Genomic DNA, 132,367 nt, shown 5'->3' on the forward strand with positions numbered 1-132,367 from the left:
AGGTGGGAGCACATGTCTGAAGACGTCTTTGGAGTCCTGAGACATGCGCTGGACTATTCTTCAGTGCGAGTTCAGCATCCAGTAGAGCCTGAGAGTTATCATGGAAATTAGTAATGACTTGAGCACAGAAAGCCACAGTCACACTAACCTAACTCTGCTGTGATAGTTGAAACATGAGTTTCTTTGAGTTTTTCCTATTCCTTGAAAAGGTCATAGCAAAATGACTGATTTAGAGAGATATAATCTTTCTCCAACTGTTGCTGAAGCCCGATCTCCTTCTGTGGCTTGATATGGCCTGTTAAGACAGTATCATGGCTGTGAGGCATCAGTAGAGCAGCAAAGCCAGGGATCAAGGTCTTTCATAGATTATGAGGCCAGATAGATTATCTTATTTCCTTTACAATAGAGTCAGTAAAAGTCCTTAAATCTATATATCTCACAGCTGAAGTAGTTTTATCAGTGTTATTTAACTCTTCCATAAAACACATTATTTTCTCTATTATTTTACTTTCTTTGCTGATCACTAGCATGCGTGCACATTACAAAGCTAGCTTCCAGGCCGCGGTCTCGGTTCTTTTTTTTACTTTAATTAAATGATTTGCCATTGGATAAAACGAAAGATCCCTGGAAGCATGGTCTGGAATCCCAGTTCTGCCCTTGGTCCAGGCACAGCCCACAGTGCAGGACTAGAGCTGGACTCTCTCCTGCTCTCCACCTCCCACTTCCCCAGTGTTTTTTTCCCACTATCCCATTACGCAAAGGAAGATGACAGTGTGTCAGCTGATGACAATTACTTTCCTGACCAGACTCAGTACCAGATTGCCTAGAATTTGAATATCAGGACAGTGCTAAGCAGGAAATGAACTCCTCTTTCGAATGAGTGAGAAATATACTCAAGACTAGACATAAATGGCTAAATGTAAATGTTCGGGCTGTCTGAGTTGATGTCTAACAAATCTACATGCCTACAGGATTGGCAGGCAAAAAGTAGGTAGGTTGGATCACTACTTGGCCTGTTCCAGAATATTTCTGCCTTTTATCACTCCACTGCAAGGGTTAATGTGATACAGGCTGTAATGAGCTGGCCAGCTCCTGACATGAACAGAATCTGATTGATTATATGCATAGTACACTAACTCTCTGCAGATGATAATGGCCATCCATGTATCATGCATTCAGCAATCACCAACATCTTTAATACAGATGTAAACCTTTGTATTGATGCCAGTTAAGCTACAATGAAGAGAGGAAGAATGTCAGAGAACATTTATTTTATTTCAAAGGGTCACTCCCAGCAGTGAGGCATGCCATTTTGTGCTGCCGCTGTTTCTCAGAAACATAATTCCAGGGAATATACTGTTCCCAGTTTCAGAAATAGGGACACAATTAAACTGAGAATTACTGCACACAGATAAAACCCATTGCAGCACAGCTCTCATCCTTTATGCAACAGTCCTTTGAGTTTGTGACAGGACACTAAGGTGGAAATGGTGACCAATATGCCCCACTGGACCAGCTGTGATGAGTCAGCCATAAAATGAGTTTCGGTAGGTTTTTGTCACCTTCACTTCACCAAATCCATCTTCAGGTATCTACTCAAAAACATGTGAGAGATTTCGAAGGTTCTGAATGACGTCAGATGCTCTTGAAATCAATGGGACACACAGGCGGATATCACAACAGGGAACTGCAGAAGAATAACTCCAGGAGAAATTTCTGCAGTGAATGGAAAAGAGTTTTAAGAGCTATGGGTAGAAAAGAGGATAATGTGCAATGACAACAAGAAATGTTCTACAGCAAGAGAAAGGAAAGAATGGTCAGATATCTGCATTTTCTATTTCTCAGTATGGTGATACATAAAAACATACGTGACAAACTGGAAAGGCAGGGGAAAGGACAGCAGGGTCACATGGGATGGGCCATAACACAGACATCTGAAATTGCCTGGATAAGAGAGAAGGAAGCCAGATAATAGATTCAAAGGATATGTTTCTTTGCAATACAAGCGGAGATCAATACTCCTAAGTACAAGCTCCACATCATATTGATAAATCCTAGCTTAGTGTTGAGCACAGCCTACTGCTAGAGCTGGCCTTGCCCAGGCCATCCCCTGGTTCAATGTCAACCTGTGTTGCTCTGTGCCCAGTTCTTTTCTCCCTTGTGCCAACACAAGCATTCAGGCAGCAACACATCAAAGAGTTCACCTGGCTGGAATGTAAGAAGCAAAATACAGCCATTCCTCAACTGCATCAGTTTCCTGACCTAATTCAGTAGAAGCCATTGCAAATGGTTGTCAGCAGAACACAGGAGTCCACAGACAGAGACTGGCATGAAGAACAAGTGTTCACAGAACAGGGCACAGACATATGCAATGAATTATACCCTTAACTTGACATTTGCTGTTTATGCTTCATATCTGAAAGAGGGCTTGTACACCTGAAAGCTTATCTGTGTTATTTTACCAGTTAGTCTAATAGAAAAACAATAAAAGAGAAGGCTCAGAATTAAGATTTGGAGCAAAACCAGCTCTATTTTGTAATAAAAATAGTTGCTTCCTTGAATAATTAGTTTTACAAAGTTACCTCTGCTTCATCTGTGTGGTTCTGTAGACTGTAAGCCAAGTTTTGCAGCACTTAGAATTAAATCACAGAAATGGGATTGGTCAGCAAACAAATGACAAAATAGAGTAGCTTAAAGGTCAAAGCCCCAAAGAGCTAAGTATTCTTTGAGGAACATTACCATCCCCTGATGTAGATGGGTGTAACTCTCAGGCTTGAAGTCATTGGTAGGAGTGGCTGATTGCATCAGGTGCATGAATATGGTCCTCAAGAGGCCCAAGTATCCCATGACATCAAATTATATAAATGAGAGGCCTGCTTTGTATTTCACTCTCTGCCTGGTACTTCTTGCTTACTTCCTCTCCCTCTCTACTCACTACCTAATGTATAAGTCACTTATTTTTCATGTCAAAATGTCCAGCGAGGCTGCTTATCCTTCCAAGACAAGCTCAGACCATCTGATGTGCCATCTCAAATAATACGAAAGATATTTAGCAGATCTGCATTTGCCTACACTGTATTTAGCCTACATCTCACAGGGATCATTTAACACTGGGACAAGTGAAACGTTCTTAGGTGTCTGTATTATATGAAGGAGGGGAAACATATTTGACACCATTATTTTTATACACATGTCATTCTGACAGATCTATGTATTATGAGTTGTGTGTCCAAAAGACAAAGTGGCTACCAACTCAGTTTGTTCAGCAGTTCTTCCTGTATTAAGACAGTAATAAAAAAAGAAGTTAAAAAAACCTTCCATGTGCTGTAAAAGAACAGCCTGACTACAGAAAGACAAAGAAATTCAAGTTCACTTCATGCGTAAGCAATCCACCTCAGCTTATATTAGGAACTGATCTCACTTCTTCCCATAAAGTACAAAGGATGCAAACAGAAAAGTATAACTGAAAAGCCTATCAAGAAACCTGAAAACTTCCACAGGCACAAGTCAAGTGCTCGATTTAATTGGCAAAACACAATTAAGAGAGAAAACATATTTAAAGACTTATTGGACGACTTTATATGTATAGCTGATTCCTGTGTGTGTAAACACCCTGCTAAAACTATTTAGCCTTAAAACTTCACATGTACAAATCAGTCAGAATTAAGTAGCCTGAAGATGTTGTTTCAGGAGGCTGAGCTTCAGCATTTTAACTGCTCAGCTAAAGCATTTAAATTAATTTGTCTGATGACTTCTAGACCAGATTACTGAAAATAAGACCAGTTACTACTTTTTTTTTTCTTTAAGTCTACTGAGAGAATTTCAGACCTCTGTGTTTCCTTCCCAGGAAAGTGTCCCATTCAAATCTGAAGTTCTGGCATGGCTTCAATTGACTGTAGCTCTGTCCAGACTCTCATCCCTTCCACTCAGGTGAAGACTGACACAGCCTTCCTACAGCCACAAAGCCACCCAGAAACCAGCTGAACGCAGTTATCAGGAACACATATAGCAGTCCCATATATAAGAAAACAATGTCGATGAACTTCCCTTTTCCTCCTGCTCCATAATCAATCACACAGAAAGTGATTACATTATTGCCTCTGCTGAGGAGGACAGTCCAGTGTGGTTGCCCAAACCCTGATTCACCTGATTAGATGTGGACATCTATATGGAAACTTGTTGTGCAAGCTAGGTTTTCTAGACAATGGAGAAAAACAAGTATTTCTTGGGCAAATCTATCTTGTAGGATAAGTATCTAAAATAGGGAATTATTCATGTTACCTTAGTTGTCTACTTCTCTTGACCTTGAGTGACTAGTTGAGAGGCAGACATCTAGAACAACCTAAAAGAAGATATAGACTTCTTCAGAGCTTGGGATCCCAGCCAGCAGCACATTTCCTTGGAGCTCACACTGTTATTTTTCAGTGGCAATCCTGCCTTGCCCAAAACAGTGGGTAGCAGGACCCACACTGACATCTCTAACATTACAGTGAGGTGGAAGCTTGCTCCTCTGCTCTGCCATATCTCAGAGTATCTTGCCTACTGCAGAGTTTGTTAAGCATCTCTTGTTGGTAATTTTCAGCACTACATGCTAAAACTGCAATCCCAAATACAGCCTCCAAGTACCAGTACAGTGTCCTACTGTAACAGCCATCTTCACCGCCACAATTTTTTTGGCTAGACAGAAGGAAGAAATGTCCACAGCAAAAGAGACCTTAGGTAGAATTTAGATAATAACACCCAAATTTGCAGCATATAGTGGCTCTTGCCAGTCCCAAATATGTTTACTTCTCCCCTGACGCCACATGCCTAAAATCCACAGTTCCCTCTGCCCTTCCAACTTCATTTCTGGACAACCACTGGGAAACACTCTGGGATGAAGTGCCTGAGCAGCTCAATGCCTACCTTAGACATTCAGATGCACAAACCAATCACCCTCTGTCAATCTCTCCTGAGACATTGTGCAGCAAGTGTTCTCAGAAACACTCAAAATGCAGCAGCAGCTGCCATCCTCTGCCAAACCAGCTCAGTTTAACCATCATTGTGTCCGCTCCCTCTCTTGCTGCCAGCTATGGAGACCTACCCTTCCCTTTCGCCAGCTCTGGCATTTATTTGATCCCTTAAAAAGTGAATTCAGCTCACTAAACCAGCAGAAATCTAACCCAACGAAACAAAACAAATCAAGAAAAAGTGAATAGTTTTCATCACTTTAGTGAGCTAATGGATCAGATGCATCCCAAAGATGACAGAAGGGAGACAAATGGAGCGCGTGCCCAGGAATGGGCCTGCCCCTTTCACCAGCAGCAAGTTCGTGGGCTGACTCAGCTGCCTAGTGAAACCTCACTCGCAGGAGAGGAGAAAGCTGTTGGAGAGGCCAGATACACTAAAGAGGCCTAGGAGAGATCGAGTGAGCTCTTTCCAGTCCATCCATAGACCTGGAGGGCCCAAGCTGCGAAAAAGGCAGGGCTAGGTAAGACTAAGTCTTCTCAGAGGAGTGCTGTGACACCATCTGGCTTCAAGTTTGGTCACCCATAAGCTCAGAAATGGAAGGAAAGGCAGGAAAGGCAAGGGAGGTTGTCAAAATCTATCCGTTCCTGGAGAAGGGGTACTGGTGGACTAGTCATGCTTCTGAAAGCTTAATGCTATGGTTGGCTGCAAGCATAAAAAATGGTGTGTCCTATAATAAGAACATTAAGGACTAATCACATCAAAGTTTACCACAGCAATTGAGGACATCGAGGACTGAGCTGAAAGGAAAGCCGATCTAAAAACTAAAAAACTAGCCGATCTAAAACCGGACAACTTGCAACATTTTCTGGTCAGTATATACAATTGAGAAACATCAGAGAGCAAGAAGTCTGGGTTGACATAGCTAGTAAATAATTTGTCAAAGAGAAGAACCTGCCCTGTTAAAACTATGTATGGATATAATTGACCACATTTCATCTTAGGAGAAAAGAAAAGTTGTGGCCAACTTCAAAGGAAACTGAACAAAAGTATCTCTAATGATTAATGAATTAGCATCGTAGAGTAAACGAGCTATTCTGAATGCTTGCCCAGAGGCAGTCTTGGGAAAGTTTCCAGAACTATTGTCATTTTTCCTGGAACTCATTGACTTTAAGGACTCCACAGCTGCAAGAATTGTGTGAGCATTTCAAGACTGTCAATTTCACCCCTGATTTTCTGAAAAATTCTTCCTGAACTGATTTTTATTGGTTTCAGCTGGGGAATCCATTGCACCCAGCCAGGAAATGCCACATGCCTCCTAAGCTACTGCTCTATTCTTCTTGCACTGATGCTATCAGAGACTCAAATTCACCGCAGGGAGAGCACTGGGGGCCAAATTTGCCCTCTCATGTATGCCCATAACTCCCATAGAGCTGATGCAGAATTTTTTCACCTTTGATGCCTCTTATAAAATGCAGTTTAAAGAAGCCTGGAAGTATTGCATTAGAACAGGGAGTTCACACTGTTGGTGGTCCCCATTGTCATTAACACAGTGGCATTCCAGTGAAAAACACAGAACAACTCTTTTGTTTGTTTGTTTTATAAGCAGATCTTTCAGGGTGGCATCCGGCTTGCTCAAATCCAGCCAAAGATGGAACTTCAGCCTCCAAAACCCACGTACATCAACAGTAATCCATTCTGCCTGCTTTCCAGAGCTGCCTAGCCTTTTAGGTGCCTGAATGCATCTCTGCCCTCCTCTGCCTGAAAACTCCACAAGCGACAAATTTAGTTACAGAGCGAACTAAGTGCACTCCCAAAAGGAGTCAGAGAGGGTGTCTCACTCCCCTTCCCTCCTCGCTTACTTCCAGCTGCTCAATGCCATCCCTTCTCTTGTGTTAGGTGGGATGCTCACGGGACTCTTGCTGTGGCAATTTAACTTAGTACAGAGTAGAAAATAATCCACTGCTTTGCTGAGCTTGTTTTCTGCCACTTCAGTGAGTTGAGTCAGCTCCCAGCAGGGTCTCAGTCCCACAGCCAGCCCAAGGTAAGTGGCTGCAGTATGCAGGAGTGGGAGTGGGACCACGTCCTGGTAGAGCTTTTGTCTCATGAAACTGGTTGCTCAGTTGCCAGTCCATGTTCAGAAACTCAGTTTCTGAGGAGAGAGGAGCTCATGCCGGCTGAGACATCTGCTGCAACCTGTAAGGAGGAAACTACCCTGGATCCACCTCTAGCCCCAGCAAAATCTGAAAAACTAAATAAGGCCAAGGCTATAGCTAATGTCAGTCACTGACTCTTGGAAAATCTACATCAGGCAATTTAGTTCAGTTGGCATAACTTTTTCTTTGATATACAGTTTAGATTTTTTTCTATGAAGTCTAACAAAGAAAGACAAATTAGAGTAAATCATTAAAGTAAATTAAATACATATAAACAAAATTTCACGTGGAAGGAAACACAAGAGAAGACATGTAACTTGGAGCAGAACTGAAGTCCGCACCCGCCAGCTGTACTCAGCTCACCTCCGCCTTCCCCCATGAGCACAGACCCCGGGTGTGCTGCTCCGCAGGAGTGCCTCTGTCCTCTGTCCAGGCTCCCATTTTCAGTAGAGCCAGGAAGCTTTGATCCCAGCTCCTGCCTGAATGCATTCTTGTGTGCTGGAGCAGCCATGTGAGGGCCCTTGATGGGACTGGGTGCTGAGAGCAGCAACAGAAACTCATTTAGTTTGATGTGACAAAACTGCTCCTCAAACAAATGCTCCATGGTGGTCCCATGGCAGGAACATGTGCAGAAGGTCTTGCTGAAGTAATAATACTGAAGTAATTTCATGCCTCCACCCATTTCCAGGCCTCTCAGTAATACAGACCCTGGAAATATGTCATCCTCAACTGGTATAAATGGATGCAGCTTCTCTGGCTTCAATGAAGCCATGTTAATTTACCTTTCAAATTTGCTGAGGATCTGGTCTTCCTGCTCTTACAGTAAACTACCTTATAGAGTTTTATTCTGAGTCCTATTTATAAATAAAACCTTGTTCTTCAGAAGTTCAACAAATCACAAAATGATGGTTCTTTTATAGTCTGTGATTAGAGAATAGACTTACAGATTATCTGTATTTATAATATTTCTAAATATATATATAACTATATTTAAATATCTGAACTTTCTTGCTTCCTAAAATTAGGGACCAAGTTCTGTAGGAGAAACCCTATAAAAGTATTATTTGCAGGTCTGCAACTAGGCTTCGGGCTTGAATACCTACAAATCTGATATGCAGAAATTACAGAGAAGCAACATTAACACATAAAACAAGGAAATCAATGTATGAACTTTTACATTACTTACTGAAGTGCTGTTACTTTGCACACATGAGTTTAAGTTCTTATGACTCAATTTGTTAAACAAAGAGTTCTTTCACTTGCATAACCGCCGTCAGTAACTTTTTCATTGCCACATATAAACACACCTCAGCCTTGGCCATCTACTAAACCACGCTCAGCATCTCCCAGCAGGTCCAGCAATTTTTCAAGCATAGAGAGGGTCTAGGCCCACACGGCCACCACTGTCACAGGGGAAAAGAGGATATAGCAGATGACTCTACTGTCAAATGAGACTGGCAGTGAATACACCAGGAGTTTTGCATGGAAGGACTCGGTTGAGTTCAGACCTCATTTAGCTGGTATAATGGATCACCTCTAAAAGCTCTCAGAAAGCAACAGGAAAAGTAACAAAGAGCTTGATGTGACATGTAGGCTGAGACTGCAAACAACTTTGCCTCCTCACAAGAAGGGGCCAGTATAGTCCAGTATCATATTTGCAAATCCGGTCTTTGAACAATCGCCTAAGATTCTGAAATTGGTGCAGAACATTAAACCTGCTAAACTGTGTAAGTCTGATGGGATGCATTAGGTGGGGCCTGGTCTGTAGTAACTGGACATTAACTGAAATACATTGAAACACTGTTTAGCAGCTATTTTATTTAATGAAGTACAATCACAACCAGGTTTGCCATTTTTCTGAGGCCAGTGGAAAAAATGAGAGCATTAGAGGATTTCATTGCCTGCCTAGAACACAACATTTCATACTGGAGCAGGATGGAAATCACACAGATCACTGCCAAGCATGTACGTTTGTTCTTCTAAGATCTCTCAGACTCAAACTAATTTTAGAATTAAGAAAAATCCTGCTTCAAACTACTTCACAGTACTAAATTTTCAGTGAGAAACTACTACTCTCTTCTTTTATATTTCATATACACTTTCAAGTTCCTCACTACCACACTGTTGAATTCTCTAAGCATCAGCACACTGTGATAGAGACTGGGAACAAAACACACAAAAAATAGTTTTGCTAAAATAAAGCTAACTTTGTTTTGTGGGGGTTTTGTTTGTTTGTTTGGGGAGTTTCTGTTGTTTCGGGGAGTTCTTTTTGTTTGGTTTCGGGTTTTTTGTTTGTTTTGGTTTGGTTGTTTGTTTTCCTATGAGATTACTATCATTTCTTAAAACTAGCATTTTATTTTACTTCAGTGAAGAGGTTTGCCAGGACTGCAAAATTTTGGACAGAAACTCTATTTTTAATTTTGTCCTTCAAATTTCTGGTGAAAAATACTTTCAAAGCCAAACAGGTTTAGGCTTGTGTTTTGACCTTTTCTGCATGCTTTCTCCCTAGTGGCCCACCATCCTAATATCCTCCCTCACATCCTAAGCTTCCTAGTAACAAAGAAGAATATCTTTGCACACTGGCTTGCTAACATAATGAGCAGAGTTTTAAGCCAGAACCGGTGGACACTAGAATTTGAAATTCTTAAATGAGGGCAGCCTGCAAGAGAGACTTAAAATCATAAAAGATAAAGTTACACTAAGGTTATAGAAGGCCAAAGGAGGATGGTGGTCAAAGAACCATATCATTTCCATGAATGAGGTGAGAGGAAAACCAGCATTGAACAAGAAGTCTTATCCTAAGATCAAAATTATTACTCCATTGGCACAGCCAGATTCACTGGACAATATATAGAATTGGCCTATTTACAGGAGGTTACAGCTCATTCAAGTAGGAGGAGCAGGAAAAGTCTTACATATTGAACACATGTACACTTTCTCCGAGGTACAAAAAGAGAAAGACCTGCACTTTAAGGTCTTTGGACAATGTTAAAAGGGGTAGAGGACTACTGGGACTGACTCGGATTACAGCACAGCATAATATGACATCGGGAAATCCACATGGCAAAGCTTGTGATGATCATAATCAAAATGACCTCAACAGTATAATTTGGTGTTCGGTAAAATCTGTTAGTATTTCAATTTCCCAATTTTTAGTTGAAAAAGGAATATTGCAAATCCCATCTCATCCAAATTGGCCAAATACTCAAATACTTTTATAGTCAACGAAGAGATAAATACTTGACAAGAGTTATTAATCCTAGACTGATATTGTAAAATGGACTCAGTCACTCCTGGATGTGCCCCTGTGTATCCACTGACTGGAGAGACAGCCTGGACATCTGGCCTGGGTACTTAACATCTAGATGTCTACAACATGTGAGCTGACATCTTCCCAGCAAGTTCTTGGAATGTCTTCATCCTGGGGTGAAAAGGAGAGGACTTGTCTGGACTCCACTCCAACGAGTAGGGAGGGACAGGGTAAGGAAGGCAGGAGTGTAATTGTGACTGTGGATTCTTTAGAAAAGGAAGAGGCAAAGAGCAAAAATAACGATAGACTTAAGGAAAACAGCCATCAAGAAATGCCATTTTAATAGGTCAGAAGAGAAAAGAAAAAAAAAAAAAAAGAGAGACCAGGAGAACTGGCAGTTCTTTTAAAAAGCAATGATCAGGGCACTGTCAAAAAGCATTCATTCTTCCAGTCCATGTCTCATCACCAGATGGTGGCACGGCACTTCGTGAAAAATGTGTGCCTCCTGTGGGGAGTCTGGAGAACATGTCCAGAGAAAGATGAGAAAAATTAGGAATTACTGAAGGACCTCAAGCTATTTAAGTCTAGGAAAAAAAAAAAAAAAAAAAAAAATCCACAGACTGATTTACAAAATGATGATAGTACTTTAAAGATAAACCAGTGTAAAGTGAATGGGATTAACCAGTTAGCATGAACATGGCTCATTTCAAATTGGCCAAGAATGCTCTGAACTTACAGCAAAAGGAGTTTCGTTTAGACATTAGAGATCTCTTTCTCTCGGAAGACTAGTGAGGTGGTGCAGTGGAAATTCAACAGTCCCAATCTGTTAACAAAGAGTTTTAAGAATAGTTTTCATCAATGCCTGCAATAAATGTCAATAATTGCCGTGGAGTAAGTGGTGGAGCAGATGAGCTCTCTCAGGCATTTCCTATACCAGACTATTACTTCAGGACTCAGGAAGGCTAATTTTAGCCTAGAGATGTTAATTCCTCTTGGCTCTCTCCATAGTCAGCAGGGAACAGCTCCTTTAGATACAGATTCGGAACAGGACTATCTGCCCTGGCCTAACTAACATGAATAGCCCCAGTAGCTCCCCAAAGCTGAGTACACCCATCCTGGTCCCCTCCCTTCCACTACTGCCACAAATAACTTTGTGCTCCTTCCAATTCACTTATGGTGTCCCCTTCTTGATCTCTTTGAATGCCAGACCTCAGCCTGTGAATCCCACATAGACTCACATTCCTTCTCACTATGATCCCTGCCCCTTATTTCCTACTTTTGAACCAGCACAACTTACAAAGAATTTTTACAAAACATCTCAGACTGTCAGAAGTGCGTGTGAGGAACACGATGGTCTTAATTACAGCCAGGTCCATCATTCAAGAAATGCAATTACAGTATCAAAATTATGCTTCACCACTAATCTTTTTAATCAACACTAACTGATTGGCAGATACTGGTGCTCTCCATAATATTCCCTCAGGTTTGAAAAGTAGCCACAATTCAGTAGTCATTCTTAAACACTTGCACAAGAAAACATGTGGTCTCTTCGCCTTCCAAAAAAACTCAGAGCCTCTTCTAAATTAACTATAGATTAGGAGGGCACAATGCCCAATAGTAAAAGCAAGACAAAAACATAATCCCTGACAGAGGTCAACAATAACAACAGGCCCACAGCCACTCTCAGGTTTCTGCCAGTGATAGGGTTCAACTTTCCCTGTGCGGGTTTCTTGCAGGTTCAGTGTCCACAGAACATGCCCTTGAGCCACCCACTTTTCTAAGAGCAGACTGGTGCAAAGCTTTTTGCCTAGTCCTATCGTGTGCAGATGCTTCGGACTCTATTGCTTGTGCAGGACTAACTGACAAGTGACAGGGATCACTCAGGGTGAGACCACAGGCACCGCATGAATCTCAGATGCACATATGCAACCCTCATCACTTCTACTAGAAACAAGGAAAAAAAACACTGTGGCCATCTGGTCATTTCATAAAATGCTTTTACTTGTTAAGAAGCTCTTGGGAAACCCTTGCTCAAACAACACTGAGTTCAGAAATCAAGATTATATCTAAAGCGTCATTAGATAAAGCATAGTACAAGGTGATCCAAAGAAACACATGGGTTTCAAAATTATTAGAAGAGTTAAAATGTAAATCAAAAGTACTGCTCAGCCTTTAATATCATAATCTGCTAACTGCAATGTTATTCATCTTAAGGTCCTCTCTACAACTTGCTTCTGTCTTATAAATGACCATTCTGGGAGTCCCTGGGTAAGTGGCAGCAGATGAAGTGGTAAGACAAAGCCACAGAGTCATATCAACACAGATTAGCCCCAATACTAAATCCATCTAATTTGCCATTCCATTCCCAATAGTCTGCTGGAGGATAAGAAGGGCTCTGAATACACTACTGGGGTTGTAATGATTTGGAAGGAAGTAAAAAAGATGTTTGAATGATCAAAGAGGTCCCTAAGTCATGAGTTCTCCCTTGGGAGATACCAAGCAGTATCAAGCCAAGGCAGGCCACTGGACAGAAGAGATGTCGGCAGGAGAGACTTGAGACTTGGCAGAGGGACTCAGCTACTCAACAGCTGTGAACGAGCAGCTACAAACTCATCCACAAAAGAACAGTAATTCTGAGTAAGATACCATACAAAGGTAAAACAGCATACCTGCTCACAACCAGACAACTCTACTACAACACAAGGAAAGGAAAAAAAAGCCTGAAAATGGCAGAGAGGACACATGCATTGTTCTCTGTAAAGAGCAGAATGAAAGACAGGTGTGATGGTTTGCTGAAAGGAATGAGATGGTGGCCAGAGGGAAGGAACTTGCTAAGAGAGAAAAGTGGAGCAGCACTTGGTGAGGAGAAAACACAGGCAATGGCCATTTTTATAAATGCCAGAACTAAGGGTCAAATAAGGAAGAGAGGTCAAGACGCAAGAGATTAATGACATGGTCATTTTAACCCCCCAGCTGGTAATGGGAGACTGTTCAGGAAAAAAGAGCAGCAAACAGATACAAATATACTAAGAAAAGTAAACAGACCAGCATATGTCATTCAACAGACACACCTAGTTTATTTTTCTGGTCACTTCATTGAACTCATTTAAACAAGTTAAAATTAAGATAAATACTAAGACCCATTCTGCCTAAGAAAACCAACAATGTATTAATATAAGCCATGCCAAGAGAATACTGAATGCTCCACAGGAATGCTATTGAATGAGAATGAATAAGAAATATTGAATGCTCAGAGATTATTATCTTGATGATGCCTCCGTTATTCACGTCATGACCAGAGCTGAACACTCGTATAGAATAGCCCTGTATACAACTTCTGTTTCTTTCGTATTCCAAATTGTGAAATTTTGTCTCAGCATTTTAAAAATGTTTACATTTTTAAATAATAATAAATAATAAATTTATATAATAAATAAATAATAAAAATTGTATATAATAAATAACTTATAAAAAATGACACATCTTGCTGAGGTATTTGATCAGTCATTCATTCTTCTGTAGAATATTCATCATATTTATATCTCTATAACAAAACAGTTTGGGAGTCCTTTCAGGTGCTGGACTACAGTTTTCCACACGTAGATTTTGGATATAAATAGCACCAGGATCAAACACTGTACTGGCATTTCCAGTAGTCCATAGTCATCAAATTGCCAATTCCACTGCACCAGCAATGCCACCTGTAATTTAAGATGTGGACATAAATAATCAAGGGTGTAAAAGTACTCTGTCAGTTTGTTTCTGAAAGTCAATGCTACGGAGCAAACCATTGCTGTCCCTTTTCTGAGGTGATTTGGACTTGTAATGACCAAATTTCTCATGAGTTCTCAGAAAGTATGCAGACAATTGAATGTTAGCCAAAGCTCCAGCACAAAGGTAGGCTGAAGCACAGGAAGAGAAGTGCAATAGTAGCAATATATAATTTATTCCAATATCCCAGTTACACTTGTATCTGCTTTCATCTCTTCCCAGATATTTTCCTGCACCTTATAAAGAAATGTCAAGCACATTCCTAATCTGGTGTTGAGTGTAATCCGACATTTGGAAAAGTTTGGTAACTAGAAGGTGAGGTCACATACACCCGTGAGAGAATGTGGATACTTCAGAGGATGGAGTTACCAAGCAAGCAGAAATTATTTTTGCAACTTGCACCACAAAATCAAGATCACATCTTTCTCCATTATTACTGGATGGAAAATAATCCTTATTCAAATACCAGTCTTCAAAGACAGGCAGCCAGAAGTCCACATCAGATAGCTGGGCCTTTTCACTTAGCAGCCAAAAACAGGAAAATAAAAATATATAAAAATACTATCGACACTCCTAAAAGAGGAGGAAGAGTGGTACAATGCCCCAAATAATGAGTGTCAGATGAGGGGGAGAATGGCTGTTTATGATGGCAGAATAGCTCAGCTCCTTCCAGTGGAACCACAAAAATTCCAGTAGGTCCAAAGTCTTCCCCTGGTCCTCCCTCCCCGTGGTCATGCCTGACCAACAATGATGCTGTGGTCCCCACCTCTAACCCATCACCAGGTTCCTGGTCTCCTTTCTCTGAACACAGGCTCCTGCTTCCCTCCCTCAGCTGCCTGGCACGGACACTTCTTGGGCATTAGGTTTCAGTCTGGCCACCACTTTTCACACGCACCCCGTGCTTTTCTTCAGTGGCACCTCACAGCACTCTGGGGTTTCCTCAGCCCCCTTCCCACCAGAGGCCACCTCTACAGACTCCCTCAGCCTTTCTTACCCTTCCCTGTCTTCTGGCCCTTTGAGAAGGATCCCTATCCTACCTGATGGGAATAAATCATTCAGGCATCACCATTTCCAGCCTGTTCTTCAGTATAGATCAGATCACCTCCCCCTGCTCTTCCACAGTTTTATTTCCACTCCCATCTTCCCTGATCACCATCTCTTTTGTACAGCAGGCAGCTTGAATCCCCATTTTTACCCGCTGGCAGACAAGACAGCATGCTTTGAAGAGCTTCCTTTCACCATATTTAATCCAAATACTTTAGCCTTCTAGGGATGAGTTGGTTTTGTGGGTAATTTGAATAATAAGAGCAAAAACATAATTGTCAACTGCACCAAGCTGTGCCTGAGCTTTCTTCAGTAAAACTCCTGTCCTAAACCACAGCTCTCTGTGTTTTAGGAGCTAATTGCACCCCACTGGCCCTGCCCTACAACCAGGATGGAACCAGTATCTTACACCTGCCAAACAGACAAAAAATCACAAGAAGCAAAGGGTTCAACATTTGGTAAGAGGGTCTGTGAAGAAGAGCTGTACCAGCCTGCTATAAGCATTTTAACAAACAAGATCAATGCAATTAATACTGGCCTTCCTAATTTCTCTTTCAGATCTATTCCTTCTGTAGATGAGAAATACTTATCAGGTTAATATTTTCCTTTAAGTTCTGTCATCTGTTTGACTTCATTCCTAAAGACTTTTTTTTCCTCAAAGCCCAAGAAAGCTGTTATTAAGCGTTCATCTGCACACACACATTAGATATTATGTGCTGCCTTCTAGCAGAATGCTTTTAATTGAAAAGAAAACCCTGCCTCCTGCTAGGTTTGGGTGGGCTGCAATTAGTTCCATACTAGTTCGTTTTGCCAGAAAGTCATATAACTCTTCTAGACAGGCATTCCCACTCTGATCCAGCTGCAAACAATATGCTGAGTCAGCAAAAATGAGGCAAAAGGAATTTTTTTTTGAAGTAAGAATCCGGTCTGTCCTCAAATCTTATAAAATATGTGTTGGATTCTGCCTGTCCTGGAGGATTCCTGCTCTGATTGTGCCAGTTACTGACACTTGCATGGGACTTGCAAGCCTGTGGCGATACTGCAAACTGCCCCATCACAAGGAAGCTTCAGACTCCATCAACCAAGGGCCACACCTTGCAAGCTAGTGACATGGGCTGGTATGGGCAGTAAAAAACAAATGTCCCCTTATCCCTGAACCACAATGCTCCAAGGAAAAATATGCTGCTTCTGTTCCTTACTTGCAAGGAAAACAAAATCCATTGCCCTACTAGTAAGGCGCAGTGACTGAAGCCAAGAGCAAAGCATGCAGAACGTCTGAATTTTGGCAAATTCAGATGTAGACGAAAGTTGGAGGAAACCTTTTTTCTGGGTACTTCTAGTTTATTTGAAGCCAACAAAGCATGAAATGGTCTTAACAGTTTGTTATGCTTTGGTGTAACACAAGGATCTAGAATCTCTTGACAAGTAAGAGTATGAGCTTGAGTTTCAGTTCACTGATTGGTGGTTTTTTGGATTTGTCCAAGAAATGTATTTAAACAGTATGTGCAGCAGAAACCATTTTTAGTCATGAATGTTCAATGGTAAACAACTTAAAGTGGGCATAATAAAAAAAATAATAAAATACATAATAAAAACAACAGTTAAGTAATTCTTTATCACTTGCAAAGTAACGGTTATTGGAACTGGGAGATACTTATCCTTTTACATGCACCCAGCTATCTGCTAAGATTATTCTGCATTCTACGAGAAATCCATGAGCCACAGGCACATTCAGGAGCTCTCATTTACCTTTACTAAACTGAAGAAACACATATCTTTAGACCTATTAATCTTGGAGGTTTTCACACCCAGGACTTGGATCAGTGCAGTCGGTCTTCTAACACGATGACTACTGCATAAAAATTCAAAACAGTGAACCCATGTTGAGGGCAGGCTTTCACAGGCTTCTCTTGGTAGTAGTAAAAGACACCAGGTAAATTCTGCATTGTAAACTAGGAGTAAATAAAAAACTTATTTTTCATGTGGGAAAAGTTTTATGCAAAAAAAGCTTTATTTGAACTTTTTCCTTTGAAATTGTAGGTTTTAATCATGGGAAATTTTGGACAATTTTAAAGGAGTATTTTAGATTCAGTGTGACTTAAAATATTGGGGGTTTTACCAAAATAACCCAACATGCTAAATTAAAATAATTTTAAAATATTCCATTCTGAAACATTGATTCAAAATAAAAAAGACTTTTGGATGTATTTGGTGCAGAGAATTGAAAATTTCCAGTGGAAATAAAGTAATACTATAAAAATTCAGCTTAAACAAGATAGTATTTTTGGGAAGAAAATTTTCTGCAGTAAATACTGTGGCCAACAGTAATTAAAACTTGTCCAAGAGTCTGGGAAAGCTACAATGATTTTTGGAACCTTTAAATATCCCAACTAATACAGTAATAATGTCGCACAGTGGAAGAGAGTGAAAGGATTATAGTGAAAAGTTTGTATCCCAACAGCATCTGAATATAAACAATATGTTTGTTTAACTGACAACAGCTTCTTCCACATAGGATTTTAAATTTTCAGAAAACTATAAATAGACAGCACTTTCACTGAAAGCACTGAATTAGCCAACTGGGTACTCAGCTTTGTAATGTGGAGCAATGTGGAGTGATAATGAACACCATGTGTGTGTGATAATGCGGGTTGTAGAAAATAGATCTGGCTAGCTGAGTGAAAAGGAAATGCTAAAGAAGAAAAAAATCTGAAGTCCACGCCAAAACAAGTGACCTAGAGAAGCAAGTAAAGGTTTGTATTTGGGGCAGGCTGGAGGCCTGAGAGAGATCAGCAATTCAGCAGGGTATTTTTAAGCACATGCTCAAGGCCCTGCTTATTCGGCAGGAAACTTAAGCATATGCTCAGAGGTTAAGCATCAGCTAAAGTCTCATTGATGTCAATGGGTCTTAAACACATGCCTAGAGATACATATGTGCTGAAGTGCTTTTACAAATCAGAACGGACTGGGGATCAGGGCCTCAGTCCCCTGGTATTTCATAGCAGGCTAACCCTGCAACCTCCTGGCTTTCCAAATTCTTCGGAGTAGACCTCATTTATTATACACCCAGGACCAGACTTAAGCGTGTAAGAACTTGCATTACTGTACATAACTGCCGTTGGCCCTTTGGTACTGAAATAAATAGGAACGTATAGATACATTTATAAAACACCAGTAACTTCTACTGTAATTTGCTCAAAGAATTCTCTTAGTGATAACAAAGACAGCATAAAATAAGCAGAAATACAACTTTTGAGTAGGTCATTTAGCATTTCCATTACTGATGTAAGAAAACTTTCACAAGAACAACTTTAAAGATAAAACTGAACCTTAACTGGAATCTGACTTAAAGCAACTTACTTTGGAAGAGCGCATGATGCTCTTAACTTTTGTGCAGCCAACGGGTCTGTACTTCCTTGTGACCTTCTGTGCCCAAGCAGTCCACCTACCAGCTGCACATCTCTGGGCACCACTGTAACAACAGAAAAGCCACTTTCTTTGCCAATCCAACTCCAGGTAGGTAAACTGCAAAGCATTAATCTGCGTTGATATAAATTTAGAAATCCACAACAATTATTCTCTGAATCTGAGATGGCAGGTTAACATTATGAAAATATCTTCCAAAATTTTAGATTTTTCAGATTCAAGTATGGCTTCTCCTTCTTTCTTTCTCCTTCTTTAAAACGGCATGAAAATATACCATAGAGTGCTAAGGGGAATTATATGGTCAGATCACTAATGATATTAAATATTTTTTCCATGCAGTTAATACAGGATTTGAAATTATCAGTAAAAATCCTTCCTGCGCTTTCAGTGAACCTGAACAACCACTTGGTGTCTGCATTTCGTAATTCTCCGAGGATAAATATGCGGTGGAGGAAACGGTCATAAAGACACGCTGCAGGACCAGCTGAAAACTCCTCTAGGTAGAATCTGTAAATGATGGCCATTTCAGAACACCCTTAGTGTGACAGAAGAAAACTGGGATGCATCTGAGCAGCAGGTCATTGCCAGAGGACTGCTGCTTGCAACCACTGCATTGCTCTTCTCCAGCGATGCCACAGTAGCAGCTATCGCCCCGCATAAATTATACCAAAAAGTTGACTTGTACAAACAAAAACAAGCTAACTTATTCTTTAGAATTTATTACAATGAGCAGAAAATATATTGTAAAAGCCCAGTAATCATCTTTACATGTGCATTTTCCTTCTGTCACATGACTCCCATGTTTTAAACTGGAGAGCATTACTATTTGGCATTTCCTGCAAATGCACTGAGGAAAAGCCACAGCAATATAGTATTTCTTCCATAGATGTTAACATTTAAAGACTCACAGAGGTGGCTAAGGTGCAATTTCTGGTTAAAATTTGCTCACTTTCTTGCTTTGTTTTTTCAGATGAAGACAGCCTGGTGAAAGCATTCCCACATTCCTCTCTGCACTTTTGTCATGACAAAACTTAGCTGACATAGACAAATTTGAGTTCTAAAAACATATATCTTAGTCCGATTTTGTTTCAAGTTCCTGCCTCTTTATTAACTAAGGAAGAGCACCTCTTCCTTCTTGCCCAAGCAAGCTGCTGGTTATCATTCCCATCCCTCTGGTCGGTCGAGTAACACATGACGCTGGCCTAGCACAAATACAAACCAGGTTCCTATGGAATCTGAAATACTGTTTGTACATCCTACCACTGACCACAGCGGAACAATGGTGTGCCAATGATATGGAAAAAAATAACTCTATTTGCTCGCGCTTTCTGTGCCTCTGTCTGAAATATACCTAGCTCCAAAGCTATTATTTATAGTTATGAGGTGACAACTGAGAGCTAGCAGTCTGCTGAGTGAAAAAATGTTTGCATTTATCCTTTTCAGAGATATCCTACACACACACACACATACATGTGCAGCAGCTATTCATACTGGATAAGGAGATGTACCTAATCAAGTACAGCGCTCATTCACTGGTATGAAAAGGAGTTCTTTATTTTGCATGAATTAAGTGACAAAACTTCATTTTAAAGATTGTTTGAAAAGAAAATAAATTTTAAACAAAGCCTACAGCTGCACTAGCATCGTTTAAAACACTGAGAGGCAGTGTTGTACGTTTTCCATTAACTCTTTTGCCTACCATTTTTAATAAAATCACCTCTTCTAAGTTGCTTGAAAACAATGTTATCTTCAAGTCAAAATTGAGCAAAATCTTTCCATTTTTCACGTGATCATCAAAACACTGATGTTGGGTGGTCTTCTGAAGGTCTCACAGTCCAACTGCCTGCAGGACTATCCCCAGCACCACACCAAGTCGGCCAAGGTTATGTTTAGTCAGGTCCTGAAAACCTTCAAGGACAGACATTCCAGCTTCTTTCTGGATAGCCCGATCCAATCCTGTACTACCCTCCAAAGGCAAAAGTTTTACTAACTTCCATTCTAACCTCCAAAGCCACAAGTTGATGCTGTGGCCCCTTTTTTGCCACATAAAACTGTCAAGAATGGCTTGGCTTTATCATGTCCATAACTTGCCTTCAGGCACTTGCAGGCTATTGACTGCCCCATAGTTGTCTCCTCACCAGGTTCTCCAAGCACAGCTCCTTTCACCTTTCCCTAAGGTGTGTGTTCTCTGACCACCTTGGTAGCTCTCCACTAAGCCCTCTCCAACAGTTCTACACTCACAACATTTCAACCAACCTCAAGTATCACTTCTGTAGTACTGAGGAACGGGATGACCACGGCTTTATCAGGGTTGCTCAAAAGATTGTCACTGAACAACCCCTTCACTGTCCTTGGGCTATATGGATCAGCTTTGTCAGGCCCAGCTGAAGCAGTTTAAGATGCCAGCCTTTCCCCAGTCCCAGAGGTGAACACCATTCATGCAGAGATGGCAGAAACCAGTGTGCCCCAAATTCTTTCTTCTATAATCTCTGGTCTGGGGGCAGCACAGAGTAGCAGACAATGCGGGCTACGGTAGTTGCCATCACCACATCTAAATCCCTTGGAGTCCATTTTCAGTTGGACTTTACCTCTGAATTTCAAACAGTCTCATTATTCCTGAATCATTTTTCCCCATGAATGAATCATTTCAAGGAAATATAAAAAACAGTCTTGTGATCAGATGCAGTGTAAGTCGTATGACTGCTGCCCTTGATTTAAGAGGAGCAGCAACCCCCGCAGAACTCTTTCTAGCAGGCGGGCATTTAATAAATCTTGTGAAAGTGTGAGGAAAACACACACACAAAAAAAAGAGACACTGATAAGAAAAATACTTTTGAAATGGACAGTCAACACCAGACAGTTTAAAGTCATTTTCTAGCCAAGTAATTACAATCGCTCTCTGTCATAATTTCCCATGTATAAAAAGAAAAGTTAAAAACAAATACATAGTAATCTGCAAGTCTGAACCACAGAAAACCTGTTGTACTGTCCTTCTAAGGGAAGGTTAGAAGTGATGTAAAAACAGGAGGATTGTGCTTTTCTAATCACACAAAGCTTAGTGGTCCACATCAGTTGTTGGCCCCTGACCATATGTTTGGTATTAACCCTCTCACAAGTAGCATGATTAGTTTTGGCCTCTTCATCAATATTTCAGCCGTGTACTTCCCTCCTCAAGGTGGGAGACACAACTATTGAGCAGAAGAACCATATTCTAATAGCTTTGATTCCACCCAAATCTCAGTTCTCCACACTTAGGGACACTCCGGCTATGTTTGCTATTGACTGAAAACACCACCTCTTCCCTGTTCCTTTAGGTATGTCCCTGCTCAGTGTCTTGTTCAGACTCTCTGGGTTGCTCTCCAGAAGCCATCAGAGCTGCCCAGCTCTGCCCGTAGGCCAGGCAGAGGGGCTGAGGTGGGATTGAAGTATCTGACTGTGGCCTGAAGCAAAGAGTCCAAGTATCCTGCTAACAGGTGGCAACTGCTCAGCTCTGCTCAGCTTAGCCATCACACATCTTTGATCCAGCCAAAAGCTCACCCAGCCCAGGGGCTATTTGTGCCTACAAGCTTGTAGTAACCCTTTAGGAGTGCAGCGTATACACACACACACTCCTCAGGCAGCTCCCCATGAGTGTGCCAGGCCATTAAAAATGTATCTTGTTCCCATCTTGGAAACATTTGACCTGCTGAAGAGAAATCAACATTTGGCATGTCCTCCCAACCCACACTTTGTTTTCATGTTCTTTGCTATCAGTGAAGACATTTTAACAAGCCACAGAAAAGTTTTGGATGAATTTGCCTAGTTAAAGGCATTTCTGAATCTACACTGCCAACAGAGAGATGACTCAACTGCAGTACTTCCTAAAACACCAAGTACTCAATAGTAAGTTTTTAGTCATAACAGACAGTTTTAGTCATAAAAAAAAAACAACCCTACTCTCAAACTGGGTATTTCTGTCATCTATATAAGACACAGTAATAAGTAATCAGACCTCTTTTGTGTTATTTGCCCATTGCCTTAGCATGCAGATGAATTCTGATCTAATAAGTCTATTATGACAATATGAAGGAGACAACTTTTCCTCTTGCACCCCAGGCAACTTAAAAAGTATCTCTGAAACTGCCTACATAAGTTAGCTTTCCAGCCACCAGCTGACACAGAATGGCAGTGGCAAAAGCCAGCAAATTCTCTCCAAAACTCTTCTGGAGACCCACAGATTTGGGCTGGGATTTGGGATTTTGGGTCAAGCTAGATGTCAATCCAGTTTGTATCATCACAGTAGCATGGAGAAAATTCAACACTGTTGAAACCACCTGGACGTTGAAGCTCAAACAGCAGAGTACTGGAGCTAAACTGAATGACACAACAGCCCAAACCTGTCTCCTCAAAAAAAATATTGCAACAAGATTTACCCATTAAAATAGAAACCTTTTGCTGGGTTCAAGCAGCAGCAGCAGTGTCAGAAAAACACAGATGGGAATACTGGGATGAATACAGAGCCCAGACCAGTGACCAAACAAGAATCCTATCCCTGAGGTCTTGGATCATATACATAAGCAGTGCCTACCGTTCCCTCTGCTTGGGTATATTCCTTTTTCCTGCATATGCTTCTGTGCAGCCTTGACACTGTTAAAAGGAGAGTGTGTGTAACCAGTTGCATGAAGTTGCCTGTTCTCAAGGAATAAACTTATTAATATGCTGTGGGGCTGAGGCTGGGAAAAAAATAAAAAAGGTATGACAGGTTCCCCTCACTTTCCATATCTGTCTTAAGAGTGAGAGGTTGTCATCTGGGCTTGTAAAACTTTAATAAACAACACGGAACACTTATGGGGGGGGCGGGGGGAAGAAAAAAAAGAAAGAAAGAAAAAATAAGTTTTGGAGTTTTGGTAGTTGATTTGTTGTTTTTGTGAGCACTCTGCTATAAAATCAGAAACTGCACTGTTTTCAAGTTTTTGCCTTTGCAAGGAGAAAAAAGTGCTCCCTATCAAACAGAGGATAGAAGTGCACTGGAAAAAAAAATGTATGCTTTAGGAATGTTTCTCACAGGAAAAAAAGACGACACTCCTACAAAAGGACATATAAGGCAAAATTTGCAGGGGCATAAGACCATATGAAAGAAAATATTAAAGCTTAACATACTTCTCTGCTAGGCACACATCTAACCTACCTGACTGCCTCTCCTCTCACATACAGTCCAAAAAGCTGCTCCTAGGTGAATGTTAGTAAGAACATACTATACTTTACCAGACAGCATCTTGACCCAGACTAACACTCTTATATGGACATCAAGGACATTGCTAAAGAAACACAGACCCTATTGTTAATCGTTTCTTTTAGCAAACTTCCTTCACAGCCTGAGCTAAGCACTATATTAAATTGTGAAGAAATCGCTAGAACTACTATGCTGCAAGCGACTTTTAAATCAAGTGCATCAGTTATACGGTATTTAGCGCTGTGCTGTAAAGGGTGGTAAATGGAGGTGTCATAAATATCTGACTTTATCATCTGTTGACTCATAATCCAGATGCCAATGGGATATAAATCATGTAAAGCACGTTTCCAGATTAGGAAAGTATGACTGTTCACTATTGTTCTAGCAAACCACATTATTTCTTTGTAGGATCAGGAGTGCCCTCTGATGGTTAGTGTCTATTATTGCGAAGTCAGAGTTGGCTGGAAAGTGGCACATCCTAAGTTGTCTACGCAATAAAAAGTGTTCTCACTTCCTGCACTACACATTTACAGTCTTCCAATAACCAACCTTATTTTGTTGAAAATGATTTCTTTTGCACATTTATCTTTCCATTTAAGTTCTGTGTATTGATATTTAACGGTGCACACACACCATATTTGGGATGCCATCAGAGAACTGCTTATACGTATACCTAGTTTCAAAAGAAATAAGTTAAAATAAATTTCAAACATATCTTAGAGAATTTCTATAATAGGCTCTGAGAAAGGACTTGAAAGGCCCTGTCAAATTCAGACACCTGGAAATCCAGATATTCAGCAGAATGCCAGAAAACAGGATATAACTGGAAAAAACAGGCAAGCTCTCTGAAGAAGTGCTTATGTGCCCAAGAGCTTGTACATGTTTTTCCAACTACATAAGCTAACCTAACAAAACATGTTAATTCCCTCCACAAACCTTGCCTCACATCCTTAGAACATCACATCTACAACAGAACTGTGAGAAAACAGGAAATCAATTTATTTTTTCCTCTCACCTGTGACTTTACCTGTCCTTCAGGTACTCAGCATTGTCAGGGCTACATATAACTCTATAATCTATAATATCAACCGTCCTTTCAAAAGAGATTGGGTAGCTGGAAGGGAGTCACAGACTTGGAGTTTTCTGTGAAGACAGCCTCTATGCCCACTACATAATACTCATGTGTCTCAACTGAGGCAACAGCAAGACTGGAGCTAACACCTTCGGTGAGACAAAATCCCTCCAAACTGGTACCAACCGTACATTTTATTATACACTGGAAAAAGAAATGCAAATTTGCAATATCCAAATCCTTCTAATATTCATAAACTCTATTTTAGGATTAATACTAGCCTGACAACCTGAAGACCCCTAGTCAGGCAAAATACTAAGAATTGCACGTTGTTTAATAAATTACAAATGCAAACAAGTTTCAGTGCAAAAACCAATTCCTTAGACTTGCAATGGAGGATGGATGGCATCAAGAGATGTAGCTGGGGAGCAGAGCTGTGTGCATTTTCCCTGCTTTTCCATCGCCACTGCTAATGTGCAAAGGCAGCAGCCATTTTGTTCCCAGGTCTGTTGCACTCTGCTAGCAAAGAGGGACACACAAGCTCTGCTCTCTCACGGCTACTTTATCTTGTTGCTATTTTTGTAATCTAAACCAAATGTCATTTTTAGATTTTCTCTCTGACGATGAAAGTAGAAGATAACAGCTTTGGATGAAAAAGACCAGCAGCAAGCCTTTTCTGTGCCAGCTTCTACTCTGGTTTTACATCTACTGCAGAACCCTAAATGTTTTGAAATACAGCAATACTTGGGAATGATGACTGGAGTGTCCCTTTTCCACCTGCGATTACGAACTGGGATCAGCCCGACGCTGACCCGGAGTATGAGGCATCTCCTCAGCAACACCCGTTTCTAGAGATCCCTGGCCCTCCCGTGTGAAGCCCAGCAGCCTGGCGAGCCCCCCGACGAGCGGACATGCTGCCCGGAGCTCACCGGGACCCCTGCGGGCTCTCCCCCCCCCAGCCCGCAGTCCTGCCGCAGAGGGGCTCCGCACAGCGGCTCCCTTGCAGACAGAGGTTCCTAAAGCTGGTTTTCCCTCTTTCTGAAGGAAAAACTGCTCGCTCCTCTTGTCCCTGAGGGTTCCTCCCCTCCCGAGTGCCGACGGAGAGCTCCGCGGTGAGGCCGGGAGGAGGCAGGGGCCCAGCTGGGGCCAAGCGGGAGCCGAGGCGGGCGAGGGGCTCCCGCCACTGTCCGCCCCGGCTCCGGCTCTGCCGAGCGGCCGCTCCTGCCCCGGCACCAGCCCCGCAAGTGGGGAGCAGCAATTCCCCCGCAGGCGACGGGAAAACCTACTGCTGCTTGCTCTCCGCTGCTCACGTCCCCCAATTAACCAAGTGCCGCCTAATGAAGTTTCACGCTAACGTTCCCCGCCTGTCATCCCGTCCCGAGGCTTCAGCCCCCGCCGCGGACGCTCGGTCGCCCCGGGCTGCGGGAAGGATGCAGCGGTGCGAAGACGGAGCCTCGAGAGGAGCGGGAGCCCCCTCTCATGGAGGCTGGGGGGAAAGCGCCCCGAGGGGCAGGCTCTCCCTGCGCCGCCGCCCGCCCGGGCGCCCTGCCGCGGTGCGCCGCGTCCCGCAGAGCCACCGCCTTTCCCAGCCGCACGGCGCTCCGCCTCGCCGGTGCCAGCTGCGGCTCCGGGGCTCAGCCCCGGGGAGGGCGAGTCGGCTGCTCCCCGCAGCCATCCGCCCCGCGCGGGGCCCACGGCCGTGATCGCTGCGGGACGCGGCGCGGCGGGGAGGCAGCGGGCGGGACGCGGGTGTGCCGGGGGCGGCGGGGCGAGCTGCGCCGGTGAGCTGCGCGGGCGCGGAGGGCAGCGGAGGGCCGGCCGGCGCTTGCAAGGAGCCTTCGCAGCTCCTGACGCCAAGTGTGCCTGGGAGAGCAATGGGGCTGGAGCCGGGGTACCCGCCGTCGCCTGATGTGCTCCGTGCCCACAGAACCGCCAGAAAAAGCGTGAAAACAGCCAGGGCGGGAACTGCCACTGAAACCACCGTTTTGAAGAAGCTGAGGTGCTGTGCCAAGCCTCGGGGCTTTTCTGTGTCCTTGGCACCCCCCGAGACTTGATCCAAGTTTGTCTGAGTCCAGATCCTGCCTCATGGCCCAAATGCTTCTCCATGTTTATTTTGTACTCTCTTGCGTTTGTCCCAAGCAGGTTTGTTGTCACCCACAGGCCCACTGCCATCCGTGGGCCTGGTTGGTAAGTTGTACCTACCCACCCCTGGCAAGTGGCGGTGTAGCTGTGCAGGAAAGGTTTATAGCACAGAACTCTTAAGTCCTGCTTTGAATCAGTCAAAAAGGCAATGCCTTACACATTTTCGTGAACCAATAGCCTGAACAGAAAATAAATCAAGCCCACTGAAAAACTTAAAGGATGTTTTTATTTTGACTTTAACACTTTTCCACCCATTTCAGCATAAATTAGTTAAAATTACAAATGAATGTGCACTTCCAAATTCAAACAAACAAAACCAAACAGGTTTCCATTTAAAATGTGAAACAGGTTATGCTGGTAACTCTTACCATCTTTCGAACACACTTTTCAGTAAATATTAATGGGAACTGATCCTTTTAAGCATGACAGTTTGTTCCAAAAGTCAGCATTGTCTAGTGGAAGTCCTAGTAATAGTAGCAGTAGTGATGGTCAAGCTAATAGTAGTAGTGGTAGTAGCAGTAGTAATAATGTCACCAACACTATTTGGCATCACAAGTACCAAGAGATCTCAGTTCTCTTCTGAAATCCCAGTGTGTTTGTTATCTACACTTAGCGATGCACAGTATCTACTGCAACTGTTTAGCTATGGCGGTAACATCTCAATGGGCAGAATAAGCACATAGCTGCTTAGTAAAAACAGTTTCTGAAATGTGAGAGGGATGATAAAAGGGATGAGCTAAGGGGAAATACTTGTAATTTTCTAAGAGGAGACTGCTGGCAGTCATGCTAAACTGTATGGGAACAGCTCAGAAACAGCAGTTGGTTTATGAGTGTGCAAAATAATATGGCAAAGAGGCCTACTGGGTCCTTCCTTTCTGCATGGCCTGTGGGATTAGGAAGTGCTTATGTTATACACAACATCAGAAAGAAAGTACCAGAGCTGAAGCCAGGGAAAGAGAGTTACAGATTTTTCAGGTTGTCCTATAGTGAAATCCTTATAGCTTGAAATTGTCCTAAGCTTGTGTAGAATAAAATACTGCTTTTTGTTGCTGCATAGCACTGGAGGAGCAAAACTAATGCCATTTACATTTCTAGGAGACCTGGGTATTGCCAGCCACGTAATATGACACCATTCCTGTGTGAACACATGGCTTAATTTTTTAAATCAAAGTTTGATTGGACTTGCTCTTCATAGGTGAGGCCTTGAAGATCCTACATCCCTGTCTCTGCCATAAACAAGGAGGCAGAAGTGCAGTATTGGACTTTTGTTTGCTTGTTATTCCACTGATGGAATCTTCTTTTGCTTTGCTGATAATTCCAATCAAACAGGAATCAAGTGCACTAAATATGAAAAATAAAGAATTAAACACAATCCAGAAACAGAACTCCATGAACCAAAAGGTAGTGAAGTCTCTAGCCACTGGGATGGATGAACTTTAATTTGTCAATAATTCATCAGTGCTATGAAAGAGAAGTATCAATAATAAAACGGTATGAATAATACCAGTCTTGTTGCTTTATGGACAAATCGACCTAGCCAGTCCAACACCTTGAATGAGGGGAGGCTGACATGCAAACCATGGTCTACACATCTTTACCCTTCAGGCATGCCGAGGTGATGGCAAGATCAAAGAGGCTTTTGAAATGCCAAGTTCTGAGAAAGGAAATTGGGAAATATAACTCCAGAGTTAGCTGGAGGGGGCAGGGATGAGGGTCATGTTAGAAGGTGTTAACCACTGTAGAGAGAAGAGAAACTCTTATCCCAGATGGTGCAGACATTTCATTGTTGAAATATAACTGCGACCAGCACATGTTATAAGGTAATGAAATCTGTCACAACTTGAACATCAAAAGTGGTCACAGGCTATAAAGGAACGGTGTTTGTGGGAACAGTAGGGACGAGAAGTGCCGGACACTAGAGGCTGTGTCTCTGAGATGCTGTAGTCAAGAGGATCAGAAAGGAGAGGAAGGAAGAGATTGTCTTGCTGACAGCTGCCTGAGGATAGGAGCGGAGGACAAGTAAGATATTGCTTCCTTTGTAATGAATCCAAGATGTACCTCCCTGGCCTGATACTTGCTGAATAAACTGAGTTAGTTACTCAGACAAGTCCTTTCGATCCACTCCAGTTTTCCTATACATTCTTAGTACATTCTGTTTTAATTAGACCAGTTAGGTCCTTGATTGTTTGTAAATTTCATGCAGACTTTTCCTTAGTGCTTCTAAGGAAGAGGAGCTACAGAAAGATGCCTGGAGCTTATCATAGTTGGGATGTTTGGTCAAAGGAGCATGGACTATGGAGACCTCTCTCACAAAATATGGCACTTGCAGAACAGAGGTCTGGCAAACACAAAGGAAACACCTGGATGGTCGGATGTATTTCCACTCCTTCATCTTTTTTTCTTCCTTTAATTTCCTTATATCTATAGGATTTGAGTATAACGGAAGCCAAATCAGAAAGAGGGATGTCAGTCACTTTCATAAAAAAAAAAAATGCTTCAAAGTAGAAATTATTTGTGCTAGAACTGTACTTGTACTGAAAAGTGCTGAATACAACTAATTGCAGGAAAATAGGGGAGACTAAAGAATGCAAGTGACAGGACCAGCCACATCCAGCAGAGTGCAGCATCAGCCTGGACGAACAGTGAAATGAGCACCACGGCTGCGAACGGTTTGCCTTCTGATTAAATAACAGGTGTCAGCTGCAAATAAGCAAATCTCCCAGAAAAAAATAATTATTCCCTTCCATTTATTAATTTTGAATAATACTTCGATGCTCTTAAGTGATTTGCTGTATTTTTCAACATAAATGTTTTGGGGTTGGAAAGTGGGAGAAAGAATCTGTGACTGGAATTGGAAGAGGGAGCCAGGAAGATTCAGACCAAACATGTGGGAAGGAGAGGAGGGTTAGCTGAAGAAATAATGAGTTGACTGGTAGCCTGGTGGTAGGGCAGGACGTTGAAATCACATGAACTCACAGGACTGACCGAGCACAGAATGAAATGAGAGGTAGTTCAGGCAGAGAGAATGGGATTAGTACCTGGAGCCAGAGAGAGAGAGAAAAAAAAACCAAAACACTAAACAAACGATGCTGGAAGAGATGAGACAGGAGGGATCAAAAAGAAGGAAAAAGCAGAAAGGGTGTTCTGTTAACCAGCAAAGCCCGTCTCTCTACAGAGGCCTTGGGATGCGTATGTGACACTATTCTGCCTCCTGCAAGCCTTTGTGAAACCCCATGTCTGACCTGGTTTAATATTGCACCACGAAGGATGAAAACATGCTATTGCTGTCTGTCATTTTGGCAGGAATCAGCAGGAAGAGGTCCATGCTCTGGATTTAGAGGTTCCAAACCAGCTGCGGTACCATGGAGATAATAATATGCTGCCTCATGATAGAACTTCTGGTTTTGTTTTTGTTCTCATTTGCTTTTTTAAAAACTCTAGGACACTGCAGACAAAATTATTTTTAAAAACCTTGTTAAGGCCACAGAGTCAAGTCTAGAAGAATCAGGTGCTGCCAGCATTAAAATTGTTTTTACCCAGTCCCCTGTGAAAAGGCATTATGATGGAATCTTGAAGTACACAGCCACTTCCTATTTCTCCACTAGAATCCTGTTTCATTCTCTATATGGAAAAAGCTTGTTCTGGGGGTGATCAGGTTTGTACAGCAAAGGAGAGTGCTTTCTATCCCTTCATACCTCATTTGTTGCAGAAATACAAAGGACATAAGACATGAGACAGGAGTTTATAGAAGAAGGATGATGTCATGGTTAGAGTCACTGGACAAACCCTAAAGAACAGCACTTCATTTCAGCACCTCTGCACCTTCATAGATTCACCTTATTTGGGTATTCACTTAGTGAAACTTTTGCTAGTCACTACTCATTTTTCTTTTCTAAGTGGTGATCGTGTTGTCTGGGTGCTTGAATTGAGGATCAGTGGTCTGCAGTGTGTAGGACCACCAAAGGCTACAACTGAAGTAGTACCATGTGTGAGAAAAGGACTACACCCACCTGAGTGCTCTGAAAAGCCACGTCTTAGGAGACTGAGGCTGGGGAAGGTGACACCTCAAATCTTAATTTCTATGCATCATAAATCCCTGATTTGTAAAATGGTGATGAGAGTACTATTTTACCCCAGAGGAGTGGGCTAGAAATTAAGTAACATTCTGGTAACACTGAAGTACAGCAGTGGGGGGTACTATAGTCCATCCTGCACAGGACATGAATCAGAAGTCCACTTGAAAAGCATGTTTTATGATCTTATAATTAAAACCTGATCATAATACATATGCACAGGGAAGTCAAATTAAGATTGTATGGCTGACGTTCGTTGTGAGATTTCCTGTCTTTTAAGATTATTTTACATCTTCGTCTAATTTTATATACCACTATAACGCATGTTATTTGTATATAAGATTGCATATGTATGTTGAAACGTATGCTCACATCCTGTATGCACATGGGATTTGTCTGACCTGACTTCAGTCATCTAGACTTGCTCCAGTCAGTAGAAATTTAATTCTAAAGTAGGTGTCCATGAGGGGTAGGATGCCTGTCTCTCTGCATTGAGTACTTATTAGCTATTTCCTCATGGGAAATGTTTTTAAGAACCAGATATTTTGCATCATGGCTTAAAAAATACTATGATATTTCAAATTGTTAGTGACAACCAACTTGATTAATGGCAAGCACAAAATATACAACTACCCAACTAAACAGGCAAGAAGAGACCCAGCTACTCTGTAGATTCGATTTCCAGCCTGCATTTTCTGACCAAACAACAAATGTGTAAGTAAAATCCAACTTTGATCTCAAAACTTGTTTTATTTTAGATTGCTACATTATCCTTCCCAGACACTTTTTTCCATCTGATACTTCTACCTTCCCAATTATTTGTTTAACAGCCTGCTCCATGAACTCTTAATCTGGACTCTGAACTCTGGACTGTAAACTCTGGCCTAAGGGCTCTTTTTTCTGTCCTGTGTCAATAACACCTAACATCTGAGACACTTCTTGGGTTGGAATCTAAGCACTTCTGAAGAAGAGGCAATATTTGTACTACCAGTACCATAATGGTTTCCAGCCAAGTAGAAATGAAGCACTATATGCCAAAGATACGTGGCTGAATGTAAACAATACTGGTGAAATGCACTTTGTCTACTGTGAACCATGGTGTGCGGGTGCCGTGGGAGAGGGAACAGAGACTGAGGAAGTCAAATCTGCTGTCAGCAGCAGCACAGGGTTCAACCAACCACACGTGTTTGCTGTTCCATTCTAAGGGAAGAAGTAATGACTGTTCCTTACCAGCTGGAAGGGATGGTATTAGTCACTGGCCCCTTCCCAGTCCAGCTCTACTGTGGGAAAGGAGGAGTCTTTTTTTCTAAAGAGGGTTTTTGCACATTTCTGACTATCCATACTGCTTGAGAAACCTGTGTACAGCCCCCTCAAGAAAACTAGTAGATAGCCACTCCTTTTCGCTGTCCCCTCAACCACATGCACAGAGTAGTTAGTGAATTATTCTCTATAAAAGGAAAGTACTTCACCTTCTGATGTTATTAAAGTAAAATCACTATACCAGAGATAAAGCAGTAGATATTACTTCAGTTACTGCCATGAGTCCAACAACTATTAGTGATATCAACAAAAGAAAAAAAATACAGTTGCCTCAAAAGGAACTGAGTCTGTTTGGACTAAGCAGAACAATGAAAATTCATACTTGTAAGACACAGGAGGGAGAGAGAAAGGATGAGGATCCGCACTCCACCAGGATAGAAATGAGAATGATGTCCAAAGGATTTACGAAGGGAAGGAACAGCCTGGAGGATCATTCTGTTTTCTAAGGCAAACCTAGGAGCCCAATGCCACCGTGGTGGAGGTGAACCCAAGGAGGAAGTGGGTCTTGTTCAGCCCTGGAAAAGCAATGACAGCATGTCTCAGTGAGTGTGTAAGGTGGGGCATAATGAAGCCATGCATGGAGGTGATGAGCTGTATGAGAAGCCAGTGGCATTGTTTATGACGCTGACAATCTTCTGAAGTCTGCTGAGACAGCTTATTGGTTGTGGGTTCTCACTCACGGCTGATCTCAGTTTAGACTCTCTCAATAATACAGCTAAAAAGAAAGCCCCTTTCTATGTAAAGGCCGAAGAAGGAAGTCTGGTTATTCCTGTAACACCTCAAAGCAAAGAAATGCCAGGAATCACCATTCCTAGCAGCTCAGTTGATTGCTGAGCCAGACCACCCTGGAATGCTTGTGGTAGAGCATGAGAAATTCCACCCATGTGGGATGTTTACCCAGCTGGCTGCCAGGGTCTGTGACAGCTCTTAGTCATCTCAAAGCCAGCCCCTGAAGAGAGGTCTCCCTTGGCCTCAGTACCCCAAGCTTCCTAGTGCAGCTGAGTGGCCCATTCCAGAATATTTTGAAACCAAGCATGTTGCAATGCCTGATCTGAGCTGCTGGGCCCTGCAACAGAGATGCCAGGAAGAAATACGATGGCAAAAGAAGCCTATTACTGGAATCCCTCTGCAGAAACTCCAGAAATTACTTCCAGTAACATTTAACCCCAAGAGTCAAGAGATATTCTTTATCATTTGTTCCATGCTGGCTCACAGGAGAAGACCAAAAGCTCATTGCCCGTACAGCTCTGCTGAGTGACCTGGAGGAACCATACAGAGCAACCCACTTCCTGGAGGGAAACCACAACAAAGGAGTAATACCCATGCTCTCTTGGGGTACTGTTGCCTGGCTGTGGAATTCACCCTTGCCCAACCAAGATTTTCAACACTTTAGCCCGTATCAGAACCAGTCCTGTTGTGAGAACTTTGGAAATTATTAAAGAAGCTCTGGAAAAGCTTTCCTGAAATACACGCCAGTGCTGAATACAAAGACCAGTCTCCACTGTCACGGGATGTGCCACTGACATTGTGGAGCATTGGTTTAACTGCTTCTTTCAGAGGAGTGGGAGGGGAGAAAGGAAGGAGTCAACAGTACACATGAAGAATTTTTTTCTTCTCTTTAGCACTCTCTCATACACCTGTTTGACGCTAACTTTCTGGTGCTGTCTAACCTTCTCTAGGTTCAGTTCGAGCAGCCTCAGGTGTATTTCTGTGCATTTTCACAACGTTACACATTTCCTTAAAACATCAGTGGCAGGCTGGAGACGCTGCGATAGGAGAAAGTCGATAAGGTATCTAGTGGACACCCTGTTTTAGTAGCACATCCCTTGGCTCAGATATCCATGCTTGGGCATCTGGGCATGGTCCTGGAGTAGGCCTTTTTAGCACAAGGCCTGTCCCACACATTCAGCCTCTTCTTGCCTTAATTAATATCTAGGAAGCTGCTTCCCAGGATAAACGCTCTGTTGTCAAAGAGCCCTTCCCACACCAACAGGGTGCCTATTTATGTGTCCGATCACCTCGTAAATGAATGTTGCATGAGACGAGACCTTTGTAGAATCACAGTGGGAAGCCTGATACAGGAGACATCATGAACAGCCAAGGCCAGCAGACACAAGAGGCAGGGTGGCCCCCCACAAGTAGCCCGTTGTACACCCTCATACATGACGTGCAGCGTCTTTTCAGGACAGCTCAGACTGTTTCTGCTCCACTCTCCCAGGCCAGACTAAAGCATGCTTGTTCCAGGTATGAAGAGCTCTGTGGAGTTTGGGGTAGGGCTGTGCCATACAAGCCAAAGACAATATTGTATGTGTGAGCACATTCTGCTTCCTTTGAGCTTTTGCTGTGTCTCTGTGTTTGCATGGAGCTGTCATGGGCAGAACCAGCATCTGCTTAGAAATGGTGTAGCTGGGGACAGTGATTGAGTAGGAAAGAAGACAAGGCCAGCTAGATGCCGACAAGATAAATGGGGTTTGGTACACACATGCATGCAAGACTGGCCATCCAGAAGCAGCGCAACAGGTCAGAGTTGTCTTTGTTTCTGACACAGCTGACTTCCTACCAGATTTGGGCCATTTGGTAATGCTGGCCTTGCTATTTGCCCAGCAGGTTCAGAGCAGTGCCACTAGGTCAGCATGAAGGGGGTATGACTGAACTCAGGACTGGTGTTTAATTTCTACATCTAGTGATCTATTTAAATGCTCAGGAAGTCAATGGGGATCTAGTCAGTGCAGGGAATGCAACTTGGATAGCAATCCAGCAGACCAGCCATGGCATGTGACACTCGGTTGCACAAAGAGACATCCAGACATCCAAGACAGCCACATGAGGCTGGCAGGTACAATGCAAGTCCTACACGAGATCTTCCTTTCTGGATGGAGACCTGGAGACCACCAAACAACACGAGCACCTTTGTTTAGGTGAAGAATCCCAGGCAGCATGTCTACTTTAGTGTGACCATATCCCCCTCTAAATGCCAGTGACTGTCCTGACAAGATTTCCATCAGCCACAATGAAAGCTTAAGCAAACTACAGCATGCATAGGCATCTACTTGTGGACACCGAAGCGTGTCTTGGCTTTGAACTGAATTCTGGCCAGGCTGCCAGCACAGGCCAGTGGAAGGGGGAAGTGTAGCCAAAAGGGATAAGAAAAGGAAGAGAGGAAGCACAATTTCAGTTTTAGGGATTCCCCTGGGATGGGTTAGGCAGTGCACAGCGCAATCATTCAAGTGAATGAGAAGATACCACACAGCTGTTTTGATTCAAGTAACATATGGGAACACAGGGACAGTGGAGCATAGCCGTCACGGAAGAAAATACAGGTTTATTCACTTTCTAGCCATCCAAGGAAACAAACAGACTAAATGAGTTCGGATTCCATCCTGCGGACTTTGGGTACCCAGGAAACTGGGGCATGACATCATCCACTGGAAAGGAGACAGCAACTTGTACAGCGTCTGTAATGCTGTAAGAAACCGTCACTTCTCTACACTGTGGAGAAGCTTCTGTTTTTAAGAATAAAATTGACCAGTCCTCGCTTACAATGCGCGATTGTCCAAAAGTTGAAAGTATACATAAGTTATAGCACTTCAAAAGCTAATTTTCAAAAATTTCTCTCTCCAGATAATTTTGTCATTTAATAATGGTAGTGGACCCACACTGTGAATGCATGACTTAAAGGAGCAGCTGAGGCCACCAGTCACTTTGATTTCCCAAAGCGGTGATATCCCCACCAGTACCCCTGAAGAGTTGTTTATTTAAGGCGTTGGCAAGTTTTCCCCTCAGCGTGCATATGCCAAACCGCAAATGAAAGCTTAGCATTTAACCACGGAAGGAAAGTCTTGAAAGCAATTCGTGAATCTACACTAAAACCACCACAGCTGTAATTAAATCAACTCTTAAAGTAGCGTAACTCTTCTTAGGGCTAAAATAGCACTCTATTTTAAGCATAATTGGAGAAAGAGAAGGAGAGAGGTTGAGTGGAACCCTTAAACCAAACATTTTCATCTAAAGGTTTGGAAACTCCTTTCAGTGTACTAAACATTCACCAAGGCTTCCTGCAAGCATTGGAATTTGTCCTTTCGCTGCTGGTTGAATTTCCATCTCGATTGCCCTCCACCAGCTGGCTGAAAGACCGTCTCCAACCCGGCAGCAGCTGTGCTGTGCTAAAGGACACGGGTGGGGAGGACGGGACGGCGGGGGCTGGGGTGTCCACGGGCGCGGGACAGCGCCCGGGGCTCGGAGAGCCCCGAGGACCGGTGCCCAGCGGCGTCAGCCGCCCGGCGCACCGAGAAGCGGCCGTGAAGGTGCCCGGCAGCTCCGAGCGGCCGCCTCAAGCCCTTGCACACGCCCAGCAAACGCGGAGCACCTGCTGCCTTTGCCGCGGGCGGGTCACGGCCGCTCATCCCGCGCAGCTGCAGCGCGGACGCGCAGTCCAGCCCAGAGGCTCCGCGGGGCGGCGCGGCGCGCAGTTTGCGCGGGTTCCCCGGCGGCTCCCCCGCTCCCCGCCCCGCCGCTCCCCGTTCCTCTTCCCCCGCTGCCACCTACTCTCCTGGTCGCGCTTCCGAGCGGTCCCGCGGAGCAGCGCGGAGCCCCCGCGCCATGGCAGGGCGGGCGGGCGTGCTGTGGCTGTGCGCGGCGGCGGTGCTGGGCGCGGCGGCGGAGCTGCGGCTGACCCTGCTGCACACCAACGACGTGCACGGGCGAGTGGAGGCGCAAGGCGCGGGGACGCGGAGCTGCGCGGGCGCGGAGGGGATGGCGGGCTGCTTCGGCGGCGTGGCGCGGCGGGCGGCGCGGGTGGCGGCGGAGCGGGCCGCGCACCGCAATGTGCTGCTGCTGGACGCCGGGGACCAGTACCAGGGCACGGTGTGGTTCTCCCGCTTCAAGGGCCAGGAGGCGGTGCACTTCATGAACCTGCTGCGCTACGATGCCATGGTAAGGTGGGCCGGGGGGGTGGCGAGCAGCGCGGTGCGGGGGGCTCCCCCACCCTTGGGTGCTGGGTCTGTTCCTTCATTTCCTCCCCTGCTGCCGTTTTTTGCATAGCTGCCTCCTTGAGTGTGTAGTGTTGCATCAGAGAAGGCTGTAGATTTACAATGAGGGTGGTGAAACACTGGTGCAGGTTGCCCAGAGAGAGGTGGTAGATGCCCCATCCCTGGAGACATTCAAGGCCAGGCTGGACGGGGCTCTGAGCAACCTGATCCAGTTGAAGATGTCCCTGCTCATTGCAGGGGGGTTGAACTAGGTGAGCTTTGAAGGTCCCTTCCAACCCAAATTATTCTGTGAGTCTAAAACTGTGGCAAAAGGCAGCTGGGAGGTGAGCAAGCAGAAGACAAGCAAGTGCTTGGTGACGGGCACCTGGCCAAATGAAGTCGTGAGCTTAAAGCCCCACAGGCATCCCGAAACCAGGAGCTGGTGCCAAGGATACAGAGCGGAAAAGACACTGACGTGTTAAAGAGCTCCCCTTGGGGGAGCCAGGGGCTTACAGTGAGTGGGAGGCTGGAATGGCTCTGTTGGAGAGGGATCAGCAGGGGCATGGAAGTGAGCCCAGCTAAAGCTGGGCAAGGAGCCTGGCCTGCGACGGAAGGGCCAAACCTGGCCAAGGCTTGCAGCCCACCTTGCTGGCTTTGGTCCTTCAGGAAGGGACAGCTGGCACATGTTTGCAGTGCTGTTTTGAAGGGTAAGGATTTTTAGGTTTCATCAGTCCCACTCTGGTCATGTCCAGTCCCACCAGACCTGCGGTCATGATGGGATGTAAGAGGTTGTGTGCAAGTGGCCCAGGGACTGTAGCAGCAAATCTTGAAGGAGCAATCTGAGATGGTGCCAGTTCCACACCTGTGCTCTGTCTCTTTTGGTTGTCTGAGTGCTGAGAGGAAGGTAGAAGAATTTGAGACTGATATTGGAGGATGTCACTTTTAAATTCTTTTGTCTTAGTGCAGTAGACTATTAATATATAAAGACTTATCTAGGCTTATTTTGCTTGCATACAAGCCCAGAAAGGAGAGGAGAGATTAAAGTTCCGTTTGAGAGCAACTGCTCTTTCAGAGTGACTGGGTGTTTATTTCGTTCTAATTGACAGTTTGAGGAGAAGATCTTCCCTGTGTATCACATCCTCTGTCTTTGTTTTTTTTGCTTTCTCTGAAAGGACTGCACTTCCCCAGGTAAAAATGGCTTCACCCATTTCTTCCCTCTGCCTCAGAACAGCTACAGAAGGGAAAGGGATGCTCCAGTGCACTCTCCTAGGCTAAACAGACTTCATACCAGACAGACAGGTCTGTAAAGGATGCTGTTCCCTGTTCACATGGCCTAACAAATGGTTTCTTAATCATAAAACTAACAGGCTTTTTCTTTGTGGTGGTGACAGAGAGGGGTGTGTGCATTCAGGACTCATCCTCACTGAGAGCACTTTGGAGTTCTGCGGTTCAGAAATAGCTCAAGGTGTTTTTTCCTACCTTTCTTCCCAAAGCTTGCTGCTGGCTGTCATTTGTCAGCCTTGCATTTGCTGGTTTCACTGGTTCGCAGGCAGGCTGGGAGCTTGTACAGTTCCTGATCATATCACGAGAAGAAATTATTTCAGGCAAAATCAGCAATGTTGAACTAGTGCTCAGTTTTAGAAACTCACATCTGCTGACTGTTTAGGGGATCCCGTGAGCTTTTTCATCAGAGTAAGATTAAAAAATAATTCCACACCACACTGTGGATAACTGGAGGCTTGTACTGGATGCTGATGCCTTAGGTGAAATAGTCAACCACTTGCTTTCTGTGGAGGTGCTGCACATTATAATGTAACTGTTGTCAGTGGATAGAAGGGGACAGGATAGACTGAGAAGCTACGGAGACTTCAATACCTTTCTTTGCTGCCAAAGAGGCTGAGGACAGAGCTGCCAAGTGTTGAGCAGCACTGCAGCATCCGTTTCAATTCTTCTGTCCGTGGACCATGAGGACCATGCAGTGGGGATGGTGACCTGGGTTAAGGGCACAGGGAGCAAGGTAAGAGCCACACTGCAGACAGGTGAGCTAATGTTTCTTTAAGCAAAATTTGGGAAGTCACATCCCTAACAGAAGGGGTGGGGATTACCGAAATGGTTAGAAGTGAGGTACAGGAGTAGGATTACAAACAGGATGAAGGAGGGAACATGAGTCATGGAAATTGTCACAGGATGGGGGCAGGAGCCACAGGAGGTTTTAGGGCAGCCTGGCAGTGTTAGAGGTTTGTTCCACAAATGAGACAAATTTCCTTTTTTAGATTTATCCTTTTCTCATTTATGCCTGTTATCACCTCAAGTCTATTTTCTTCTATTTAGTTAGGTATTGCTTTCCAAATTTTCTTGGCATTAGCATTGATTTTTGGTGAAATTAAGATCAAAATCCAAATTAACTAGTGCAAAGGCAGTAGTTGGAGGAGTGACAGGAGACTTCTAGTTTTAAGTTGCATCCTTCTATTAATTTGTATCCTAATTTTGAAATATTTTTAGCCTGTTTTTTTGTGAAAAGGAGGATTATATGATCACATGCTGTGTACCTGAATATTTCTGGTTTTTCCTCCCTCGTGACTTACCCTTATGTCGGCCAATGGATTCGGGTTTGGTGAATGGATATTGCACAGGTACGGGGTCCTAGAAGCTCTGGGTGTAAGGGTAGTTTAGGTAGAGTACAGGAACCCCAAACAGTCCACATTCTCTCCAAAGGAGAAGCTGCATCAAAAATAAAACTGTATTATTAGCCACCAGTGATTTCTCATGAACAAGAGACTTTATAACCACCCACACCATGGGAAAACTTTTGATCAAAGCTTCTATCCTAATGGACATGAAATAATCCAAACACAAGATGCAAAGCCAAGAGAAACAAGGTTTCATAAGTAGTTGGTTGGGTTCTTTTTTTCACAACAATCTAATGGCAGTTATGTCCAATCCAAATTTTTATTTCATTTGCAACTTTTTTTTTTAGGGGGGTTAATTGCATATTTAGGAGGAACAGAAGGCATATGCATCAGCCACAAGGAAATAGCTTGTTACCGTTCTGAGATACTTTACCAGTCTGTTGACGTCTTTTCAGAACATCAGTCAGCATCAAAATGAGTTTCTTTTAGAGTGGTGGGGGGTTTTTTTAAAATTATTATTTTTTACAGCAAATTAGGTTGCAGTTAGAATATGGTTGGAAATGGAAGATAGTTAGAGTGCATTGTGTCTTCCCAAGTCAGGATTTTCTTAAAGGTAGTTCTTGGTTCTTTTGGAGAAGTGCTGCAGCAGCATGCAGACAATTTGCTCCATCCCTGGGGTGTGCCTAGTGTTCTCACTAGCGTCAGCAGGTGGTTGCCAATGCAAGTTACTGCTGATATCCTGATTTTTTTCCACAGAGTCATTGACTTACCTGCCTGCGGGGATCAGAGGATCCAGGAGTCTTTGTCTCCCCCAAAAGAAAGACTCTGCCAATCAGTTGATGGAAATACTGAGCTTCCATGCGTGTAGTGGCTTCAGGGTCCTGCTTGGGTTGGGATGTGATCAGAGTCAATATCTGTTTGGGGAAAAAAAGTTGCAACAAACACAGAGGGGCTGTTTATCTAAGTAGAGCAGAGAGGTATATAAGGCTTCTTAGATGATGAATGTGACTTTCCCTGCTTAATCTTCAGAATGAAATTATGAACATGCTTTTGTCTGGAAGAGTTGGCCCGCTGGCTTTAGCACCCCTTCATGCCCCAGATGCCACCTGGAAACTTGCACCAAGTTATGCTGTTACCATGTTTCCATAGATACATCTTTTCACTTACTAACATCTAAATGTGCTGCAAGGTTCTTGCACGTATTATGCTTCTGTCAAGTTGCCATCTGTGGAGATTTTGCCGGCTATTGCCAAACCTGCAAGCACGGGCATGTAGCAGCTTAGGCTGAGCATGAAAAAGGAACGGATAGGAGAAAGTTCCACGGTCCTTGAAGGGAAGTCCGTTTTTGTCTGCTTAAGCAACCTACAACAACTAATATTTCTCACCTTGTCGGTATTACCTTGCTAATAAATCAACTGTCCTGCTCATATTGTGCGATACTCTTAGTGCTTCACAGTGTCATGCACACACCTGCACGTGTGCGCACACACCTGCTGTGGAGAGTCTCCCTGGCTGATAAACATTAGAGCCTCCACTAGGTAATGGTATTGATCACAGCTAGAAAATTATATTTTCTTGTTACATGTTAGAGCACACAAGACCTCTTAGTAAATGTGAATTAAATATGTTAAAAAAACTATAGTCCAAGCACAAGTTCTTAAAATACATGTTTTATTTAAAGGTAAAAAATATTGACATTTAATATTTTCTTCAGTATTTTTTTAAACAATGTATTTTCTGTACACATATGTTTTCTTTCGCGGTTACTGTTAACCCTCTTCTTGCAGTTTTAATCTGGTATATGATTACAAATACTTATTTAGATAGGTTTTAGATTTCGACTTTCACATCCGTATTGATATAAGAGTGTGAAAAACAAAAACCTAAACCAGAATAACATTTCTGTGTTTGTGAGAAACAAGAATATGCTGGTTTAGACAAGAGAGGGTTTTCTTCCCTAGAATGCAGACTTTTTCTCAAACATACCTTGTATATAGTTTCTGAGAGTACTCAGACTGAATATTGGAGGTATGGTCTTGAATTTTCTTCTTGCTTTTCACAGGCTTTGGGGAACCATGAGTTTGATAAAGGTGTGAGTGGATTATTGGATCCTCTTCTTCAAAATGCTAATTTTACAATCCTGAGTGCAAATATTAAGGGGAAAACCCCATTGGGGAACGAAATGATGAAATATGTTCATCCTTTTAAAATAGTACATTTTGACTCAGAGTCAGTAGGAATTGTTGGCTACACTACAAAGGAAACTTCTTTTCTTTCACAGCCAGGTATGTTTTCTTTAATAGATAAGTTTATATCGTTTGTTACTATTTTATTACTTGCCCAATTTTTTTTTGAATGCAAAGATGAATATTTTCATCTGAAAAGTGAGAATTTTCTTGTTTTATCAGTATATACTTGTAGTATTCAACTTTGTAACTGCCTGATTTTTAAACTGGACAAGACTTGTTAACATTAAAAGCCATTTTCCTACAGACCTGAATTATTTAGCATCACTGAATTATCTAAGAATATAAGAAGGTCAGTGAAATTGCAGGAGAGCTGGGGGTGAGCACTTCCAGGCTTTTACTGTTGTGTGGGGTTTTTGTTGTTGTTTGTTTTGGTTTTGGTTTTATTTATAGTCTTTTACATTTTATTGTTATTTATCCATTTAAACAAATGTTAAAACATTAATACAGCTTGTCTCTAGACAGAAATGTGTTCAAACCAAGTCATTTCTCTGTGTGTTGAAATTTTGCTCTTGGATGCCTCCATGCTCAAGCCCTAGTAAAAGCAAGGAGAGCTTCATGTGTGTTTTTGAAGAAGAAATTGCCCAATATGTTTTTAGCCTCTAAAATATTTCCAGAAATGAGACTAAAGAAGGAACACCCATTCAGCTTTTACCGCAATTGCTTCATTCATGAGTAAACTTAGAATTGATGAGGAAAAAGACTTCTCAATTTCTGGCTATTTTTTCCAACATTTAAGGGGTTTTGTTTTGTTGAGGTCTTTGTTCGGTTGTGGGGTTTTTTGGTTTTGTTATTTGTTTTTTTTTTTTTTAGTAAAATAAAATAGGCTACTGGAATGAGAAACACATTTGAAATCAGCTGTTGGAGATGTGAGTCACTGCCTGCTCAAAGCTCAGCCCTCATCTGACAAAATCAGACTTTCTTTCCTGTTCTTTGTGGCAGGGATGCCCTGAGCAATGTTTTAAAACTTTTTCCACATTGAAAAAGGACTTCATATTATTACTTCTCTTTCCATTGCTTAGTAATAAAGAAGTTGTGGATAGCTTTCTTGAGAAAAGGAATATTCAGTACTTTGAGGAAGTATTAGAATATAGAACTGTTCCTTCGGTGCTTTTTAATTCCTATGCTGCATCTTTAAATTATTGGGAAGTGGAAGTCCGAGGTCAGAATAGACTTCTGTATTTTACTCCTGTCTTACAGTGATGTGGGTTTGGAGTCCTTTCTTTTTTATCCACCAACAAAAGAGAAAATCGATCTGTATTTTCCGTAGGCAATTGAATTTCACCTGTGCTTGAGGACATGAGGGTAGATATCATCTAACATCACACTAAGTTTGAAAATGGACAGACAACCAATATCGTTCTTCTTTAAGGATTAATAAAATAGATCTCTGCTCTTCTTCCAAACAATTATGTTAGTGTGGTAAGGTCATCGAATTAGTTTTCTTGAAAATAAATATACTTGAGCAAAATCTAGATAGCATTGGAATGACTCTCTGAAACATTTAAATGCATTTCCAATAACATCTAGACATCATATTGAATGCCTCAGCATGCTGGGACATGATGGAGACCACGACTAGAAAAAGCTGTGAAAAGGGAAGGATTGTCAGCTCCACAGATGCAGCTGAAGCAGCCCAGGGCTGAGTGTATCCCGCAGTGTGACTGAGCAACAAGCAGGACAAGTTCTAAGAGCAACATTTATAGTGATCAGAGCTTTATAGTTTTCTGCTTTGCCTTCTCAGCTTGTGGAGGGACATTTGGAAGCTTTGAAAATGTGAATTCAGGATATGTTAATATAACTCAGTGACTATATATAACCCATGAACTAGCAATCCTTCAGGCTGAGAAAATCATGGCCAAGGTGGGTCAGTGGCAAAATAATTATCAACCTAGTTCCTTAATTCAATGAATAAGATATGTTGTGAATTTTAAATTCAGCTGCTTGCTTATCTCTACACACTTCTCGATGATTCAGTTTTCTCAGACTCTGCAGCTTTTGCCTTGGCATGCTGTACACTCATAAAGCATTCTCAAAGCCAAATAGGAAGGTTGAAAAAGCTGAAACATGTGAATTCTTACCTAACTGCTTCCTGTGGAAATCTTTTGTGAGTGTGATTTCTTCTGTTGCTACTTAAGTTCTGTAGAATTATGAAATTACAACTTGTACACTTAATAGTCTGCTTAAAACAGCTATCAGCATACTTGAACAGATTTTAAAGTCCCTAAATCTCAGTGTTTCCATTGTGAAGGAACAATTAATCTCTGCTGAGGGTACTGTTAATGTTACTGTTTGGAAACCATAGGAATAGGGAACTCTTGGCACAATTCATAGATTACAGCCAGTTGGCAGTTTTTCTCAAGTTCTCCTCTGTGTCGCTGTATGCAGCTATCTCAGCTGAATGCCCAGCCACTTTTTCCACGTCCTGCAAGGGTTGTTCATAACTTGGCACATAGAGTTGTCTACGTATTGGCTTTGCACTGATAATCCATCTTTCTAGTATTTGATGGCACCAGCTCATGTGCTTTAGTTCTGCAGTCATGTTGTAAACCCCACAAGATATTTAATGTCTTTATCTGTCCTGAGAGATGCTGCATACAGGCTTGGTGCTGTGAAATAATGGATCTCATTTTGTCCACTGGCTTTTTTTAAAAAATAGAAGCCCAAAGCTGCTTACCCTACAACCCTACAGGCAGCAAAATATTTACTAAAAGTATCAGCTTGGTCAGTTTTATAAAACAGAATTTTAAATTCCATTTATTCCACTTTATTCTGGCTAGCTCGTGTAATATTTTTAACATGCGGCCAGTTCTTTTTCCTTGTTCATTTCTAGCACAGTTTGGATGTTTTATCTGAAAATCAACCCCATCTAAAAAGAGGAGAGGATGTCACATCAGTTTAATACCTTGAAAGAGGAGGAGTACAGTTAGGTCTTGTTTTTTTCCCCTGGTTATGGAAGTAGATTTGTTGTTTGGTTTTATATGGTTGATGATTAATAATAGTCTGTGCTTGGCATACATGTAGACTGCAGTGGCGTAGAGGAGTAATAGAGCTGGTGCTAGTGGGGAGAGCTTGGTTATCACAGGCCACATGGCTGCGTCCCATGGGAGAAACTGGCCTGAAGGAAACCGCATGCTAGTGCAGCTCGCTAGTGTCTCTTTAGAGAGCTCAGGTCTCTTTCCAGAACTGGTCCCCACACCGTGGTGTGCATGGACATGGTAGGTGGTCCATGAGTAGTGAGATGAGTGTGCAAAGCACCTGTGCTCAAGGACCATTTCTCAAAATTCATCTTTTGCCCATAGCTTGCATCAAGCCCAGCTTCTGTCAAGCACAAAGATGTACAAAGAGGGGACTGAAGCTGGTGGCTTCCTTCAGCCTGGAGAAGGAAGGCTAAGGGGGAACTAAGTGCAGTCTTCCATTGTCCTAAGGGGTTTTATAGAGAAGACAGGGACAAACTCTTCCCAGGGGGGTGCAGAGAAAGGATAAGAAACAATAGGCTCAAGTAGTACCACAGGAAATTGTGGTGGGATGTCAGGAAAAAATTTGTCATGGTAAGAGTGGTTAAGCCATGAAACAGGTTGCCCAAAGAGGTTGTGGAATTCCATCTTGCTTGGGCAAGACCCTGAGCATCCTCATCCGGCTGCGAGTTCCTGCTTTGAGTGGGTTTTGGAGTAGAGGCCTCCAGAGGTCCTTTCCAACCTCAACTTATGACTGTCTGATTCTAAGAAAAGGTCCGCAGGAAGAAAGTGTGGGCACACACTGCCCAATTCACTGTGCAATGTGCAGTACAGAGATTCCCTCTGGCAGTACCAGAACTATTCAGTGGGTGTGGTGGTGAACCACTTTATGTAACCCTCTTTTATCTCTTGCATTGTAGCAGCTTCCTCTTCATTTCCTGAGACATTGTGCACTGGATTGTGAATTCGTTTCACTCCTTCCTTTGTTATGAAATAATGTAAATCTTTTGACTTTAAAGGCGTCTTCCAAAATGGTTTGATCCAAAAAAACTCTGCAGGAAGGAGAGGAATTAGGTAGAGGGGGAACTGGTAAAAATGTTACTCAGTTGTCTTCACCAGAAAGTTTAGGATTAGAGTTTGTTGACTATGTCTCTAAACTCTATTCTTGAAACTTTGTTAAAGAAATGAGCCTCTTACATAGGAAGTCCTTTTGTGCAACCCAGAACACTTTGCCCAGGACAAAAGCGCATGTTTATCTAGTGCTCTTGTAACTGTCATGTTAGAATAATTTCAGCAGGCACAGAAACTTTGCGGAAAGACTCTGAGTTTCCCAACATTGTGGTCCGGAAAAGGTTTCTCCTTTCCAGACTTTCCGTTCTTTATGTTCTCATTTCAGGATGGTAGCTCAGTTGTGTGCTGTGTTGATATTACGGAGAGTGGTTCACATTAGGTGAGTTAATTTGTTTAAGAAGGCAATTTGGAATTTAGTGCAGGACTTTGAAGAAGCTGCTGTTTAAAGCCGCAGGGGTGGGGGGAAGAACAAGATGAGTGTGGAGTAAAAAGAGAGATTTAACTTTGGAGAAGGTAGAAGGTGTCAAAGAAATATAATTTGGGAAGGAAGAAAATCTTTATAGTATAATACAAGAGTTTATACTTAAACACCAACATATTTATTTTCCCTTCTCTAGTTAAATAATAAAAGTCATTCAATTTTTGGTCCCACAATTGGTGTCACTGCAATTTTTTTGGAGTTACAGCTTTAGTATAGGCAAGTACATCCAGCTTCAGTGTAGGAATGTTGTATTAGTCTGAGCACACATGTGCTTCTGAGAGACTGGAGAACATCAGATCAGGGGCTTGAACTAACTAAGGGCATTTGAGAGCCACAGACATTCAAAGTTCCATTAATTATACAAAATAGTATCCGATATGAACTACTTTTTTGGTTTTTTTAACTAGCAATTAAGGTACTTTGTAAATACATTCATGTTTGTTCTTTTTTATCTTTTTAAGGAGATGATGTAATCTTTGAAGATGAAATTGAAGCATTGCAAGTACAAGTGAATAAACTTACTGCTATGGGAGTGAACAAAATAATTGCACTAGGACATTCTGGTTTTACTGTGGACAAAAATATTGCCCGAAAAGTGAAAGGAGTGGATGTTGTAATTGGAGGACATACAAACACATTTCTCTATACAGGTATTTTACTTCGTACTTAGAATGTTGCTTCTAGAGCAAAGCTGAAACTGTTGCTCTTTAAACTCCAAGAACTTTCACAAATATAGTTTACTGCTGCCTGTACTGGGCCAGATTCATAGTTGGCACCCATCTGTAACTTCAGCCGGTAGCATCTTTCAGAGGTTTTCTTAAATTATTTTTGAGATGGGACAACCAAGGATGAATACAGTATTCAAAGTGTGCATCTATCATGGGTGTACATAGTGGAATCCAGATTCTTTTGTACAGGCTTGTTGGTTAATGCCTGTAGAGGGTTTGTGCCTCAAAGTGGTAGCTGTAGTAGTCAAAATGCTTGACTGAGTGCGGTCCAAAGAGATGCCACTGTTCACCATGTGGAATCATGATCTGAAGTGCTCCAGGAGCTGACATACCTGAGTTCATCTCCTCTCTAGATCTGTAGGAGTTCACATTCACATCTGTTGTCATCCCTGTGTACCCTGCTGTCAGACAAGACTAGGTGAAGCTGTTCCATCTCTCCCCATTTGAAGCTTTTCAAGATTCACAAGGTCAGGGAGAGCACATGCAATGGGATTCTGCAGCCTTTGGGTTTGAGACCTCAGATTGGAGTGGATTCGGGTCGCTTTTCCAAGGGCTGTACTGCTTTGATAAAACAAATCTCTTATTTTTCTCACCTCTCCAGTGATAATAAGAAATAAGAAGGAATATCTGAGGGAGATATAACAAAAAAATGTGTCCACTTATTTAGTCAAAATATGTTTGAATATGGTCTGAGTCTATAATTTTTATTCCAAGTGCTGAGAAGCACTTGCTAATCCCTCCAGGAACACTGTGGGTGCATTTGGGATCCATTCCCTTCCAAGTCAAAGCCATCAGCCAACATTCACATGAAATAGCCACATCTGCAGAGGTGACTTGACCGCAGAGTAAAACACCTAATTTTAAGTGTCCCTCTGTGTGTGTGTTTATGTGTACATTAAGCCTATAATCTCTCATTTAAATCAAGAGATGTAATCAATAACTGGCAGCAGCATTTGGGAAAATGTTTCAGCTCAGTCTAAGTGGAGATGTACCAGCTGGTCAGCTGCATCTCTGGCTATCATGGGAGCTGAGAGACATGCACATGCAGACACCCACATAGAGATACCTTAATATAAGGGTCTAATCTTGGACTAGTCCCACCTATCTGTCTCTAAGACATTGGCAAATCTCCAGTGTACCCACAAATTATGTAGCAAATGTTGTCTTGACTCCTTCAGGTGTGCTTTGGGTTTGTAGAACTGATCTAAACAGTAATGGTAGCTTCAGGTTAGAGCGTTTTAATTGCTGGATTTCATCAGAGAGGATGTTCTGAAAATGTATTGTGTTGGCTAAAGCAAGGTAAGAAAATAGGTTATGCAGTTACCCAGTATGCATTTGTGCATTTGTAATGAAACAGCATCAAACACTTTGAGTTGTGTGCAGGAATTCTTTGGGGATAAGAGGCACTGAAAAGTCTTTTCAGAAGGAACATGTCTATCTTACAATGGAATAATATCATCGTGATAATTAATCCTGCAAAAAAGTATCAGTATCAGGAAGTGTTTCTTCAGAAAGCAAGAAATGAAAAAGGCTGTGGCCAAGCACTCAGTCATGTGCAGCTGATGTAAACTAAAATGACCAGAAAGCCAATGCTCTGTTCATTCAAGGGCTACACAGGGGCAAGAGATCAAAACTGATTCCTTTTTCAGTTCAAAAAAACCTGAAGCTATTTTCGTGTGCATAAATCTTGCAGGGTTCTCTTTAGCTACAGGATTTCTTAAATTCTTCCCAAAAGAAATATCAGATAGTGAAGAGGCACCACCAAGAAACTAAGTCCATCAGCCAGGGTGAAGATAGAAAAAACAGTTCTCTAGTAAATTTGGTTCAGCTTGTTGTTTGTTACAGCCCTTTTCCCTGGAGGGGTGGAGGGATTAGGGGTAAATATGCATTGCATTGGAGGTCTAGGAGGAACATTTATCCTGCTGCTTATCCCAGGATTTCATATTATATAAACAACTGTAAATGGAAGGAAACCGGTTGTTCCGTGTGCAGTGGAAGTGAAGAGCCCACTTTCCTCCAGACTCACGTTCTCTGTGCCTTCTCCCTGCTGTCCCAACCCCGCTGGCACCCCATGGATGGGGGATGCCACCGGCTGTGGGACAGGAGCCAGCAGCAGGTGCCGGGGGGCTCTGCAGCGGGACCTGCCACACATGGTGCCTCCCAGAGCCACCCTGCCTTGGTGTGCTGACAGTGGGGTAGAAATACTGATGGGAGTAACAGGGTGGAGTGATACTACTCAGATAAGGTTGAGAGAGGTTCTCCTTCCCCTCCGCCTTGGTGAGGCCGCATCTGGACTATTGTGTCCAGTTCTGGGCCCCTCAGTTCCAGAAGGACAGGGAACTGCTGGAGAGAGTCCAGCGCAGGGCCACAAAGATGATGAAGGGAGTGGAACATCTCCCTTATGAGGAAAGGCTGAGGGAGCTGGGGCTCTTTAGCTTGGAGAAGAGGAGACTGAGGGGTGACCTCATCAATGTTTATAAATATATAAAGGGTGGGTGTCACAAGGATGGAGCCAGGCTCTTCTCGGTGACAACCAATGGTAAGACAAGGAGTAATGGGCTCAAACTGGAACACAAGAGGTTCCACTTAAATTTGAGGAGAAACTTCTTCTCAGTGAGGGTAACAGAACACTGGAACAGGCTGCCCAGGGAGGTTGTGGAGTCTCCTCTGGAGACATTCAAAACCCGCCTGGACGCCTTCCTGTGTAACCTCACCTAAGTATTCCTGCCCTGGCCGGGGGATTGGACTAGGTGATCTTTTGAGGTCTCTTCCAATCCCTAACATTCTGTGATTCTGTGATAATACTGTCAAGGAGACTGGGAGAAGGCTGGTACCTTTGAGGCAAGAGCTTTTCTGTGTAGTTTTCTTGGCCTCTTCCCTCCCCTGGGTGGTTTCTAAATGCTGTGGTAGCCTCTGCTGATTGAGCTGAGATCTCTTTTCTCTGTAAATACTGTGCTTTAATCTGTCTCTTTCCAAGTCATACACCCAATCACCCTTCAAACTTTGCAGGTTGATAAGAGTTTTAAATCCGAGACCACACAACTCTAATGCCAATGAAGTTTGCTTTTGCAGAGGGTTTGCAGCCTGTCTGAAATTTTGGAGGCTAAGTTTGGTGTAGTAAAAAGAAATCAATTGGGTGTATGCACAGATTCACAGAACTGCTTGTAGGTATTCTGACTGCATATTATCAATAAAAATAGTTTAGACCTTTTCATATCAATAACTCCTATGTATGTTTTACTAACATTCCAATTTTCCATTTGATGCAGAATAATGTAGTGTGAAGGCTTAACAATAAAATTTTCAGCCAGAGGCTGGTTTGTGTGCATTACTGAGATTGAAATAATTGGAATGAAAAGTTCCTTTGTTGCTGTTGTGACATGATGTCATGGAGGAGTGTGCTGTCATAACTTAAAAAACACTGTGGCAGTTATTAGAGCTCATGTCCTGAAAACAACATTGTCTCTTATGAAATAACATAAGTGAACAATCAAATGTATGCTTCTCATCCAATACATTCATTGCTGTTTCTGTTTGATATCCCATTTGCCTTTTTTTTTTTTTTTTTTTTTTTTTTTAAGGCTGAGAAACATTTGAAATGCCATTCTAATAATTCCTTGAAGGTCACATGAGCTGAAGACGTGCTTTATACATCCTTGTTTCATGCAGGCACCCCACCCTCTACCGAACAGCCAGCTGGCCCGTATCCATTCATGGTTGACTCAGATGATGGGAGGAAGGTGCCAGTTGTACAAGCTTACGCTTATGGAAAATATCTTGGCTACTTAAATGTTACGTTTGACAAGAAAGGAAATGTAGTTGAAGCAGTTGGAAACCCAATTCTGCTTGACAGCCGTGTTCCTGAAGGTATGTGGACCAGACATTTGAATTTGCCTGCAGCACTCTGCTGCAATTCAAGCGTTACTATGTTAAATACGCAGTAAAATGTCAAAGAAGAATTCAGCTTTCTTCCTGAGCTTGCAGTTGTCATCTGTGTAGGGTTCAGGCCGCTTTACAGTTGTGCCCATTTTCCCCTGTTTCTCTTTCTGAACAGTGGCCTTCGAACAGGCACGAATTCAGCGTATCTTTTTGTCTATTTTAAATCACTGGTAGTTTTTTGTTAGGAACTCAGGTGATACATTACCTTAACATTTAGCAGAGCCTATTTTAGCTAGAGCTGTAATTATGATCTTAAAGATTATGAGGACTAATTTACACAGTTATGCCAGGGGCTGGGTTCTTCAGAACAGGGTTTATAGGGAAAAAAAAAACCCCTGAATACTCTGGCAATGTGCAAATATACAAAACCCACAACTTGTTTTCGATACTGAGTGTGTTTAATGTTTCAGCTCTGAAACATTTAAAGAACTGGGAGGGGAAGAGTCTCTCTGTTGCTTTCTGTTCATAACTCTGAGCTCACTTACCTGCTTTTTGTCGCCTCCGAAACAAGCTGGGGCTGGTTCTCTAGTCTTTGCTTCTTGTGCAGCATTTGCTGTATGAAGCTCTGAGCTTTTATCAGACTTTCTAGATTCCACCAGAGTATTTATAAAATAAATCCTTTGAAAAGGATGTGTTCATAGATATTCTTGTCTACAGTGTTATTCCTAGTGATCTATTTATGTAATGAGATGATATAAAGAGACTTCACACTCTCTCTCTGATGTCAGTAAAAGTAAAAATTCAGATACATAGGTGCTTTTGTTTTATGAATGTTGCTGTTTCTGTCAGTTATATGGCAAACTGCTTAAAACTAATAGCTGATATAAAACAGTTGTGGCATTATCTGTCTATATATACAAATACCTTTTATTTTTTCTGAAAGAATGAGATTTGCATCTGACAGACAGATGTGCATAGAGGATTAATTTCTATAAAGAGTTTATTCATTGACATCGATATTTAAGCTAGTATCCATTTTAGCACCATGTTAATGGCAAGGAAACTATAATTAGGAAAAAAGAAAAGATATGACGTCAGATAAAGACCAAGGTCACTCGTATATTAAAAATTCTTGTATAGAAGCTCTCACCTATCAAGGCAGGTGCTAGAAACCCCGTCAGTCAGAGGTTAGAACAGGACAAAATATTTTTAAGTGTTACAGAGGAGAGAACCTTGCTGTGGCACAGGAATAGCTTGTGCATTGATCATCCCATCCTGCCTGCTCCTGGCTTTGCTCAAAGTGAGTGTAGATGTCATGTTGCTTGAAGAGCCTTTAGGAAGAGTGTAATATTTTAAAATCATGAAGAGCAGGGTTTTCTTCCTAAGGTTCGTATTCACTGAAGTGTCACTAATATGAGATACATGCAATGCTTATTTTACACTTTTATGCTACTTTATAGATGAGCACGTTAAAGAAGAAGTGGAAAAATGGAGGAAAAACTTGGGGAATTATTCTAAAGAGATTGGAAAAACTAGTGTTTACCTGAATGGTACAAGCCAAGCATGCCGTTTCCAAGAATGTAACATGGGAAATTTGCTTTGCGATGCCGTGGTAAGATGTCACCACCACAGGTGGCAATCACACCTCAGTTTTACTCCCGGTATTTCCCTGAAGCTGTTCATCCAGTCCCTCTGCTTTCACCATTATCCTTAAAAGAATTCTTAGTACATGGGCTAATTTCCAAATTAGATTAAGATTTGGGAATTCTGCATACAGTTCTACCAAAATTGCAGCACCTTGCTTTTTTCTTCCTGCTAGACTTTTAAAAATGTTTTTATTTGAAAAACATGATCAAATGCTTTGGCACTTTTTAAGCTTAAAGAAAGTAACTTTGTAATCTTTTAGAAGTCTGTAGATTTTCTTGCTATACATTTTGTCTTGGGAGGTTAAATTCTACTGTAGTGAAACTGATGTCTCTAGACAACCATCTGCAGCCATCAGTAGATAGATGGGTTGCCCTTCATGGTCTTTGCATTACCCATTTTACACTTGCTTTCCTGTCTGGTGCCAGGCATTCCGGGGTAAGAAGGTAAAAAACCAGACCTTCCTGTGCTGTGGGCTTTCTTATTTAGAGTTGTCCTGGGAAATCCAGAGATTAGGAAGTGTGAAAGATTGCTTTGATGCAGTACAACTGTTCAATCACAAGTCCATTGAGTTTAGTGCTGCTTCTCCCAACAGTAGCCCAATACCTCAAAAAAAGGTTGACAGACCCAGGTGACATTTTACAAAGCACTTAGAAGAACTCAGATGTGAAGTGGCTGTGAAGTTGCTAACATTATTGTGTGAGCTCTTGTTTTAAACTGCTTTTATGCTCAGGACTGGAGAGCTGCAAGTGTAGCTTCACAATTTAAAAATATTTCTGTGAGGAACTACAGATTGGTAATCCTGATATCTGTTCCAGGCAAATTAGTAAATTAGGGTGTATAGTTCAGACTGAAATGGGCAAACGGAAAAAAAAAATCCCTTCATTGATTAAGTAGGAGTTATGAATTTAAGAATATCTCACGAATCTGGCCTCAGGGAACAACTTTGATCACTAAGCTGGAGCCACAAAGCATTTACACCCCTACAAATCAGAGTCTGCAAACACTGAGCGCAGGGGTGCAGCAGAGAAGCGGCATATCTGGAACAGAGGACACGACCATCCATCCCAACGTCTTGTCTCAAAGAGTGACCAAGGAAGGATGGTGAGGGAAGAGCTTACACCTGGACCAGCCTGTGGAGACCTTGTACTCAAATCTGCCCCCACCTACCACCAACTTCCAGCTTGGGGACTTCCCAAGCCAGAAGTTGTGTTTACTAGCTCCTGCTGAAACTTCTCTTCCCTGAACTTGCCCCATCTCCTGTTGACCACCTTCAACATTCACCACAGTGGTGGCAGCATGTTCCAGTGCTGACCTGCACATCCTGCAGAGCCTTTGCTCTTCTCTCTGTGCAGCCTGCTGCCCGCTGGCTGGATGCCTGCTGGAGGCCAAGGGGCGGTCCTTGCACTGGAACAGAATCACAGAACGGCTGGGTTTGGAAGGGATCTCTGGAGATCATCTAGTCCAACCCACCTGCTAAAGCAGGTTCACCCAGAGCAGATCACACAGGAAGGTGTCCAGGTGGGTTTTGAATGTCTCCAGAGAAGGAGACTCCACAACCTCCCTGGGCAGCCTGTTCCAGTGCTCGGGCACCCTCAAACTAAAGAAGTTTCTCCTCAAACACTTGGTACCTGTCCACCCTTTTCACACCACTCATGATTTTATGGGCTTCTCAAGTATTTTCCTTCCATTGTCTCTTTACCAGGTCAGACAGTCCTACCCTGCATCATCATTCTATGTTCAGAAACTTTTCTGTGTCTTTGACCATCCTTGTCACCCCTCTCTGAATCTTTCTTAGGTTTTTTTATCATTCTTGAAATGTGAAAACACACTGATTTCCCACCCCATCTCCACATACCCTTCTTGATTGTATAGACTTCTGTGATGTCCTTCCTGTATTTCTCTCTTTGTGACACTGAGGAGTCATAACCATAGTCATTCCTGTATGGAAACCAGTCCATCCCTCCCATTTCTCTTTTTTCAGGCTTTTTCCTGTTCTACCCATTTCCGAAGATTAACACTGTATTGTTGTCATCCTTATGCAACTGAGTAAATCCCTGGTCTCCATTTTCTTTACCACTTAGGATGCCACAAGCAAATATTATCTTGTCCTTGGATTTTGTCAGAGTTTTGCTGCTGTTGGAGACATGTTGCTGTGCAGAGTAGGCTTTTGGGTCAGATCTAGTATGCCTGTTTCCTGTTCCTCCACTCTTCTACATCTTTCTAGTTTGCCAAGACCATTCCAAATATTAAAAGACAATCTCAGAGAAGCTGCAAAATCTGAATTCTCTGCAACATACAAGAGCTAGGCTAATTTATACATTCACTTACATGTTTTTAATTTACAGCTATATTAAGGTCCTCTTAGCTTCCCAGTTCTCCAACTATGCTCAAATCATTTGTCTTTATTACAGTCATTGAAATTTAAAAAAAAATCATCCTTCCTTTGTTCAGCTGGCCTGGCCTGGTCATGTCATATACACACAATCAGAGAGTTCTAGATTTCATTACAGAAAAAGGCAAATATATTAGCAAAGCATAATACTTACTGTGTTTTGCTGTGGGATTTTTTAAATAATGCGCTATTTTACAGCAGGGCTGAATGTAATGTCAAAGAAGATATAAAACTTTTCTGTATCTGTTTTCAGTCTCAGATTGTATTGTATGTAAATTTCCAGAGCCTAGACTAAGTGAAGATTGAAAATCAGTTTAAACATTTTCCTTTGGTAGCTTTATGAGAATGTCGAACGTCCAGATAAGAAGTCATGGAACCATGTTTCAATGTGCATTCTGAATGGAGGTGGGATACGGTCACCCATTGATGAACAGAGCAATAATGGTATGTAAAATTACAAGCTGAATGATAACTTTATCAAGAAGGAAGAATGAAGTTATGATGCAAGCCAGAACCCAGTGTTAGTTCTGGGATTGTTTTGATGGGATTTGCACAGTGGTTGGAAGTGATTTCAAAGTCTCTTAAACAGTTACCCATTGTTAGAGCCCAACTACACTCAGGCTGGCATTAGTAGAAGCTACTGGTATTGTTTGTACACAGTGCTTTTTATCTTTCCCTTCCTTGCTGCATTGGAACAAAGATAGACAGTGGATATTTCTTCACCTCCTACTGGAGAAGGTCATATGGTATGGTCGCTGGGAGCTTCTGTAGTCTGCTCTAGAATAAGTGAATTCTGGCTTTTCTGAATGCCAAGGTTTTACAGTTCTTATTTTCCTGATAACGCATAAATGGAAACTGAAAACAAGGTGGTTTTTTTTTCATTTTAGTTAAATCTTTCTGTAGGTCTACATGAGTAAGTCTTAAGCAACTGGGAAAATTGCCTTAGTAATAATATCTGTTTTTCTTCATCTTAGGTTGGTGGTTTGTATAGTAGAGTTACTTGAATAGCAATACCTGCAGTTACATCAAATGCAGATTTATTGGTCTTGATACTTGCTGGATGATAAAGATGCAGGTTCTTTGATTGGGATGATATATGTGATCCTCACCTCCACTGCCCCTCATTTTCTTAAATTGTATTTGCCACGTTCCTTGTCAAAAACGTACAGTTAAATGATCCTAAAATAATATTGGAAACTTTAAAAAAAAAAAAAAGTAAATAAAGTCTAATTCCTCCAGGTAGCATTACTGTGGAAGATCTGCTGTCTGTTTTGCCATTTGGAGGTCGTTTTGATCTGGTAAGGGTAAAAGGCTCCACTCTGAAAGAAGCTTTTGAGCACAGCGTGCACAGATACGGACAAGGAAGCGGCGAGTTGCTGCAGGTTGGAGGTGCGTTTTCTCCCTTCCTCTTCTCAGTTTTCCAAGCCAGACGTCCCTTCTGTCGGCCTTGTTTGTGTTACACCTGGAAGTCTTTTTAAGAATGGAAATCCAGTTGGCCGTACATCCTCACCTTGTGCTTCAGGTGTGCCAGCTAACTAACTCTGTTTATCCTGCATATGTTTAATTGGGCTGCTGCAGCACGCAGGCCATGGCCGTTCTTTTCAGCAGAGACAGGATTCCCAGTTGGTTCCGTAACCCGTAATGGCAGCAGTTTAACACTTCAGTTAACTACAGGACGATATAACTGAGTATAGCTACAACACAGCAAAAGCTACAACAAACTCCAGTTTTCAGTTCTTCACTGGCAGCCTACCTGAGACCCCAGACTGGATGGCTCTGCCAGCTATTGCTAAATTTCAGTTTAGCACAATTTTGTGCCATTGTCTAATGATTGCTGGCAGTTTCAGAGTTAGTCCAAGTGGCCTATGGAATTAGTTGGGTGAATTTCTAAATATTTTAGGGATGAACAGTTAATATTAAAAACATACGTGTTTCTTGAATTGCAGATGCGTACTAGGCTACGGTCATGTTTACTTCTGGTCTCTCTGTAATGCAGTGCAGATTTTATTGTTTATATAGCAGAAAAACAAGCCTTCAAGGAGTGTGGCTGAGGGATTTTTTTCCCCCTGTGCCTCTCCTGCCATGTACCCTGGTGATGAGGTCAGTACCCTCCATGTGATCTAGAGCCCCCACCTGTGAAGGACACAACCTGTGACTTATGCACTGTTCACCAGTCAGTTACCAGGCTCTTGGATACCACTAAGATAAAGCAGCAGCAGCCTTTCTGCTTGCTGCCTTTTCACAGGAGAAAGAAAATGAAAAGAAAAAAAAAAAAACAACACAAAAAACCCAGAACTGGTAGCTCTGGAAAGGGTTCAGGACAGAAGATCCAGAGCAGGAAAAGCGCCAGGGTTGGAAAAGCCTCTGTGCTTTGGACGAGCTTTAGTGGCTTCCTGATCAGCAAATTCTTGGCAATGTTGTTCTGGGGGCCTGACTCTCCCCAGGCTTTGACTGAGGAAGGTTCACAACTAGAAATGTTACTTCTCTGGCAAGTAGAAATCACAATGTTTGGCCTTGGCCTGGCTTGCTTTTTCAGGACAGTACTTATTATCCATAATAGCTGCTAAATTAGGGCAGCTGGCTGATTTTAAAATAAGTCATTTCAGCCAACAAGACAGTGGAATGAGAGAGCGTATGACTGCAGAAATAAGGGAAGGTATTTTTATCTTGCAGTATCCTAATCTCAGGACTAGTAATTTCCTTCTGGGGAATAGTGATGAGAACAGACGATCAAATAAGTAACTGAGGTGGGACAGTACTTCAGCATTTCTCTAACCTCGTGAATTTTCTTGGATAAAAGCTGATCACTGTGCAAAGAGAACAGGTTATTAACTGGTATCACTCAGAAAAAGATAATATCTCATACGCTAATTCAAAGAATCCGTTGAAAATGGTGGAGGATGCTGCTCCTAGTCCTGTATGTTCAATGGGAACGGCACCAAGTGGCATTCAAATGTCTCTCTTCGTAGGCATCCACGTGGTCTACGATCTCTCCAGAGCCCCGGGAAGCCGAGTTGTGAGCTTAGAAGTGCTTTGCACAGCCTGCCGCGTCCCAGCCTACATCCCACTCCAGATGGATGCAATATACAACGTGACACTTCCGTCCTATATGTTATTTGGAGGAGATGGCTATCATATGCTGAAGGACGAAAATCTGGGATACAGTAAAGGTAAGGATGGGCCCCAGCAGGGTAGTGGACAAACAATTCCTAAAAGTTAAAAGATCTTACTATGCTACAAGTCTCAGAATTTTTGCTTTTACTGGGTAGAATTAATTTGCTTATAAATCTGACTGCTCTGTATTGCTAGTTTTGGTTGTAGCCAGCAACTAGATTTCTGAAAACACAAAAAGGATGTAGTACTGTATTTTAAAAAAGGCACACATCATGCAGAACTTTAATTTCATATGTTCTGTTTCTGTATGGTAAAAGCATGTTTTTACCAAAAAGAAATTTCCTTTTGGACCTTTGTTAAAGACTATTTTTTTTTGGTTCTACAGGGTGTTTCAGTTCAAAATTCTCACACGTGGGATTGGTGTTTTTAATCAAATCCAGGGTACAGCTTGTAAACTGGGGGCAGGGGCTGTATTTTCTATTGACTATCTCTTTATGTAGAAACAAATTAATATAGAGAAAAGTAATCAGGAATAATGAAAAGGAACAACCTGAAAGGTTCTAGTAGTCCTGTATAGCAGAGGAGCAAAACTATAAATTAAGATTGAGGTATTGCACTTGAGGATTGTAAGAGCTCCAATAAGAAAGGGCTCATATGACATGGGTGGTTGCACTGACTCAGGGGACCTTCCACTGTAGAAAATTCAGATCATATTTTGTGTGCACACAGACTAGAAATTCTTCCTAAAAAAGTAAAGTTAAATTTGAAAAGGTTTAAGTGATGCTTTACCAGATCTATAGCACTCTACCCCAAACAGGTGGGAGACTATCTCAATCTACCTAAATCTGACAGGAAGTTACCATTGTAACAGAAAGATGCAAACAGAAAAGTGACACAATGCAAAGAGAACTTTTTTCCCAGTAAAATAAGAGTTGTTACCAAAAACACAGGCTACAAACCACCACAGATGTTTTATCTGTGCACACGAAACAACTCTCCACGCCCCTCCGCTGTCTTGACAGCAGGCTCCAATTCCGAATGACAAACCCTACAGAACAGTTTGCTTTAAGACTTGACCTAAAACTGCAGGTTTTGACATGTTTTGGTTGAGAGCTTGGCTGCTGCAGAGAACACTGGATCTTTTCTTTGCTTGTTTGTTCAGGTGAACCCGATATTGAGGTGGTTTCCCGTTACCTCCAGAGAATGAAGAGAGTTTACCCAGCAGTTGAAGGTCGAATCAAGTTTTCTTCTGGAAGTCTTATCAAAGGAAGCCTGACCCTGATTTCTGTATTGTTCACTGTAACATTATTGCATACTTGATTTTTGCTCACTATCTTCTCATTTAGAGGAAGACAGGAGGAGAGATGGTGCTGTCAAAGGGAAAAGAGAGCTGTTCTCTTTTCTTACATCTGAAGATGAATGAGTGTTTAGTTTCTGCATGTCAACAGTAAGCAGCCCAAACAATTGCCTTTTATCTGGTAGAGTCATTGAAGCACAGGGTGCAGAATTCATAATTTCTCTTAGTTTGAATCAGCAGGTACAAACTTGGATAACCCACAATTCAATTTGATGTTTCAAGAAGTAACATATCTGTGAAAGCAAAGTATCAGTGAATACTAACGCTCTACCACAAAAAAAAAAAAAAAGAGACTGAAATGGCATATTATTTTTAACTTGTCAAATTCTTTTAGCTGCTTTAGATAGTGAGTTGATTAATAACCTAATTCCAGTAATGTAAATGAGCTTCTAAAAATGGATTTAGTATAGGTGTATATACCTTTCTTCAATCTCTGCTCAGGGTTAAAGCTCTCAATCTAATAATTCTACTTCTAGTCGTATTTATCATACATACTCCAATGCCTGAAAGAGCTGGATTAAACTCAGTGTCATTAAAAGCATGAGGTCCATGTACACGCAACTAAAAAAAGGTTTTCTGTTTTAAAGATGCAGCATCTCACTTATGTTTTCCATTAATAAAGGATGCAATGAAAGCTTGATTTGATTTTGATCAATTTTAACAAATTGAGAATATATACACTTCACTGTTTAATATGACCAGTTTGGGGACTGTATCTAGAGCAAGAACACAATCTAAGATTATATTTATGTGAAACATACTCAATTTTACACCTTTTTCCTCAAGACCAGAGCACAGGACTCCTGCCCATTACACGGTATCAGCGTTGGCTCCTGCAGCACCCTGGCGCTCTCTGGAAGTTGCCCAGTAACGGGGCTTTTTGCACCATAACCTGGTGTTATCGTGACTGTGCTCATAACTCAAAAGCCTGTCTCCTCTACGGGAAGGCCGTGTGTAAAAAAAAATATACAGCTGTAAGAGATAGGTTAATGAGTGTAAAATCAGAAATTGGATTAAATGCTAAATGTACATTTCTGACACTTTATCAAGAAGTGATTGCTTATTTATAAGTACAAGCAACTATTATTTTCCTAAGATAGTTCACATTTGGAATTTTGCCATAAACTTGTTTCCATGTTGTTTATTGCTTTATTAAACTGATGCTCAGTGTTTTGAATAAACCTGCTTTGTTTTTCTGGGAACTGCACTACACTCCTTTTCAGACCCAAGCTACTCACCTCTTAAATTCACTGCATCTGTGGATTGCAAGGAGAAGGTGCATTAAGATAAACATTCAGTATGCTTCAATTTCAAGACCTCCTTACTTTCCACATAAATTCAAAGGCTGTGCATGAAAAGATCTGGACTACACAGCTGTATCAGGTAAGTGGCATTACAGCAGGGAGGTAACAACTGACCCTGACACAGTCCTAGTTATAACATGGCATTGATGATTTGCCAATACCAGACCCTAAAGTTATTCATTTACAGAATGGTCTTCACAAAATCAGCATAAAACCAGTATCAGAGATTACAGAGATGTGGATCAAACTGTACCTGCATGCCAGTTTTTAAAGAGTTGTGACAACTCCTTTGGCACAGCCAGGGAGAAATAACGCTTTTACCTTCCTTTGACAAATGGAAAAGGTACGCAAAAGTAATACAGATACAACGCAAATCATATTGACAGAAACCACAAATACTGCATTAGATTGGTTTGTTTGTAAAAGGAGAAAATGGGTATTGTCTGAAAAGAAAAAAAATGAGGAATGCCTATTAAAATACCTCTGCCTTGTTCTGTGAGTAAAACTTGTTAAAAATCCACGCATGAAAGTCCTTTTCAAAGTCTGTTTTATGAAGGGTGGGTCAACAATTTAAGATTAACAGGAATAGTCTTCCACACATTTTTATACTAATAAATTTTTACAAAATGCTATGAACAGACTCACATCTTCTTTTCTAAGCCTGTAAAGAGGATGTCAGAAAAACCCCAACAAACCCAGGTAAGAAATTGCAGAAAAATAAAGGCTAAAGTAGAAGTCAAAAACACTTTTCACACCCATTATTATTTTAAGAGTGTTTTAGATCTGAAGGTCAGATAGTAAATAAACTAAATTACACACATGATTTTCCATGCTCACAGAAAGCACAAAGGCCAAAGATAGTTCTGAGATTATTTGTATTCAATCATATAATTTTTTTCATTAGTAAGTTTTGTTAAGACAGTTAAAAATAACTTTCTGGCAGCATTCTGCAACTTATTCCATACAATTTTTCTACATATCGTTTAAGGATGACAACTGTAATTGCTCTTTTAGCAAAGCATACACTGGCTGGTCTCCCAGATGTCTTATTTTATGTCATCCTGTAATTTCACACACAGAGATTTGGGGGAAATTAATTTGACATTTACTGATAACTGCTAAACAAGTTTTAAATAAAAACTACAGCTATTATATTTACTTGTAATTGCTATTAAATTTTACATCTTTATTGCATAAAGAGATTTTTTAGAACTTAAATTTTATGTTATTTACAAGAAAATATACAATGCAAGGTTAAAATGTCACATGCCCATTACAATAATGCACAGCAGATTGTTCTGCTGGGTGTCCAGCAAGGTCCCTGCGTTCACATCCAACATGCCACAGAGCTGGCTTCCTTTGGACCCTGGCAAACAGTAATGGAGAGAAAAATTGATTTATTAAATATGAAAATACATATTTACATAAAAATGACTGAACTGAGCTACAATGATTAATGGTATTTGAAAACATCCACCCAAAAACAGAGTGAGGAGAAAGGAAGGCTACGCTTTTCAGGTTTTTAATACTATTTCTCAAAATAGGTATTTTCTTCTTTCTCTGTAAGTTCTTACCTCCGCCATTCCTAACTGCTAAATACAATTTTCTTATCACAGCAATTTTCTGCTCTGGAAATGGCACTGGCATGATATATTTTTTCAACTGGATTTCTTTCCTTCCTCTGCTAGGAATGCTGCTCCTCTCTCAGCTGCCCCTTCTCCTTGTATCCTGTCTGACAGACTTCCAAGGGACTGGCTGCACATATCAAAGGCAAAAATCATCTATTAGGTGTTTTTCAGCTCTTATCCTTAGACCTTGTTCACTTAGGCACCCTGCCATTAAACACAGAGTATCTGAAGTGGTCCAGTATATATCCGCATTGGTATGTGCAACAGGATGTACCTTCAAGATATCAGATCTCAAGAGTGGGAAGCAGATTGACATCCACACTAACAAAAATTTTCCCATTTCTCCCATTGCTGTTCTCCCTGCTGAAGGAGCCAAGCTCAAAAAAAACCCTTCCAGGATGCTCAGTTTTCCCTTTAAACACTGACCGACCTGAAACATTTTTCTGTTCTTCTAACTACAAACTTGCTGACTTCATTTCAGTGAAGATCATGGAAGGCACCCTAGCTTGTTCTGACGTCTGTCATATGTTCCTGTTTATCATGCAAAACAAATCACTGCTGGCACTCCACAGTTCTGGGACACAGGGCTCATGCAACAGTCATCTGAATTATATGAAAGTGAGGGCGTGTTTTGTTCATTTGTTTATATCTAGTTAACTATCTAACGTCTCCTGCTTACCACAAACACCAAGCTGTAAACTTACGATGGAAAACTTTGTGAAGGTTTTATGTACGTAAGTACAACCATCAGATGGATCACAAACCTGATGACACATTTATACAGTCTTTTTTGTTGTGCCAACTCTTTATCTAGATAATAGGAGTTAACATTTCAGTGACTAAACTAGAAGAAACCCTCCTGCCAAATATTCTCACGAAAAATGCTGAAGCTCAACCCGAGCTCTGCATGTAGAATTCACTTCCTAAATCAGGAAATGCATAAAATAGAGTGGTGACAATCAATCAAAAAGAAAGGCACAGAAATCCCAACAGCTGATTGCTCTGTCCAATTCTACTGCAAGGCAGCTCAGACTTGCTGTGTGCTAGACAAGTGGGTCTAAACTGTTTTGGAAAGAGCTAATTAACAAAAATGTAAATAATCAAGATTTTTATGATTTAAACACATTAGTAAAATAAAGATTTCCCCTCAAATTTAAAAGTAGTATTAAAAGGGAACAACAGCAAAAATGCACCAATGACCAGACCACTAGCAGCCTGAAGAATTCTGCAGCTCTTGCATGGAGTTAGCACACACCTTGCTCAGCTCTGGAAAGAGTTCTTGAATCCCAATGTCCAGCAGAACATAAGTTAACTAAAAGAAAAGAAAGAAAATTAAGAACACTCCAAGGCAACACTACCGCTTTTTATTTTCACTCTGAATTAGAGGTCACTCCTCTGCTACAGCCATACATTCACTTCAGGAAATTCTCTCCCAAAAGGAAGTTTCTCACATGCTACAAGTTACCTGTTTGTTGAGCACTGGTTGCTGCATCCCGTCAAACAGAAGCCTGATGCCTTCGTATTTAGCCTCTTCCCCAATGCACTTGCCTATTGAATCTAGAACCAGAGAATAACAACAAATACACAAGTCATTAGGAAGCACTGCAAAACAGCTTTACAGTGCAGTTAGAGAACTCCAGTAATTAAAAGTTCCAATTAAAAAAAGACTTCAAATTTTATCTGTCTAAAGTGATAAATGGAAAAACAAACACTCCCTTGGTTCCTCCTACTTTCCTGCCTTTCCTTCAGGGCTGCACATCTAAGTGATTATTACGCTTTTTATAATATCCATGTATTGTACTAATATACTGTTTAAAAAACCACAAGGTGAAATTTTTTAGTTGCTTTTTGAATAACCTAGCAAATGGGCCCCTCTTCCCTAGTTTATACAGAGTAAGGAGAGCTGATTTATCTTCTGTAACCCAGATTTCATCTGGATAAAATACAAAACATCAGAGCAGTCTAGAGATGAAAAAATTATGGTAGTAAGTACATTTGTGAAGTTCTTTATTTCCATCACAACCTTATTAATCACTACGCTACAACCTTAGTCAGCAACACTTAAGTGATGAAACTGAACTCCTGGGGAGCTTTTACACCTAGTAGCAGTACTCTTAGTCAAATCTCAGCCACGTTAAGTATTACTTGATTTGGAAAGCTATTGTCTGCTTGAACAATTAACCACACTCATTGGAGAGTCATGAAATAGAGAACCTGGAATGTATCTCATCATTTCTTCAAAAGTCTGCTTTGCTCGCTTCTGTTTATCCCGGAGAGAGCGCGGTTCGGTATTCTCACAGAACACGGCGTCTGCAGCAAAGGAACATTAGAAAAGAAGTCTTTAGGCAGCTATTCATCACTGACATATAAAACGTGTTTTGGATTATGGCTTCAAAGTTGAGCTTCTTTTCTGTATGATCTTGACTGGAAGAGAATTCAAGCCTTGCCATAAGAGTTTTTTGCTTACGTCAGCCTGGTCGAATCCAGAATACTCCACACCTGTGGGGAGGACAATAATCCTTTGCCAATTTGTTTCTATTCTTTCAGATTTTTAAAGCATTATCTTTTAGGATTGTACCAATTCTACTTTCGGTTTGTTACGATCTCCTTACTTACAACATCCCTTATACTTTCAAAACTATAAGCAGTATTTATACCTTGTACTAAAACACCAGCTGGAACTGCCAAAAATTTCAGATTTAGCTATGAATGATGATACAAGAATTGCTGTTCATCAGAAATATTAGGCATTCAGTTTTGGTTTTAGTTTCTAAAAGACTTAATCCTTTCCTTTTTTGTCTTTCACAAGCTTTCTTTTTGGCTTGATAAGGACAGAGCTATCTTGACTCTGCAGAGCTTTGGCCAGATGTGTTGTTTAGATCAGACTGCAGTCAGATAATACTTCTCTACAGTTATGAGGTGATTTTTAATTTTTTGGTTTTTAACCTCTCTGCCCTTCCCTTATTTGAAAGTCAAGAACACTCCAGCCCTCTCGAGAGCCCACCGCAACAAAGGAAACAAAAAAAATTAACCATCAAGGACTGTGATGTAGCACGCAAGTTAAAAATAAAGATTGCATGAAATATTGGTGCTCTGCTATACTAAATCACCTTTGTTATCTTTTTCTTGTTCTTTGCACACCTTAGCAAATTACTATTTGCAATACTTTCTTCTGTAATCATCACTGGCCGACAACATGGCTGATTCAGCATCTTTCCGCAACGACCCTTGGAATCTTTTTATAGGACCACTTGATTTTTAAAACACCATTAGCTTTAGTCAAGCATTGCAAAGTTTAGTATTTGGAAACTTAACAGAAGGAATTCCAAATATCAAACTAAAGCAGTATTTTCACATCAAAGATGTAACTTTTACTAACCTCTCAGCAGTGTTATCAGAGAAACCAACCGGTGCTCCTCAAATAGCTGTTCTAATTTATAATGCAAGTAATAGTCTGTGTACAGTTCCAACGTATTTTTGAAGAGAATTCTTCCTCCCATCAAGAGATGATGCAGCCAGTCAGGAATGCGGAAAACTACCCTACCTGCAAGGTTAGAGTAACTCACATTTATCATGTTCTCCTAATAAAGATGATAAAGGAGTCACTTATTCAAAAGAAAGAAAAGAAAGATAAGATTGCAAACAAGCAAATGTTATTTTAGTTCTCCTAGTGCAATGCTGACAAATCGCTGTTCTTCAGACTGCTTATCAAATATTTCCTTTAACTAATTTTATTAACTAGTTCCCAGAGTGCACAGTCTAGTCACATCTGAGAAAAGGCAAGGGTCTTATTCCCATAAGCTCATACTCCGAGATGCAGAAAGAAAGAGATATAACAAAACAGTTGAGCAATAATGAATGATAAATGATGATATTTTAGCACAGCAATAAAGTCTTTTTAAGAATGACTGTGCTCCTAAATTGTATATTGTCAAGCTTGCAAGTGCTGAATTATATATGATTACTACAAAATAATTTTCTTTCTTACCAAAGAACCAAAACTTCATATTTGGCATGAAGAATAATGATGAGAAATCACTTCTTACCAACATACATTAAGTAGTCATAGACTCCTTCTACGGTCATCATTTCCATGAAGTAGTTCTGATTTTGTCGTCTTTCTGTATTCTCAGACCGGTTTGCATTATTCTTGAATAAATCATTGAAAAGCTAAAAGATAGAAACATAAGAGTGAAAACACTGCATTCAAAGGCAAAAGGATAGCCATCAGGTTGGTTGGGGTTTTTTAAATTTTTTTAATTAGAAGTAGCTTTTTTCCAGAGCTTTCAAAGAACTAATTGGTTGGTTTTTTAACCTCTTCACTTTTCAAAGGTGGAAGGAAATAAAGACCATGTCACATGTTGCCAAGATACCTGACAACCAGAATACCTGGATTCAGAGTAAATCAGCAGGGCAATCGAGACATTAATTTGTGAGCCCTTTTGCTCCTGATACCTTCATGTATCTAAACTTCCTTTGATGTCCTTTGATGCACCCCGTTCTGTCAATGAGGGGCATGAAGGACATGGAGCTTGTCAGCCTTAAATCACAGGGGAACCCTACGACACCCAAGTGTTCCTAAAATTTCCTGTTGGCTTCTATTTTGAAATAAATACAACGGTTTCTGGACAAAATATCTGACTTTTTACACAGAGAAATCCATTCTCCCCCTGCCAGCTTAATTATTTATAGCAAAATCTTTATGAATCTTTGTAAGTTACCGAAGGTTGGGTTTCTTTCCATTTATTCCATTTCTCATTTTATTCCTTTATCCTTCTGTTTTCCTAAGATCCCTCCATTTCCTTGCCTTTGGTTCTTCCCCCAAAATATATCATTATAATACTTGTAAAATCCCAAGAGGCTCTTCCTTGCGTCCCATAAGGAGCCCCACACCACCTAGGCAGTATTTCCTTCCCCCTCCTCCAAGTCTGTGGGCTCCAGCAGCTGGCAAGGATGAGTTCTCTGAATCCAGAGGCTCCCCACATCTGACAATACCTAGCAATCACCACAAACGGTTTATTTTAACTTATCTTACCCCCAAAACTGTTGATCTAAAGATAAAAAAAGAATTTACACAAAATACTCTGTATCATGAAAAGAAAGTTCAAAAGTGTAAGCCCAGCTTCTAAAAGTATCCCAGAACCAGAGAAAACACAATGTAATTATAGTGTTGCCTAGTTTGAGATGATTGCTACTGACACAGATTCTTCTGTATCACTCCCAAATTCAAAATAGTTCCAAGGAATGGGAAGTAATTTGTTCACTTTCTGCAGAGCAGTTCTCCCTGAAATAAAGCCATAAAACATCCAAACCACAACAGGCTCTGAATCATGCAGGTCTCTTAACAGAACACTCTGCACTCTTAGTAAAAATTATATGAGGAAGTCTGGCAAGACTCAGGTTTTGACTTGTTCGGTGCTGAACTGCTGGTGTTATCTTCACAAAGTCCACTCGAACTAAACAACACCAAGTTATTACATAAATTAAATGAAAAAGCAAATATGGTTAATGCACTGGTGGGTGACTGGTATCCAGGAAAGTAACAAACCTAAAACGAACACATAATTATGCATGCCTACTGTATGAAAGTGTCTCTGGTATGTTGTTTAAAAACTCTGTATAAACTGAAGTCTATATCGTCCTCAATACTGAAGCTGGAATACTGGGAAAATTCTTAGTTGAGTTATTCTAACTTAAACAAGAGCCTCATTTATTTTTCAGATATACTCCGCAAGCTGACAGAGGTGACACATACTGAGCTGACTCTAAGCAGCCCATTGTGCAACACAGATAAAGGTTCAGAGGAGCATGTACGGGCCAAACTAAATTATTAACAACGGTCCAGTAGGTGATCTATAAAACAATCAAACATGAAGGCCATCTCAGGACAAAGCTTTTTGACTTCCAAGAGTTATTTCAACTTTCCCTTCAAACCAGAAGCAGCATCTTTTGAAGGTTGTATGTACCTCTGCACATGGATAATCTGCCTTGCACCTTAAGTTTAAGGATTCCTTGATCATTGTCAAGCTTTGAAAGTTTAGACTCTTGCACATGGCACTTCAGCAAGCAACAGCAGATCAATGCATGCCAAAATTACCAAGCCAAGGAGCAGTTTTTGTAAAGTATATACTTTGCACTATTCCAGTGCAAGTGTGTATTCTACAGTCATCAGCAACACAGGAGGATGCAGCTGCCATAACAAAGTAGCATTGCACCTCTGCTTCAGTGTTTTGCACTTTACACGATTTTGGCTTAGAGGGAAGCCAAGTGAAAAACACACAATTGGATATCTAAAACAAAAGTTGAGATTATATTCACAATTCAGATAAGCACAGGATTTTGCTTTTAGATGTTTCTGCGCATGTTAATATTTAAGACGTGATATAATACTCACTGTTGTAATTAGACTGAAAAAAGACAAGCAAGACAAACTCTAACGCTATCATTATTCGTACCTTTAAGATTAAACAGTAACTGTGATTATAACCATGAAATTTTCTTAAAAGGCTTTCATGAGGAAATACCATGGATCAGTACTGGTTTATAATGGAAGCCAAGCTCTCGAAGTAAGTGAAAGGTAAAAGGCCTGTATTAAGAAAAAGACCAAAGTGATCCCTTGTACAATTGGCTAGATATTGTACCTTGATGGGAAAAGCTAGCATGAATGCTTTCACAAAGTGTCTAATAGAAAAAAGAAACTTACCGTTTAATGAGCGCATATGCAAATATATGCCCATACATTCCAGCATAGGCGTGAAGGTTATAAAAGCAATACCATGATTACAAACAAAATCCACAGCCAGGGGCATGAACCTCTCCACTGTTTTTCCTGCTCATTTGCCAAGTACAGATAACTATACCAAAACAGTAAGAAGAAAGAATGTAGGTAGTGTCTGAACCACATCAGTTAGCGTAGTGAAAAACAACCGTGTCTTCCTCCAAGTAACTATGCATAAACATACATTATACTGTTGGTGTTTCAAAAGCAGTTTTTATTGCTGTTGGCAGGTCATCAGAAGCCAGCAGAACAATGCCTTTGTAGGCATGTTTTGCAAAATCTGCAGTAGCTGAGAAGTCCTGACTTATTCTATCAAGTCTGACAAAAGTATGCCTAGAAGACGATCAAGATGCTTACAGACCTTCACTACAGAAACATAAGTGGGAAAAACAGAAATCCTTTTGGTCACTCTAAGAGCAGGGAGAAGGGTTTTTTGTTCACTTGTCTGTTTTAACCAGGGAAGCTGGTAACTCTCAATCTAGAGGATCTCATACAGGATAAAATCCAGTTGCCACTGGCCGCACTAAGGTTGATCACCCATGTTTATTACGCATTTTTAACTTGAAGTCTTTCCACTGATATTTAAAACATACAAATGTACACAAGCACCAGGAATATTCAAAAGGAAGCAGCATGTGGAAAATCTTTCAGAGAAGTAGGCACATTTCTGATTGAACTCAAGCTTTCACCTGCCCTGGCAGACCTTCAGGCATTTCTTATTCAGCCTGTTGATGAAGAGGAAGCCTGGGAGTACCCTGTTCATGGCAGCAGAAGCACTGGGGAATGTGTATTGTACTCTTAGCAGATTCCAACATGTTGATACTAGAATAAAGAGATGTGTGCCAGACAAGGTGTATGGGAACACTGTGGCAATACAAGCATTGGCTGGAAATCAGCTCTAGCATTTCCCCAAAAATACTTTCTTGCTATGAGAGAACATGCTCTTCTCACAGATGAGCACTCACAAAGTGCCAACCTTCTTTCTCTTCGGCTGCCTGCCAGATCTCCTGATCGAATTCACACAGGTAGTGCACACCACCCTGGTACAGAATCACAGAATGGTTGGGGTTGGAAGTGACCTCTGGAGATCATCCAGTCCAACCCACCTGCTAAAGCAGGTTCACCCAGAGCAGATCACACAGGAATGTGGCCGGGTGGGTTTTGAACGTCTCCAGAGAAGGAGACTCCACAACCTCTCCGGGCAGCCTGTCCTAGTGCTCTGGCACCCTCAGAGTAAGAAAGTTTCTACTCATGTTTAGATGGAGCCTCCTGTGTTGCAGTCTGTGCCCGTTGCCCCTCATACTACCATTGGGCACCACTGAAAGGAGCCTGGTCCCGTCCTCTTCACACCCACCTTTCAGGTATTTGTAAGCACTGATGAGATCCCCTCTCAGCCTTCTCTTCTCCAGGCTGAAGAGAACCAGCTCCCTCAGTCTCTCCTCCTAAGAAAGATGCTCTAGGTCCCTAAATGTACAGACATTTAGCATTCATCTCCATCACCAGCTTCTATGGGGTAAGGGTGCTGCACAGTGCTTATAGCCCCACAAAGGTGTCATCTGGCACAACAGAAGTCAAATTGCAGAACCAAAAAACTGAAGTCTATGCTAGATGTATCTGGGGAGGTGGAGAGGGGTGTTACTTTAGTCTACCTTTGGTCTGGCCTTTGTACTGAACACTCTTGGTGCCTGCATTCCTGTTTTCCAGCTTAGTTTCATCTGAAATAAATTCAGTTAATGAGTTCAAAGACAGCACCCCAGTATGACAGAAAATGCGATAAGCAGAGATGATCAGGAGATTTGCTTATAAAAAGCATCACTGATCTGAACTAGAACGGTCCGGCAGATGAAAGCACTGTGGCCTGCAAATCAAATCCAAGTGACGAGATGTAAATGGTGCAGTATCCTCCTGGCACCTGGCAGAAAGCTCTTCCCAACCACAGGCTGACTTGAGAAAGAGAAAACTGTCTTCCAAAGGCACAAGTACCCCAACAAATCAGCAAGAGGGATGAATTTCACAATGTGCAGGGGAAGACTAGCAGAGACTGTAACAGATATTAGATCTCTAATAATTACAGTTATCATGTAAGTGCGCGTGCTCTGGCTAAACTGATAGGTGGGAAATTAGTGAGAAAGCAATAAGCACATGAATTCCTTATGCATACCTGCCTCTGCTGGTCAGAACTGGTAGTATAATTTGAGCACAAACAGATACTGATCATCTGATCACAGAACTGTCTTGCAGCATCCCTGAAGGCAAAAGGAGTCCCCACCATTAAGTGATAATCATAGCTCTGCAGGAGATAGACTGAAGACTGAAACTTTCCATCCATTTATAGCAAATGGCACCCCAAAACAAAACAGATTTCCTTTGCCGGGGTGGGGCGGGGAATCTAAAAGGAAGTATTTAAAAGATGTGTAGATGTGGTGCTCAGGGACGTGGTTTAGTGGTGGACTTGGCACTGCTGGGTTAACAGTTGGACTCAATCTTAAAGGTCTTTGCCAACCTAAATGATTCTATGATTCTATTTTATATGTAGAACCAATTACTTACTCATAAAACAGCTAACTAGAATAAAGTTGCTTAAAAAAAGTTAACTCAGTCTCACAACAGATAGCAAGAAGGAGTGGAGAGCTGGGGTTCGCCTCAGCTTTTTTGTTATCTGCAAAGAAACTCGTATCTCATGACAAAAGCATCTCTGACAGGGTAAACGACAGCTTTGATTCAGACTCTTACAAACTTGTGTCTCCACTGGAGCACACACACAGTCAGTCAGCAGTGATACGGAGGTTTCCCCCACAATACTATTTCTGAAAATGACATTAGCAAACAGAAGGCAGTGAAGATCTACATTTTGTTTAAGGAAACTTCAGTGTTACAGAATGAAAGCCAATGTGCAGCCAGCTCTTTGCTTTCCTGGGACCACCACAGTTGAAAAGAACTGGGAATACCTCATTTCAGAGCCTGATTTTCTGTTCTTTATTAAAGTACAGTATTTTATTAAAGTATGTAAAATGTATTAAAACTACTAACTTCAGTAGTTCTTGACAGACCACAGTAAAAAATGAACAGATTGTTCATACTATGCTGTAGTGTGCTGTCAGCTGTTTTACAAAAAAAAATTGAAGTATTTATTTATGCATGTACTGTTTCCAGCACAAGTCAAAAACTCCACATCTGATTTTTAAACCTGCTAATACATATATACTCCTCTGAATAGACAGCAATAGCAAAAGATCTTAACTTTGGAAATAGTGTCCAAGGTAAGAAAGGACCTGAAATAAAGGACACTAATTTTGTGTGTGTGCACATGTAAGCTAACACTACAATATTTGCTGTAATAATTCAGACTTCAGGTTTAGAAGATGAAATCTAAATAAATTAATAGATTTAACTGCCATTATACCTCATTAGTATAAAAGTTTTGTATCTGCAAATTCTGTAAGTGTCATAACACTATAAAAACGTCCATAGTGAAGGAAATCAAAAGGTCCATTTTTTCAACAGCCCATCACCAACAAGAACCATAAACAGATCCTGGGCTTCCAGCTCTTGCAAGAAGAGCACAAGCATAGATAGAGTTTTTACCAATACTCTTCCAGCCTCCAACTGTTTTCAACTAAAAAAAAGTTCAAGAACTGAATGCAGTTTCTCTACAGGTATTTGCCCTGAACACACTTCCTCTTTGTGAATTTGTCATCTCACCTTATATGTTGTGAACACTAGAAGTTTAAACAACTATTTTGGCAAGGAATTCCACAAACCTACTAACCATTGCAAGAGCTACCACTTTTTGTTTTGAAGCTGGCTCCTACCGCCTTCATTTAATGCCTCTTAGTTTTTGCACTAGAAGATAGAGAAAAAAAACCCAACCAACCATCTTTATCCTGTCTGCTCATGCTATGCATTATTCTTTAGACTACCATATGTCTCCAATTTATCGCTTTGCAAAATGAAGTGTCCAGGCTTACATATTCCAGTTTCAACTCTTCTTCCCAATGCGACAGTAGAAAAAACTATAGTACCAAGTTTTCTTTTAGAACCTCTTACATGGCAAAGTGTGTGCACATTAAATATTTTCGTCCCAAATCACATCAACTCTGTAACACTGGAAACAATATTCCTAATCTGGAAACAATATTCCTCTGTAGATTCTACAAATACTTCCATACTCTAAAGCAGTCTAACACAGAAATATAAAGACCAGTGCCTTTTTAAAGCCCCTGAACCTAATGGAAGTCTCAATAAGTTTTACCAGGTTCTAGCCACAAATATGTGAAGGTTAAGAAAGGAACTTTCTTATCCTATAAGTCAAGTAAAAGCTTAAAATTGGAAATGCTGGGCTTTAACTATGGCAATGTTTGAGAGAGAAACTATACTTAAATGTATGTCAGACATCAGTGAACTGTAAACTAACATTTTAATGGCAGATAAACAGGGCTCAGCACCTTGACAATTTTGGCTTGTAGCGCTTTGACAAGCCACACTTTCATCAAACACTCAAGCTCTTTACTTTGAAAAGGAAGCTCCCTTATGGCATTAAAACATTCCCCATTTTGAACCTTTGCTTTACCTCTTCTTCTCTCTGTCCTTCCCAGGCTCTCTACCTTGTATCAACTCTAAATCCAGCAAGAATTAAAAAAAAAAAAAAAAAAGCCACAACCAAAACAAACCACAAGCCTCAAAACTCATTCTGACTAAGATATTTATAAGACAGAAGATGACAAAGCTCTCTGCACTACTGTTCTCTCATGTGAAAGAACAACACAAAATAGGTAAGCTGTTATATTTATGTTTTTTTCTATTTATTCTTTGCATTTTCAGAGTATGGTAAATTTCCCCACTCCTGTGAAGTGGGGAAGGAAGATGACTTACTGTACCTTCTTGTTGTTTTCGGAAGTGGGACTTAAAATGGTAAGTTCAGGCCTACTTGGTTTAGGTTTGGGAGATTCACAGGAGTTGATAAAATTCATGATGAATGGTTCCAAATGCTGACCTTTCTGAAATAAGACATGAGTGACCTGTCACTTGCATAACTACAGAAAGAAAAACAAAATACTGAGTTTCCAAACAACTTTTTTACTAGCCTATAAGTTAGTAAGCACATAAAATTAGTTATTGAAGTTAAAATGTTGGCAACCTGGAAAACTTACCTCTTTCATCAGCTTTCCTGGAACAGATTTTATAATTTTACCTATAGTTAGAAACAAACAAATACATTCTGTTATTACTGCCTGATCTTAAAGACATTTTGTTCTGCTACTTTTTATGTACTCATTGTCTAGTACAAGAAAAAGATGCTTAAAATATGAAAAATAAACAGGTGACTATCAGAATACTTTAAAAAAAAAGCGGCAAAGTCCTCTAGATCTGCCTTTGTAATTTTTCTAGAGGTTCAAACTTAAATAGCTATAGCACCATAAGAGCAGCACTATATGACACCAGTATAGGCACAATTTTCTGTATTTAAGTTCTTCATCCTTCACGAACATTTATCACAAAAGAAGTCACAAAAACTGAGATTCTCCTCTTTCCTGAAAAGAACAGCTAATCTGGAGAGATTCTGGAAAGATCCAGCCTTGAAAATACTGGTGAGTAAAGTTTTACAAATTGGACAGGCTACAGCTGTGATCTTAAAAGAGAGCTCTTCTGTCCTGTTAAGGCTATCAGAATACAGCGTAATAACTTTGAATGCTGAAAATTTAAAGGCTCTAAGATTAGTTTTATTTTAAGCACTACATTCACAGTAATATTTTTCTTATCTACATGTCATTAAATTTGGAACTTGCATCAAAAACTATGAACAATGGCCAAATGATAACAAGAAGATCACTCATTCTTATAAAAAGCCCTATTGAAATGCCAAGACTTGTTAAAATGATGTTTATGGAAGTGAAGCATAGTCTCAGACATGAGATGCATTTCAGCTTTTTTTAACAATGTACAGTTGGAAACAGACAGGAGGTCTGAAACAAAACAAAGCCCTTTAACTGGAGGATGACCACCACATTCCTGTGCGATCTGCTCTGGTTGAACCTGCTTTAGCAGGTGGGTTGGACTAGATGATCTTCAGAGGTCCCTTCCAACCTCAACCATTCTGTGATTCTGCGAAAAAGCACACTAAGAGAATGGCCACCTCAGCAGGCTCACACCATGACCAGGAGAAGCAGAAATGCAGCGGCACCATTCTGACACAGCTCTCCTAGACCACGCTGGTGCCAGAACCACCAGCACTACAATATATGCAGATACGATGGCTGGAGCTTGATCTTACCAGCTCAGGCTCATCCTCTTGAGACAGCTACACTGCAGATGAGCTGTGAAGTCACACTGCTGTCTACTTTGTGGATTTATTATCAACTGTTACAGTAGACATCAAGAATTTCCCAACTTCTCCATTTCCATTTGGCCTGCCTATGTCACACACACCACTGCCTCCAATTCTATTAAGTTCATGTTAAGAGATCTTAACACTACCTAAAAATAGAAGTATTAAATATTGCAGTTTTCAGACTAAAATATACATATTTTAATCAACCAACACCCAAATGTAGTTTGTATTAATAAATAATTTATAAAATGACACCTGTAAACAACTCACTTGCTCAGATTTGACTCGTGACAATACCGTAAGTCGTCTTAAACTATGAAATTTGTTAGAGAAATCTTATCACCTTATTTGCTGACACAAAAATTCAAAAGCAACCACTTAAACACTTTTTTCCGTAATCTCAAAATGTCTTTTTTCTTAAAGAAAAAAGTATCAGCATATCTTGATTGCTGAGCTATAATTTTAAGGGCTGTGAAGGAGCAGAGTTTTTATTTCCCACATCCATATCCTTACACAAGAGTAATCTATTCATTACTACTATTACTCAATCACAGTATCTACAGTATTATTATTTATCAGCATAAACAGCCAGTATATTACATACCAAGATTCACATCAGGCAACATTTTATCAAGAAACTGAGTCTCTCCTCCATTAGGGGACAGAAAGTCAGCTAAAAGCTGGCTGTTACTTAGTTCTGGATGCTGCAGAAGTTTCTTTGAGACAGAAGGAGAGAAAGAAATATAAATACTTTTAAACTAATCTTTAAAAATCAGTTTCTTTATAGTGAAAAAGAGATATTCAAAGAGTATTATATTACCACAGGTATTGTCATTTGAAAAAGAATTCTGTTTTCAGTCACATGGAACTTTAACAAGTTTTATTTGCCCACTTGAATCCTTTCTATAACCCACGTTACTTGGAAACAACAACAAAAGCAGAGCAGATTTCTTTTATTACTTTTATATTATTAGTTTTAGAATATTCTTTGCTCCAAAAGTTTGTTTCATACCTGCAGATATTCCTGAAATTCCTCTCTCTTGGATTTTAAGAACTCGTAGTTCTTGGGGCCAATGATTCTCTTTGAGGGAAGCTGAGCATCAGGAAACGTACCTAATAAAGACAAAGCAGATTAAATTACTCTTGTAATGCTTTAAACATTGGTTTCCCTATTTTAAATTTCAGCTCAGTACTAAATAATAAGTGGGAAAGTGGCTTTCCAGATGATGGAGAACATACCGTGAAATTCTGTTAGCTTTGACTCAAGCACATAAAATTCAAGATACCTCCTGTAGACAGACCAGTGTTCAGGTTCATGTCCAACTAGGGGGAAAAAAAACCACCAAACCAACATTAAAAATAAACAAGGTTGTATGCTACTTGAGAGATGAATTAAGCAACAACAAACATATGCTGGATTATTACAGGAAAAACCTCAATTATATTAGCCTCCCATATTGCCATAACATAAAATCCCAGCCAGGTAATTTAAGTGTTAAATTAAAATGCATACCTGGTAAACAGACATGGTACTAGCAAGGAAATTATTATCTCGTTTAGGGAATCCCTAAATTCTAAACAATGGAGTGCTGCATAACTTCAAAATTTATTAGGGCTGACTAGGTTAGAATTATTTTTAAACTTTTAACCAATGATTTACAGAAATGTTACTTGTTGAATACAGTCCTCTCCTCCATCAGCTTGAATCCTGATGATTCTTTCTCCCAGAAGATATCACTCAATAACTCGAACACTTCCTGCATGCTGTGGAAGCACTATTTTGACTAACACAAATCCATACAGCCCCATAATGATACTATTTTTTCCAATCAATATGGATGTATTGCTATCCAGATACTACTGAACTATCTGCAAGCCAGGATGGTTCCTAATAAGCAAAGCCTTTTACTTTCCTAGGAACGATATTTTAAAGCTATATAAGTTATTTATTGTACAGTATTCCAAAGTTCAGAGTGGGTAAAGGAAAATATGCCAGATGTTTATTAATATGAATCACATGATCAATATTTTTGGAAAAAGAAAATATCGAAATTTGGCATGAAGTCTAAATGGAACTGACTTGTGCTGAGAAATCAATTCTCAACTTGCCAATACTAAATGTGATCATTTACCTCCCAAATACATTTCCTTAGAATTTTCAAGTCATTATGTCAAAATCAGAAAAACATGTATGCCAAACACATTGCAACAGCCATCAGAATACAGCACACTAAAATATTTTTAGTACATTTTAAAATTACATTTTATTTATTCACAACATTGCATACCTGCCCTTCTATCATTTCTCTCTACATCAATGCAGAACACAGGAATTCTCTCCTTTCTGTCTTTTCTTTCCAAGGATGGATCGTCAAAAAAATCTACATAGGGGATGCTAATTTTCCATGCAGAAAGGTTGCGGGGTGTATTTGGGGTACTAACAGTCTCCTCGGGAGAATCATCTTCCATCACCATAACGCCTTCTTCGATCTGTAAAGATTCAGACTTCAAGATCTATAGTTCTATTTTAATTAGTTCAGTCTACCTTTGCAAAACCTATAAGAACTTATATATGATAAAAGAACAAAAAAAGCCATTTCATTAATGGAGTTTTCCTGTAGATGAATTTCTGGTTTTAGATCCACTGCAAATTAAGTTAGCAAATTTTAGTGAGATCTGAAAGCTGTTATAGCACTATGAAGTTCCATATCTGATACTTCAGGAAAGAGGGAAAAAAAAAAAAGAAGTCAGCTGGAAGAATGCCTTAGACACAGACAGAATGGTACCAGAACCAGCTTGGGTCCAATGTAAGTTTAGCTGCACTGCATTTTCCAGCACACTAAACCCAAATTGAAGAACTGAGCTTACTAGGTCAGGCCCAGAAGTTATCTAAACGCAGCAAGAGACAGCAGCCAGTCGTGCACCAAGCTGGCAGGTCTGCCGCCCCCATACCCAAGCACAGCGGAGTTTATTGTAGAGGCAGGAATCTGACTTGCTCTGCGAGATGCAACACAGCCATGACTGGGACTGAATCATTCCCACGGCACAGAGCTCTTTTTAAGCAAAGCCATCGTAAGCGTTACTGCATTCCCCATCAGCTCCAGTTTCAGCATCTCACTCACTGCTTTAATATGCAGAACATCTTTTGCTATATTTAAAATTTAGTTGACAAAGACTGAGTGTGGTTTCATGGAATTATTATTATCATGTTAGCAGCTTACAAAGCTGCTGCCCAGAGCCACAGAAAGCCGCTAACACATATTTCCATCCCTATATGATTTCCTCAGACTAAACAGATCTTTCCTACAGGCCTTCATTGCAACCAGCAAGACTTTGTTTAACAAAAAAAAAAAAAAGCAGCTAAAAGCAGTTTGGTTTCTCTCACAATGCACAGAACACCACTTGATTTGACCTGGTTAGTGTTGAATTCTGTATATTCAGTATTCACTCATGAAGTGAAGTCCTGGCTTCGTCCAGCTCTTGGACGCACAATAACCTTACACCAGTTTAGTGTTTTCTCATTCTGTCTTCTCATCCACACTTACCAAGTGAAGCGGCTTGGGTATTTCCCAAACTTAATCTAAGGTGGTTTTAATTAAAAAAATGTAGTATTCTCCCTTTATTTAATGAAGGGATTTAACACAATGCTGGACGTAAAAGTTTCCATTCTTTCCCAAGCTAAAACCATTCTGTCCATTTGAAACCCATCCTTAGTAAGGATTAGATGCTATATTGGCTGTCTCTTTCACTGAATTCAGCAACTTCTCACAAGTAACTTCTTGTGCTCTGCCACAAAAACATGTTCTTTCTCTGATTCCACTATTTCAATTATACTTCTACTAATTCCTCTACTATAGGGGAATTATAATTACATGCCATTTGACCAGCAGAATCTATAATAGCAATGCTGCAAAATTAACCTATTTTCATTAGAATCTCACCTCAAAAAGAGAGAAGTTACAACAACCAGAACTTCGTTGTCCAAGAAATTACTTGCAACAGTTCTGCCCCCTTAAAGGTATGAATAATATGTTGCCTGTACAGCAAATTGCCTGTTTTTCTCCTCTTGAAGAAAACAAAACAAAACAAACAAACCTATCTAGAGTTCTAAGTTGCTGCATCCTTCTCACCCTCTTCTGAAAGCAATTCTGAACAAAGTGAAAGATATAAACTCATATTTATACCTTTTAGCTTCAGGCTGTGGGAAATGAGCTAGCAGTTTGTGAAGGTGATAAATCCTTAAATGTTTAGTTTGTTAGTAACAGGTACAAAAGGCTGAATTGGCAGACGCACTGTAAAAAATTCATGACTACCAGTGTCTTCAGACAATTCCTTCCTGTTTTCTTTTATAAATTTTCCATTTGTCCCCCAACTGTCCTTCAGATATCAATGTCCCATGCAATAATTCTCCCATTGGCTCTATTCATTGCTATTTAGCTCAAAAGAAAAACATTATTTGAGGGAGACAATCAAGGCAAATAAGAAAGGACTGCTGGCTCATGATCTTGAGAGAAAGCACTGCATCACAGCCCAACTTGACAACAATTTCTATCTAGGTTTTTAGGTCTTGTGGCAAACTTCAGATGACAAGCCACACATGCAGTCCTAAGCATGCCTTATTATCCAGAATTACAAAATAGCATGGTAAGTTGTTAGAGAAAAATTCATTGCTTACAGAAATGTCTGACACTGCTACTTTTAATACTTCTCTGTACTAAAGCAGTAAGCTGAGAGGCATGCTAACTGGGGGTGGTGGCCTTGGCTTGTGAATCAGTACAGGGAAAACAGGGCAGCTTAATCAGGAGCCAGCACATGGAAATCCCTGCAATGAAGTAAGACAGCAGAAAAAGCAGGAACTTAACATTTCCAAACAAGGGAAAAAAACCAAACCAAACCAAACCAAAAACACACAAACACCACACACACACACAAACACCAACTAAGAGTTAAATACAAACTTAAACTTTTACTCACAAAGTCATCTTCTCCTTCATTTAAGTTATAGTTAGGCAGAATAGCTCCTTCCATTGCAGAACTCTTGAATACACCTTTTATTTTGTTGCCTATTTTGCTGATTCCAAATGATTCTCCTCTCTTCTGCGTAGTCCTAGGATTACAGAAGCCAGAGTTCACAACACAAGGCATATTATTACACAGCAGCTCAGGAGGCTGTTGCACATCATTTGCAGATAAGAGAAAGAACTCTATAAACAAGTAGCCAATATATTTACAATTCCATTTAAATTGAAATTCATTTATGGCAAATCTGTTCTCTGACTGATCAGTAAAACTTCTCCATTACATATTTAAGAGATAATAGGATTCCCATATGCTTAACCATGAGCAAACATTAACGCTCTTATAATAGCATGCCAGTGATGCAGGACATAGAATAAACAATTAATTATGGAAAACAATTTTGTTTTGACAGCAGAAACTCTCATATTGCTACAGGCATGCACACCAAAAAGGTCACAACTCTGTCCTTTTCCATGTACTCATTTTTAAATATTTATCCGCTCTTGCCAAGTACTGTAAATGGTGTAATTAGATGGATTTTTTTCATAAACATCCCAGAATTTTACAAGCATGTATGACTCAAGATAGATCTCGACTTTTAAGCATTAGAGACAGACAAAAGGAATGTACAAGGAACAAGACTAAGCATGAGAGAAAACAGATGCAACTGAAGAATCTTGGCTTGAAGAGCCAGTCTGACTGAAAGATGAAGACTTTCTAGTGTCTTGTCACTTATGATAAAGCATCTAAAATGTGACAAGGTATGGAAAAAGAAAGATAATTGGGCAGGAAGCGCACTCCTTACTGACAGAACGGATTTTACAGCATTCTTATGCCCTTACAGAAGATCTGACACTGAAGTTTATTTATTACATAGAAATGCTAGTAATTCTGGAAAGAAAAACGTTTCTGTTGAATATGGAATCAGCCTGAGGTTATTGATGTTGATTCAATAGATACAGTTGTTAGCAGAGTTAAAAATCAATACAATGAACTGCAGAATTAAAGACTCAAAAGAACTTCATACACTACTGAGATTAAAAGCACAGTTAGTGCTTCAGAGAACCAAAAAATTTCCAAGAGTTCCTTTTTCATTTAAAAATTATTAACTGCTGAACAACAGGACCAACAGACAGCTGCAGGTAAAGCGTTTTCATCGCCCATAAAACCATGTTGACGACATCAACTTCTGGTTCAAAACCTGCATGTGTGTTACTAACAAACTTCCTGTTTATAATTTTACCCAGACTGTGCACATGACTAAAATTGCATCAACAACCCACTGCTTTTCCAAATAATTTGCTTTTTCTACCTCATCAGCGCCAAAGCAAACAGGCACCATCTATCTTATTTATCTCTGCTAACCAAAGATAAGGTTCCTCAGCTGTTTGTAGTTTAAATCCAAGTTCGAACAATTTTACTCTATTTTTAAGCAACTCCTACATGTTATTGTGCGGAACGTTTTCACATTGCGGACCTACCTGAATCTTGCTCAAGAGCTTAAACACTGGGCTAGCAGAACACAAATCTTATTCAAACAAAACTAGACAGCTTTTCTAGAAGGGTAATACTTCAGGCCTCTGGCTCGACTCTTGCCATTTTCATCGTTCCTCTGAAAACGTGTACAATTCTCAAGATTTTGAACAAAAACATTAATTTGCACAAGCTTAAAGAGTTGATAAGAGTACTCCAGGCTCAGAGCAGGTCTTCCCTGCGCTGATCGTGCTCCAGTTGAAGGCAGAACGCAGCTTTGCCTGTAACTGCAGCACTGAGCTGAACGGGACCAGGACTCAACCTAAGAGTGAGGAACCATCCCCTCCTGCCCCAGGGCTGAGCCCAAAGATTACACCCAATAAATTACAGAGCAACCACTAAACTGGAACAGGTATAAAGCGACAAACTAGGATGCAATTCTCTTCACAGGAAGAGACAAATTCAGAACAAATACTGGTGAATAAGAGGGTACACAGGCACATGGTGGACAACGTATGAAGAGAACACAGGACTGGCTTGGCAAAAATCCTTGAGCATGCACACAGAGCACAAACCAGATCAGACAAGCATGGATAAAATCTGGTGATGTTAGCAGAGAAAGACAACAGGATGACCAAACTTTTGAAGAAGCTCAGCAAGCAAAAAAATATATACAAAAAACAGGTATTGGGATGAAAATCTAGTAGATCCACTGGCTAAGTAGAAATAGGAGAAAGAACTTGAGGCAAGGTAGAAAGGAGGAGATGGAACTAGGATATGGTCAGGTTGAAGGCATGAGGGAAGATGAAGGGTGGTCAGTTTAGAAAAGAGACCAGGTCTTTCAAGATCTGTCAATTCTACTACTGTCAACAAATATATATACAAAACTCAGTGGGAAAAGTATCCCACTCCCTCTAGTGTTGATCCACATAGCAGCATCATTCTGCAGTTGTGTTCTTGGCAGAGGCCTGAGTGGAGAGTCTACAGGTTCCAACATTCCTGATGAATGATGTGATGACAAGAGGTTGGAATACTTTTTTTTTTTTTTAAACACTCCAGAAGTCACACATACCTAACATTAAAAAATTACAATTGTTATTCACTCTATAGCTGGGAATTGCAGACCAAATATTGCTTTAGTGCCAGTGTGCACTGTGGCATTCTTTAACTGTGGATGGTCGCAAAATAATTTTCCCATAGGATCTCTGCCCTATTCCATGCACTGAACAGATCTTCCTAAGTGATCAGCCAGGGCTGTGCAGCTGAAAAAGGGTCTTGCGAACCTCTGTGGGTCAAGAAGTACCAGAAAAAATCATAGGTATCAGACAAGCTAGGTCTTAAAATGCATGTGAAGTCAGAGTACCATTTTATTTTGGATGACTAAAACCCCCACATTCCATTAGGAGAGAGGCTGAGTGCGTAGAGTTGCACTTATTACAAAAATCACTTCTATCTCAAGCACTCCTTATTGCTCAACAAGCTAGTGAGTTATAACTCAATACACTGACACATAAATGATAAAAGGTGTCTATATACCTTGATTCCTGACCTGTAAAATGAAGCTGATAAATTTGACTCAAGAATGGTATAAGTAATATATGTAATACTGATGCTCTGATAAATTCTAAGGAAAAGTCTATAATTAAAAAATTATTTTCCACGTTTGGATAGCATGGAGCCACAAGCAACGAGAAAACAAATCACTGAACAGCTATTAAGGCACTAATGAGTGACCACAGACTACCTAGAACAAATTATAAAAAAATAGCATAGGTTGTAATCAAACCTGTAACAGGCACAAGAAAAGCTGCATATAGAACTATTATAATTCGGGGAACTGCTGGTTTTGAGTGCTTGATAATCACAGAATCACAGAATCACAGAATGTTAGGGATTGGAAGGGACCTCGAAAGATCATCTAGTCCAATCCCCCTGCCAGGGCAGGAACACCTAGGTGAGGTTACACAGGAAGGCGTCCAGGCGGGTTTTGAATGTCTCCAGAGAAGGAGAATCCACAACCTCCCTGGGCAGCCTGTTCCAGTGTTCCGTCACCCTCAATGAGGAGAAGTTTCTTCTCAAATTTAAGTGGAACCTCTTGTGTTCCAGCTTGAACCGATTACCCCTTGTCTTACTGTTGGTTGTCACCGAGAAGAGCCTGGCTCCATCCTCGTGACACCCACCCTTTATATATTTATAAACATTGATGAGGTCACCCCTCAGTCTCCTCTTCTCCAAGCTAAAGAGATCCAGCTCCCTCAGCCTTTCCTCATAAGGGAGATGCTCCACTCCATCATCTTTGTTGCCCTGCGCTGGACTCTCTCCAGCAGTTCCCTGTCCTTCTTGAACTGAGGGGCCCAGAACTGGACACAATATTCCAGATGAGGTCTCACCAGGGCAGAGTAGAGGGGAAGGAGAACCTCTCTCGACCTACTAACCACCCCCCTTCTAATACACCCCAGGATGCCATTGGCCTTCTTGGCCACAAGGGCACAGTGCTGGCTCATGGTCATCCTGCTGTCCACCAGGACCCCCAGGTCCCTTTCCCCTACACTGCTCTCTAATAGGTCATTCCCCAACCTATACTGGAACCTGGGGTTGTTCCTGCCCAGATGCAAGACTCTACATTTTCCCCATGTTATATTTCATTAAATTTTTCCCCACCCAACTCTCCAGCCTGTCCAGATTTCGCTGGATGGCAGCACAGCCCTCTGGCGTGTCAGCCACTCCTCCCAGCTTGGTGTCATCAGCAAACTTGCTGATAGTACACTCAATTCCCTCATCCAAGTCGTTGATGAATATATTGAATAGTATTGGTCCCAGAACTGACCCTTGAGGCACTCCACTAGATAAAGGCCTCCAACCAGACTCTGCCCCATTGACCACGACTCTCTGGCTTCTCTCCTTCAGCCAGTTTGCGGTCCACCTCACTACCCGATCATCCAGTCCACACTTCCTCGGTTTTGCCGTGAGGATGCTGTGGGAGACGGTGTCAAACGCTTTGCTGAAGTCAAGGTAGACCACATCCACTGCTCTGCCATCGTCAATCCACCTTGTTACGTCTTCATAAAAGGCTATGAGGTTGGTCAAACACGACTTCCCCTTGGTGAAGCCATGTTGACTGTCCCTGATGACCCTCTTATCCTTGATAATACTCATAAAAAGGTTATATTTGCATGCCATGCCAGGAAGTTATCATCCTGGACATGGCTTTGCAAGATAAAACAACTAATTAAGTGGATAAAATCTCAAAACAGGATGTGGAAATGTGATATGGAGTAAAGGAAGTTTTGGAGCAGCTGGCAGTCATGGGCAAAAAAATCTTCAAGTTACGCAAATATATTTCAAAACTAATAACGACAGACAAATAGTTAACAGCAAACAATATTAATATATTGCAAACTTGTGAAATTAGTAATTAAGCGATTTCTAAAGACTTGTGAAGAGGATATCGGGAGTAAAGCTCATTGCGGGGAGAAACGGCGTTTAGTCCAGAGGAGACATTCACACGTTTCTTTACAAATAAAACGGACAGTTAATTGCTGTTATAAAAGCTGTGTGATGCAGTCATGACAGATGCAGAATAACTAACACGCAACATTTATCGAGTGTTAGATAGACTTACCGGAAGTCATCCAAACTCAGGCTACTTCTGCAACAACAGGCACATAAATTATCTCAGAGCCCAAGTGAAAATAAAGTTAAAAGAAAAAAAAAAAAAGAAAAAGATTGACAGACCTATCTCAAGGAAACTGAGTAGGCTTTAGTAGGCTTTGATCATCACTACAGATTAATAAAAAACGTGGTACAATTAGGAGTTCCTGACCTAAAATCCTAAGAAAGTGAAACGTGAACAGTACCTGCACATTTCATCACAATCTTGGCCTTTGAATTAAAAACTCGGTTACTGAAACTTCCAGGTTTTCGATGACATTCAGCACAAGCAGCTGCTAATTTATAGAGAACGACTTTCGTTCTTGAAGTTCCCCGTAGAGGCAAACAAGCAGCTGACTTGTTCTATAACCTATGTTCAGAAGTCATGTAGGGATCCAGTTCATTTGGGCAACACAAAGAAAAGGCTGCAGACTTATATTTTGTAATAACACCACCTCTTAACCCCCTGTATTAGTTATAGTAAAAACCACTATTTAAATATCTTTTTTAAATTATTATTTCACAGATTTTAAGAACTGTGATGTATTCTTATATTCTACATAACCTGATACATGGAGTAAATGCCTCAGTAATTCTAACCGAGATGTTTAAATGGATTAAACACAAACACAGTCACCACACACAATTTCAATTCATGAGAGCTACTGAATTCCAAACAAACTGATATAGGATTAAAATATTCAAATTTTAGATTTTGTTTTACAAAGGGAATTGATTCTAAGGCATCTTACACCATCTTTAGTCATGTTAACTGTGAAACTGGAAACATATCCTACCAAGTTGGAACTCATGATGACAAACAATCACATTGCACACAACTGTTTACAGACTTAATCCTGTGGGTGTCATAGAATCATTTTGGTTGGAAGAGACACTCAGGATCGAGTCCAACCATAACCTAATTCTAGAACTAAACCATGTCCCCAAGAACCTCATCTAAACGCCTTTTAAACATCTCCAGGGATGGTGACTCCACCACTTCCCTGGGCAGCCTGTTCCAGTGCCTGAAAACCCTTTCTGTGAAGAATTTTTCCCAATATCCCATCTAAACCTCCACTGGTGCAACTTGAGGCCATTTCCTCTCATCCTATCACTTGCTACTTGGGAGAAGAGACCAACACCCTCCATGCTGCAACCTCCTTTCAGGTAGTTGTAGACAGCGATAAGGTCTCCCCTCAGCCTCCTTTTCTCCAGGCTAAACAGCCTCAGCTCCCTCAACCACTCCTCATAAGACTTTTCTCTTAACCACTCCCCAAAATAGTTAATATCTTTTCTACTTGGTCCTTTACTTTAAAAATATTTTAATTTTATTGCTATGCCAATGATGAGAAATCAGGTTGTGTCTATTTCTATATGTGGTTATGGTGTGTAGAAAATCAAGGCAGATATACAGCTATCCAGAAATCTGGGAGCTTATACCACATGATGGTTTTTCTTTTTTTTTGTTAGACTTCCAACACAGAAATACCTTTAAGCAATGTAGTAATGTATTATAAATACATAAATATGACACAGAGAGAGGGAATTCTTGTCCTCTCTTCCACACACCCAAAATTAAGTGGCTAGAATTAGAACTTCAAACATCAGGTGGAAAATACCAGTTACTGAGTTAAACTGTTGACAACCACCATTAGTTATCCAGTTATCAGGATATCCTCAGTGTGACTATTTACACTCCAGAAATACTTGGGAGTTCTCAGCTATTACTTTGGTAGATTTCATAGTACATTATATGTCCTATCTGTACGCAAAAAGCTAAGATTATTTTGTATAGTTCAAAGAAGTGACTCAAATCAGAAAGAACAGAGTCACTTCTTCCTACTTTCCCACTTGTATTTTCTAGAAGCTGCTCTATAATTTTCTTGTCTTACTATAAGTGAAATCTTTCAACCCATTACCCATATGCACATTCCACTGGGATTTCCTATCTACTACCTGATCTGACTTTTTAACCAGCAGTATCTACGCAATACGCACACAGTACTCCTAGCCAAGGAATCAAAGATACAGAAAACAAAACTCATCTCTTTGCATATAATTTCTCTCAACTGGAACTAATGCTACAATAGGGAAGAGAAGGCAGGATAAATTATGTGCATATGGATAACATCTGGAATAATTTCATAAGTAACTTTTTTCTTTTTTTCCTTGGCAGTGACCGTCTGTACCAGATTCTGCAGAGTGAAACTCCAAAGCAACAAACTACTTTTAGATAGGACCTGTTTCATGGAAATAATCACTGAGGCACTACTTCAAGAACATACAGTATTTCATATCATAAACCATCATATATACTCACAGCATTTAAACCGTTCTAAAACGTAAAACATACATTTTCAGCAATGCTACAGATGCTGTTTGAACTCCAGGGGAATATGCTATAACAGTCCCCAAACAAAATTTGCTTATTTTGTAGCTGGAGATTTATTTCAAAAAGTCCAGGTAGAGACTGCCTTTAATTTCACTCTTTCTGTTCTGGAAAGTAAAGCACCAAGGAGGCGACCTAAATGTTTTCATATCTGAACTAGATTTAAGAAGTGTATGACAGGATACTTTCAATTCTTGACATGAATAATTTCGGGAAAGATACCAGAAGGCAAATTTAAAGATCTGTATGAACCCCTGCAGCTATCTTCCACAGAAGCTGGAATGTGTTTTAAGGTCACCATTCCTAGTGGAGTGTCACGCAGGGGACACATGCAGTTTGGTCTTGCTGCCTTTCATGCCTCTTTGCTAAGAAACAGAAGCTTGTCAGCATCAAAGTGAGAAAGCACTACACCAAAGCTTCAGTCCTGGATCTACAAGAACTGTAAGGATTACATAACAGATGTCACAGATGGAGATACATTGAAGAGAACCACCTTGTAGTTTAAGACATTAACAGGGGAAAAAGGGATCACACAAAAATACACCTCACAGTAGGCTGCAAGCCAGGAGGTGCTGCTACTAGGTGTATCTCTAATGAAAGCAGAAAGTTAAATAAATTGCTGTAATCTAAGATGGTAAACATTAGCATTTTCTAGAGTACCATGGATCTTACTTCATACCAAGTAAGCCCATCCAAATTAAAGACTGTCTCACTGAAGTTTTCCTTCTTTTGGCTAGACCATAAGAGTAATTTAGTTGGGCTAGTCTATGACTGAGCCATCCAGCATAAACTGAAAGACAAGAAATGATGAGACCTCAAGCTTAGTCAGCCCAACCCCACAGTGGAAGATCACTCATCCATACCACAGGACACGCTCTTCTTCTCTGCGGGCCCTAAGGAGCCCAAAGGTAGTCTGTAAGTATATAGCCCAAACCTGAAATCAAGGCTTGTGATACTACATTTCTGCAATGAATAGAGGGAGTTGGGGGACAGAAGACACACTTGACATCCTCCTTGTCACAAGAGGAGATTCCTATTGCATGAACAGGTGGGTTAGACAGAAGGTACACTGCACCTGACCCTGTAAGACCTGAAATCCAGGAAGACCCAGCTTTGCACCAACAAAATGGTATTCGTATATACAGTCAATTAAATCACAGCTTTATTTCCATGTTATCTTATTCTTACTGTACGTTTATTCTTCCCTTGCCCCTTCTCAAATGTTGAGGTCTAAATTACATTTTAAATTCTTCAATGTAAAACACTTCAAAGCAAAGGGGCACCTTGCATAATATTGCCTGCTCCTTCAGTATGTAATTTGTCCATTTAAAACAAAAAAATGTAGAGCTAAAAATTTAGTCAAATTAGTATCAGGCAGTAGGAGAATTCCTATGGTTTAATATTTTTATGGTTTTAACTAAAAACCAAAAAAAACCACTTAAAGATTCTACCATACCTACCTGTTAAACTTTGAATTGCGTGTTGGTGACTCTGCTCCTCTTAAAAGGTGTCTGAAGTACTATAACAGACAAATAAGGTATCAAAGAAAACACTGGACTGAGGTAAGGGCAAAGACATTGCAGAATTCAGGAAACAAGAACAGAAGTAAAAGGCAAGATGACCATAATCTAGCAGTTAGAATATTCATCTGGAAAAGGACAGACTAAATTTGCAATGCATGCCCCCAGGACTACTTATTTCACTCTACATACTCCTGGGATCAAAAAACCAAAACAGAAATAAAAGTAAAGCACTAAAATCCACGTCTCCTCCTTGTTAAAATCTCAAGCATTTGAAGTATTATAGATATTACGGGAGAGAAGACCATCAATGCCCTTCTTGAGAAATACACTTTATAAAGAACAATACCAAGTAGGTAACTACCCATTCCCAGGACGAGTCAATATATTCTGCCTGAAATATAAGTGAGAAGCTTAACACACAACCTGATTTACACACACGAATTCTAAAAGGGACAACAATTCAAACTCAACTCTGCGTTTACAGTGTTTCCTATGAGAAGGCTTTAGGCAGCTATCAGCCCAGTGCGGGGATTTTTTTTTTTAAACATACATTCAGAATCTAATCATAGAATAATGGTCAAATGCTTTGAATGACCTTCCTGAAAAGAGACACCTGTCTTTTAGCTGCTGGAATGCATGATGCTGAAGGTACCTAAATACAACCTTTGGATCTTCTTTAAGTACCATTATGTTCTCAAAAAGTAAATAAAGAGATTCTTAATAGTGTTTTATGTCTATCATGCAGATTACTTTTGCACCAAATTTGCAATCTTAAAAAGAAGGGGTGGAGAGGATTTTGTAATAGCACTGATACACATAAATTGTTATATCAAAAACTGAAGAGGGTTTATTTTTTTTTGTTTTGTTGATGTTGTGTTGAACTAGAATAAATTCAGTTCTCTTATTGAGATAGGTCCAGCTCTAGCATGCTAACAAAAGCAGAAAATGAATACATATGAATACTTATTTTTCAGTTCCATTGTAAATAGGGTATCCTAAAAAATACAATCTTGCTTTAAGATTGCTATTCAGATCTTTCACACTTACCTCATCACTATGACAGAACATAGGAGTAAAAACATTCTCAAGTAGAGAAAGTACATGCTCATAAGCTTCAAAAAGACACCTCATAGTTTGAAGTTTCACAACATCCGTATATGGACCTTCAGCAACTATAAAAAAATTTATAAATATAAAAATATATATATGGGCATATATATTTTTTTTACTGGTCTTAGTTTGTGATTGCTTTGCAAACTACTATAAATCTGACAAATAAAAAATACAAATAAACTGACAAAACAAGGCTTAAGCACAATATAGCAGGGGGGCAACAATTTTTAAAACTATGACTCAAGTAACGATTGATCATATTTAGATGAATTAGTTTTCACTTTATTACTGAATGCTGTTTGAATTCCAGTGTAAATTATTCCTTTCAAATTCAAACTTACTTCTTTGAATCTCCTCCACAATAAAAGGGTCAAATCTAATTTTGTCAATGCTTTCATCCAAACAGTAAGTTTTGTAAATTTTCTGTACTTCCTCATGAAGAGACATCTTTTCAGTATCTGATAGTTCCGGTCGCAAAATTCGGTCATTGAATTCCTCTGAGAAGGAAAGAAAATGAAGCAATCTATAACATCAACTTATTTTACAGAAGATACAGTAATTTTTAAAACTTTTCAATGAATAGAAATAGAAGACATCTCAAAATCTCAGGTAAGAAGACAGCTGACTTCTAATCAACTATAATTCAGATCTGATCATTAAAATGATTACTAAAAAATGTATTGCAATTAAAACTAATTATACCTTATCACAGTAAGAATAAATCCATGCAGTTGTTCCTGCCAGAAGAATGAATTGGAAGATTTTTTTTCTTCCTAAATTACCACATTATAAATGGTAGTTTTCTTTCAGCATGATTTCCAGTTTATGCTAAACATGCACAGGGACCCTAACAGCCCTTTATAACAGTCATCTGCTGCTCTTTAACTCCTAACACCCAACCCACCATAAATTTTTCAATAATATCTTTCATATCAGACTAATATGAAAATGAAGTTTCCCTAATAAAATAAATATTCTATTCAGCACAATTGTTGTGCAATCCTACTTGATTTATTGGCCCATCCCATTAACAGCATGACTACTGGCCAGAAAAAAGGGAAAATAATGTAGTGTTTGATTCATTTTTCGATAGACAAAAACAAACTTCTTCAAAGAAAAGTCTACCAAGACCCATCTGGGCTTTTTTTAATTGTTGTTTATTTTCCTCAGTAAGTGCTTCTTATCCCAAATATTTCTATCAAGTGCAGAACCACCTACAGTAGAGAGTATAGGACAGCATAGAGACCTAAATCTCATTCTTTGTTTTATAAGCTAATATACAGATTTGCCACCTGTGGGAATGCAAGAGAAGTTCAGAAGGAAGAAAACACTGAGGTTTACCCAGAAAAAGAGATCGATCATGGGCAACAGCCACAATTTGAGTAACCTTCCTGCTCCAGGAAGCAGCTTTAAAATACTTGGAAATACTTGTTTACTAAATGCAAAACCCACATTATTTTGGTAAGGCACTAATTAACTACTAGTTGCCCAAAAACACTTGAAATAAACCACCCTAACTTACATGAACTTCACAGAAAACCATATAGTTGGAAAGCAGCAGCTTTTCAAACACCACTTGTGTAATAGTAAACCCAAATGCAGCTTCATAACCAAGGCAGAGGTTACTGAATAGAAGGTTTCAAAACTTCTAATGCTCCTGTTATGTTTCCATTCTTTACAGAAGTCGGAATTTTAAAGCTAAAAGAACATGAGAAGCTTTTAATTATGAACAGCTCATTTTGATACTACTTGGGTAACTATATACTAAAAAAAAGGCAGCTGTACTTTGTATCAGTGGCTGGAACTTCTTTCTTACAAGACTATTCTACTTTAAAATGTCCAACCTTTATCAATAAACAGAAATACAACTCAGACTCACAGCCCATGCTGACATAACATTGCCAAGATCAGCATTTAAGAATCAAGACATATTAAAGTAAGGGAACACAGATCCTGAATGGTAATCTCTTGCTTCACAATGCTGCCTAGTTCTGAGAAGGAATATTAACTTCAACATGCAAATGCTTAAAGCTTTTAAAGATCATCAAATATAACTCAAGCACATGTGTGCAATCTTACCTACAGTCAGGCAGAACTGCAGCACGTGGACGGCCCCTTCCTGTTTCAGGAAGTTCATAAACCGAAACAAAAGGTCTTGCTGATCTCTGATCTCCTTTAGCTCCAGTTTCAGGACCTTAGTAGGTTAAAAATGCAGTCAGTCAATTTTTCAACTTTTAGTGAGTACATAAATAATGCAAAGAGCTTTAGAACAAAACAGCAGGTAAAGTAAAACACTTATTCAAAACAGGAAAGGAAATAAATGTTGCCTTTGCTTACAGACGGTTTCTTATTTCTTGGCTCTGCAAATTTCTGAAGAAATGGAACCAACGAAGAAGTAGGTTCAGTTGCTTTCTCAGGCTGTAGAAAAAATTACAAGAGACAACTGGGTAAGAAAGCTTCCTTAATGGGTGAACAAACCGCTACTGTTTTAACTTCGCCAGTACTCACTGGACTATCATCAATGAAGATCAGCAGCAAATGATTGACGGTGTCCTGCAGAAAAACACAACACAAAATTACTATTAAAGAAACTCAACAAGTTAAATGAAAATCATTTCCCTACTCTACATTGTGCCCAAGTTCAAACCTGTGAATATATTAATACTTAAAAAAACCCCACCAAAGCCTGGCAACACGTGTTTGAGAATTAACTTTTACTGGTCTCTTCAAGTATTTACAAGTCAGGGAATTTCTGAACAGACCTGCACAGAAACATTCTTTACGCAGTGTAGGAAAGCTCTACAAAGTATTTTTACTGTTAGTGCAGCTCTAATGAACTCCTAATCCTTACACAGCTACAGTGCTTTCTGCTTGCAGCTAGGTGATACCTTCAAAAGTACTGCTATTTTGCCTACTAAAATACATGCATAAATAAACCCAAAGATGGCGGTGTTCCACCTTGAGAAATAAATGCCCTCTTATTTGCAGAATTAAGGATAAAAGAACAGATTTCAATACAGCTGCAAAAAAGGCTGGTTTACTTACACTACTATAAAGATACGTACAGCTAGCGTTCAATTAATTGAGCTCTTGTCTAAATGTAATTATAGCTGTTTGAAGGTGCATATACTAGCACAGCATTCTCCCACTTGACAGGAGTTGTAGACCTTCATTAAAAGTACATTCTTAAATGATAATGCCAATGCTGTATTTTAGTCAGTTCAGTCAGTTAAGCACTCAAACCAGTTAAAATGAAGAAATTAAAACACTGGCAAAACGATTTCTTTTTTCTTTTACCCAGTCAAAACACCTGGCAAGTAACTCATTGTGCATCATTTGCTTTACCACAGCATACTTAGTAGGAAAACAGAAATACTGAATAAATTAAGATTATTCCTGTGCTCCAGAGTCTTACAGGATCAGCTAAGAAATCCATTGAGGGAAGGAAAACAGAACCAGGCAGAATCTCTCTTATCAGAAGAGCCAGGGATCTGAAAACACAAGTGAGAGAAAAAAAAAAAAAGAAAAAAATTAGAACTAATACTAGATTGCAAGATTTCCTAAGTGAAGTTTCCAATGTCACTGTATTTTAATGGGAAATATTTTAGTATTTAATTAAAACCTTTAATACCTTAAGCATGCTAGACTCTTTTTAAGACCAATCAAAAAGCTCATAAGCAAAGGGATAAAGAAGATGACTTTGGAGTTCATTCTTTCACTCTGCATAATTATTGTACTACATAGTATGCAGATACTTGAAAGAATACAATTCTGAGTAATTTCTATACCTGCACTCTGTTGACTTCGGGGGCAAAATATAAGGAAAAAGAAGTTCAGTAAGTTTTCTTAAGTAGTGAAGTTCATCTCTTCGGCTTCTCAAAGCAACGTGGAGTTCTGGTCCATATTCTTCTAAAGCAGCTTGCTGTAAAAATTCTGCATTTTTTACTGCAAGTAAAAAAACCAGTATTACGAGTTGTTTCAGCTTTTTCTTACTGTGAAATATGAGGTGACTGCTTTCCATTTCAGCTAAAAAGTTAATACTTTTAGTACATATACAACTGCCAAAGGGATACAGCATTGAAACTTTACAAAAGAACCTTGGCTTAGACTTCGAAGTCCGGCTATGTAAAAATAAAACCTCACACTAAGAATTCCTTCACCAAACAATTGCAGTTTGCATGGTTTCCAGAATGTTTTCTCATTTATGATTACTGAAGAATGCAACATCTTGATTCTTCTAAAAAAACCTGCATTGCCCAAAGTCTGCATCTCTTGTTTTTTTCCTGACCTCCTTCATGGTCTCCCATTTATCGGGCTTCTACCTATTGACTTGCCTACCACACAATTTGAAATCAGCATAAACTTTTCTTGAATCCCGCTGTATCTGTTCCTTCTTAGAACATTTAGAAACAAACATGCAGGAACATATAATTAAAGCACATCTTAAATCAAACCAAAACTAGCACGGGGATCTGCAAGAGCGTTACCTCTTTGAAGCAGCTGTATGGAGTTGAAAGAACACCTGCTTTATCAGATTAAAAATGATACATATTAATTAGAAGCAACGTCATATTCCTTTAAATCACTTCCAAGGCAAGAACTGAGCTGTAACAAATCATGACTGGCTGCACTAGCAATCCGGCCCAGCCTCCTGCTGAGAATCACACCAGGTCAGGTACATAACACATACCTGTTATCTAGAAGGTTGAAGCTTATTTCCAGTATATTGAATTTAGTGCAGAAGCCTGCTAGCTTGTCCTTCAGAACCAAGAACCACAAGCGGTATCAGCTGATATGGGGGATGCAGGAATGTACATTGCCTGAGAAATCTGCCTAGTTGGCGTCACTAACAGCAGAGAGGAGGAATGTGCTCTCTGGCAAGAACATGTAATGAATCATGGAGGTGTCTGTGCAAAAAGTGAGGAATTACTAATAGACATAAAGGTAAGAAGAGTAGAAAAAAAGGAAATGCTCCCTAAAGCAGTAATTTGAAAAATGATTTTGAAAATAAATAGAAAAGGCGAGGCTCAACTAGCAACCAAAACAAGGTCGGAAAGCTGCCTCAAAACCATGTATTAAGGTGGCTGGTTTAGCCACATTTACTAGAAAGTGCTACTAAAAGTCATTTTCAGTGGCTATTTCACATATCTACCCTCAGAGAATGAGTATTTTCCTTTAAAACACTGATGATGGCTATATTTTCAATACCGTTCATGTAAAATACATTTCTTTGCTGCTGAGAAAAGTATTTCCAACTCTCTAGTAGAAATCAAAGGAAATATGAAGTTTAGCAAAAATAGCACTGCAAGAATATCTAGTATCTTGAAATTCTTGTTGTGCCATGAAAACCATCTAACAGCATATATTTATGGATATCAAGCAGACATTGTGAGGAAACGGAGAGAAGCTCATGATTCCAGTGAAAGTAAACATCTATGCTTAAAAGTTGAATGAAACCATATTTAGCAGATACAGCATTGTGGAACACAGCCACCGAAAAAAATAAAGATAACTATTTTCCAACAGCAAGTGTACTATTTTCTAAATATTCATTTAATGTGCAATTCTAATATAATTTTTACATTAGGCTTGTGAAGATACTTTTATTTGGATAATAATCACATATGCTACTGCTCAAAGTCTCTCCACGGCTTATAAACCTACGCCTAACTTTTCAACATATTGAAAAACTCCATTAACTGCTCATATTAGTGTACAGATGTGAAATTATTCTAGCTGTAAGAGTTATAGTACAGTGCAGGGACATACAAAGCCTTTCATTTATAACTGCTCATCTGGAATACCGAGGAAAAACTTCAAGAAGCATTGCTAAAGGATCTTGACTGCTCTGAATAGACAAAAAAAAAAAAATCACATTCCGGTTTACCATACAGAGACAGAAACATAGCATTTTCAACATAGGGAAACGACAATAAAAACAGAAAGATTATTTGTACTGTAACTTTTTCCCTACTTGCCTTTGCATCCTCCAGAAGAAAAAAGCAAAAGGACCACTTCTTTTTTTTCTTTTTTAAAGAGAAGGCAGGGAAGATGAAAAGATTTAGCAAGTATAATAACAAACATTCAAAAAGTAATGTTTTCACTCGCCCTTTGAAACTGACCACATATTCATTCTTTACCTTTCTGCCGGGCCTTGGCTATCACTTCAATGTGTTTCATTGCTGCCTTGAGCATTTTCTTTGTCACAACAGTTGGAATATCCACCTATGGAATAGTTTTAAAATAAAAACCAGAATTGTTCTAGTGTTTTGTTTTTTCCCAAAACTTATTACAGACAACAACAATCAAATGTATTAATTTATTTATATGTCCCTATTCTAACCATGAAATGAACCCTTAAGAAACAACCCATGAATTCTCCAGATTAACTGACAGTATGCTCATTCTTCTGGGCAAAGCATACAACATCATGTAGAACTAAATGCTATAACAAATACTGTTAACACATTTGTTGTCAGCTTGTTCCCATTATGATTCTTCCATTGCAATAACTTTAGTAATACAGCTTGATTTCTAAGTCACAGTATGCAAAGCCTACTTCTACGTGAAGATTCGACCACCACCAAAAGCAGGTTCACTACGCTCTGCTTCTAGTGCTTGTGTACCTTAACCCTCAGCAACCACGTCCTCGAGGATTAAATGCAAAGTAACACCCTCTTCTCTATGTATGCGCAGAAAAAATGTCACAGGTGATGGCAGAACCACAAGAAAATCTGAGTTACTGAGTCAAGACCACTGTAAGTGCCAACAACGCTACCAGATGATCATAAGCTGAACAAAAAGCATGGATGATCTAATCAGGGATTGTATTAGAGTCCTGCGTTTATACTTTCCTTGAGGGCTACGAAAATGAAAGAATTATAGAACAATTCAGGCACAAATGGACCCTCAGGATGTCTCAGCACAACCTCCTGTTCAAAGCAGATTCAGATTAGGGTGCTCAGGGCTGTATCCACCCCGGTGTTAAAAACCTCCTGAGATGAACAGCCACCTCCTCATGGGTCAAATGCTCGAGCCCAAACCATCTTGGTGGCCCCTTGGTTGAAGCTGCTCCAGTCTACCAAAGTCTCTTTTGTAGTGGGGAGCCCAAACAGTGCAGTGTCCTAGATGCCATCTAAAGAACACCATGTAAAGGCAGGTAATCACTTACTTTCATCTTTCAACACCGTAGTGGACACAATCGTCTTTTGACAAAAATTTCAACCTACACCACACCACTTTCCCTTTAAAGCCCATAACCAACCCAGAAATGGCCACAACAAGAAAAATCCAGATTAAAAAAAAAAAAAAAGAGAAAGAGAAGTATTTCAGCATATACTTCAGAGCTGACTGGTCTGAAGTGCTTGTTACTTTGTTCAACAACCATGCCCCAAAAAATCCTCCTAGGTAGCCTTAAATAGGAAACAAAGGAATTCTTTTCACTGAAGCGATTATCAACTTTAAGTCTTAATTCAAAAGCTGAAGGTTCTTTGGCAAAAAAAGTATAAAGCTATAACCTAAAAAAAAAAATGTCTGTTTTTTCTTACACATAGTAGTTCCTGAATCTAAAAATTTTATCTCTATTAGCTAGAACTATTGCTTTCAAGCATTTAATAAAAAATCCAAATTCAAAGTACAGCTGTTTGGCAAAGGTATATGTTTATTTTATTTCACAATCAGTGATGAATTTCTCCTCAAATGACACTACATCAGAGCTGAAAGGCTACAAAATATTCTGTCATAACCCTTTTCGGCTAATTACTGAAGCTTTAAATTAGGATTTCTAAGACGAAAAAAGTCGGTATTTTATTTGTAACTTGCAGATCAACTCTGATTTCTATGTACAACATTTTCAGTAGTACATGCATCGCAGCCATTAATTGAGGCTGTCTGAATCTGTATGTGGCTGTGTGCACACAGAAATAACTGTTTGGTAGGAAAAAAAAAAGTATGAGCTGAAAAATATAGCATAGCATGAGACACCGTGCTCTCCTGCATGACTGAGCATGCCAAATTTCAATTTTGTTCCAAAACACAAAGCTACTATGAGTATATTTTTGCTTGAGATATCTGTACCACTTCACACAAAGACACAAAATAAATTATATTATTCTGTAGGATGGATACAAATAAATCTACACATTTGTAATGAGAAATGCCTTTCTGTGATGACGTTTATTTTGTAGTTCCTCTGACAGTGCTTAATACTTGTACAAATATTTTTTGTTTCACATATTGTCTATCCATATACATAGAATTGAAGATATTACATTTACTTTACTGCTATCAAAGGCAGATATGGTAAATTAACACTCTACTTAAGGATGCTATAGCTTATCTAACACGATTAATCCTTGTTACGTGATCAATAGAGGGGACATCATTTTCTGAATCAACAATGGATCTATGAACAATGCAACTAACATCTGCATGTATTACAACCCCAAATTAAAATTTAAGACTTTGCTCTATATTTTCACTTTGGAAGATTTACCCCACTTTCAAACCTCCATATAACGTCTGCGCTATATGGACATTTCGTAATCTTCCCCCACATTCACTTTAAAAAGCAACATGCTTGAGCTAGAGTAAACAAGAAAGTCATCTGGATTCGATATATAACAAGGACAGAATCAGGCTGTTAATCAGTCATGACACAGTACATGTACAACTTGTAGCTCAGGAAATATTGCTGTTACAAAGGAGGAAAAAAAAGACACACATTTATGGTAGTTGTTCCAACAGAAGGGGCCAGCACAGAATAAATCTGGGAAGCAAGTTAGTAACTATTCCTGCTTAGAAAAGCCAGAAAGTGAGAAGCAGTTCCTGTAAAACAGGCTTGAAGCACTTTTAACAGAAAAAGAGTGTATGTGCTAACATATTAAACACAGTGAATAAAAAAATTAAACCTTTAGTCTTCTGAATGTTTCTTAAGAGCTACATTAATAAGAACCACACCTGTTTCAATTCTTATAGTAAGCTATTCACTTAATGACAGTCTATTCTTTACAGACAATGTAAGGACCTTGTCTTCATTTAAAGGAGTCAAGCAAGCAGAAGCTATGAGACAGGTACACTGCTAACCATTTTCTAATGGTTCTTTTTCAATATTTCTCAAAATTGTTTCCACTTGGATTAAGTCACTAAAAGATCATTCCAAGGTTTTAATAATGCCTTGCATTGGTGTAAAAAAATATATCTGTCTGCAAGAACCATAGAATGGTTTGGGTTGGAAAGGACCTTCATAAGTCATCTAGTCCAACTAGACCTTCATAAGTCATCTGCAACTAGATCAGGTTTCTCAGAGCCCCATCCAAACTGATGTCGAACACTTTCAATGGTGAATCTTCAAAGACGGTTTATAACCAGGAAAGGGATCAGCTCCATAATGAGGGAAGAGATAATATGAAGAAGAAACCTAGATGGAATCGGCCCACGGTCTCTGTAAGACTGACTTCAGAATCACCACTTAAAAAAAAAATTAAAGAACTCACTACAGATGGATATCAGTTATTTCTGATGGGAAAAAAAAAATGTTAATACCTTTATGTCACCTTACCTTGTGAATTCTCCGAACTAATACAGATGCAAAAAACCGCAGTGTGCCTCTCAGTTCATCCACTGAGGATTCATCATCAGTAATATTTCTGCAGCGTGGTAAAGCATGTCATGTAAGAAAAGAGAATAAAATACACTTATATTAATTGAAGGACAATATATTTGGCCTTACTAAAAGCTGGAATAAGAACATTCAACTGTGACACTCCAACTGGTATTAACTGAAATGAAAGCTACCAAGTGTGGGCAGAGAGTAAGCAGTCTTCTATTAGAGTAAAATACACAGCAACCCCACTATGTTTGTGCACACGACAATGGTTTAAGAAATATGTCAGTGAAATGGAATTACATACCAATTCTTGTTCTAATATACTGTCTGCCTGATTTTGACCAAGTAAAATCTAACTTAGTTTCCACATACGTGAATGTTTTCGAGTTCAGTAGCATGAAGTGAAACTGAATTAATACCAGCAAAGCCTTTGGAATAAGAGCAAGCACATAACACAGTCAAGCTAGTCAAAATTGGATTTTCCATATTGCATACTACAAGACCTTCTATACTCCAAGGTTTCCAATAATTTTTTTCTGTTTTAATATAAATTTGACTTTGTTAACCTCTTTTGTTTAAGTTTTATTATAAAATCGGTAGTTTCGCGTGTAGCTTTTAATTAAGTAGGTACACCCCTTGCATTTCAGCTCAGCTTCTTCCAACAGAAAACTTTCATAGGTATTTTCTCAACAAGTTATAATACTTCGAAGCCATATAATACAATTATATTCTCTTTTTTTAGATATAAAATTGGGTCTACTTCAGGTCTAAACAGAGACTGCCATCTCCTAGAATATAAAAGAAAGCATAGCACAGGAAACCGACAATGACAGAACTTATTTTTTTAAAAGTTGATCTACTTTTTGATGTGGTGTGAAATGTGAAACCATCAATTACAAGAAAGCAAAACAAGAACCTCAACCTATAGCCACTCGGAACAGAACTGAAATTATTTAACGTGGTTTCTGCTTGGAAATAAACAGGAATTTAAACAGATTCCCAAATCACTATGTCAAAATATAATCTAAATTTTTATCTGGCTTGCCAGTTTTCATCTGCTTCAATAAAGTATGTTCAGTGAAAAGTCATGGTAAAAATACTTGAAGTTGGTTAATGAACAAAAATATCTAACTCCATGTCTTTTTTGGGAACCTGAATGAAAATGGGAAATATGCTAAGTTTTAGACACACAAACTGTAACTAAACTGGTGCAAAAAGAAAACTCGATAGCAGCATTCCACAAAATGCAACAGGAAGAATAAACATCTACCAGCACTTAAGCATATATGGATGTTACAGTACAACTAAAGATACTGCTGAAACTGCATTGTAATAGCTGAATAATGACACAACAAAGAAAGTTACATCCTGCCTTAGCCAATGACCATATGTAAAAGCCATCACAGTTTCTGGTAATAAATGAGTTTGCGTATGTAGTAAATGCAAACATTATTTGCATTAAAAAAAATAAATAAAAATCATTACAAGCAACAACAGTATATTTGAAAAATGAAAATCTTATGTTTATAACATCATTTTACGTTATTAAGCACCCCATTTTTTAAAGCTGGGTTATATAGCATTCAAATGCATGTTGAACTGGTACAGATACTGGTGACCTGCAACTAACTGCATGAAAAAGCATCTCAAAGAAAGCAGCCGGGCATAAGGAATAGAACCATCCTCCAACAGCTCATCATACGCAGATAAGAACACTGTAGGGGATGGTTTGATTTGTTTTAAGATCAGCAGCTGACATTTTGGAAGCAATATGGTTAAGAAATACCCCCAGTGTCAAAGGAAGCCAAGTGATTAGCAAACAAGTTGTATGGCTATATTACTAGTATTTGACAGACATGAAGTAATTTGGACTGAGAAGTTGCTATTTTATTGACACTTGGATAACCACTTTCTTGGCCAGTTCTACTTGGACATGACTTTATGCCACATACTTTCACAACGCGCTATAGGTTTGCGGAGACTTTCTTTTAATCACCAGCAGACTGAAGACTGGTTAAAAAAAAAAACAAACACCAACACATCAAGAACATGTAAAATCTCAAGTCTCTAGTGACACAGCAAAAGGTCCAAATAATTCACTTGGAAACATTTCAAAAATCAGCTGCATTTTCCCAGAATTTGAGGAAAAACTTAAAACCACAACTATCAGTATAATGGAGATATTTGCTAAAGAAAAAGGCTCAGTTTGTTAATTGTAAACAGGTATCAAGTCCAACGTCTCAAAAGAGATACACCCAACTGCTATTGCATGCAAAGTCTTATGGGATCTACTCATAAATGAAAACCATATACGAATACCAAACTGATTTTTTTCCTTTGTGTTGTCAATTATTCTTATAAAATCCTACCAAAAAGATGAAGAAAACAAGTTACAAGCTGATAAAACTGTAAAGCTATGGTATGTAACTCAACAAAAATCCTGATTCTTTTCTTGCATTATTTGCATTTAAAATAGAAGCAGCTCCATATGGGAAAACACTGTTTTTAGTCACTATAAAAAATATTTTCATAGTAATGTGTTACAAAAATGTGGTAATTACTGGATTCCAATCTAATTTGAGAGAACTGGAGTTGCAGTAGCACCAATGACTAAAAAAAATCAGTAAGCATAGTGATTCATTCAAACTTTAAACTCTATTTAAAATGAGGTTTGTATTATATAAGCATAATATTACACAGTTTTATTGCACAGGATACAGCATAAGCAATAGACTCAAATCAGTGTTTTGTAGCTCTGCAAACTTGGATTACTTACAGCTATGCTTTATTCTTCTCCTGTAGTTGAAATAATTCTTAAAAAACAAATATTTAAATATAACCAATAGAAATACTTTGAAAAATACCAAACAAATTGCACATAGGACTAATTACCTATTTTCGCTGAATTTTAAGTAATCTTCATTCCTCTAAACTAATCAAAGTTTAGGGATGTTTGCCTCTAAATTTTAACCTGTTAATAAAATATTAAAAATTCTTCCACAGTTTATTAATGAAACAAACATAAAACACAGCTTTTCCCTGCTTACAGCACTTTATTTCCTGAGCAATAAATCTATGATTTTATCTTGCAACATACATTTCTGGTAAGTGTTATGCTGCCCAGGCTTCTGAGCAAGATACATCATGTTACCTCTCTAACGTCCAGAGTACGCAAGGTGCTGCAAGTTACATCTGCTGGCAAAGCATGAAAAATAAAATAAAGGAAAAAAAAGGAAGAAAAAAAAAAAAGAAAGGTAGCTTCTGTACAAATTCCATCCACTTGAAAGGGGGGTGGCTAGCATAAGGAATTATGGCCAGACGTTTCTGCCAGGGAAAGCAGCAAACTGTTTCACCAACCTAGTCTGGCAAGTCTGAATTGCCAGCTGGTTGTTACCCACGCTGCTAAATAAGGGTAGTCTGGATGTAAAGGCTTCTGTTTTGGCGCTATGAAGAATTAACCGGAGTCAGTGAGGTTTGTTAGCTCAGAAAAAACATTTCATGAATGCAAGAGTCCTTTCTCCAGGGTGAGCTGAGCTACACAAACAGTGTAAGTACACCCAAGTAGGAGAAGTCAGAACTAATGTGCTCAGTGAGACAGACCTCAAACAGCTGCACACAGACACAGCTCTGGTCTCTCTACACGACTGCTGCTGGAAATACAGGAAAGCACAGAAACACCCGGATATCTAGAGGGAATGAGACCAGGTCTGACATAACTATTCTTAAGCCAGGGGTGTCAAACTCATTTTCACCGGGGGCCACATCAGCCTCACGGTTGCCTAACTAGTTACATTATACAGTCCTAAAATGACATTCAGCCCTTTGAAGGAAACCGCGAGGCTGATGTGGCCCCCGGTGAAAATGAGTTTGACACCCCTGGCTTAAGCTGAAACGAGTAAGCCTTTCGGGACCAAGTTGTTTCCTGCAGAACTACTCAGATCCCACTGCACCACAGCTTGCTGAACTCACAGTACTCCAGGCTCATGGAAAGTTTATTAGGTCTGGTCAGCATGGTGTGAATTTATGGAGCTAGCTCAAAATCCAGCTCTGTAAAACTAAAGACGGTGCAGGAACACCTATACAGCTTACCAGGGTGCAAGATGCAGCTAGGCTGGCTGGCTCCATACCGAGTATATTCTGCACTGCACTTCTAGCTATGCAAATTACTATCCCCATCATACGATGTATTCCAGAATTCTACCATCTTCGGTGTCAGTGATGTAATATGTGGAGTCCAAGTTTCCTTGCCATTCCAAAACAAAGATATTGAAGACATCTTCCACTGGCCAAAAAATCCTATCTAATTTCAAACTATGAAATACAGAAGATGGTTCCCTCACTTTTTTTACTTTATCAAACAGCTCAATAGAACGTGCTCTAGCTTTCTGTATTTGACAAGTGAAAAGCCTTGTGTTTTCCAACTTGATCACTCACGATACACGGTGCTAAAGCTCCCTCTGCTGTTTGCCTAAGTAGTTAAGTTTTATACTTCAGTATTCATCCCAGAAAGATAGATGTGAAACATGTAGGTATCAACCACAATTAAACACCAAGCAGGCAAACAAGTCTGCCCAGAAAAATTTATATCCCAGAGAGACAGGAAAAAAACCCCACAACAGTGTAAATGGAAAAATGTATACATTTCTTTTAGCACAAAACTGAACACTTCCATTCAATGAAAAAGTCAAATCCAGAATTGAGGCAAAATGTTGTTTTAACAAATTAATGCCAGCATGAACAATTAAAAATTGTTTAATATCTTCTTGCAAAGTACTCTGAAGCACTAATTAATATATAAATGTACAAGGCAAAATAAAAGAAAAAAGAATTAGCCATAGTCTTTTCTTTATACACTATGTTAAAGTTATTTACACAGTACTGCTCCATTCAGGTCAGCATAACCACTCTCAGCCTTAAAACTCAGCAAATGAACAAATGTTCTGCAAGAAAGTGGCCACAACATGTATTCAGAATACCTTTTCTATATTAAAAGCGGACTTTTTATTTTAAAAAACAGTAAAGTGACTTTTTTTTTTAAAGTAATACAAAAGATCAGTATGCTTCTAATCTGGAAATAAATTTGTGGAGGTTTTTGAGTTTTTGCATGGGTTTTAATCAAGCCATATACACTTCCAAGTAAGGGTTATTAGAAAATTAACATATAAAACTAATTATCTGAAAGTAGGTTTAGGATGCAATACCAATTTCAGAACCACCTCTATTGTGCCTAAATTACTAAAATATCTGTTCTACTCTGCTAAGAGGCAATATAATTATGAAACGGTAGCCTTAGAAGGATGCTTTTTATTTAAGAAACAAAAATGTTTCTTTTCGGGTGACTATTTCTTAAACAGTTTGACAGATATTTATGCTATTCAAAAATAGTAACTTTTAGGTAAAGCTCATACCTGTACCAGGGATAAACGAAGTTTTCCAGCACCAACTCAAGCACCTGTGCAGAACAAAGACAACCACATTACAAAGTAAACAGTTTACTGTAAATCCTTGCTAGAAGAGTTAAAAATACAAACACCTTCCAAAACTCATAGAACATAATTCATACATCATAAAATGTTAACGTACAAACGTGTACATTGTGATTCTATAGTGAGGTCAATCATTTTGCATAATGATCAGTACTCTGGGCAAAGTGCAACAAAGCGATGGTTTCATCAGGTATCAACGTGAAACGGCTGCCACTAGTACTATCAACGAGGCGAAGCACATGCTGTGGCAACTCTGCTAAGCGAACACTACGAAAAATATAACCTTACCTCAAACAGCCCTTCCCTGATTTTTCGTATCAGTCCCTGTTCTTTTGTGATGTACCATGGAGCATCCCACAGGAACAGTGACCCATCCTACACTTACATCTCTATCCTTTTTCATCCAAACCTCTGCCTTCTCCAGCTCTCTCCCACACTCAAAGTGGGACAGTCAACCTTGTATGTTCGCCATTCACAAAGAAAGTAGAAGATGAATCCTAAAAAGAAATTTCTAGAAAAGCCATTCTCCTTTCTCCACATCCTGCACCACAGGTTTCAGCAAAGTTTACCTTATGGCCCAGCCATCTCCTGACGTTCCAACCAGAGCACCTCCCATAGTTCCTGTCCTACAGGTATCCTCATGGCCTTCTCCATCCTCCTCCCAGCCCCTGTATATCCCACCTACATGGATCTCTGTAGAAGAATCTTTCCCACTCTTTCCATCAAATCTGTTCCTCACGGGTCAAGCCTGTGGTTGCCTTTTCCACGCCAGAAAACATGGGCTAACCAGGAAAAACCAGTGCTGTTGCAGCCATGCCACCAGCACGCCCTGGTTCAGCTTGGCTTCCAGCGTCACAGCAGGGAGGGAGGCTGGGGAGGTGACAATCAACGGGCTGCCACCACCATACACACAAGGTGTACTGCTAGCCAGACTGCAGCTCTAGCACCTTTCCTCACACCTACACAGAAGTTTCAAGTAACCGTTACAGTCCTTCCACCACGATTAGCAAAAAGAAAACTTCTGAAAGGAAGGGAAAATATCAGACAGTGCCAAGAAAAAAAAGAACAACAAGAGGTAGGAGAAGGAAGGACAAAATTTTATTGAAATTTCTCCTCCTTCACTACAATACCAAGAGATGCTCAAATACTATCTTATCCTGTCACAGCCTCCCCCTCAGTTGGAATCACTGCTTTGGAGATCAGTTCGTGCTTGGCAGCGTCAATGCTGATCAGGGTAGTAAGAGAGAATAAGTGTGTTGCTCCATGGGGCTGCTGTGCTGTGTTCTACAGAAGGAAAAGTTTTGCAAAATAAGTCACTGTGTTCAAAGAAAAATGCAAAATCTGTTTGAAAGGAAAGCTAAATGTAGCAGCTGATGCGCAAGCATCATTTATGAGAATAAGTATAACTCTTCCTACAAGATTTGCTGCTGTGCTCATTCACACTGTGTGCACTACAAGAATTCAAGACTTGCTAAATTTATACTACCTTTAGGGCACTACATGCCTCTGCTCTAGCCATGATTATAAAAACACACCCAGTAAAATGCACACCACAGCCTTTTAAATTCCTCTCAATTCTTCAGACTTCAGCAGTTGACGAATACTCTTTTTCTGTTGACACTACTAATATTATCACCTACTCAAATTTTATAAGATACTCTCTCTTTCACAATTGTTCCATTTCAGTGATTCACCTCCCTTTATTTTTAAGGGTGAAGAAGAAATTTTGTTCCCTCACCTTCTCTCTGACGGAATGTTTTCCAGTTTGGGATTACTTTAGATGTCTGTGTTGTGGACCATACAAAAGCATAAATGTCTTTTCTCCAACCACTATGTGCTACAGAAGTAATAGATCTTGAAATTGTAACATGACCATGGACGTGATGGACGGATAAGCTAAATGTCATGTTTCCCCCCCAAAAATCTCATATTGCCATTAAAAGCAGAGTGGAAGGAGGAAACAGGCAACAACAGATGCCTTACTTCCCAGGCCAGAAAAGATCAAGAAATCACAGAGAATCTTCTTTGGAAGTTAATCTTCAGAAAACAGGCAGGAGAACATATCCAGATCTGGTCAGCAAACACAGACCATCGGCCTTAAGAGCAATAGTTTAAACTACTCAAAACAATTTCCCTGATGCCTTCCATAGTATTGCCAGTCTATAAACCATCAATTTACTCCACAGAAATCTCAGTCTTGCAGGCAGTGCAATATTATTTTTGTTCATGCAGAGTTTCTAACAAAATAAAACTCTTCTAAGGTTCAAACCATAGATTCTTTCCAAAAAGTGCCTTTCAAAAGCAAAAGCCTGTAGAAAAATCCATACTGTACACCTGCCTCTTAAAGGATTCCTTTTCTTTCTTCCTCCTCTTTTGCTAAGGGCCTCTCCATCAAGAACAACAGGAGCAGACCATCTTCTGCTTGGAGTGGAAAATGCACTTGGACAGCCTTCAAGCACAAGACAGTGTACTCAAAGGGAATACAACGCACTCCTCTTAAAAGAGCTCTTTTTTTTTTTCAATACCACTACTTTTTTCAATACCACTACTTTTCAATACCACCACTACTACCACAACTGAAAGCTTGTCCACCAGGCATGTGTCACTGCAATTTCAGTTCATCAGATGCTAACATAACTTGTTGACACTCTCTTCGCTGACAGTCCAGAGGCTTCTAAAGCCGCTAAAAGAATTGTTTCCAACAGCAAGAGATCTTGTTCTTACTGCTAGCTAAGCCAAATGCATGGTTTCTGTGGTTATTAAATCACCAAAAAGAGATGCAAGATCTGATGACCCATCCCACTCTGGATACAGTCTTGAAATTCATACCGTGTTTGTAGTAACTGACTTCCAGTTGAACCACTCCGCAGACTTTCCAGTGTTTCTCTTGTTATCTTCCACTCCCACAGCCACACTGTAAGGGTTTTATGATAATGCTCACACAGGACAATGCCACACAGATAATCCCAGTAGCCAAAGAGAAAGAGGCAGTGTGCATAGAGACAACTAACTCAAAATGCACTTGAAGTCCACATATCACTGGTCCCGATGTCAGAGATCAAGATGCGTTCTGCTAGAACTCAAGTTATCTATATGGCCATAATAAAAAATGCATTGATCCTGGACACAGAGAAAGCATCTCCTATTTGCGCATTTACTAAATGCATGGCATAGACAGTTACGTATGATGCTCCATTGCACTAAGGTGCTGTACTGAAGCTAAAAAAAGAGCCATAGTGTAAAATCATCTGTACTGCAAAATATAAGCACTCAAGCAACAACAGGCAACTGACTGCCAGTAACTGGAGTTCAAGGCATATGGTCCATACAGCTTGCCCATGAACCCTATGAGCCTTCCAGACTACATCAGTGTGATTCTGCAAGACAGAAAAACACCTGTCGCATCATCCACTGCACTTTTGTGAAGCACTAGGAAAGCAGGACATGTGTACCCACTTCCATTCTAGCAACACCAACAATATTATTCAAGCTCAATTGTTCACACTACACACACATGCCAACAGAGGAAATAGGACATCTCAAAGAATGACAGCTAATGATAAGCAATTTCCTTTTCTGGAAAGTATTATTCCCTGGCTTTAAACAAAAATGATGACTCATTTCATTTAAAGCCTACCTATTTTTGAAGCATTTTGTGAAATGACTGGTTCTACTATGTGTGAGTTTCGAACTGGAAAGAGATTACAAGTATAAAACCAAAAGCAGCAGGTAGCACAATAAGCAGCAGCTGAAGAAAAAACAAAGAGAAATTACTTTCTAGCATGCACTGCAAGCTAGGCAGTCTATTGCTGCTGAGACAAGCCTTCTGTGGACTGCCATAGAACAGAACCCAGCTGTCAGGAGGAGGAACTGTTGAGCTTGAGTGATGAATGAAGCAGTAGCGGGTCAGAACTACCAGGCTAAATTAGATTGGAAAGGAGCAAGGATTTGACAAGTAAACTACAAAGACAATTTGAAAAGCCTTAAAAAATGGTACGACTAGATAGCACAGACCACTTCCTAAGGGCAGAACAAGCAATTCCCAGTAAGAAAGCATGCAGGCCACTGTGCTGCTACAAGAGCTCAGGACTGGCAAGGAGTACGTTCAGACAGTAACTGATCTCTTGTCATGCATTTGTCCATTTCTTACTTCTAGGGGAAAAAAATAAAGAAGATATAAAATTCTGGTCCCATAATCAAGTCAAGAACCTGAGAATTTAACAATTAAGGAAAAATTCATGAGATCAACAGAGAGCACTTTGATCCACTAATGCACTTTTTTCATGATGTTGATAAAGAGTAGCTGAGCAGCTTTCTGCAAGTTTGACTTGCAACCATCCTTCACATAGCAAAAATGAGATTATAGGGAAAAAGCTGTGTTCATTAACTGAATAATAGAATTAAATTCTCCTTTCTACAATCTGTAATACTTGAAATTATATACAACATAAAACTGACCAACAGGTATCACATACTAATTCAAAAAGAAAGAAAACATTGAGGAAACTAACATACAGCACAATGGATTAGAAACTTGAAGCAAAATTGTACTCAGGTCACTGCATCATTTTTGTGTAGGATACAGCTCAAACTATCAAATATTGATAGATGCATGGCTGAGGCAGAGTTCAACTATAATAATAAACATAAATGAAAGGGGGAGGAACGTTCAAGCACGGGTTTTTCTTTTTGTTCTAAACCATGTACAGCGTCTAGATAATCTTTTGCAGCCTTGTTTTGGTTAAGAATTTGCAAAAGGAGACAAACTGTCATCACAATTCAAGAGAGAAAAATCCATAGTTCTGAGAAAAACTGACTTCTTCTGATTCGAGTGTGTATTAAATTATCCTGTAAGAAAAAAAAAAGCTTAAAGACTATACAACTGATTTAAATTGGAAACATTTGGAAATGAAAACATTGCCAAAATTCTTCAACCTGCAAAGGAAGAACTAGAAAAACTAATCCAGAATAAAAAAATCCCAGAATTAAAATATTTGAAGAATCTGTGTTTCCAGAAGAAGGCTGCACCCTGCATTCCTTTAGCATCTCACTGATCTTAATTCAGTTCTCATTGTATCAGCTTTCCTCTAACGTATGACTAAACCACAATAGAACAGAAGAGCAGTCTTTCCTCCCAGCCCTAAGCAGGCTACCCAATTCCAGGCACGCATCACATGCTGCACCCCCAGAGCAGATGAACAAGAGGAATATGGCGTGGGCAAAACCCCTGCTACCCTTTTAACCAGTACAGAAGACTTGCAATGGGGAACAACGCAATGACATTTCTCATTCCAAACAGTGTCCTACACAGGTGAAAACGGTGGCTCAAACAGACGGCTTGTTTTGGTCCATCAGAGATGAGTCCCCTGGCTCAGTGCCCCAGGAAGGCACAGAACTCAGGTCTGGAGCTTCCCTCTAGTTAAGCACACAAAGAAAAGAATGAGAAACACGGCATAGATATACAAAAGCCATGTCTACACTGCTAAATAAAGCAGGGCCAGGGACATGTCACTGAAGTAAAAAGAAACAGCAATGAAAAGCCCACACTACTTTGGTAAAAGCAGAACTACAGCAACAGCCACCAAATACAAAATGCCAGTGAGCAGCAACACATTTTAAAGATCAGTCTTACAAGAAAAATATGGTATCTACTCACATCTCTTACGAATAACATGCTACAAAGAACTTTTCTAGCATTAAATTCCCATTTAAGCTAATGAGGAAAATTTTCAGTTCTTCAGCATTTACCACATCCTCTGGTAAAGTGTCACAGCTATTTGCTACTCAAAATTCTAAAAATATTACATGAATAGAAGCATTTCTTTTACATTCTATATTATAACAAGAGGTTTGAAAAAATAAGCCTAGTGAAATGATATTCAGCAGTATTGTTATTGTAATACACTTGAGCCCGAACTTATTAAAAATAATTAATAGATTAAGTAATTTCAAAACAATAAATGTTTGCTTCTGAAATTGCAGAGGAAGTCACTACGCTAAAGCAAGGAAAGTCAACAAGTTGTTATCTGTGTATTTTTAAAAAACATTCCTCAACTGTCCATTCCTCCCTTCCCTTGTGGTTTTATTCTCTTGCTACTCTTGCTGTGGGCCATGCCTAGGACACCATCACACACAGCTGAACTGAAATATTAGCTTATACCACAAACACATGAAGCTTTGACTTCATACACCATGCTGTTAATTCTAAGAGCTGACAAGCAAGAATCTTCTTACTTCTGACATGTCAATTGTTCACCCTCCTAGCACAGAACTCCAAAGTTGGAATTCTAAATAAATGGAGATTAAGCTACATATGTGCTTGCCTATTTTCTTTAAAAAAGCTTTAAAAAAGGACAAAAGAATATCTATTTAGCTGCCAATATATTTCGTCAATTAATAATCAAGAAAAAAAAACACCACCACCAAAGAAAAATTGCTCTTTGGATAGCTCTTTTTAAAGAAAAAAAGAAAATCCTGATTTACAGTCTTATTAAACAAGCAGGTATTTATGCTACTCTTGTTTGAATAAATGCAATTATTTTTGTTACAGCTTTGTCTCGTGATTTTAAATAGCTACCATCACATTATCATCATTGGGCCTGTAGGAAAGATGGGGACAGACTTTTTAGCAGGGCCTGTTGCAATAGGACAAGGGCGTTGGTTTCAAAGAGCAGAGATTCAGACTAGACATGAGGAAGAAATTTTTTTACCATGGGGGTGGTGAAACACTGGCAGAGGTTGCCAAGAGAGGTGGTAGATGCCCCATCCCTGGAGACATTCAAGGCCAGGCTGGACGGGGCTCTGAACAACCTGATCTAGTTGAAGATGTCCCTGCTTATGGCAGGGGGGTTGGATTACATGAGGTCTGAAGATCCCTTCCAACCCAAACCATTCTATGATTCTGTGATCTTCATTACAGAGATATTGTAGCTGGAGTGGATCACTTCTTTACCTCTGCTTCAACAAACTAAGCAGGCTGAAATACTTCCCAAGAATCACACATGTTCAATTATAACTGTTCTTTTCTTTATACTTTTCAAATTACATAGATGTTTATTCTGTGTTCTAGGCACACTACTACAGGAACAGTCACACCTGTGTTAACAAGTAGGCCATCTTCCCTCTCTGCTCCTGGCGTATATTCTTTTGGTTTGACTTTTACAAGAACAAGTTAACATACACAGGAATTACATCTGAACTATCTACCAAATTAAAAGTAAAAGGTCCAAAAAATATGTGATAAAAACTCACTGAATTTCAAGATACCAAAAAAATGAAGCAGCAATTACCTCCGATAGTGATGCATCAACCTTGGAAGGCACTTTCAGATCTAGCCATGGTTGATAGTTCTCCAGAAGCAAAGTAGGTCTGTAGGAGAGCATGGAAAAGTTGATGTAACAACATGTAATTGAAAGTTTCCTACTGCTATGCATAAAATGTAAGAAATACTAAGCTTACCGGTGCCGCATATTTAATTTACCTGTGCCTCTTGCATTTGACCTTGCCACATACAGCACAACTGTGACCGTGGGGAAATAGCTCCGGCAATTCTAATTGCTAAGAGATGATATTTGGACAAGTTTACATTCTTCAAAATGATGACTCTCTTAATATACTGATACATTAGTGAATTTCCTTTCAGACTATACAGAGAACTGAACAGTATAAAGTGTTTCTCTCAACAGGAAAACAAGATAAGATGCAGTATGAGAAACACTGAAGCGAACAGAAAAATCGCTTCCACTAAAATGAAGTTTGAGGAGACACAACACCCTCTGACAACTCCAGTCACCTCCTCATTCATCAGTTGGTCTAACAACAGACCAGCTGGTTTCTCTACAAAACTTGTCTTACTCACAACTTTGAATTATTATAACATTTTTAGGCCTACGACATCTGACATTAAACCATTTTAAGCTAGAAAACAGCAATTTCCTTTGGATTTTTTTTTCTTTGAAATGCAGTACCACTTAACAAAGTTTGGCTACAATCAGCAAAGAAAACAGCGCTGGCTTGCCTAAGGAAGAGTATTTCGAGAAAAGAAAAAGGCTCAATAAAAGAGAATACACCTACATAATGTCTCAACTACTTGCTACTCAAATGTGAAAAATGAAAAATAAGCGAAGTAGAAAATAACATCCACGAACACTCCCAAAAACCGGCTTTACAGCCACACGTAGATTTCATGGGGCTAAGTAGAAACGTACAAAGAGTCCAAAGTCTTGATCCTCATACATTTGCTACAAGACATCTGTCAGCCGGTGGATATGAGCTGTATTGACCTGTAGTATTTCTGAAAACAGCTAGAATTGCACAAGAATTGCTACCCAATTACGAAGCCTTAGCGAACTGCAACAAAGCACAAGAACGTTAACGGGCGCGTTTACCTTGGGTTTATATTTTACTGTAAAAAGAATATTGGGCAAGAGGGAATCCGGCCCCAATGAACAGTAGAAGGTGACGACGCCAGCCAGAAACGACCAGAAAATCATTAAAACGTGAAGGTACCTTATAAATAAATAGAGAGGAAACATTACTGCGTGACAAGCTACCAGCGCCAAGGCCGGCCCCGGCGCGGCCCCCCCGCCCCGCCGCAGCCCTCCCGGCCGGGCCGGGTTACCGGTTGAAGAGGACGGTGGCGGCGCCCAGCCCCAGGAGCAGGCAGCAGAAGAGCGGGTACTGCCGGCAGGTCTCCCGCAGCACCTCAGCGCCCCGGGCCCGCTGCCGGGCCGCCCGCACCCAGCCCATGGCGGCCGCCGCCCCGCCGGCCGGGCCCAAGGCACGGCAGGGGAGGCCGCGCCGCTTCCGCTCCCGGCGGGACGTGACGGCGGCGGGCGGGCCGGCGGCCGCCATGTTGTGGGCGGGAGAAAGGGAAGGCGGGGGCAGCCCGGGGTGGTCGTGGCGGCGGCGGGAGGTGGGTGAGGAGCCCCGGGCGCCGCAGGCTGGGCGCGGGGGGTGTGGGGAGCGGGCCCGGCTAGCCCTGGCGGGGACAAGCGGCGGCCCTCGCTTTTCCGGGGGAGCTGGGTGTCCCCCGGCTCCCTGCCGTGACGCGCCCCGGTGGCATTTGGGGCTCTGCTGATAACATGGCGAGTGAGCCCTGTAAATAGAAGACCTCTGGTGATAAGCAAGCTTACCTAGTTTATAAATACTTAGGCTCTGGACAACAGGGGCTCTCGGCAGCGGGCAGCCAGAAACTGCTACATCTGATTAAATGCTCTATATTTAGATGGTGACTGAGGTAAATCATTTAGTGACCGAGACGCTACAACCGTATACCTATCAAAACTTTGTAATTGCTTGCAAGAAAAGTAACAGGGTAGGAAATGTAAACAGACTCCTCCTCGGCATCAGTAATATACAAGGTTAAACATGGAAAATACACTAATTCTGGAATGTAATAGCTTATTGCTAGTGAGAACAATTTAAAGCCAACTCCACATTAATAACTGCCTTCAGGTACAGGGTAAGTCACAAGTTGTCAAATAGCTGGAATGCTTTAGCAGCTCTGTAGTTACTCAGTTGCAGGACGCTCAAAGTTATGTGAATATGACACTAGTGGCTACAGAAAGATTAGTTCAAAGGACTAAAGTGCCTGAACAGCTGCTTCTGGGAAATCTTGCTGATATTGGAGCTTCTGAGTTGCAAAAAATATGAAAAAGACCTGCTCTAAGAGAAGTGCCTGCTTTTATTTTCGTTGTGAGAAGCTGCTGTCGCCTTTGCTACTCATTTGCACTATCCCCACACAGGCATCTTGGGCAAAGGACAAAATACTTCTGTTCAGAAGAGTCATGTTTACAAACCTACAGTGAAAAAACCCTGCAACGATGCTGTTAAGGAAAACTCAGTATGTGGAATGTGAGTCAGTATGTAGAAATCGAAAGCTGAAAATAGTTATCAGACTCTCCTCTCACATGTTTGTCATTTTATGCAACACTTCCTTGACCTCTAGAGCAGGTGAAATACTGCAGTTTAACTTCAGTATGTTGACCTTTCTAAGAGAGCTTGGTAAAGGCCCAGGGTCAGATTGAATTTCTTCAAGAGCGTCTGCACAGTATTATTTCGTGTCAGTCCACGTGTTTCCTATTAGGAAAAAAAAAAGAGTGCATATACACATACAGCAAGTCTCCGTACAATCTATTCAGAGGAAATAAATTTTCCTCAGAAGATGCATTTTTTACTACCTGCCTACTTTATCCTCAGCTTTACTGCTTGTGATTTTTAGTATTTTATTTTGCAATGTTTTTAATAAGGAATAAATAAATAAAATCTGTAATTCTTAAAATATTTCATAAAGAAGTCAGATCATCGCACATCTGTAACACAGGAAGTGACTTGCACAGCAAATCAGCAGAAACAGAAGGCAAACTTCTGCTTCCATTTGTGTTCTCTACTCTGGGTGAAGTTTCTTTAATTTGTGGTGTCATTGGTCGTGCTCATGTTTATTTAGTGTAATTTAATGCCAGTTAGTTGGCACTAATTGTACCTTCTCATTTGAGAAGCTATGCAATTTCCTCCAGTTCACAGAGCCCAGGTCTGCGGGACAGACACCACCACAACCTGCTTTATCGCACCCTGCTCTGCTGGAGATAGCGGTGTTGGCATGGCATGTCACGCAGATTGTTCTGCTGTGCTGAAAGACACAGCTGAGGTTTGTTTTCCAACAAAATAAAGTATGGAAGAAGAAAAGTGACATATTGACAACACCGAGATTTTCAAAATTCTGTTGATTTTATGTGAGAAATAAGAACTTCAGCAATTCCCCAGTGATAGCAAGTCTTTCTTCACATAAGTTCTTAGGCAGATTTGTGGTTAACTGGAGAACTGAATGGGAAAACACACATCTGGAGATGGGCTCTGAAGCAACATGGCCAGGACTGGATAATTCTAGAAAGCTAGATTTTAATATCTGAAATGTAAAAGGATCTTTCACTGATCATACAAGTCATCTTATGGGGTCAGTTCTCTATATTTTTTTTAAATAGCAACAGAAGATTGCATATTCTAGCATTCAAAAATATATTAGTGCAGATTTTCAACATACCTTATAATATAAAGCTACATTTGTTGGCTGAATGAGTTATAAGGCTGATATTCCATTTACCAAAGTGCTTTTTTTTGTTTGCTTTTAAAAAAAAAAATGCTTATTTTAATAAACCAGACAGTAAACTGTAATACACAGATTCTCACCAGCTGATTGCATTTAATTTACTCTGCGAGTCTGCTTTTGCTCTTTTCAAGGCTTTACATATTTATCTTTTTCAAGGATACAGTCGTCCAGGCTAGCTTACATAATGTAATCCTTCATATTTACCCACCAAGGAATTCATTTTCCTTTATAAGTTATTCCCCACAAGTCCCTGGTCATTTTTGTGGGCCCTTTCTAGACATTCAAATAGAAGGCTTCGGTCATTTAACAGAAAACTTCAGAGAACATTCATTTTAAATATTTAGCAAATAGCTAAACTTAAATTTTAAAAAGTGAAAGTAAAGTTTCAGATCCCAAGAAATTTAAGCATTAGGCACTTTATACTTTTAACTTCAAAACTTGGAGGGTGTCCATGAACAGTTACTGTTTTCAGGTTGTGAGATAATTCTGTTGTATGCAAAAAACCCGTAAGGTGAAAATCAGCATTTTGTAGTTCTTCTTGGCCTTGTTGTATTAAAGGAACACCGAAACTTTGGGGGAGAGTAGAGGCTGACTATTTGATAGTTTTAGGTAGGAGGACAATTTAGGTAAACAAAATTAGCTTTGCTGTTATAAACACAGTCACATTCATTTATCTGTTAATGAGTTAATAAACTGCTAAGAGCCAGATCTATGGCATTTGGGAGCCAGCTCCCTGCACCACCCACAGCCCCACACTTGTCAGCTGTCTGGGAACGTGTGCTGCCCGTACTCGGCGTATGTTGTTAAATTTGCCACATTATGGACCACATGTTCACCCTGCAAACTGGATGAGGAAAGGATAACCTGGGGCCAAAAGTACCTGCTGGATACAGCGACAGGAGCTTTGGATTCCCAGATAAAATCCCACACAATTTGTCTTCCAGAAGAATGAAGGAGCTCAGCTGCTTTGGAACAGCAAGAAGCAAAACAGCAGGTGGAAGGGAAAAATTGTTTAAAAAAAGATGGGCAACATACTTCTCAAAAGGTCACTGGTCTCCACAGTTGCAGGGGAATGAACTGCCAACTGACATGACACAAACTTAAAAATTTCTTTAGAAACAAGTTCAGCAGGCAATTGATGTCAAAAGGGAGGAGCTAAGGGGTTTCACTTATAACAGGCCACTCAAAATTCATCATTCCTTTTTTTTTTAAAATATAATTCAATTAGAAGACCTGAGAATCCCTATCAAGCTGTGTTTAGGACTGAAGCCATGAAGTCACTGGCTGGCACCAGGCAAAATAAAGACTTGCAGGGGAAAAACGGCAGTGGGACTGTTCTGGTAGGGGAATTCAGGTAGAGAGTTTCCAGAGGGTCAGTTTAGCATGCCCGAAAGGAACGGTGCTGGGCAAACCAGAGAAGTGCTGAAGAGTGCTTAACGTGTTAGAATTTCAGTGGGACAAGCAAAGTCCATTTGGGAAAATGTTCCATTGGTGGGGGGGAATGTGCTAGAGGCAGTTTTGCCTTGAGGAACTTCTGTCTCTCAAGGAAAAAATAAGAAGGGTCAGAGCAACACTAGTATATATACAGAGCTTTTCTTCAACTTGTTTCCGTGAAAAGAATTTCTCTGAATACATTCGTTTACAGACTAGATACTGGAGACAATTTAGATATTAGAGGTGAAAATCATTTGTCCCGTCATAAACTACAGTTTATGGGACATTAAAGGAGGAGGGTATAGAGCAGAAAGTTGCAAGGTGGGTGTAGAAGATGACTGCAGACAATAAGAAATAGAAGCCTTCAAAATATTTAAAAGAGCAGCAAAACACACCATACAGGAGGCATTGGAAAAATGCTTAAATAAATTAATATTAAGTTTGTGGCAACATTTGGCAAAGGTATAGTCTATGGACATTTCATATTGATTCACCTGAGTGAAAGATAAGCTCTCTTGATATGCACCTTAATCTAGTATTAAGTGAGGTAGCTGAATTGCTATGTGCAGGGGGAAGATCTGGAAAACATAATTCTTTCCAAAAACTTGGCTGATGAGAGAGGGTTGGGGGGGGAAGTAGCTGGATGGTAAGAATTTGTAAGAAAAGGTTTGTGAAAGAAGTGAGCTGTACCAATGTGAATAGTTAAAACAATGCCATAGCACATACTTAAGAGCTCAGTCTAAGTTAAAATTAAGCTGTTTACTTACAATGGGGATAAAAAAATAAAACCCTGTCCCAGATACACACTTTGTGAAAACAGGTATGTCAGGTCCTGAAGGGAATTTCTACTAAGAAACTTTGAGGTCAATGGGGGAAATTTTCAAGTAGAGAGTTTGAGGAATAATTCAAGCCATGTTCCCTTGATTCAGCTGAACTAAAAAGTGTCAAGAAACTACTTGAAAGATGATATGTTTCTGCTAAAACATTGCAAATTGTTGCAGCACCTGTGCTTTATAACTATGATGAGACCTAGAGAATGTAAAGGTAGTATTTTTCATCACAGGTATTTGATGGATCTGTAGAACAGCTGTATTGGATTAACAAAGGTTTAACTAAGTGAGCATCCTGTTTGTGATGATGGCCATCAGGGGATATATACCTAGGAAAAAGGTGTAAAAGCATAGCACGAATATAATACTACTTTCCCAGAATTTTTTTTTTTTTTTTACTTTGATTTGCAATTTTGGCAATATCCTGAGAAGTATTGTTTTCCGAAGTTCCAAGTTGCTTTTTGAACAGCCACAAACTTTAATGTCCACAAAAATCATGCTGGAAGAAGTTCCACCACTTATTTAGGTTTGTGTGAAGATACAAACATTAATGTGTTTCATTTAGTATTCTATAAAAAGCAACAATGAAAAACCATTCCCTGCTCAGCACAACTGCTGTTTACCATTTTATCAAAATACTTTGGCCACCTGAGCAAACTGTCTTTTCCAAAATGAAGATTCCTGCTCCGGTGAATGGTTCTTCACATGAAAGCACTTTTGTACATTTTATCATCTTTGTTGCTCTCCCTATCCTTTTCCAACTTTTCTCCTCTGTTTTGTAGCGCTGGAGTAGGGACAGACTGCAACAAGGGGAACAAAACTGTTTAACAAAATAGCACTCAAAATGATTTTTATTAGTAGAACTAGTATCTTCTTCAATCGTTCCTTAACTATTTTTTGTCCCCACATCAATGTATTTTAACATTTTAGCCTATAAAGATTTATCTTTTTTTCCTCATTTGGATCTAACTCTAGTTTTTGATGGACTTTTTTTTTCCATTTTAGGAACAAGACAATGAAAAAAAATTCCCAACCCGAAGTCCTCAAATACTCAGGAAATTCCAATCAAAACCTGAACTTGTCAGAAGTGGGAAAAAGCCTAATTATAACTAAAAGTTGCTGTTTAAGCCAACTTGTATCAGAGAAAACTTTCTACTGATACTAGCATGTCCACCGTATCTGCTGATAATGATAATGTAAACCCAGATGTAGTGATGAGATCCAGAGGGACTTTTTTGGTGACTGGCAAGCTGGTGTCCTGAAGCCCATTGCTTTAGCCTCTGTGGATACAGCAGCAAATGCCTGGAGTGTTTTTGCCAGGTCAGAATTCCATGGAGATATTTTTAGTTCAAGCAACCAGTTTCTCCGACAACATGAAGTATGTAAAAGCAGTACAGGGGAAGAGTTAAGCAACATTAATTATCACCCTCAAAAAGTTATTTGTGCTTCAGTTAAGTCTTTCATCAGACACTTTACAGGAATTGTTACAGAACCAGTTGTATAACCAGGGTATTGTTTTGTTTATCATTTGCTGGCTGAGGATGTATGCAATGCATTTGACATTTTCCTCCATTTAAATGATGTACAGCAAAAAACTGAGGCATTTTCAGAATGGTTAGAGAAAAATCAAAAGCGATAGGACATCAACATTCTGTTTCCCTGGCAAGAATACTGAACATGACAAAAGGAAAAAAAAACAAACAAAACAACAAAAATCACAAAAAAACCTAACCAAAAAATCCACACAAAACCCATCGGATTTTGCTAATAGGCAAAATGCATAAGATGATACTATGAGAGAGCCTGAACAGGCTATTCATCCTCATACATAAGGATGAGTTTTGAGGCTTTTTGAAAATACCTTTTTGAAGCACATGGCCAGCTTGCCTGTATTACTTATTTTGTGGCATAACTTGTGCACATAGCTCGACGGTAAAGCTCCACTACAAGAGGAATATCATTTTAATGAGAGAATTTAGTAAGTGGGGCTCAGTACCAAGCTCTGCAAGGCCAGGCTTCTTCACAGCTCATAGCCAATCAATGCTATCTTTATCAAACAACCACCCAAGTTCCTGAAGGTATGCCAAACCTCCTTCCCCCCAAAATGCTGGTATTTTTAATAGAAAAAACATTGTATTATTATGTACCACTCAAGCTCTAGCACTGACATTAATGGTGCCGGCCCCTCCGTGGACTTATGAGCAGACATACCTTGGCAGGACAGAAAGCCAGTCTCTCTTCCAGGGCAGCGAAGAACGGTTACTTGCAATTCCTCCAGATGTTCCCTCCAGATGTTCTGCAAATGAAGTTCCTGGTTATGGTGCACACTTGCCACTTGCACAGTGCTTTTCCCTAAAGTGTCCTTTGAGGAGGAAGAGTGCATGCTTAAGCAGGTAAGAGGACTTCGAGCTGTTTGGAAAAGGGACAAATTGTGAACTCAAGAAACAAGAACTATTTGGAAGACTTAAATAATTTCTGCAAGACTCCATAACTTGAAGTTTCGCTTTGCTTTATATTTTCTGTTTTATTTAAGTAACTAGTATTCTAACTAGGAAAAGCAGTGGAGCTAGTAGGGTCTGCAATTGTATGGGGAACTGTTAACACTCAGTATTATTCTAAAACTTTCTAAATAAATTTCCGATTTGTGACTGAATGACTTGCTAATGTATAAGCTGTCTTTGTTGTTCCACAGAAGTACAGAAGAAACTGTTTAAAACACTAGGCATGAAGTTTTTTTTCTCTTTCACAGATACATGCTTACCATCTTTTATATCAAACTGTAAGACATAACATTTTCTTCCCTGTGACTCCCCCAGTCTAATCTCAAGTTTAGGGTATTCTCTGTAGGTCGGTTTGTAGTATTTTTCCCCCCCACTCAGGAGTTACAAGTGAAGACTGAGATCTTTGGGACTTCAACACATGCATGTAAGAAAGCTCCTAACACCACGTACAGAACTGGGAGGCCTCAGACAGACTTCAAGTTGGCAACAGTGCAGTTCAGATGCAAGTGGGAAAACTTTTTTTCCTTGAGAAGTTGATTTTGCTTCAGAAGATATCAAAATGGAAAAAGAATTCTCTAATATTAATCACCCAGGTTCCCAGTGGTCCACGTATAAGTCTCATAACCATTTCTCCACTGATCACCATTCAGCTTGGGTATGCTGAACTGTAGATCGAGTACTAACCCATCACCATACTGTGGTTATTGTCTATGTCCAGTGTATATGTAGGATCTGTTAAGGTCAGAAAACTTGGAATACCAGTCAGTCTCAATTCTGAAAAGCTTGTGTATCTGGTGTTCTCTTAGACCACAATGGTGGAGGGACCAATGCCCAACCGTACTCCCCCCTCCATCTTCCCCTTCAGTCGTTGGTTAGGTCTGGAGGAAAAGTCAAGCTACTTGCACAGTAATGACTCGGTTCTTCCCTGAAGCCCAAGGGCTTTTAACCATAAGCCAGCCATAGAAAGGAACTGAAATAGTGGATTATCTGAAAGAACAGTTTTGGCAGTGAGGAGACATGGAGTTAGTGCATTTAGTCCAAGGTGTCTTAGTTGAAAGATGCTCACCTGCATTTCACCAAGAACTTAGAACATGCACCAATCTCCATTGGATGCTCACTTCCCATTACTTCTACAGTCAGGAATGTTCCCGTCTCCCACTGAGTCTTCAGAGATGCCGCTCACCTGCAGAGAAAATGACAACTCTTCCCGACTGAAAGCTGTCTACAAAAACAAATGCTTCTGTATATCCTGAGTGCTGATGAACAAGATACAAAGATTTACCTATACTTGGTCCCCTTTTAACTCAGTAAGGAAAAAACATCCTGGCCGCTAAAATTTGGCAAGTGTATTCTACCTTATCACATTCCTTCTTCAGCCTTCTCTGACCTTATCAACTGATACGGAGTTTTACATTTGAGAGCCTTAGAATAAAATTACTTTCTTTCATTAAGTATATTTTCTCATACTAAGACATGTCAGCTGTCTTACAAGTCTTAGTAGCCTAGACTCAAGGAAACTGAACATCTTCAGACAAAGTTTAACGACCTTCATACTGGCTCTTACTTTTCTTATCTCCTGAAGTCCCAGAGGTCTGTTTCCAAGGGCATTGTAAGCACCTTCATTTCTAAGCACACGAAGACCACCTCCAGTATACAATACACCTATCCAGGCTATCTGCACCACCAGGTCTTTAATGAAAAGTCCTGGCCTGGTCCCAAGAAACAATCAACCACTTCTCTTTCTCTCTCTCAGGATGCTGGGCTTGTATTGCACGCTTTTCCAGAAAACAACACAACTCTGTACAAGAAGCTGGTGTACTTGGGAGCTCTTTGGGCCCATCCTGAATTTGAAATCTGCCAAGGGGCTGCTGAGTTGGCACTGACTCACCCCAGCTTTATAAGTGGAACACCTATTCTCACTTTGTCCCCTGCATTCAAATCAAGACTTTGCAGGCAAGCTTTGTGATGAACACCATATTCCCTCAAGCATCACTCCATTAGGAGGCATCATCAGGTCCTATTAAAAACAATTTTTCCCTCATTAACCTACTTTTGCCTGCCCTTTAAGGAATTATTAAAGAGAGTGACTGGCCAACATGTTATACTAGTAAGCAGAGATGGAAGAGCTCCTCATCCATACTGAGAAAAAAATAAAATCCATCTTTGGAGCATGTATGTCAGTTATTCGAGACTGGCTCTTGCTTCCCTAGGCCTGAGACCATTAGTTCATCACTTCAAAACAGCAGGTTTACAAACAGCAGCTCCAGGGTATCACTTACCTCTCAGAACAGGACATTTGAAACAGCAGTGTTAGGTATTTCAACAGGTTTTTCTCAGCATTTATATATTTTGTTGTGCTCAACACCTCCTCCCTTACAGGGATACTTCCAGACAGACTATTTTCTCCTGAAATTTCTACCAAGATAAAGTGGCCCTGAGGACTACGGCAGCAGGGACAGGTTCTTCTTACCTTTTGGCATGTAATCCCAGCACCCTGTGTCTGCTTTTGACCTGATGTTTGAATCTGGGCAAGATCCACCACCTGACATTCCCTTCACATCACGCTGTGGCTGTTAGATGGTGCCTGGTTTAGTGTGTGCCTGCCTTGCACAGGGAAAGGGCAGACTGATTAACAGCAAGAAAGATCCTACAAAGCTGTAACACAACTAAATGAAGTTGTTCTACATTGTCATTTCAAGGTTGTTTCCCTGGCTATTTTGCCTTTAACCCTACACTACAAACTTGCCAGTAGTGTTGTTCAGGCACATTTAATGGTTGTCTTGTGCCCAAGGGTAGACAATTTCTTTTCCCAACTGTTCCACCACCTTATGTTTTCTCAGGGAGCCAACAAGAATATGCTGAGAGCTTTCCCAAGTGGGCACTGCTTGTGATTCTATCACTCCTAGGTCAACCTTTTAGATATAAGACAAATATACTCCATTGTATTCCTCTGAAGAACGCCCCTGGCTGTCACTGCTTTAGAAAGAACAAAGGCATTTACAGAAGACCCTGTAAGTTTTCCTTTTCACAGGGACACTTTTTGCCCTTCAAGATGTCAGAGTCAAGACATGTCCTTTTTTAAACTGAACATTACATACAAGTTTATTTGTGAAACTTGAGATCTCTCTACATCATTAAGAAGTAGTTCCAAGATTATCACATTCATCTCACTTGCCCCATATCTAAGAATTCAACACCTATCACTTATTTAACCTGCATGCTCCCAGAAAGCGTTGAATATTCAAGTCCTCTCCCAAGCACCTTTGGGAGATGAGATGGTGGAGGGTGTAGTCTTCATTTTTTTTTTTTTTCCCCAATATGTACATTTTAGCTAGACACACGCATTCTAGGATAGACTGAACACCTGTTCAGTAGCAGGGCATTTCTTTACAAAGTAAAAAAATTACCAAGACTATAAGATACATGCCTGATTGCTGGGCTCTAAGTACACCCAGACATCTGATCATAAAACCTGAACTGCTAAGTTAATGTGTCCTTGTATGTTTAAACTGCATATAGAATTTGAACCTTACATGTTTTCATCTTCATGTATTAAAGCAGAAAAAAGGTTGCTCCAAAAGGATTTAGAAATTTAAGAGATGCTTAGAACACATTATGCATGACTGTCTCTCATTCTTCCAGTTACTATCCCAGCTGGTTTTTACTAACTGCCCAGTAAAACTATGGGATCATGTTAGCTACTCCAGCACCAAATAATCTGCTTTAGCATAGGCCATCACTGAAGGTAGTTTGAGCTAACCTTGCTGAGATGTGACCACTACCTGATTTCCCTCAATAACATTTGTACCCAGATGGTGCGTACACCTTGATGCACCTCAAAGCACATTACAAACTGGGAAGCCTCACTTTTGAAAAGCTCCATCAGCAATGCTTTCTCATCATTCATCTGTATACTCCTCCTTGCTTATTACTCAATGAAAGCAGTACTCTTTAGCAATTTTACACTGAGGGCAACAAACTGTGAAGGTTTATATACAACTATTAAGAAAACAACATTCAGTACCTCCTATTAGAAATCAGTATTGATTTCAACAGTCAACCTAAGAAGAGACTGGCTACTTTAAAGAATCAACCGTTGGGTCTGAGACCTATTGATCAGTTCATGCCATCAAATATTAAGATCATTTTCTTTGATAGAAACATGACAACCTGAATGACTCAGGACATCAAACAAACCAAACTGTATTTTTCAGATTAGTATACCTTTAAAAAAAAATACAAAGTGTCATTTATTACACCATTCCCATTGTAAGACCATTTCTATGCAAAACCAAATTGCAAGCACCAAACACACAAAAGGAAGTTACTCTGAATTCAATGGATATAAAACCTTCCAGATCCTTCTTAACTGGAAGATCTCACCGGAGTTAATCTCACAACGGGATTTTTTTAAAAAGAATTTTCTGAGAAGTTGTGTTAGCATTATGAAAACATAGTGGAGGAAGGCAGCAGAGATTACTCAACCATGAATCCAGCTTCCATTGTACTCATTGATAAAGCTAAAAGCCACCTGAGGCTTGTAGTACCTTCAGGACTTCCAGTGAGAGAAGTTATGACATTTTTTCCCCCTTTTTATATTCAAGTCTAGTCTTCCACTAGCATGACACGTGCAGCATATTTCTTCATGTGTAAATTCTGGTATGACTTGAACAATGTACATCCTGTGGTTTTCTTCAAAATAGCTTTTAAGCATCCCACTAATTCAAAAGCAAGTGTAAACTAACATACTTCTGTAAAAGTGTAGGTAATACTAATAAAAAAGAGTTTCACTAGACTAGCTTAAATCAGAGTTACACACTGGTCACTTCTTGGTGAAAGTACTACTCACGTATACACCAGTGACTGTCACTGGAGGTTTGTCTTCTGCTAAGAATATCCATTTAAGCACACATACAAAACTTAGAAATGCAGCTGAAAACTGTGGATTGGAAACAGGTTAGCTTGTTAGAACAACTGTTTGCACTGGAAGAAAAAAGGTTTCATTGCACTATCCAGAGGCCTTTGACCATAATGCAAAACAGAACCACTCCTTTAATAGCCACTTCAGCTTTTCCAGGTGCAGGGACTAAGTATTTTTATCCATCATCTCAAATGCCGTAACATTAAAGACTAAAATCACCTTCCAATTGTGATGTATCTGCATTATGAAAAGATTAATTATAATTTATTTTATGCTAGCTCTCACCAGTGTTTTGCAATATGAAGCTTCATTCTTAAGTATGCTGAAATTGCACTGTAAGAAAACCCCTGATTTACTAATGGGATATCTATAAAATTGCCTGCAATTCTCACAGAGGAAGCTTTTAAATCCCAAATTAGCTATGCTTAGCAATACAGTTTTTAAATAACCTCTACTAGTGACAGAATTAGGTGCATTCTACATCCCACTAAAGAAAAAAAAATCTGAAAAATGTTACTTTAGATGGCAGAACAATACTGGAAATGCTACATGTGGAATCAGGAACTCTGGACCTGATATACTCAGTTCCTGGCTGTCAATGACTTGACTGTTCATGGAAAATCCCTTAAACTACTATGGTTGTTAACCCATCAGTTTAAAAATACATACTGAATTGTCTGTGAAGCATTTTGGAGATTTTTTTAGTTCTAAAGTATTTAGCATTAAACAGTATCAGATCACACTCGACATTCATTTAGCATTGGACACACTAAAACTGAAGAGCTGAAAACCACAAACTCCCTAATAATTACAGAAAAGGAGTCAATTAAACAGTCTACTGCAGTTGCATTTTTGGTACCGCAAGGCATTTAAGTACTAGAATGTCTATTTTTACTTACCATCATCTTCTGTGCAGTCAAATGGCATAGGCTATTCTACTGGCTGTGTAGCAGAACTAAGAGTGCATTTCGTATCTTCCTTAGTGCAAAGAAAATAAGTGGTAAGATTCAATGCCTTTTCTACACGCTAGTGACCAAAACAAGTAAAACTGTATTGTCACACTAACTGTGACAGAGGCAGTGAACTGTTACCATTAATCAGACAAATGTATCATTCTCTAAGAGGGAATCCAGATTTCTGACACTGCAAGGCTGTCAGAAAATAAGTGTTGGCTTTGGCATAGACACTACGTTTCGTGAACATTCAGGAATTAAACAACTCTTGGAACTGAAATGTATCTTGTGATTCAAACTTGAAGTATTCAAGCTGTAGTTAATTACCTCTACCTACACACTATGACTGTGTTTTCTAGACTGTCGCAAATTTTTTTTTTTTTTTTTTTTAAAAAAAACACAACCTTTTACCAGATACCTGGAAGTCTGACTATCTAAAGCAGCTTTCACAAAGATAGCTTGAAATAATCCATGTTAACCCACTGCTTACAAATGAGCTCAGCGGTGCAACATTCACTCCAGAGCTGGCCATTTAAAAATATGTATGTTTGTAGAAAAAACTAGTAACCAGTTATATATTGGCAAGAAAAAGATATCAATACATGGGACAATCAACCCCCTCTCAAAATTCCAAGTAAACTAACAAGCTAGTCCTAGTAGCACTTTTCAACAAATCTACCTACTGTAACAGTCAAGGCAAAGGAGCACCCGAGAAAAGTAACTCTTCCAACCTGTGGATTTTCTAACACAAGTTAAATATAATTAAACACTTGCAAAGTGTTGACCAGATGACTATGTGAAATTTGGTCTCCGAGAAAAAAGTTTAACATCAGAGCTTCCAGAAGGCTTTATGTTTGTTTGCACTAGATGACTGTAAATAACAATAATTTATATCTTCTCCCCCCACTACCTGTATTTGAGGACGAAGGGATCTTCAGCTCTACTTCCTCTCCTGTTGCCACATACCATTTTCATCTGACAGAGCAAATGACACAGTACAACCTGGTGTTTCTTCTGCCCAACTCATGCAGCTAGCTAGTCCCAGCCAAGAGATGTCATGTGCTGGTGCTGGAGTTAATTCAGCTAAGACAGACATTGAAGTCCATCACAGCCAGTCATTAAGTTGGGATTCATAAGCTTCAGGCTATGAACACAAACTCAAGCTCCAACTTGACCATTTTTCATTTCTCAGAACACTACATTGTAAAGTTTATTGCCTTAATGCCCACTTCCGAAACTTGCTATTCCATTTTAAACAATTAATATTTTCCACTAAGTTTTCATTAATGCAAGTGAGGGAATAACAGTCTTAATTTTGTAGAATGTAACAACTTGAACACTTTCCTGAAAAGTTACATGTGTTTATGCCCACCTGGCCTTTCAGGTTTATTTCTTTAAAATAAGTCTCTCCTCACTAGCGTATGGAAGGACCAAAATAACTGCTAGGCTGAAAAGTTAGGCCTCTGAAGAATTATCAAAGGCACAAGAGAAAAAAGCTGCAGCCATATATAACATTTCTATCCTGAAATTTGAAGTTAGGAATCCTACCTTCAGAGGAGGCTAAGTTTATTTTAGACTGTGTCATATCCCTCACCCCCAACAAGAACAGAATTAGTATTCCTTTAGATTTTAGGACAGTTTTTAGGTAAGAGTTGTACAATGCAGAAAATTCAGAAACTGGTCTTTAGTATCTGTAATAACAGCCTTCCTCCAACACTAGAAACACAAACTTAAGTTCTGGGTCATAACAAATCTCCTCTTTAAAAATTAAAAAAGTAAAATAAAGTTTTAAAAAAAGTACAGTTGTATGTCCTATATGAAACCCTTCAAACAAAAATTAATATTAAAACAAGAGTATAATTTTAAAAGCTGTGTATTGGAGTGTTTATAAACCAGAAGTGTTAAGCAGCAGCAGTTTCCAATCTCTTATTAAATTCAACTAGACTTCAAATTTAGGAACACATTACAAACCAATGTGGAACTATGCTAGCTTATACTCAAACCTTTGCAGGTGTTTCAGTAAAAAAAGCCTCCTATGAGAATAAACAGAGGCAGCAAGATACATTAAGTCAACACTTGCCTTCAACATAAAGAACTGTTATATGCCCCATGTCACAAAAGCACCATGTAAGAGATGCATTATTGCTGTAGAACATTTCAAGTTTACCAACACCCAAGTGCAACCAAACTGATGTTGTATATATGCACTTGCCCATTCTCACCAGTATTTCCACTTAATAATGCATGTTTTTCCTTTACACAATCAAATTTAAAGCTTTGAAAGTAACATTTTTTTTCGATTTTAGCTTTTTTCTTCCACAGTATCAATCACCACATGCAATTTAGTTTTCTGATAATTTTGCTAAAAAACTGCACCAATATCAGAACAGTGCAAATCATATTTAATTTTGAAAGTTATAATGGCTTGAGTTCATAATTAGAGGGAACACTGTCAAGACCTTGATATTTTGTTTTCTCACCATTGCTTGCATTCCATTAAAAACAGTTTCCTGTCAATTTTGCCCCCCCCTTTTTTTTTAATGATAGTCCCCTCCATGCTTTTATCAGAGCTGAAATTAAGGATATGATCCCCAATTTCAACACACATAGTGCCTTAATAGCAATGTTCCTATGCAATTTTATCAACTGTTATAAATCCATAAATAAATTATCCCCCTCCCCAACACATTTCCAGACTAAGAACTAGTCACTAGCACTTGTGATCCCACAAGTGTTTTAAGCTTTTCAGCAATGGAGAGATTTCAGCATTAAGAAATCTGAGGACTTTCCCTCTCCTACAGCCCCCAGTGCTTTCATTTTATAGCAAGTTCAAAATTGGTTTCCACATCTTGACAGTGTTCCTTATAAAACCATATGACAGTAAAAGTGCCAGTAGGCATGGCAACCTCATTGAAGGGAGCATTTAAACTCCTTGGCACTGGGAATGCCAGCACCAAGGATTACATTGAAATCCAAAATTATACTTAAGGCTACAATTAGCAAACCCACTTTCCATAAGCCTAATATTCTATCACTAGATTTGAAAATTCAGAAGCTAACGCAACTGTATACTTTTATGCTCAAATTTGAGGAAAGTTACTTTTCTTCAGCAAGGGCAGTATATGAAACTGTGGTAGCAAATGTCTCTTACGCATTGACTACTCATTTCACCATCATTCACTTACTTGTCTTAAAGTTCAAAACTGGCAAGGCACATTTACATATTCCAATGAATACTTGACAATTTTAAATTACACTTCATGTCCCAGCTATCCCAGTAATTGACATACAACATACTAAAATGGTTTATTAAGATAACAAAAAAAAAAATCAATTAATGTGAAACATACAGGCTATTGGCAACCACTATTCTAAAAATTATGTAAATACAAGTAAACATACTGAAATGTGTGCGATTCTAAGTTTTTAACCAGAAGATCTCTGTACTAACACACATTTATATTAATGACACATAAAAAAAATAAAAACTTTATTACAAAAATAAGTTACACTCGCCTCCAGCTTACAGTATAAAACAATTTTATTTGCAGGAATGCAAAATGATTGTTTGCCATGAGCATTTTCAACATATGACATGTCTAATTTTGTTAAAGTTTGCATTTACTGGGGGAACTGGTGTGTATAAAACCTTAATTAGGTATAAGCTTCAATTTTCATTGTGGTGCCTATGGGTATGTAGTATAACTGCAGTATCCCTTTGGGCAGGGGGTTAAGGGAAGCTCTTTACGCCAAGTCCAAAGTTAAGTCATAATTTTATCTATCTTTTACCTATATGAAGTTGGACTTGGCAAGGTTCTTTTGTTTTTGTCTTGTCTTTTTTAAGGGTGGTTCAATAGAGGATGCTTCACCACTGAACACTCACTGTCATCAAGGTGCTTTAGAAAATTAAAAACATAGCACAAATGATTGTACTCTACTCTACTCTACAGGTTATCATGATCTGCGTAAGAGAAATGGAAAGCTGATCCACATGTTTTTACAGTGATCAGCAATAAGAAATGCACTAATGAAAACATATCTTTTACCTAAAAAGCTAAACTACAGCCATATACTATTCTATGATTTATGAAAAACTTCAAAATATCCAAATGTCAGGCTTCACTGTACAGTTGTCAGTTTTAGTCTGACCTTTTATAAAGGGACACTGCAGTATTTAGTACAAGTTGCTGATGCACTTTTTTTGAACATCTGATGTCTTACAAAAGTAACATCTTGCTAAACTATTATACATCCAAATAACTACAATATCTGAAGAAGCAAGGCTGCTTTTTCAGCCACAAAATACGACAAAAGCAAGGCCTGTTATGATGGTCATGAGGAAGTCTTACAAAGCCTCTGGAACTAAAGGCAACTAAGAATGTTACATTTGGTATATTATAATCTTACCCTCATATCATATTAAACAAGCCTTGCTTTTAT

The 132,367-nt window shown here is 40.0% G+C and overlaps 3 protein-coding genes across 6 annotated transcripts in view; 1 reads left to right on the forward strand and 2 right to left on the reverse strand.

Moving 5' to 3' along the window:
* Positions 1-36,958: 36,958 nt before the first annotated feature.
* NT5E (5'-nucleotidase ecto) lies at positions 36,959-60,997 on the forward strand. Its single transcript, XM_065632911.1, has 9 exons — positions 36,959-37,345; positions 42,073-42,295; positions 47,227-47,415; positions 51,163-51,360; positions 52,833-52,984; positions 55,747-55,855; positions 56,651-56,800; positions 58,381-58,581; positions 59,688-60,997. Exons 1-9 carry the CDS (start codon positions 37,013-37,015, stop codon positions 59,843-59,845), a joined length of 1,713 nt encoding a protein of 570 aa, XP_065488983.1. The 5' UTR covers positions 36,959-37,012; the 3' UTR covers positions 59,846-60,997.
* A 719-nt stretch (positions 60,998-61,716) lies between these two features.
* SNX14 (sorting nexin 14) lies at positions 61,717-115,010 on the reverse strand. 3 transcript variants are annotated; one of them, XM_065632908.1, is made up of 29 exons: positions 114,802-115,010; positions 114,569-114,689; positions 113,662-113,738; positions 113,471-113,549; positions 106,104-106,147; positions 100,648-100,735; positions 97,229-97,313; positions 94,877-95,033; positions 94,504-94,579; positions 93,597-93,641; positions 93,426-93,506; positions 93,168-93,282; positions 91,430-91,585; positions 91,023-91,147; positions 89,913-89,971; positions 86,035-86,061; positions 80,895-81,027; positions 78,209-78,410; positions 77,160-77,243; positions 76,933-77,033; positions 76,525-76,636; positions 74,743-74,783; positions 74,470-74,589; positions 66,861-66,984; positions 66,194-66,358; positions 65,029-65,124; positions 64,280-64,371; positions 64,070-64,126; positions 61,717-62,552 (listed from the first exon to the last, which is right to left on the reverse strand). In XM_065632908.1, the coding sequence occupies exons 1-29, from the start codon at positions 114,927-114,929 to the stop codon at positions 62,514-62,516; spliced, it is 2,829 nt and encodes a 942-aa protein (XP_065488980.1). In that variant the 5' UTR covers positions 114,930-115,010; the 3' UTR covers positions 61,717-62,513. The 3 variants fall into 3 exon arrangements, with proteins under 3 accessions (XP_065488980.1, XP_065488981.1, XP_065488982.1); XM_065632909.1 differs by lacking the exon at positions 86,035-86,061; XM_065632910.1 differs by lacking the exon at positions 74,470-74,589.
* Positions 115,011-129,807: 14,797 nt separating this feature from the next.
* SYNCRIP (synaptotagmin binding cytoplasmic RNA interacting protein) overlaps positions 129,808-132,367 on the reverse strand; it is a 27,330-nt gene continuing 24,770 nt past the window's right edge. For both annotated transcript variants that reach the window (XM_065630985.1, XM_065630984.1), the window contains exon 12: positions 129,808-132,367. This exon is cut by the window's right edge. The gene's annotated coding sequence lies outside the window, so the exon portion shown is untranslated.

This window comes from Caloenas nicobarica, chromosome 3, assembly GCF_036013445.1.
Source record: "Caloenas nicobarica isolate bCalNic1 chromosome 3, bCalNic1.hap1, whole genome shotgun sequence".
NCBI classification, from domain to species: domain Eukaryota; kingdom Metazoa; phylum Chordata; class Aves; order Columbiformes; family Columbidae; genus Caloenas; species Caloenas nicobarica.

What these genes read in the sequence shown, in the direction of transcription:
- NT5E (XM_065632911.1), top strand. Translation starts at nt 37,013, where the DNA reads ATGGCAGGGCGGGCGGGCGTGCTGTGGCTGTGCGCGGCGGCGGTGCTG. An exon ending in AAACACATTTCTCTATACAG is followed by an intron (nt 47,416 to 51,162) that starts GTATTTTACTTC and finishes TGTTTCATGCAG; the next exon opens with GCACCCCACCCTCTACCGAA. An exon ending in TGACAGCCGTGTTCCTGAAG is followed by an intron (nt 51,361 to 52,832) that starts GTATGTGGACCA and finishes GCTACTTTATAG; the next exon opens with ATGAGCACGTTAAAGAAGAA.
- SNX14 (XM_065632908.1), bottom strand. Translation starts at nt 114,929, where the DNA reads ATGGGCTGGGTGCGGGCGGCCCGGCAGCGGGCCCGGGGCGCTGAGGTG. An exon ending in TGTTCTGTCATAGTGATGAG is followed by an intron (nt 89,972 to 91,022) that starts GTAAGTGTGAAA and finishes TGTCTGTTATAG; the next exon opens with TACTTCAGACACCTTTTAAG. An exon ending in ATGAAGGAGAAGATGACTTT is followed by an intron (nt 78,411 to 80,894) that starts GTGAGTAAAAGT and finishes GAATCTTTACAG; the next exon opens with ATCGAAGAAGGCGTTATGGT.